The sequence below is a fragment of the Camelus ferus genome, chromosome 22 (genome assembly GCF_009834535.1).
Source record: "Camelus ferus isolate YT-003-E chromosome 22, BCGSAC_Cfer_1.0, whole genome shotgun sequence".
NCBI lineage: Eukaryota > Metazoa > Chordata > Mammalia > Artiodactyla > Camelidae > Camelus > Camelus ferus.
In genome coordinates, this window is record NC_045717.1 from 4,050,556 (window position 1) to 4,188,165 (window position 137,610).

General features: G+C 48.8%; 1 protein-coding gene and 1 long non-coding RNA gene across 6 annotated transcripts; one reads left to right on the forward strand and one right to left on the reverse strand.

Annotated features, from left to right (window-relative positions):
• Positions 1 to 24,100: 24,100 nt before the first annotated feature.
• On the reverse strand, positions 24,101 to 69,268 carry HRH2 (histamine receptor H2). 5 transcript variants are annotated; one of them, XR_004314200.1, is made up of 4 exons: positions 69,058 to 69,268; positions 45,759 to 47,343; positions 28,646 to 28,784; positions 26,847 to 26,979 (listed from the first exon to the last, which is right to left on the reverse strand). XR_004314200.1 is itself a non-coding variant. In XM_032465059.1 (3 exons), exons 2-3 carry the CDS (start codon positions 46,832 to 46,834, stop codon positions 26,811 to 26,813), a joined length of 1,245 nt encoding a protein of 414 aa, XP_032320950.1. In that variant the 5' UTR covers positions 46,835 to 47,343; positions 69,058 to 69,267; the 3' UTR covers positions 24,101 to 26,810. The 5 variants fall into 5 exon arrangements, 2 of the variants coding, with proteins under 2 accessions (XP_032320950.1, XP_032320951.1); XR_004314201.1 differs by lacking the exon at positions 28,646 to 28,784 and adding an exon at positions 38,777 to 38,904 and having other exon boundaries at positions 26,848 to 26,979; XR_004314202.1 differs by lacking the exon at positions 26,847 to 26,979 and adding an exon at positions 38,777 to 38,904 and having other exon boundaries at positions 28,665 to 28,784.
• LOC116658969 lies at positions 42,118 to 51,455 on the forward strand. Its single transcript, XR_004314203.1, has 3 exons — positions 42,118 to 42,391; positions 49,294 to 49,504; positions 49,763 to 51,455. It is a non-coding gene; the product is annotated as an uncharacterized LOC116658969 (long non-coding RNA).
• Positions 69,269 to 137,610: the final 68,342 nt, after the last annotated feature.

The window sequence follows — 137,610 nt, forward strand, 5'->3', positions numbered from 1 at the left end:
CACCAGATACGTAGTTAGCACTCAGTCCGTGATGGTTCCTCCCTCTCAGTGCCCTGTTGTCTTCTTCTGAATTTCAGAAGTCTCCATTTTTTTTCCCTAAATAATTTTCTCCTTAAGTACTGCCTTCTAGATAAAGAAAACTCTCTTATTTAATTTGATTGTTTCCCTCTTTGTTTAATTACTAACATTAAGACGTTAGTGCTTTCTTGTATTTTTTTTTCATGGCAAATGTGATATTTTAGCTCTTTGGGTTGCTTTATTTGTCAAGTTTCTGCTGTTGCTCGTATCAGAAACTTGATTCAATGTGGCTTAAGGAAAAGGAGACATTATTGGTCTCTGTAATTAAATATTCCATTTAATATTTATTAAATTATTGCTTTATTTTATTTTTTATTGAAGTATAGTCGGTCTACAATGTTGTGTTTTGTTAGTTTCTGGTGTACAACATAGTGATTCAGTTGTATATATATATATATATATATATATATATATATATACATATATATATATATATATATATTCCTTTTCATGTTTCTTTTCATTACAGGCTATACAAAGTATTGAATGTAGTTCCCTGGGCTAGACAGTAGGACCTTGTGGTTTATCTGGTTTCATGAAGATTTTCCTTGTAGTTCCAGTTGCACAAGATCTTCCGTCAGAGTTTGGTGGGTATTCTGTGAGAATTACTCCGCACGTACATGTATTTCTGATGTATTTGTGGGAGGGGGTGAGCTCCGCGTCCTTCTATTCCTCCATCTTGAAGCCCCGCCTCCTAGAGGGTCGCTTTAGCCAAAGACAAGGCTGCGTCCAACCAGACAGCAGCCCAGGAAGCAGGCTCTGGTTCTTGGCTCCACTCTCCTGTGTTGCCCTCACTCTTGGGTGGAGCAGCATTTGCTTCCATCCTCTTTTCTCAGCAACTCCATTGAAGGAGTTTTCCTTTCCCATTAGAGGCACCAAGAGTCTTGGGTCTTGGGTCCAAACCCTGCAGCTGGGGGACCGTGACATGCTGGCCAGCCCTGCTGGGTCCCGTGCCTGCAGCTGCGGGTGGGGACTCAGCCTTCTCCAAACCTCATGGGCTGTGAGAGGCATGTGGTGGGTCCCAGAGGGAAATCAGGGCAGGGCTCTGTGCTCTGGGGCAGTGGGGACAGAAGTAGGATTATTTTAATTTCTATTTTCCAAGTGAAGAAATAACCTGTGTCCATTAGCAGCTAACTCAACCCCATCTGATAAGCTTATGTCTTCCAAAAAATGGGTGCTGAGTATCAAAGAGTCAACTGATATGACCCCCAACTTTTTAAAATTGAAGTACAGTCAGTTGCAGTGTGTCAATTTCTGGTGCACAGCATAATGTCCCAGTCATGCATGTGCATGCATATATCCATTTTCATATTCTTTTTCATTAAAGGTTATTACAAGATATTGAATATAGTTCCCTGTGCTGACAGAAGAAACACTTTTTTAAAACCTATTTTTATATATAGTGGCTAACATTTGCAAATCTCAAACTCCCAAATCTATCCCTTTCCACCCTCTTTCCCCGGTAACCATAAGATTGTTTTCTATGTCTGTGAGTCTATTTCTGTTTTGTAGATGAGCGTCTAGTGTCCTTTCTTTTTCTTTTTCTTTTTCTTTTTAGATTCCACATATGAGTGATATCATATGGTATTTTTCTTTCTCTTTTTGGCTTACTTCACTTAGAATGACATTCTCCAGGAACATTCGTGTTGCTGCAAATAGCATGATTTCATTCTTTTTTATGGCTAAGTAGTATTCCATTATACAGCCTTTTTAACAATCTTGTGCAGAACCCCCGTCCTGCGTCTTCATTCCCTTGTTTGTGAAATGGAAGCAAAGCACTTTATCCTCCCATAGATGTTTGGAGGCTTCACTGAGGTGATGAGCTCTTAGTAAGTGCTCTGTGAATGCAGGGTTGACCTTGAATCTACGTGACCTCAGGCAAGTCACTTCAGGTTGCTGAGCATCCTTGCCCATAGAATGAGATCACAATAACCCTGCATCCAGGACAAGGCGTGTGGGAGGCACTCAGTAAACAACAGGAGACTGGGGGGAGAGAGAACTTTGTAAATGATAAGGTTTACCAGGTACCAGGTGTTTTTATCAACACCATTTCTCCGTCACTAAGCTATTTAGGTGAGGAAGCCGAGGCTCAGAGAGGTAAACTTACTTCTCTAGGATCACACAGTGGGGCAGAGCCAGGCTTTGAGCCCATGTCCTTCCTGCTGTTCCAGTTGCTTCCTGAATATAGTGCTCACCCCTCAGGGCCTGGCTGAGAGATCACCTCTCATGGGGTCCCCCTGGGGCTCCCAGCTGGGCTAAGAGCTCTCCTCTGTTCCCCCTCACCCTCTTCCCCTGGATTCATCACAGCTCTTATTCCCTGGTGCTGTAACTGTCTACTTAGGTGTCTGTCTTCTGCCACTGGACCAGGAGTCAGGCCTGATGTGCCTGGGAGCCCCTGGCCCTTGGTGTGCTGCTGGGAGTGAAGACGGAGCTGGTAAAAAGAGAGCTTCTGGCACCACACCAGCTCTCCCTGTTGGACCTTGTGCAGGGTCCTGAACCTCACTGAGCCTCACTTTTCTCTTCTGTGAAATGGGAACGACAGGACCTTCTTAGTTGTGCTGCTGCCAGGATAGAAGTAGCATAATAGTAGGAACCAGCATTATTTGAGGGATTGCTCATTCTGTTTCATCCAACAATCTTTTCAGGCAGATGCTAGATTCATGCATATTTTGTAGACAAGAGAGAGCCCGAGAGAGGAGAACTGATTTGCCCGGAGTCGCACTGCTGGAACCTGCAACACACACGCAGGGAACTCGGTGAGCGCGCTCTATAATGATGATAAATGTTCACGGAGTGACTGAGCGGAGGCGCTCCACACCGCCTCCCCTGCCGCCGGCGGCCCCTTGGCCCTTGTTAAATACCAGGCTCACCTGGGGCAGGACCCTGGGCTGTGGCTGGGCTGGGGAGGAGAGCACGGCTCTGCACACCAGGCTGGGGGCAGCTTCTGGAAGGAGGGTGGTTTGGGGCAGAGCGGAGGCCCACCCCAGCCAGCCCTGACAAGCTACTGGGCTCACAAAATCTGACGTCCTGATCTGGAGAAATCGCTGCGGCCCCTCCTCCATCCCAGATTTTCCTGACATCTTCCTCTTCGCGGCAGGAAGAGCTGAGCGGCTGCATGTGTTCTTCGGGGAGCAGACACTGACATTTCTGGACTGTTTATAGTGCGCGTTCCCGTCAAGGAAGGAAGGGCGCGGTGGGGGGGCAGCGTGGGGTGGCTCAGCACTGAGCGGCGGGGCTCAGATCTGACATTCACTGGCTGTGAGACCTTGGCCTTGTCACAGTTCCTCTCTGAGGGTGGGAGAAGGACCACCCTGTTTGGATGGGTGAGGTCAATGAGGTATCAGTAAAAAGCCCCAGCACACAGTAGATGCTCAGAGATGTGTTTTCTTTCTTCCTCCCACCCCCTTTCCTTCCTGAGACGTTTACTGAGCGCCTGCCAGGAACCACGTGCAGCAGAGGGACCGTAAGTTCTTCAGAAGCCTGGGAGAGCCGCGGTGTTTGGAGCTGGATGCGAGGATCAATGCTGATTCTAATATGAGCTCACCTCTCCCAGACTCAGTGTCCTTCTCTGGATATAAAATATGTCTCTTGCCAGGAAATGCACTGTCCTGGTCTCCCTCAGCCTGGAGGCCCCAGACGAGGGACCGTCTGCCTCCTTTGTCCCCTGGATGGGAATCTCTTAGGACTCAAGGAAAGAAGGAGGTCTGAGGGTGGGGACCGTCAATCTCTCTCCTGGCTTGGCCATGCACTTAGCCGGGTGAGCTTGGGAACTCTGGAGGTTCTGGAAGCTATTTCCTGCGTTCAGAGCTGTGTGACATGTCAGGGACCCATCGGGGAAGAGCTGGTGATACTGAGAGTAAGAGGGAGGGGCAATGGAAATACGGGGAGGCAGCAATGGTGGGGAACTTGAGAGACAGTCCCAGCGCACAGCCAGCGAGGACTGGGGCTAGGGCCAGCACTAGGGAGTGGAGGGGCAGCGGAGGGAGGTACCCAGTCAGACCTTCCCAGAGGACTGGAGGGAAAGTAAGCTTAATGGCAGACTTGGACCCATTGTCCAGCAAGAGGATGATTTGCAGAGAAGTGGTAAGCTCCCTGTCTCTGGAGGCGTTCAAGTAGTACCCATGACCATCGGGCAGAGCCACGGAAGGGCCAGGGCTCCAGGAACCTCAAGGACCCTTCCTGAGTCTCTGTCTAGGGGATGCCAGATAACCTGACTGCTCCTCTGCTGGGTGACCTTGGCCTTGCAGAGAAGATCCCAGGGCGAGAAGCCCTGCGCTGGCTTTTGGGGCCCCGTCAAGGAAGAGGCTCAGCCACCCTTGGCGAGGGGCCAGAGTGCTTCCCTTTCCCTGATCCCAAGGATGGCAGCTGCTGACTCTCCTGCGGCTTGGCATCTGGTTCTGACAGATTCATGGAAGTTCATGTTCCCAGAACTGCAAGTGGCCAGAGAGCAGACGGGCAGCTCATTACCTAAGGGCGAAAGGACAAGGAAGGTCAAGGGGGCTCTGGGAAGGCCCTTGGGTAAGGGCGCCACCTGGAGAGGTCGAGATCTTATGGGAAGCATTCTAGGCAGGACCAGGCAAGCAGGGAGTGTAGAGAATCAGGGACGGCTTCCTTGGAAAGGTGGCATGAAACACAATCTTGGAGGACGGGGAAGACTGGAGAGAAGGGGAGAGACACTGCATGCAGCCCCTGGAACAAGACCTTCCATGGGACCAGTGCCAGAGGCTGGACTTGACCAGAGACATCAATTTGGCTGCCATTGCTAGACATGGAATTAAACCCAGATGAGGTTTTTCGGTGGTTGTTATTGTTCACACAATTGAGAATTTCAGAGCTGGCTTCAGGCATAGCTAGTTCCAGATTCTCAAACAATGCTGTGGTCTCTTTCCATTACTCAAGTCTTCTTTCTCCATATATTGTCTCAGAGAGTTGGCCAAAGGTGGTCGTCAGCAGCAATTTACCCCCCAGTCACTCTGGAATAACTTACATGAAAGGTCTCATTGTCCCACCTTGGCCATCCCTGCCCCTGAAGCAGGCATGGAAGGCTCTGGCTGGCTTCGGCTGGCTCATGGCCCAACCCCTGCGTTAAGAATGTGCAGAGGCATTTCCGTCAGGACAGCTAGGATGCAGTTACCAGAAGGGGGAGAGTGGATGTAGGCAAGGCAAAAACAGATGACCTTCGGGGGTGGGGAAGGGGGGAATGTGATCCTGCCCGTGGGCTTCCTGCTGCCAGCACCTGCCACCTTCCCTCCTGACTTCTGAGTGCTCCTGAGCTTTGGCCCCCTGCACGGACGCTCCTTTTTTCCTGTCTGAGCATCCTCTTGGTGATCATCACGCCCCGCAAAGATGCCTGCATCCTAATCCCTGGGACCGTATGTGGTGAAAGGGACTTGGCAGATGTGATGGAGTCAAGGATCTTGAGACGAGGAGGTGATCCTGGATTATCTGGGTGGGCTCCACGTAATCACACGATCACGTCAGTGTGCTTATACGTGGAAAAAGGAAGCAGGAGAGGGCGGGAGGAGTGGAGGCTCTGAGGGTGGAAGCGGAGATGGGAGGGGTATGATTGCAGGCTGAGGGCTGTGGGCCATGAAATGTAGGCTGTCTCTAGAAGCTGGAAAAGCAGGGGAACAGACCCTGCTCTGGAGCCTCCTTGAGACCCATTTTGGACTTCTGACCTCCCCAGAACGGTCAGATAATACATTTGTGTTAACACAACACAAAACAAGCCATTGAGCTTGTGGTTCCTTGTTACAGCACTCACAGAGAATCAATATGCCCCTTGGTACCTGGCATCTCACGTTTTGGATCTCATACTCCACACTGGTTTCCTGCCATCACCCAAAGGTAGAACCATCTCCCAGAGGCTCAGCACGGAAGGAAAAGTTAAGATTCAGGTCGGTTCTTCTCAACCAGCCCCACCCCACCCGGCAGGCTGCACCGTGCTCTGATCTGTCATCCTCCATCGGGACATCTGCCACACAACTCGCAGGTCCCAGCTGAAATGTCATCTCCCCCAAGAGGTCGTCCAGGTGCTGCTTCAATACGTTATCAGCCCTTCCCTGGCACACGCTCCATCAGCTCGATCACACTGGGGTGTGACTGCATGTTCTCGCAGCCTCTCCATTGAGCTGCGAGCTCACTGAGGACACGGATGTTATCCGATTCATCAAGGCATTGCTGATTCCCTTCACAGGGCCTGCACGTAGTAGGTGCTAAGAAAATATTTGTTGAATGAATGAATGAATGAATGAATGCAGCACCACTAGGCACGTGGGGTGGGTCGGAGTGGAATTCCCCCAGAGATGGGGTTGGACTTGACCGCTGCCTGCCGTCCCCCAAATCCACTCTCTCTCATTCCTGGTTCTTGCCTCCCTTGTGGTTAGATGTGACCGTGGGCTGAGTTCTGAGTTCTGGCCCATGAAATGCAGGCAGAAATGATGGGCTCCCTTTGGGGGCCAAAGCTTTTAAGGAACAGCCTCCTTTTCTCTCCTTCCTCAAGCTGGAAAGACATGGGGACAAGGTCCTTGTTTTTAAGGGGATGTGGCTGCAAGTGAAACCTGCTCCCTGATCAGAGGAAACTCCTACTGGCCAGGAATACAGGCGCAGGACTGCCCTGCAGAAGGGGAAACCGCATTCTGATGTGCTGAGCCCTTTTTTATTTGGATCTATGTTTCAGCAGCTTGAATTGCTCTAATTAATACACAAATTGGTACCCTGAAGTGAGGGTGTTGCCATAACAACAAAGCGAAAATCTGTGGCACTTGTGGTGACTGTGGGTGGGGAGGACACAGAGGTCACGGGCAGGAAGGCTGGGGACTCGTGTCCTGTAGTTGAAGACAACTGAAGAACCATTGCCTAAAACGGGCCGTGGATGGGGTGTTCGAGGGGACGGGGCAAAGAGCCTGACAGCTAGCGAGAATTCGTTTCTTCCTGCTGCGCATCACAAGGTATCACAAGGGAGACGTGAGCTCAGGCAAGAATTGTCCAGCCTGTAAACCAAAATGAAAGGATGTAGTGTTCAGAAATACAAGGCTTCTCTGAGATGGTTGGATTTTTCTGACTTGGACGTTGAGAATGAGAAATAAACTTCTGCTGTGTCTGAGTCTTCCTGTGCCTCTGGTTCTATTTTTGCTGCTAGCATGACCCTGACTACACACGTGGCGTTGGGGAGTACCCCCTTTGGGTCTAAACGGGACTCCTGGCCTACATACACCGGCTGAGTCTCCGGTGGTAAGGACGGGACACGCCGAGCCAGCCTTCTCCCTGGGTGGCTCGCCCAGGAATCTGCAGCATGGGTCTGCAAGCACGAGGCCGGACTCATGACTGCACGAATACCAATGAGCCAGTCGCAAAAGCCAGAGAGAGACCAAAAAGGCTCTGTTTACCCCCAAATAAGAGGCCCTGGGCTTTTCCCACTGAAAACAAAAACCGCTTCCCGTGTCACCAAAGGCAGAGGCATAAAAAACAACAACATGGAAATGAACACCTTGGAGAATGTCTTGTATTTGCTTAGTTCTATGATTTACAAAATTCTCCCACATCTGTTTCTCATTGGATGCTTCCACCAAACCTCTGAGTAAGGTGTTGGTCACATTTTTCAGATGAAGAAACTGAAGCTTAAAGATTAGTGACAGCTAGTGAGCAAGGGGGCTAATTCCAGGCCAGTTTCCCGTCTCTAGAAATTTGCTGCTTAATGACTGAGATGTGGAGGGACCTCTTTTTCACTGGGGCCTGGTGAGTGTGCCTGTGTGTGTGTGTGTGTGTGTGTGTGAGCGATGCTGGTAGATGACAACCGAGTCCTTGCACCTCTGTAGACCTCAGTGACCCCATGTCACTGCTGGACAGAGGGACCATGGCGAGCAGTATGCTTGCCTGGAAAGATCTTTTTCTTAAATTGAAGTATAGTCAATTTACAATGTTGTGTTAATTTCTGGTGTACCGCACAGAGATTCATTTAGACATACATATATATATGTATTCCTTTTCATAATCTTTTTCATTATAGGCTATTATAAGATATTGAATATAGTTCCCTGTGCTCTACAGTAGGAACTTACTGTTTATTTTATATATAGTGGTTAATATCTGCAAATCCCAAACTCCCAATTTGTCCCTCCCCAGCCCCTTTCCCCCTGGTAACTAGAAGTTTGTTTTCTATGTCTGTGAATCTATTTCTGTTTTGTAAATAAGTTCATTTATGTCTTTTTTTTTTAGATTACACATATGAATGATACCATATGATATATGTCTTTCTCTTCCTGGCTTACTTCACTTGGTATGACAATCTCCAGGTCCATCCATGTTGCTGCAAATGGCAGTATTTCATTCTTTTCTGTGGCTGAGTAGTATTCCGTTGTATAAATAAACCACAGCTTCTTTATCCAGTCATCTGTTGATGGACATTTAGGTTGTTTCCATGTTGTGGCTATTGTAAACAGTGCTGCTGTGAACACTGGGGTGCATGTAACTTTTCAAATTAGAGTTTCCTCTAGATATATGCCCAGGAGTGTTGCCCAGAAAGATTTTTACTGATGATACAACTGAGGCCCAGAGAAGCCAGAGGCTTGCCTGACTTTGCACCACAAATGGCAGGAAAGCTGCAATGAACACCTCAGATTGTCTGCACCAAGGTCTTCTCTCTCTCTCTGCCCTGTCATCTCTGAGCCTTGCCTCCTCAGCCGGCTCTCAGACTTTCTAAAGGAGGAATCTTGCCTGCTCCCCTCGACACCCCAACTTCCCAGGCTCCGCACTGCAGGACTGGGCCCAGGGACAGGAGGGGGAGCTCCGGGGACCCAGACTTGCTGTATCAGGTTGGTTGCGGACTTTGGCTGGTCTGTAGCACCCCTGCCCCCTTCACTGGAGGGCTGGCCTCTCCCGGGCTCTGTGTGGGGTGGTCCTGGGGCTGCCTATCAAGATGTGTGTGTTCTCCAGACGGGGGGTGGGGGGGTGGGGTGGCCCTACTCCAGGGGTTTTGAATCATAAGGAGAAACTCCCAGGGGTCATTCACCACAGTGGGGGCAGCCTGGCAGAGAGAAGAGTTCCTTCCTTCTGGGTCCCCCAGAGCCACTCCAGCGTTTGCTGAGTTCGATCCCCCAGCGTTCCCTTCATTTTTGTGAGCTACCTGACACCCTTCCAATAGACTCAGTTCCCTCAAGTCAGGGTTTGGGGCTTGCAGCCAAGCACTCTTGCTGCTGCAGACTGCAACCCTAGCGGGTCATGGGAGAGGAGCTACTTCCCAAAGCCTCCCTCAGAGCAGGCAATACAGGGCACATTTATTGAGCACCGACTATGTGCTAGCTCCCATGCTGGGTCCTGGGGCTCCAGAGAGATGTCAGTCCCCTTTGAAGCCTGGAGAGCCCACAGTTCGTGGGCAGGGGAGGGAGATGGAGGAGGGACAGGGACCAGGGTCGTTGCTCTGCTGTCCCTGCTGTCTCTTGTGTAATCCACTCTCAACTGCTTATTCAATTGGCACCCAGAAGGGTTTGCTTCTGTTTCCGTTTGTTTCCCTTAAAAAAGAATCAATAAACTGTTCACAGTGTCTTTAATAGAGACTAAATCAGAGCTTTTTATAACCTTGTTATGGGGTTGGCATTTTCAACATTTTTCCTGTAAAGCTAAAGTTGGGTTAATGTGGCATCATTTGAGAATCAGACAGTGGACTGAGACTATTGGTTGATGATCAATTCACCAAGAATCAATCTGCATTTGGCAGTTTACCACTTCCAGAGACTCCCTAGGGCAGAGCAACCGATCTGCATGTTAGAAGCTCAGAGAAGGGAAGGAACTTGCCTAAATTCACACAGCCTGGATCCATCCCCTGACTCTGCAGCCCTGGCTTTCTTGTTAAACAGTGCAGACCAGTAGCAGGAACTCAGAGCTGCAGGATGGGGTGGCGAGGCACAGAGATGGTTTCTGCAGGGAGAAGGCTGAGGGAAGGACAGCTACTCATAGGGGCTGCTGGATGGGCTTCTGTGTTCCCGCACTGCCCCCTGGTGGCCGCCCCATGCCTGGCCTCCGGGATCTGGGAGCCCTGAGCTTGGAAATTTCAGCCTGGTTGTAGCTGTGGGTGGGTTCCAGATCTTCCTGGTGGAGCAGCCCCTGCTTTTGGACAGCTGAATGCTTATTCCTTCTAGAACAGATCACAGATGTTCAGGTATTTATTTGTGGGAGAAGTGTTCATTCATTAGGTTCTTTAATCGGTCTCCAGAGACACTTGGATGCCTCAGGCTGAAATGGTGATGACTCGGCATAGTCCTTGCCCTCAGGGAGCCTCCATCCTCCTGGGAAGGGAGGTCCCCCAGAGAGACACCCACGATGCAGGGAGAGGTGGGCACCATGAAGCCACACCCAGAGCATCCTGGGAGCTGCAAACTGGGCAGGAATGGGGAGTGGAGGGAGGGGCCAGAGGAAGGCTGGTTAAGGAAGGTAGCAGGAGGGGTGAGCATCGTAGGAGAGCTGGGGTCAGAGGGGTCCAGAAGGAAGAGGCAAGTCAACTGCGAAGCAATGGCCCAAAACTTCGGGAGGGGGGCGGGGCATCTTGCTTTCCAGGGCTCTGGAATTCATGCTACATTCATCATTTTGTGTTCTCTTCCTTCTCCTGCTCCAAATTGAGTGAGATCAGGGGCTCCCCCATACCTGGAGGAGTCAAGGTGGGGAGGGAGCGGCAGGGGATAAAGTGATAGAGGCCGAGAGCTGCAGGTTGGCTTAGCTGACAAGTGCAGACTCTGTCCTGAGAGTGAAGGGGCCCCATTAAAAGATTTGAACAGGAGAACGGCCAGGCCACTCCTGAGTTGGAAAGGTTTCTGAGTTGGGAAATTTTCTGCAGAAGCAGAAGCTCTCCCTGTGCAACCCCCAGACCCAGGCAAGGGGGCGGTGGCCATGGTACTTATGCTTTAGAAGACCCTGTCCTGGTCCTCCAGCTGGACCGCTCCCCGCAGGTGAGGAGTCCCTGGGCTCAGGAGGATGTGGCCACCTGGGGGCTCACAGCCAACCCTTCTTCCAGATCACAAACCCTGGGGAGCTGGTCCCGAGTCTGGGATCTGTGCAGGCCTTGCCCCAGGTCCAGCCTCCAAAAGGTGGGCCATGCTGACAGTATGTGCATGGCTGGGTTCAAGGATGGCTATTTTGGGGTGTGGAGAGGGAGCCAGTAGGGGCCAAATGGAGGGTGGCAGGCGGCTAGAGCTGCTGTCAGGTAGGGGAGGACACCACCTCTGTTGATCTTCATCCTCTCCACAGTGATTTATGAGCGTCTACACTGTGCTCTGTGCTGGGGTCACCCAGGGCCAGCCCAGGCTGGGCTTCCTGGGTCCGAGGAACCCAGGGAAGTGCTGGTGGGAGGTGCCAAGAATAGGTCCTGCAGGTGGACCGTGGAAGCCAGAGGCTGGGGGCTGCACACCAGTGGGAGGACCAGCTTCAAGTCATCAGGGAAGATGGAGCTGCAGGGCTGAGGGTGCCTGGTGTAGACACCCATGGGGGAGGGACGGCCAAGACCCAGACGCCAGCACAAAGCGCCCTCTGCTCAGAGCTGGTGCTTGTGTGCAGCACAGGAGTAGGTCAAGAGGCTGAAGTATCCAGGGCTGGGGCAGAAACCCATGGGGAGAGGCTCCTCTCAGGGCTGGGGAGCCTTATCCGGGGGACAGCTTATCTCTGGAGATCTGGTCTCGGGGACACAGGCCAGACCTGCTGTTTCCTCAAGAATGGGATTCCCACCATGTCTGGAGCCCCCAGGAGGCAGCAGGAGTCTCCCCAAAGGCGGGCAGGAGGCGCTTCTCTGGCCCAGCCTGATAATTAGATCCTTCAATTGCAATTACTTTTGCAATTAGCTCAGCTGGTAATTGGAGCTGGAGGTGGTAATTTCCGTCCTTCACGGAAGCTCCCTCTGAATTGGACTCTGCTCATCTGTCCAGGGTGCAGGGTGGTGCTCTGGGAGCGCTGGGCTCGGTGGTGGGAGCCCTGCATGCTCAGCCCAGGGCTTGGCTCAAAGGGAAGCATTTGGGTCCTGCTGGAGCCTCCGGGTGGACATTTGGGGCTTTGTGTTCCCCCCTTGAGTGTGGGCTGGCCTAGTGACTTTTTCTAACCAGTAGAATTTGACAAAGGTGGTGGCTGCCACTTCTGTAATATAAAAGATTGTGACTTCTGGCTTGCTGGCAGACTCTCTTGCCTCTGGTTTGCATGTTTGATGAAGTCAGCTGCCATGTTGGGGGGTGGCAAGGAGCAGAAAGCTGTCCACAGCCACCGAGTGAGCCCAGTCGGGCCTTCAGATGAGACCGTAGACCCTGGGCTGACCCACCTTGATTGAAGCCTCCTGAGACTGTGAAACAGGAAACGACCTTGCAGGTCCCAGATTCCTGCCCCTGGATGCTAGGAGGTAATGCACGTGTGCTGTTTTCAGCTGCTGCTTTTGAGTGCAATTCATTATACAGCAGTAGGTAACCAGGACACAGGGGAACTATTACAATCAAATACCTTCTCTCCTTTGACCTTGACGAAGTCTGCGTTAGCAACTACCTGGAAGGTCAGGTTCAGACCTGGAATCTTTGGACTCCTTGAACCAGAACACAGTGGGAGGGGGAGAGCTGGACCTTAGCTGGAGGCCACCCGCCTTCTCTTCCCACCCAGGCTCCCTCCCTTATGCCCCAGGTCTTGTGTTGTGGGATTCGGTGAGCCGGCGGCGCATGGTGATGAAAGAATTTACCAAAGACAAAGGATGAAAATAGGAAAGGCGTTGATGAGGTATGGTGTCATAGCCACATCGGGCCATGCAGACTAGAGGTGACCGAGTGCCCCAAGAGCTGCTGTTGAGGTCTTTTAATGAGGGAGGGTGACCTTTAACTCCTTGTGCTGACGTGACTTCAGGCGCCGAGGGGTCACAAGGTGCGTGGTCCGCTAGTGCACAGTTCTCCGATTGGCTGATGCTGAGGTGACAGGGAAGGGAGGGGATGGTGAAAGGGTAGGGCGAGGGACTCTGGTAGGGGACTGTGACCAGTCCTGGTGGCCGGGCTTCTGGGCACGGTGAGGCTGATCTTTGTCTAGAGCGGCTAGTTCAGCTGAGGCAGGTAGATATTAAGAAAGGAATGTTCTTTGTTATCTTTAAAAGGCAGCAACTGGCCGCTTGAGAGGCCTTGGAGCAGGAATCTGCCAGATGTCTGCGGGCCCCACAGCTTGTTCATGCTCAGGGGCTACACCTCCATACAACTGCCCCTGCAAACAGCCCCCCCCGGGGCCCAGCCGTGCGCATACCCTCCGCACAAGGTGCGTGGTCTGCCCTCCCGAGGCTGGACCTGGGCAGAGGCCTGAAGAGGCCCCAGAACTGGGCTTTAGCACCGTCTGGCTGAGGAAATCCAGGGATCTGATTCCTCCAAGTGTGCTGTACAAGGGAGGAGGGGGCTCCTGTGGGCACCTCCTCTTGGCCTCACAGACTCCTGACCCCAAGAGGTGCAGCTGGAGGGCCCAGGAAGGATTTTCCAGAGCACAGGAATCATGGCGGGGGCGCTCTTGCTTGGGGTCTGAGGGTGGTCCTGGGAGAGCCCCTTGTTCCAAACTTCTCAGGTGGGTGAGAGGTCCCCAGTGATATGCCTGAGCAGAAGCCACCCCCGAGAGGCAGGAAAAGAGTGAGGGCGTGGAAAAAATCCCAGTCCAGGGTCAGCGCTGGTTCCCCATATCTGTCCCCTCCTCCCTGATTCAATATTTACTGGAGCCCACTCTGTGCCAAGCTCTTGCCAAGCCCTGGCAACCTGGATTTGAAGGACACAGCCTCTGCTTTTCCAGTTAACCAGGGAAGACATACCTTGAAGCAAACCTAGACCTTCTCCCCAAGCATGCATATGGGTTCTTGAAAAGCCGTGCCCAGCAGCGGTTTTGGTTCAACAGTCCCTCATTCAATTAGAAGTCACTGAGTACCTATTACATGCCAGGAACCGGGTATTAAGCAGGAAGGGATTGATCAGCACAGGGGTTATTAGAAAGCTCACAGATTCGTGGCTGACTGGCTGGCAGGAGCAGTTACTGCCTCCCACCCGCCAGCCTGACAGAGCTCACCGCTTTGTGCACAGAGCTTCTTTTTAAATCAGAGGTGCTTACTGCCTTTGATCAGGAAATTCGGAGTCACATGTCTGCACCCGAGGGGAGGAGGCTGGCAAAGGCAGATGCTTGCCTTCTACGTTGGGCAGGAGGGATTCGCAATAGAGGAAACTACGAAGAAGTGAGAGGGTGCCCGCCGTCGTGACTGACAGCTGCCCGCCCAGGCGAGAAACAGACTAAACAGACGGAAGAAGAAACTGAGCAGGCGTAACCCCCGCAGCGTCGCTCAGCAATGCCCCACAGAGCAGCATCTGCATTCCCTTCTAATCGGTGTGTCACTTCTGCTTTTGCAGACCACTGGTTAGAAGAAGAAGGATGGATCTGATCTTGCCAAATAAAGGATTTCAATCCTTTCCAATTCTTTGCCAGTCACATTCTATTTAAATGTTGGGCAAATATTTAAACAACCCTGTGAGCCCTCCTTTGGTAGCTGCTGCTGCTCATGACCTCAGCTCAGGACTCCCTGCCCTTCTCACTGGGTTGTCTCCCTCCCTCTGTGTAGCTTCTGTCTGCGGATTATTCCAGAATATAAAAGTAAGATGCAAAATCAAAGCCAATCAATGTTTATATTTAAACATATTCTGCGAGCAGTCATATTATGCCAGCTGGTGAGCTGTAACTGAATTCAACACTGATAGAGTCACTGAAGGTGGAATCTGAAAACCTCTTAACATGTTGGTAAGATGTGGAGTAAATCCTCGGTCCCCTTTACAGACATTTAAACTATTCTATTTTGCAGATATTTAACTAAACATTTATTGATTCTTTCATTTACATTTTTCTTTTCATATTTTGGAGGCTCTGAAGTTCTTTTTTTTTTAGGTCCCAAATATCTTTGTACGTCTTGGAAAAGCTTGTGCTCGTGGTGTCCAGTGGATACAATGATCCTGCCAGCAAGAGGCATTGTTGCTCACTGGCTGTGGTTAGGAACTCAACATTTTGTCCAAGTGTAATTTTCAAAAGATTAAAAACATGGCTCATGCAAATGCGTACTCTAACACATGACTGACTAATTTAACCCACTAAGGAGGGAAGGGAGAGCAGGCTCAGAGAAGTATCTGAGAGACAGCTATAGATCTGCAAAGGAAGAACCTTGAAATCCGATTGCCAAGTTGGATACAAAACTGTTTGGTGTCCTACAGAACAATAAACCATACCCTTTGGCTTTATCTTTCCTACTGGACAGAAATCCTTTGCATTTCTCCTGAGCCAAAAAAAAAGAATTATTTGCCAATTATCACTCATATACAAGTTACCATGTAACTTTGCAGAGTTTGGTCCCTTATCAGTAGTAAATAGTAAATCAAAGAAAGGGACACTCACTTAGAGAATCAGATGATCTTGGTCAAGCCTGCTGGGGACACCCCAGCATGACTCTCAGAGGTCATGCCATCACCCTTTAGCTTTATTCTCAAGTTCTGAATTAATTTTCTTAACAACAGAAAAAGGCTGTTCTGAGCAAGTCTTTGCCAGGGTCAGGGCTGGACTTAGGGGTATGGGTGCCCAGACAAGCAAATATTTTGGCTCCCCTTCAGATCTGTGTCTTTTACCCTCTGTTCCACATTTTTGCAGCTGGGTCAGGGGAAAGAGGATTTTTCTGTTAGTAAAAACTGTATATAGACAGAAAGTCTCTTACTTCTTCATGGTCATGGTCCCAGCGGAGTCAGTTCTGAAATTATTCAGCAAAACGCTTCCCCATTTTTGCTTTTGTGGTCACATTTCCTTCCTTAGATTGCCTTTGGGGAGAGAGTGTCCAAATCAAATCACTTAGGGAGAGGTATAGGAAAGAGTTTAAATTTAAGGTAATACATTTTTTATTGGTGAGCAGTGTGATTTTTATTAGTAAGCAGCAGACATGACTTGGTTTCTGAGTTTCAGTAGCTATCACTGTGAACTCCAAGAGTTCTCTGACTGTACAAGTGACTGGCACAATGTCCAGAGTAGGCAGATCCATGGAGAACAGAAAAGAGATTGGTGGTTGTCAGAGGTGGAGGAATGTCTGCCAGTGGGCCTGGGATTTCTTCTGGGATGATGACAATGTTCTGGAATTAGACAGTGGTGATGAAAACCTTCTGAATATACTAAAAAATACTGGATTGTGTACTTTAAAAGGGTAGACTTTATGGTATGTGAATTATATATCAATTAAAAAAGCCCAGAGAAGGATCAGCACTGCAAGAACTTTTTGAAAAATTCCCAAAGAGTGCACCATTTACTTTGTTGCAAGCATAGGGGTCAATGCATATTATACCAGCTAAGAGAAAAGAATGGTCTGGAAATCTGAGTGAACATATTTGTGGCTTAATTCCATGATGTTACAGAGCTCCCTTCCCTGCCTGACTGGCTCAAACCATCATTCATCTTGGGCTGAGCTTGTCCTTAATGATCTGTTTCAGTGGAGACAGGCTCTAAGAATTGAGAAGATCCTCCTTCCTCCTCTTCTTACATGTAATATGAGCCTAAACTGTTTTGAATCATTTGTAATACCTGCTTATGTCCATCTGGTGCTTTATAATTTTATGCTGTGGGAGACCTGATCTTCAAATTGGAAATTCCCATCATGTTGTGTCTGGCACTGTGAGGCAGGCATTTTCTAGAGGATATGACCATGAGGAAAATCCACCTCAAATAATTGTTTCTTTGTGTATCCATCAGATGCCTTTATTCATCATATCTCTCAATTCTCACTGCAGCCTACAAGATAGACTTTATAAACTCTGTAACCAAAATGACATCTGAGGCTTCCCGATGCTTTGAGATCTGGACAAGGTTGGTTTGACCCCACACATTCACTACCCTCTAGGAAGTCCAACAAGCCTTTCCCAAGAATCTGGTGACTTCCCAAGGGGCTCAGAGTCTCATAATCTCCTCTGCCTCTGGGTATCTACCTCCTCTAGGGTCCCTTCTGTTATGTTCTACATGAACCCAGATGTGAAACTCCACCCCTTTCCTAGACTGTCTGCCAAAACCACTCATACAAAATATGCACAAGGACAGTGGATTCTCCTGGAGATCTTTTTATAGGAGAAAAGGTGGAGAAGGATTTATATCACATCAAAGCTTGCAAAAATAAAATGAACACTAGGCATTCCCTTTTCCTCAAAATGTCGTTTTGGGAATATGCATGGTCCCCATCTTGGTGGCTCTTGTCTCTTTTCTCTTTTCCCATCCCTCCTCCTCACCATCTGCCACCCCAAACTGTGCCTGAGGAACTCCAAATTCTTCTCCTTCCATTATGGGGATAGATAAATACATTTTCAGATTCATCCAGGTGGTCCATGGAACAAAGGAGACCCAGTTAACAATAAAGAGATTGTCTCTTGAAAAGGCCATTTAGGTTAGAAATAGCATAAAGGGAAATGTGTGCAGCACCACCAGTTCATGGATGAGAAAATGAGGATCAGAGAGGACTGCGTCCATCACTCCAGTTGTCCTGTCTGGCAAAGCTCACTAGATCAGATGCACGCTGGGTCCCTGGGAGAAGAGATTGGAGTAAACTCAAGATGATCTCCACCCCTAAATCTCTATGAGATGTTGGACGCCCAGGGTAACCCTGACTTGGTCTCACATCCTGGACTGAGCTCTAAGGGTGGTGGGGGTTTCTCCAGCTTTGGGGAAGTGTTAACTGGTCACAGCATCTGGGAGGCTCAGAACTGACAAAGTAAGAATGCACAGCCATTCAGAGTAGGGAGTGTGCATCTCATGGCTGGAAACTACGTCCACATGGAAGCACCAAGGGATAACATGGTCCCCATCAAGCAGGGCTGCGAGTGCTGAGCCAAGGAGCCTGGTCTGTATCCACACGTGGTGGGAACCACACAGGCGTTTAAGCACAAGAGTGCTTAGAATGACCTGCATTTTAGCAGTAACAATGGTTGACATTGATTGAGGACGTACTAACGTCTAAGTTCTTTTATTGCATTGTTCTAAGCACCCTGAAAGCATGATCTTATTGAATCTTCTAACAACCCAGGCAGATACTGTAATTATCTCCATTTTACGGATGAGCAAACTCTATGCCAGGAGGTAAAGTAACTTGTTCTCACAGCTGGATTTCAAAGCCAGACAGAGACCATGATCTACTCTCTCTGGCTGCTTTAAGGATGTAAGAGGTGGATGGACATATTAGAGGAGGAGAGAATGAAGACTGGAAAACTAGTTAGGAGCCCAGGAAAGACTGACTCAGGGTGCTGGCCCTGGAGATGGGAGGAAGGGGCACATGTAAGACCCTTTTTGAGAACCAGGAGGCTTTCTAGATCCCTCTCGGGTACTGCAGAGAAACCTTGGTCAAGACAGAAGCAATTTACACTTTCTCCATGACTCTTCTTCTCTGCTCTCTCCTCACTGTCTCCACCTCAGTCAGAGTGGAAGGGAAGCAGGGAGGGCTGGCTGTGTCAGTGGCAAGGGACATTTTCAGTGGTGTCTGCTCTGGATGGGAGGCCACATGCCACATCCCCACTCTCTTCTCCAAGGGCTCCTGCAGAGAAAAGGGGCATTTGTAGCTGAGGCCAAAAACCGGGCTTTCTGGTCAAATGTGGCCAGTGAAAGGGCTTGGTTTTGTCGGTGCAGTGTTTTTAAAATTTTTTGCCATCTTTTCAAAGATCTATCTGTCTATCTATCTATCTATCTATCTATCTATCTATCTATCTATCTATCTATCTATCCATCCATCCATCCATCCATCCATCCATCTATCTACCATCATCTACACATCCACCCATTCATACATTTATTTTAATGCTTCTACAGCATTTATTATGTGCCTAGCACTTTTCTGAGATCTTTACAAATATTAATTCATTGAAAAAGGCTAATAGAAATCCAGATTTATGGTTTCTCCTAAAAAACAGAATCTGGCCCCACATCCCCATAAAGGAACTTCACTATATACAGAGTTGCTAAGGTGTTACTCAGACTATTTTATAATGAGTGTGGCAGGGGCATAGACCAACTGCAGGGATGTTGGTCATAAACCACCAGTGTGTCTTTTTCTGTTGTCTTACACGAGTGAGCTTTGCTGGTCCCTGTAGGCATTTGAGTCTGGGAACCCCTGGGAGGAGTGAGATGCGTTCTTTGACAGGGAATGTACCCAGGAGGAAGTGATGAGCTATTCTAGGAAGGGGCAGGGATGGTTTTGAAGTGGAGGTGACGCCCAACTTGAGATTTGAAGGATGGCTAAGGGAAACTCTGTAGGTTGAGAAGGAAATTCTACATGGGATATAGCTGTAGAGTGAAATTGTGTGAGAGTACAGGCCCTTGGGCTGGATGGGGAAAATGGAGCAAAGGGAGAGAGGGATGTGAGATGAGGCTGGACCATTAAGCAGAGCCAGACCATGGTGCAGCCTTGAATTCCCTGCTCGATTGATGATAAATGGAGGGGACAGTGGAAATTGTGGTGAGGGCCACCGAAAGGACATCAGCCAGGGAGTGCCAAGGCCCAGAGTTTGAGTCTCAAAGATTTTGTTGTAAGCCAGGGTAGGGAATGAGCATAGGGTATGTAGGAGGCTGGAAGCAACTATAATATTGAGGAGTGGGGAGGTTTAGAGAGTGCCAGGGAATTTCCAGTCACTTGGGAAACCCAGGTCCCCTCCGTCCTGAGGATGCAGAACTCTGGAGTCAGGCAGCCTTCAGTTCCTATCCAGGCTCTGCCTCTGTGGTGGGTGAGATGGTCATCCAGTAATATTCATCTCTCACTCCATCTCAGCCCCATGGGAAGGGTAGATATGCTTGCTCTAGCATGGCTTGGCCATGGGACTTACTTTGGCTAATGATGTATTTGCAGGCAAGATGCTCAGGAACCTGAAATATGCTTGTACTGCTGGGATTGCTCTCTTGTATGCCAATCATTTCTGCAAGAAGGCCATGCCTGGGTGGGCCTGCTGGTGCCAAGAGAGGGTGAGAGACTTGTGGAGCCATGATGAGCCACCCCAGCAGAGCCCATCCTCAATTAGTCAGCCTACAGAATCATGAACTACATAAATGTTTTTCTTTTCTGTCTTTTAAAAAATTATTATTAAGGTATAGTCAGTTATAATGTGTCAATTTCTGGTATTCAGCATAATGTCCCAGTCGTGCATAAATATATACATATATTTATTTTCATATTCTTTTTCATTAAAGGTTATTGCACAGTATTGAATATAGTTCCCTGTGCTATGCAGAAGAAATTTATTTTTTAATCTATTTTTTATATATAGCAGTTAACATTTGCAAATCTCAGACTCCGGAATTTATCCATTCCCACCCTTTTCCCCTGGCAGCCATAAGATTGTTTACTATGTCTGCGAGTCTGTTTCTGTTTTGTAGATGAGTTCATTAGTGGCCTCTTTTTTCTTTTTTTTTCATAAATGTTTAATAATTGTCATACACTGAGAGTGTTTGTGAACATTTGTTACGCAGCATGCCTGTGGCTGTCGTGAAGTGATACAGCTTCTCTCCAGTGGTACAAATTGGGCAAGGTGGCCCTCCTCTACAGACACCCCAAGGAGGAAGGTCAGGCTTTGTAGAGCTTGCAGGAAACCTGGGGTGAGCCTAAGGGAGTTTCTGGGTATTTCTTCTACCTACATGACCTGCCTGCACTGACTAGAGGTAAGACATCTCTAGGAGGAATATTCTAACCTCTCAGGGATGAAGGGAGCTGCAGGGCATGGTAGAAGGGGCACAAGTGTGTGGTAGGGACCCCTTAGTGTTGTTGGTGGGAGCTTGAATGAGCTGTGCCTCTCTGGAGGGCTGTTCAGCAACACATGGGCTCCACATCCAGAGTTACACTGTTAGGTATGCTAAACACATGTGCGCACAGGCAGACACACACACACACACACACACACACACACACAATGGCAACAAAACCCACCTGCAGATGTGCACAAGGAAACACTGTTTCAGATGATCAGCATACTATTATTAATGTTTTTATTGACGTATAGCTGATTCACAATGTTGTGTTAGTTTCAGGTGTACAGCAGAGAGATTCAAACGAACTCATTTATAAATCAGAAACAGACTCACTGACCTAGGAAACAAATTTATCATTAGGGGGGAGGGATAAATAAGGAGTTCAGGGTTAAAAGATACACACTACTAAACATAAAACAGATAAACAACAAGGACCTACTGTACAGCACAGGGAACTATACTCAGTATCTTGTAATAACCTGTAATGGAAAAGCGTGTTATTATTTCAACAGCTAGAAATTTTAGAAAGATTCAGATGTCCATGGCTAGGGGGACAGCTAAATGAGCTGTAGGGTGTCCATTCCTTTTGGACACAATAAGAAAGGAGCTCTTTATGTACCAATGATGTAGTTGAACCTTGAAGACAAATGAGTGAGTTCAGTTCCTGAGGAGCACTTGTGTTGAAAACCAAACAAAACTGAACCAAACACCATGTAGCAAACTTTGTAGTGGAGGTTGCCTTGGAAATCTCTAGAGGAAAAAGATGGGGTGGGGAGGTCCAAGGATCTCTGGCTTTCTCTGTCACGTCACAATTTTCAAAAGAGGTTGTATCTGTCACTTAATCCTTAAAAGTGAGTTTCACAATATGAATGATATATTAAAAAAAAAAAAAGACCCAGACTTTGGGGGCAAGCAGGTCTGGGTTGGAACCCCAGTTATGTTGCTTCAATTTTTGACTTTGGGTGCGTCCTGTACCTTTTCAGGTCCCGGGTGGTGAGGATGCTAACTTCTAGCTGTGGCCAGTGGGAAAATCGGACCAGTGCCTGTCGAGGGGCTGACATAATGACTGGGTGCATGAAGGGGCTTGTACACGTCAGTTGAAAGTGAAGGACAGGTTTACCTGGGAGTCACACAGCCCGGAGGGCGTGTCCCACTGGACCCTTCCTTCCTTGGGAGTCCAGCCAGGCCCGCTGGGCACGTGAGAGCCTTGGCAAAGTCCCAGAGAGCAAAGGCTGATGTCCAGCCGGGCCCGTGCTCTGGCTCATGCAGTGGCAACTCAGGGCGTGAGAAACATGTTCTGTGTGACCTTGGATGGAGACACTGGGGACATGGTGCCCACATCTGCAATGACCTCCAAAATAGCAAAACTATGTGCCCCATAGGGCTGCTGGTGGGGTGAAGGGGGCCTTTTCCTAGTCACCCCAGGGGATGTTAGTGACCTTTGAGGGCTCCCAAATGATCACTGGAATGCTTGGAATTCTGGTGGGATTTGGGAATTATGGTGAGAGAAGTGTGTCCTAGGCTGTCACTCCCTGCTTGAGTGACCTGGAATGAGCCCCCTAACGTGGACACTGAAGACGATAAACTCTCCCCCAAAGCTCCAGATGGCGCCAAGTGTGACCTGCCAGCTGCTCAGCTGGGATGGGAAGCACGGCCTCCCACCTCCCACACGTCAAACCTGAGCTGAAATACAGCCCGATGTGCACCAGGAGCACATCCCCTTAGAAGTTCATGGTTGTCTTGACCTGTATCCTTACACACACACACACACACACACACACTTTCCTCCCTGGGTGTCCCTGGCACTGCCCCCCAAGTCCCATTCCTTCTCGGATTCCCTGGTAATGTCTCGCTATCAGCCCGTCTCTCTGGAGGGCGGGGAGGGTCTGATGCCTTTGGGTTCCCCGCACGGAGCCTGAGTCAGCCTGCCTGGGTTCTGGAATCGATCCTAATAGGACACAACGGTCTACCCTCCCCGGCAGTGGGGCTGCCCTGATCACCCAGCTTCTGCCCTCTCACTCCCTCAGTATATTTCTCCAAACTGGACTCCAAATGAGCTTGCCAGAGCCCAGCTCTCATCAGGTTAGTCCCCTCTTGTTAGAGGCCTTTCAAAGCCATTCCTCCCAGGATGAGATAGTGTTCCCTGATGCAGCCCCCTCCCGGCCTGATCCGCTCCAGGACGCCCGCAGCAGCCCCTCCTAGCCTCTCTGGCCCCCTTCCCCTCCTCCCACCCCCTCCCCTTGGCCTACTTAGCGACAATGGCTTTGCTTCTCCCCCCCGCCTCTCACTGGTGGAATCTAAACCTATTGGGACGGATTCTCAGGAATTGCGGTCCCCGGGCTTCCAGCCCTAGCTGGTTGCCTATGAAGTGGCCCAGTATTCACTGCGTGCACTGTAGTCATTCAGGGGGACAGTTCCCTGTCCTTTTAAAACCATCTGCATAGAACCGCTTGACATCACCTAGCGACTCCTTCTGAATGCTGCTTTCATCTTCCCGGGTATCCCTGAACATGCTTCGCCTTCTTGGCCCCGAAACAGGGACCTCCCGTCTCGGGCAGGTCAGTTCCGGTAAGCTTTGCTCCTGACGACTCACGTCTCCTCCCTGCCTCCTGTGGAAACACCCAAGTGTGTCTCTGTGCATCCCTCGGGGAGGCTCCGAGTTCAGGACTCCACAGCCTCCCCCAGCCCCTCCTCCCGCCCCGGGACACGGCTCACTGCCGACACTGCAGTTGTCACACAGCGACCTCGACTCTGGTCAGCTCCCTCCCTCCACCTTCCAAACCCTTTCCGGGTGCCTCTGGGATTCCGTCCTTGCACCGAATCTGCGAATATTTTCTTTGACGTGGTCTTTTCACTTACACCTCACCCACCTCCTCTTTGACTGGACTTTCCTCGATGGACAAGTTTTCCATTTTAAAGATGTCTTTTCCTCCCACCTAACAAAGGCATCTCTGGATCTGACAATTTCAGAAATATTCCATTCCACAAACGCTTGCTGAGGGCCGATCGAGTACCTGGCTCACCAGGTGAGCAGGACGAAGGCCTGATCCTTCCCATCAGTCTGTCCCTCATTTCCAATCGGATGTTTCAAGGTGAGACCTAGTTTCCTGAGAACGCTTTCACTTTTTAAGGCAGTTTCCAAGTTGGCCTTTACCCCAACATTTTATCATAGTTCTTTATCTAAACCGAGACATGCCGGATGATGAAGTTCGGGGAGCATTTCCTCACCAGGAAGTGAAAAACGAAACCCTCAAGGCAGCATCTGTTTTGATAGCTTTATTGGAACACGATGGTGACACGCAACACGGATTTGGGGGCCCACCGCAGACGCTCCTCTTCTAGCAGCATGCGCCCCACTTCTGCAGCCAGTCGGGGCTTCAGGAGGCCTCCAGGAAGGCGGGGCAGGGCTCAGAGACAGACCTGAAGGAGTCCCTGCCGTGGCAGGTGGCACGCGGGAATCCTGACCTCTGCCCTGACCTGCTGAGCGTGATCAGCTAGGCTAGTCTTGTGCTCTAACTACTTGGCCATGACTTGGAGACCTACCTGTCTCAGACTCTTAGGAAAACTTCCAAGGAGGGGATTCTGGAGTTTCGGGAAGGAATTAAGCCAAGAGACTGAGCATCTCTGGGGAGGTCATGGGGGCAAATCGTGCCTTCAGGTGTATGTTGGCAGATAAGCTGCTTAAAGCTCCTACTCTGTAGACTGAACAGTCTTCCAGGGGCTAGACAGACAAAGGTCAACAGATACAGGCAGGACTCACGACCTCCTGAGTGGGGGAGACAGACAGGGCAGGAATCACACAGATGACTATAAATGACAGCCATGCCCATGGTTCTGAAGATGGCTCTGGGGATGTGTGTGGGGAGGCCTGACCCAACAGGGAGGGTCAAGGAAGGCTCCCTCAAGAAGTGATGGTTCAGCTGCGATCCCGTGGCAGAAAGGGCAGGATGAGCATTCCAAGGCATGGAAAGAGCTCTACGTGTGGCCTGGCTGCTGGAGGGAGCAGGGAGGTAAACAAACCAAAGGAGAAGGCCAGCAGGGTGGGGTGAAGAGACGGAGGGGGTGTGGGGCCAATGGAGGCTGGAGGGACACATCGGGCCGACCACGTGGGACCTGTGGGCCACGTGGAAGATGGGTTTCTCCCTGGGTTTGCACCGCACAGCCCACAGTGGCTGCTGGGTGGAGACCAGACAGGAAAGAGGCCAGTGGGGAGCACAGGGAGGTGTCATGAAGCTGTTTGAATTGTCCTGACAGAGGGGATGGCAGTGGGACCGAGTGAAGACAGAGCAGCCGGAAAGAACCAGGTAAACGGTGGGTACTTGTGGGAGCTTGGACTCGAGAGGATGGATCATGAGGAGCCAGGAGAAGGGCGATGTCAAAACTGACCCTCAGCCTTTGAAGCCAGTGGCAGGGCTTCTGTCTGAGGAGCGGGGCCTCAGGAGCGGAGCAGGTGCAGGGAGATGGCCAAGCTGCAGCTGTGGACCTGCTAACAGTGAGGTCGAGAGTGGGTCGAAAGCGTCCCAAAGGAGCCTGGGCTCCAGGTACAGATCTGAGTCACCTCCTGAGAGGTGAGTCTCCTGTAACTTCAGATGCGAGAGTGTAGACGTGGCCGCAGAGGGCAAGAAGTGGCAGTGAGAGGACGAGGCTCAGGACCGAGCCTCGGAACGGCCGCGTCGATGGCTGGGGAGAGGAGGTGGGCGGCAAGAGCCACTGAAGAGGTACAGGTGGGCGGGGAGGAGGCCACCACGAGGGGGTCTTGGAACCAAGGGAAGAGTGGACTCAGGGAGGGGCAGTGGTCGACAAGGGGGCCCATGGACACCCTCATGTCTCCGGGGCTGTCATCTCCTCCACCTCCTTGGGTCTCTCCACCACCCCCGTAGATGGGAAAGGGGAGCGCACCCGCCCACAGAGGAATAAAGAGCTGCTCAGGGGCGCTCCCTGCGGCGCCCAACGTCACGCATCCAGCAGAGGGCGCTGGGGGCCAACTTCCCCACCCACGCCTGTCCTGCCCCCTTCCAGCTGCCACCTGTCCCTCCCTGCTGCCCGCACACTTTCCCCAGCAGGCCTGCCCCACGCCACTCCTTGTGGATGGAAAGCACCAGAGAGGATCTGTACTGCAGCATGAAGGGACCCTCCCAGCCCCAGGCTCCGGGTCTGGGCGGTGAGAGCGAGAGGGTCACCTGAGTCAAGGAAATATCGTGGCCTCTCTTGAGAGGCCATTTTAATGTCATGTTAAGAGCATGGGCTTGAAGCCTGGTTTTCCACCCATCATCCTGTCTGTCCATTTCTTCGTTCCTTCCTTCCTTCCTTCCTTCCTTCCTTCCTTCCTTCCTTCCTTCCTTCCTTCAACAACAGTTTCTCAAGTGCCTCCCTCGTGCCAGGCACACTTTCTAGCTGAGTGGCCTTAGGGACGGCCCCGTATTTCTCTGAGCCTCAGTTTCCCTATAAAGTGATCCCTGCCGCACATGGTAAGGACTATGTGTGCTCATGCAGAGGGCGTACCTGGCACACGGCAGGTGTTCATTAAAGGCTAATGCCCTTCCCTTCCTTTGTCTCCCCCTCCCTTCCTCCCCTTCATCCCACAGAACCCGCGAGGGAGTGAGAGGCTAACTCTTTATGGCAACACCCTCGGCCGTGCTCAGAGGGCACGTGTGCTCCTGCGCACGCACATCCGAGCACACGCCCGTGCACACAACCCCGAAAGCCCCGCGTCTCTGTTCATGACCCAGGGCCAGCACCAATGTGAGCTCTGAACCCGCGGGATTCAGCAGACCTGGACCCAGGGGAGGCTGAGCGCAGAACAGGCTGCTCCACCCCGGGCCGGAGGACCCCAGCGCCCGTCGTGTGCTCCGGGAGTCCCCAGACTCATGCCAGGGTGTGTCCTCCATGGTTTTGGGGGCTGCTGGGTCCTTAGTGGCTCCAGGAGTCAAATGTTGGTGACCAGGAGCAGTAAGTTCAGTGTCCTGGGGCCGAGGCTAGACAGCCTCGGAAGGCAGCGTTCTCGGGGGCTCCTTGGACAGCGGCTCCCCCAGCTGCTCTTCCGAGGGGCCTCCCACATGTCTCTGGAGGAGCCTAATTCCCCACAGGCTCTTGCAGCAGCTCAGAAGGTTGCTTGAGCACGTGGTGCAGGACAGCGCCGGCCTCCTGGGGAGACACAAATGCAGGTCAGGGCTGGGGTGACCACTGAGCAAGGCCCTGGGAAAGGTGCGGCGGGATGGGACAGGGGACCACCCACGTGCAATAAGGACTTCTTCCCTCACCCCACAAGGGGAGTATTTGGGAGATGCTTTTAAATCCCCAGTCAACTTCTAACATGCTGTGTGCCCTTGGTCAAGTTACTTAACCTCTCTGATCCTTAAATAGAGGTAAAAATAACCACCCTTCCAATTCTTAAGAGGATTAAGTTTATAAGATATGTTTAAAAGTATCCCACACATTGCCTGGCTCATAGTAGGAGCCCAATTAACATTTGCTATTTCTGAGTCTTAATTAAATGATTCCTGAACATCTACATTGTGTTTCGCATCAGTTGGGGGAAGCCTGGGAGAAGACGATACAAAGATTTATTCAGCCCTGCATTAATACCAGTTGTGAACACGCCTGTCTCTCCATGAGAAGGTGTGGTCCCTGAAGACATGGCGCTTGCCTTTCAAACCCCTACCATGTGGCCGGCACATAGCAGGTCCTCAAGTTAATGGCTGTTGAGTCAATCTGCTTGAAGGTCACTGAAGGTAAGTTAGCCAAGTGCCCAGTGTTTGACATATATTTTCAGAGAGATGAAGCTCCCTCCCACTTCTAAGTATACAGAATTCTCTGCCCTGTTGCCTCTGCTTAAGATGTGGATGGTTGACCTGCTTTCCTCTTCTACTACTTTCAGTGAGTGAGAGTTCTTTTATTGTTTTGGTTTTTTTTTTTTTTCTCAAGCCTTTCTGAGGTCAGAGGGAAAGGCAGCGTGGTGCACCTGTGTTTTCAGCATCCAGCACGCAAGTCTGCCTTTATATCTGGGAGTGGGAGCAGGCTCAGAGCTTTAATCAGGCAATGGGATCTGACCAGACTTGGATGGCATGGCTTTGTGTCAGTGTATTTGTGTTCAGAAGTGTTTTCCATTTGCCACGAGTGATACTGCATTTCCATTTATGGTGATGATATAAAGTTTTCTTATAAATGTATTTCAGTGAAAACAGCCAGGTGGTGTAGAGATTTAAGCGCACAGAATGCAAATGGGTTGCATGGGGAACGGGGTTTGCAAGCAGCTGTGGCTTGGGAAGTGTTGTGGTGAGCCCCGCCCATTCCCGCTCACCGTTGCCACAAAGCAGGGAAAAGCTGAGCACCGCATGCTGTCCCTGGGAACTCTGCCCCAGGTCATCTCCATGACAGGACAAAATCTGGCTTCAGTTCTAAGACCACAGACGCTACCTAGTTTCTCACTTCCCTGTCTAGACTGGAGTGGTAGCTTTCCTCTTCCAGCTTCAAGAGAGGAGCCACCCCTCCTTGTGGTCCTGAGACCCATCGCGGGTCCTCTGGGTGTCCCGTGAAGCTCGTGTCTGGCCTCTGCTCATCTGCTAAGGTCATCTGGCCACCAGAAGACTCAAGCTTATTTCTCCACGGAGAGAGGAAAGAGCCTTGTGCTTCCCCTGAAGAGTCTATCAGATGGGAGATGCAGATTTGGGTGCCTGACTTTGTAGGTCTTTGTGAACAAGGACACAGCCAGCAGCCACAGCCAATGCCGAAGCGTGTTATGTTCTGGCTGAGCCAATGCTCCCCCTGTGGGTTTGGCCAGCGCCTCCCTCCCCAGAATCCCCACCCTCACCTGGACCTCAAGGTCGCAGCCCGGGCACGTCAGAGGCTCCGGTCCTTCTCCGTGCCAGCAGTGTACATATTTGACCGAGCAGGCAGGTAGCTACCCTTGGATTGTCACTCCAGATGGAAGTCTGATAAAATGACTTGCGCTGAAATTAGTGAAATTAGTGAAGAAAAGCTAGCCCTAGGCTAGGAAATACCGACTTCCCTTCTTCTAAAAATCACTTGAAATAGTATTATTATGGAAGTATCACATGTGCTTAGTAAAAGATTCAGAACATACAGACCAACAAAACAAAGAAAATAAACATCTCAGGCACCCCCCCTTCTCAGACATCTCTCTGCTACATGTCGATGCTGTCATTAAGTATTTTTAAATGAAAGACATCAGAGAGACTACATCAAAAACCACATATGCGTGGCTTAAAATACTAAAGAATATGAATGGACACCAGTGTAACCACCTCTAGGTTAAGAAACAGAATTTACCAGGATCGGACTTGTTTCAGCAAATATGTATGTGTCCCTAAACAATATATTGTATTATTCTGCCTGCATTTTATTTTTATATAAATGGGCTCATGTTTTAAGATTTTTTTCCCCCTGTAGCTTCCTTGTTTTAGTTGCTGGTTCACATTATGTTTTTGAGATTAAACTGTGTTGATACACGTATCTGCAGCTCACGTTCGTTGACATAAAGTGTCCTACCATGGAAGGTACTCCAGTTTATTTATCTGTTCACCGGTTGATGGACACTGAGTTGTTTCTCATTTTTATCATCTCCCTTCTCATACTTATTTTTGAATCTACACTATTCTGGTCTCATCATATAAATAGGAGTGTTTTCCCTTTTTCTCTCCTGTGAAGGATTTTGTGGAGGACTGGAAGGATCTGTTCCTTGAGTGTTTGGTAGAACTCATTGGCAAAACCAAGCAGCACTGGTGCTTCGTCCATTTTATTTATTTTTAATGGTTATAGGACCCTTTAGGTTTTCTGTTTCTTCCCAAGTCAGTTTTGGCAAGTTCCGCTTTGCTAGGCATTTGTTGACTGCATCTGAGTTTTCCCTTGTTTTTGGCATAAAACTGATCACAATGTTCTTATTATCTTTCTTAATTGCTGCAAAATCTATATTAATATTCCCTTTCATTCTTAATACTGTTTGTTTATGATGTTAATGATTAATTACTCTTTGTAGTTCTGTCAATTATACTTCATCAGTTTTACTTTTTGAAGCAAGTTTATTTGGTACATACAAGTTTAGAGTTTTTCCAGTGAATTGAGTCTTTTTTTGAAAATATGGTGGCCAGCTTTATTTTCAGTAATACTTTTTGCTTACAGTTCACTTTGTCTACTATTAATATAGCTACTTAGATTTCTTTTGGTTGGCATTTGTCCAGAATGTTTTATTTTTCTTTCCTTATACTTTCAACATTTTTGTTTCCTTAAGTCTAGCTCTTGTAAAAATATTTCTTTGGATTTAAAACATCAAATCTAACCATCTGCATTTAAAAAAAATTGATCAGCTTATCCTACCTACAGGTACAGTGATTACCAATGTATGTTGACTAATTTCTTCAGCGTGATCCTGTGTTTTATATTTGATCCATCTTTTATAAAATTCCCCTCTGTCTTTTCTTGCTCTGTTTTAAACTGCCTTTTCTCTCATTTTCTTTCCTTCTTACCATCTGGAATGTCAGTCCCCTTATAAAAATTTTTTACCATGCATACTTAACTTAATAACGTCCACAGGCATGAAGCCCTTCCTCCTTTTCTAGCTTGCCATCCATACCAAGTGTACGTTGGGTTGAGAGACTAAGCTGGATTCCCACACTCTGTAGAATCTATTACATTACACACATTTAGGGATACTAGTAGGTTCAATATTCCTTGACTCCCTTCACGGCCCCATGGCACACGTTGTCCCTGAGCCCTGACACTTAAGGCTAGGAGGTGTTAATGGGGCTCCAGGAGAGCACGTAATACAGTGTCTGTCACTCAGTAAGTGCTTATGGTAAACATCTCATTTCCACCCTCCCATCATCAACCCCCCTTCTCTGAGTAATAGCACCTTGACTTTTCTTTGGGATCCAAAGTTCCCCACTCTTTGTCCATGTGGGTGAAGTGGGGTTGACCTCTTATTCACTGGCCCGCCTCTGGGTCTGGGTACAGAGGCAGACACATGACCCAATCCAGCCAATCAAACTTAAGCCTGGAATTTTCTGTTGGAACAGGAAGAGAGGGATGTATTTTCCATGAGGGCTGCTAAGATGGTAAGATGTTCTGCTGGTGGCACCATGGCAAGACTAACTGAAAATGAAGGCAACACAGGGTGAAACTGGGTTGAAAACTGGAGAAAGACAAATTTATGACGGCGTCTGAGCACTTGAATCCAGCTTAAAGCTACACTTAGTTTCTTCGGTTCTATAAGCCAATTCTATACCTCCACCAAGCCCAGACTCTTTTAACTGGGTTTTTACTACTGACCGTTAACAGCTGTCCTGACTAACAACATTCCTAAATAAATGTTCTTTGAATCTGAATCTCAGTCTTTCCACATGGGGGATGCTATAATATGATCAGCCACCAGGGGTCAGGACCCAGTTTCAGCGCTACTCTTGTATGAGAAGCCCTGCTCAGGTCCTCTCTGAACCCTGGTTTTCTCATCTGTGAAATATATGAATAACAGCTACCTCACAGGACTACATAGTGACTGCCAGTGCCCTTTCCATCACCCTCTATGGCTTATAGTACAAATGATCACACAGAATCACCACAGCACATTACTCTGCTGTTTCTCGTATCTGCACCTTTCCACGTGTCATTCCCGTTGTTTGAATTCCTTTATTTTCTTCTTTGCTGTGCAACATCTACTTCCATTTCAAGGTTCCGTTCAGGCATCACCTCCTCTGGGCAGCTGTCTCTGAGGTCTCCCAGGATTACTGATTCTCTCCCGGCTCCCACAACCCCTCTGCGGAGGCACTTACTTCCTTGGATTAACCATCAATTTACCTGTCTGTCTGTCTCCCAGACTAAAGGCAGGAGTTGTATCTTTCCTCATCCACCCCACCGTCCAACTTTATAGCAGGTGTTCAATAGTGTGTGTGAGCTAATGAATGAACAACCTAGTACGTCTCAATGTAGATCGTGATTCTCCCGTCTTCCAGCTTCCCAAGCTCACAGATCATTGGAAGCAGAAGCCCTTTCCCTGGCTGCTGGGCAGCCCTTACCCCATGTGTGGTGTCTCATTCTAGCTTTATTTCTATATTTACCTTCCCACTGCTACTAGCCCCAAAGAGTCTTGTGGGCAGTAACTGCAGGACAGTGAGGGATGTTTACCACTTCAGCCAATACCTCCTGAGCACCAGCCCTGTGCTAGGATGATTGGGACAAAGTGTAACAGGAAAGAACAAATATGACTTCATATTGGAGCTGTTCCTTTTAATTTAAACTTTGTATCCTATTGCTTCTGTTACAAGTTAAGAATGTTGCCTATGTCCTGAAATACACAGGATGGCCCATTCTCAAAGCTCTGACCTTTAAAGGTATAACTCTTTTCCATAAATATAGAGATAAAGAGTTGCAGAACAGAAAATAGTGTTTGTCTTATTGGAAATTTACAGGAACATCATGACCTGATCTATCTGAGCAGCTGCAAGAACAAAGGATTCTGACACCAAGAAGTTTGCAACAACCAACCCCCCCCCCCCCCCTTTTAGTATAAAAGAAGCCTGAATTTTTAATTCGGGGAAGATGGTTCTTTGGGACACCAGTCCACCATCTTCTTGGTCTGCTGGCTTTTTGAATAAAGTCACTATTCCTTGCCCCAATAACTTGTCTATTTATTAGTCTGTCCTGTGGAGAGCAGTGCAAGCTTGGACTCAGTAACAAAAAATGTGAGATTTGGAACCAGGAGTCCTGTTCTCAGTTTGAGGCTCCCTCACTCCCCTGCTGTTGGGTCTCAGACAACTCCGCCTCCCTACAGAATCCCACTTCCTCATCTGACAAATGGTCATGAGCCAGGTTCAAAGTTGTGGAAGCCATGAAAAGAGATAGGAGGAAGTGAAAGGTTTAGAGATTCCAGAAGATTCTCCTCCGCTCTCTCCCCATCTGTTTCCCACAATGGGTACAGCCATTAACTTGAGGAACTCTGTATTGAAGTCGCGGCTTATTGCTGAACCCGGGCCTTCGCGAATCCCGCAGCCAACCACCTGGGAGGACCGCCACCCCCCAGATGGGCAGTTTCTCTGACATCCTGGGAACTGGGTTACTGTTCTGCTCTCCTTTTTGAGGAAAGGGAAGTGGAGATGCTTAGAAAGGGGAAGTGGCTCTCTAGTGCCCTGGGAGCCAGACAGAACCCACCACGTGTCATCACCTTCCCTTCAACTTTTGCCAAAATCAGGGGTGAGTGTCTTCTAATTTCCAGCTGTCCTAAAATAAGCTACGAGGTGGAAATTTCAGGATGCCAAGTTACCTATAGCCCACTCTTGGGGGTGCTATCTTTGTAACTAAGCAGGACCCTAGGGGGCCTTCCAGGGACAGACCCCTCCCCCATACTCTCTGCTGGAGCTCCTATCTGATGTACCCAGATGCCAGTATCTGATGTCTATTTCCTGAGCTTTTCAGCTGCTAAAACCACCAGGGAATGAAAGGAAGAAATAAACTACTTGATGATCATGAGCACGTGGCCCCTCAGACTTTCTGGCGCCTAAGGATTGATCACCATCAACCAATCAGAGAATTGTGCACTAGCCAATCACATACCCTGGGGCACCCCTCCATCACTTTGCCTTCAAAAATGCTTTGCTGAAACCCTTCAGGAAGTTTGGGGTGTTTTGAGGAGGAGCCTCCCATTCTCCTTGCTTGGCCCTGCAATAAACCATTCTCTGCTCCAAATGCCAACGTTTCGGTTTGTTTGGCCTCAGGCAGCATCAAACACACAAACTTACACTGGTAACATCTTCACAGAAGTTTGTTTTCTACCACAAACCAGTCTTAACCTAGAATTTGGCTGAAATGACCAAACTTCCACCCTCCGCTCATGAGAAAAGTGATCTTTTTGATCTTTTAGTGGCATTCTCATAATTTTCTGGAAGTAAGCACAGAAGGTTTGCCAGCACCAGCGTCTGCTTTGAAGTGTGGAGGGCCAGGGCAAGATGATGGGCGCCCAATCCTAAGTCCATAGACGGAGCTCTCCTTCTGTCCTTCAAGCTTCAAGAGCAAGGCAAAGACTTCTTGAAGGAGCTTTGCAAAAACAAAGTTCATTTTCATGCCAAATAAGGTGAAATGTATCCAAGAAAGGCACTCGCAGAGCCCCCTGGGACTTGGTTAATAGGTGACAGCCACAAACAATTGTCCCGTTTTGTTTTTTCCTCCTGGCATGGGAAAGAGATGGCGAGGGTCAGGGTTTAGGCTCCTGAAAGGGATCTTTACTAGGAGCCTCCCAGGGCACACACCCCGGAACACTGGTGGGTCACAACCTGGGACCACAACCCAGAGCTCGAAGGGAGGCTTGTCTGTGACTCCAGCAGTCCCGTGGGGCCTGGCAAAGAACTGGCATCTGTGAATTGTCCTGAATGAAGAGCAACTGATTGACAAGGGCGCATTTACTGAGCGCTCACGCGTGGGGTTGTTCGGCATCCTTTTTCTAGTTAGTTGCACGCTAAAGCAAGTGCAGGGGTCCCAGTTCACAGACCAGGAAACCCAGGCTCTGGGCGAGTAAGCGATGCCCCTGGGTCACTCAGTAACAAAGCTCAAATGTGAATCCACAGCTGACTCCGAGGTCTGCTCCCCTCCCATGGCAGCATGCTCCTTCCTGGGAGCCAGGCTAAATGAATACAACAGAGCAGGACCGAGGGCTAATAGTCAGGGCCGGGTAGCTGGTCTCAAAGCTCAGGGTATGAGTGTGTGTGTGTGTGTGTGTGTGTGTGTGTGTGTGTGAACACCCAAGATTGTGTGTGCCAGTGCCTGAGTGTGCATGGGGTTGTGTGCATCTGAGTGTCAGTGGGTGTGCATGGGGAGCACTGAGTGGCGCAGAAGCCATTGCTCATTTTATCGATCATATATATTTTAAATGCTTCATGACCAAGACGGCAGAATGATAACATGATGAGAGTCATCATGGGTAGGGTGCTTAACACTGAACTTCCACACTATCCATGTGACACGGACGATAGACTTCTGATACTCTTATTTCCAATGAATGAGGAAATCTGAGCCCAGAAAACTTTAGTCACTTGCCCAGGAACTCACAGCAAATAAGTGGTGGGGTCTTGAAAGACCCCAGCCTGGCCCACCTGCAGAGACGGAGATTCCCGGCCCGCCTTCCCTGTCCAATACACGTGGAATCTGGGTCATGCTCAGATGTCCCCAGTCCCAAGGAGATCCTGCGCTCGCTGCTCCCACCCTCCAGGAACCTCCATTGGAGACTAGCTGGCTCGCGCAATCCTCTCCCTGAGACTCTGGAATGTCGTTTTAAAACCGAAGGCAACCCCATAGCTCCTGCCAACTCACACGAGTGGGTACTCATGGGAAAAGAACCCACATACTGGAGGCAACTCTCACAGTCACTTCCCATCACTCATTCCGTCCCACCCCCGGGAGGCAGGCGAAGGGTCACGCCCATTTCATAGATAAGAAATTGAGGGTCAAAGACTGCCGTTTGCCCCAGGTCATCCTGGTCCGGCACTGTATCCTGGGCTCAGGGCCTGGCATCCCCAGACTGGTCCTTTTGATTTGAGACTTAATTTGCTCTGTAGTCTCTGAACAGCTCATGCCCTGGACGGAGGCTCGCCTCTCCGAGGGTTAGTCCTCAGCCCCATCAAAGACTCTTCTCCCCTCTTCCCTGCCCCTCTGTCCATCCCTAAATGCCAGGGACCCCTTCTCCTTGCCGACTATACCCTCTGCCTTGATCAGCCCCTCTCACGACATTTCCAGGACCCTCCCCCGGTGTGACTCCCAGGAAGTGGTGCCTTCAGATGTGGCTGGCGTCACCAGAGCCCGTCCAGCCAATCTAACAAACAATTAAGCAACTTGTAACAAAAAGCCTAAAATATCCCTCCCCTTTCACCAGTCATTCTTGTTCTAGAAATTCAGTTTTTAGGGACATAATCTGAAAGAAACAAAATGTTCTCCGCATGGAGATGTTCATCACAAGGTTGCTGAAAATAGTCAAAATAATGTGGAGACAAGGGCACAAGACAACAATAGGGGAGCATTGCAGTCAATCTTGAGGCTCCCCATGCACCTCCTCCCCCACCAGTGAACCGCCAGGGGCTGCTGTTCAGACACTCCAAAGTCACCATGCTGACAACTGGAAGTGACTGCGATCCCCTGACCTGGAAAACATACGTTTTCCCGCCATCCGTGAAATGGTGGCCTGTGGACGCCCAGAGCAAAATGAAACAAAAACCTGACACCTGAGCACCTGAGTGGACTCAGCCCTGTGCCCTGAGCTTCCACCCCAGCACAGGCATTAATGCCCTTGGTCCTCTCCCCTGCCCTGGGAGGGAGGGGCTGGAATGATCAGTCCTACTTTGCAGATGGTGACAAAGTTTTAGAAAAGGAAGTACCTGCCCACGGTCAGCTGGCCAACAAAATGGGGAGGTCAGCCCCCAGCGTTCTCTCAACAGACCACGGCCACCACTGCCTGTGGGTCCCTCCTCCCCCTCCTCGCCTCCTCCACCTCCAGTGTCCACACAGGCTACTCCTCTGATGAGAATGGTGCCTCCAACCTCTGCCCTTTGGCTTAGAAAATTCCTGCTTGTCCCTCCAGAGTCAGCTGAGACATCACCCCTTCAATGAGGCTTTGGGTTCATCCCCTCCCTGCTCATCCGACAGCTCTGTTAGCGGCCCCCTCCACTCCTGCTCCCACCTCCCGCAGGGAAGTGGCGCTAAGGGATGAATGAATGAATGAATCAGTAGGACTCAGCAGCTCCTGAAACAGAGACCTGCTGAGGAACTCCACGTGTGGGTGCTCTGGTTGCTATGATATTAAGACCACATCTGCTCACGGGAGACAGAAAGGGCAGGCAGAGCGTGCCTTCAGGGGTCATGTGAGATGAAACAGGAATGGAGTTTCTCTTTGACATTCAATTTTAATGCTCCATTTCAATGCTAATAAAATCCTTATAAATTTTCTGCGTTTCCCAAGTCAGTGAGGAAAAGACAAGTTCCTAGAACCCTCTGGGCACCCGGCACCACCCTGCCGCCCACCCAGAGTATCTGTCCCAGGGTGACAGTGACATGCAGTGGAGTGAGGAAGGCCTGTGACTCATCCACGGACCAGTGAGTCCTAAAACCTGTGGTCTTCCCCGAAGGCTGCACCCTCCTGTAAGATCAGATGCAGGCAAGGAGAGCCACCTGCCACTTTTTGGCAGGTGGGACAAACTCCCCCTCCTCCCTGCCCGTCTCTGGACAGGGAGCAAATGGTCCTCACACTCCAGGAGAGCCTCAGGGTGGCTGTAGACACCCTAAAATGCCCAGCAGGTCTCAGGCACACCCCATCCCTGTCCCCTGACAAAGCCACAAAGAGCAGCTATAGGTTTAATGAACACACAGCATCACCCCAAAACAGAGAGCCCTGTGACTCACTGACGTTTTCCCGGGAGCAGCACCGGCTGCTAGAAGCTTTAGCTCTCTCTGACAGATGAGGAAACGGGGGCTCAGAGAGGGACGTGATCTTCTCAAGGCCACACAGCCAGCCAGGGCAGAGGCAGTGAGAAACCTGGGTCCCCCATCTCCCAGAAGCCCCATCCTGCACCCAGCCTGCACCCCCGTCTGCCCGTGGCCCTGGCGCACAAAGCTCAGGCCGTGACAAGGACACGTTTCACTGAATCTGCCTTCACCCTCGGAGAGATTTCATTAGTCTGAAAAACAGGTTCCTTCTTGCCCTTGGCAGAAGATTCTCGACACAAACACAGTGGAGGGTTTGGCCCAACTGCTCTCTCTTGTTAAGTATTTACGTGTGATTAATGTTGGACCCCTGAGACAGTCCCCATTTTCAGGACAGACACGAGGCTCAGGGTTAAGGCCTGAGTTGAACAACTCAGTGGCACAACTGATACACACATCCACAAAGTCTGCCCTGGGCTTCTCAGCTGCTCCTTTACAGAAGGGCCACAGGGGAAAAAAGAGAGAAAGAAAAAAAGAAAGGAAGAGAGGAAGGAAGGGAGGAAGGGACTACCACTTACAAGCATCTACCTTGTATCAGGCGCTTTGCATAAATCGATGCTAAGCCTCATCCAGTCCTCCCAGGGAGATATTTGTATCCTCATTTTGCAGATAAGCAAGCTGAGGCTCAGAGAGGGCAAGCCACCTGCCCAAAGTCACAAAGCCAGCAAGTGCTGGGCCGGGAACTGACACCCTTTTCTTTCCCCTGCACCAGGGGTTGGCAGACTAGATGGCCTGTGGGCCAAATCCAGCCCACCATCTATTTTGTAGAAATGGTTGGGGAAAAAAAAAAAAAAGAATAGCAGAATAACATTTTGTGACTCGCAAAAATGATATGGAATTCAAATTTTGGTGCCCATAAATAAAGTTGGACTGCAAACCAGCCACCCCGATCCATTTCTGTATTGTCTGCGATGACTTCTGGACTACACCAGTAGGGTTAAGCAGTGGGGACTGAGAACATAACAAAGCCTAATGTATTTGCTATCTGGCCCTTGGCCGAAGAGGCTTGCCGAGCCCTGCCCTACGCCGGGCCGTCTCCTGTGAGCCGGGAAGGTTTGTGGGGCCTCCCCGCGGCTGTGCAGGCTGTTCTCTGCACCCGCGGTCTCAGGGCTGATATCCAAACCTCCTCCTGCTTGCAGGGCTGTGCGCCCCGGGGCTGGGTCCCCTGGAGAAAGGGCCTTCTCCTAATTTTTTTACCCAGAGTGTTCACCTTTTTCTTATGGGTACAGAGCTACTAGCGGGGGCCCTGAAGGCACGCGACCCCTTTCCTTCCCATCACAGCCCTGGGGAAGCAGCCCAGCGGCAGACCTGTCAGATGTGCGTCAGAAGGAACCGGAAGGGAAGGAAGGGAAAGGGCAGGGGTCTGTGCAGAGCCAGAGGGACGGAGGGGCATGGCTGGGCATCAGCGGGGGCCTCCAGCCGGCTTCAAAGGCACAGGCACCAGGGCGGAGGGGAATGAGGGGTTCTCTACCTTTCAAGTGACTCCTGGGGGGGCCACGATTTATTCTCCTTGACTTTTGAGGCTGGAAAAGGCTTCCCACCTCCTCTCTCCCTGACTTCCTCTCCTGGGCTGGGAGGGGGTCTCATTCCCCAAACTCTCTGAAGAGACAGAAGATGAAAAGGATTAATTCCTCGCTGTAGCCCATCTGCTCTGCCCACGGCGGTGCTGGAGTGCGGGCCCCGCAGGAGCTGCGAACGGGTGCTCGGAACCCATCGGAGCAGGCCAGGCGGGAGGGACGTGGACCGCCTGGGGGTCCGGGATGCAGCCTCCCGCCTGGAACTCCCCACCCAGGGCCTCCCGATGGCCAAGAGCTGCCAGAAAGCCCAAGCACACGGTGAAGGAGCCACGGGGGGAAAGGGGAGCGGGGAGGGAGAAACAGCCGGAGGGAAAGAAAACACACGACAGAGGGGGAGAACGCAAGGAAGGAAGAAGAGGCAGAAAATAAAGAAAGAACTGGGAAAACATTACGCTAAGTGGAACAGCCAGCCGCAAAAGCCCAAGGGTCATCTGAGATGTCCAGAAGAGGCAAGTCTACAGAGATAGAAAGCAGATTAGTGGCTGTCTGGGGAATGCGGGGTTGGGAGGCGACAGCTGAAAGCTACAACATTTCTCTGGGGGTGATGAAAATGTTCTAAACGGACTGTGGTGGTGGCTGCACGACTCTGTGAATATTCTAAAAACCTGTGACTTGTACACTTGAAACGAATGATGCACAGAGCACGTGAAGGATATCTCAGTACACCTGTTACATAAAAGAAAGAACATGACAGAAAAGAGACAAAATGAGAAGAAAGTAAAAGAGAAAGAGAGGGGTGGCTGAGAAGGAAGGGTCACGTCTGTTCCAGTCCCTGCTACGTGCAGGGAACTGTGCTCAGTGCCCGCCTCCTTTATTCTGGTTTTATTTTTACTGCTCTGCAAGGGAGGTCTGATAATTATCATAGTTCTCTGGGTAAGGAAACTGCAGCTCAGACTATCCACGGCCTGTCTAACATCACTCAACCCCTTACTAGTGGTGGGGCCAGGATTCAAACACCGGGCTCCCCAGCTTCCCCACGGGAGCAGGAGAACCCCCCAGGAGCCTTGTGGTGTGACCGCCAGGTACAGAGGGCAGAGGGGACAAGCAGCAGCCAGCAGGAGGCCAGCGTGCAGGGGGCAGCCAGGGTCCCGGGTGGGAGGTGCGGTGGGGGCAGCGGCTCCAGGCGCCTCTGCAAAGAGTCCTTGTTAAGTAAGACCTGTTCAGAAATCCTGGAATCCATGAGCCACAAAGTTAGACTTTTAGAGCCCAAATGATGCAAGCAAAAAAGTTGGGGCTCTTGAAGGACTAAATTATGCAAAACTTTCTTTCTGAGCAAACAGCTCCTTCTTAAGAAGTATGTATACATCGTCAATCATGCAAATTTTTATCTCCTCAGCCAGAAGACATTGAACTTGGAGCAAAAGATAAAGCCAGCCCCACCCTCCCCCTGGGGCCTCCCACCGCTGGCCAACCCACGGCTAGGCTCGGCGGGCTGGAGCCACAGAGGACCGCATCCCAGCTGCCTGAACTCTGGATTTGCATCCGGGGATCCCTGCCCCTTTCCTGGGGGCGGGGGTAGAGGCGAGGCTCCCTCCACCAGCAGACTCTGTGATTCGGAGCTGCGGAGGCCACTGTGAGGCCCGAGGCTGACACTGCGCTTTGGAGGGAGGCCTGGGGTGATGCCAAAGTTAGTAAAGGGAACCAGGAATTTCTGAGCTCCCAGGAGTTTCCTGGAACTTTCCTCTGGGAAACTCGTTTCTCTGATCTCTAAAGGGGGGATGGTGTGAGTCACTTCTTGGGGCTCTTGGGGACCTAGAACAAGATATTCATTCATTCATTCATTCATTCATTCACTTATCCACTCAATGGATATTACTGGGGCTCCAGGCAGAGTGTTAGATGTTAAGCAGTGATGGATACAGATGTGGGCCTGCCCTCAGGGAGCTACGGTCTAGGGGAGTAGAACAGATGGGAGGTACCAGGAGGGGAAAGAAGACTGTCCAGGCTGAGAGGAGGGTGCATGGGGTGGGACAAGTCATGGCCTGGGGAGATGACCTAGGGGCCCAGACGGAGGGAGGGAGGGGTCAGGGAAGTGACAAGAGTCAGGCAGGGCAGGACCTTGTAGGTCAGGACCTTGTGGGGCAGAGCAGAAGCCTGTTCCCATCTGGAGAAAATGGTCCCTCTGGCAGCAGAAGGAAGGAGGGCAGATGGAAGGGGCCTGGGAGTGCTGGCCAGAGGCCTGTGAGGGGAGAGAGCTGATAGGACCTGGCAGGAGCGGGGCAGCTGTGGCTCCTTGCCTCCCTTTGGGCATCTTCTCCTGAGGGCTTTCCTGAGCTCTGACTCCAACCTCCAGGCCTGGGGAGAATCACCACCATGGGTACCAGGGCTCCACAGGAACAAGGAAGTGCCCCGCCCTGAGGGAGACTGCCGACACTCCAGGTCCCCGGGAATCTTGTCCCCCTGCCTCGGGAGATTAGCAGGGCCAGCCAGGGTCTGGGAAAAGGACCCAAGAGGCCCAGGCAGGGATCCAGAGAGACGGGGTCTACTCCTAGCCCCTGCCCAGCTTGCTGAGGGCCTCAGAGAGGTCACCTGCCTCAGTTCCCCCATCTGTGGGCTATGGGATTAGCTCTGAGTCTGGGCTAAATTCAAGTCCGGCATGTCAGCATGGAACGAGCCTGGCTTCGGGGGCAGACGGGCTTGGGCTGCTTCCAGAAGCCCCGGCTGCTGGCCGGGGGCCCACATTTTGAGAACTACGGCCTTGGAATAACCTCCCTTAGGGACGAAGACCCCTGCTTTGCTCACTGCTAGCCCCCCAAACAGCGCCGGCTTCGGGCAGGTCCTTGGTGAGTGCCAGTGAATGAATGAACTCTGAGTGGCTTGTTTGGGTGGGGCTGGAGGGTGGGCGTGGGCCTGGGGATGGTGTCCGGAGGTGGTCAGGGACCAAATCATGAAGGGCCTCTAATGCCAGTTCAGGGAGCTGGGACCTGTAGGGGCTGAACATGGCCCCAGACACCCGCATCCTCATCGCTGGAAACTGGGAGTGTTACTTTATATGGCGAAAAGGGCTTTGCAGATGTGGTTCCGTTAAGGAATCTGGGAGGGGTAGGTTATCCTGGAATATCCCAGAGGGCCCTGAACATAATGACAAGTGCCCTTATTAGATGAGGGAGGCAGAGGGAGGGTGTAGCTCAGTGGTAGAGAATGTGCTTGGCACACGCACGAGGTCCTGGGTTCAATCCCCAGTACCTCTATTTAAATAAATAAACCTAATTACCTCTCCCACCAGAAAAAGAAAACTGCAGCTTTTCCTTTTTAAAAAAGGAAAAGAAATTAAAAAAAAATTAAAAATAAATAAATAAAGAAGGAGGCAGAGGGAGACTTGGCTACAAAGGAGGGGATGGAGATGTGACCAAGAGGTGGGGGTGAGGCGAGGACCAGGCCACCAGCCAAGGAGTGAGGGTGGCCCCCGGCAGCTGGAAAAGCCAAGGAAACGGATTGTCCTCTGAAGCCTCCGGAACCAGCCCTACCAACACCTGGATCTCAGATCTCTGACCCCTTCGACTGTAAGGGTAGGAATCTGTGTTGTTTTCTGTCACCAGGTTCACGGTCATTGGTTACAGGAGCCCCACCTGGGAACCTAATGCAGGCCTGTGTCTGGTGGAAGCTGTGGGCCTACTGAGTAGGGTCAGTGGAGCAGAGAGGGTGAGGCTGGCCACCTGGGATCAGAGAGGGGGAGACGTGACGGCCAGTCTGGGTCAGGGCAGGGCAGACAGAGCATCCTGCTGGCGGGAGGGGGTGGTGGGGCGGTGGCTGCTGACTGGCCTCCGGGAAGGGAGGACCAGCCAGCTCTGCCACTCTTTCCTGGGCTGACTGTCTCCCACCCGCCCCTCACCTCCATCACCAGCAGCCAAGGGCAGGTAGGGTCCGTCCCTTGGAATTCTTGGCACAGGCAGACACCCCCGCCTCCTTGGTTGTGATAAGGGCTCTTTGTCAGGTCATTGCTGGCTTTTGTCCTCAGATGGGGAGCAGGAAGGACACACTATCGGTCATCAGGGGGGCTGGGAGCCAACCTTGTGGAGGCCACACGAGTCCCTGGGTGCCCTGGTGGCCTCCTTTGGAAAATCAACCTCTGGCTGTTCTTGGCTTCCTGGACCCCGACACCCACAACCATAGCGTGAAGCCCTTCAGCTGGTTCCCCATGCGTCTCTGCCGAACCTCTCTGCTCTGCAGCTGCTGTGTGTGACCCAGGCAGGCACGGCCTCCCAGCTGGCCTTGCTGGTCAGGGTGGCCGTAACAGTCAGAAGAGCTGGTGGTCTGGCCCCCAGAGGGCAGTCGGTAGCGGGGGCTGCTATTTCTGTTTTTGCTCAGATCTTGGCTTCGGGAGAGTCACTAGCATGTGTCCTTTGACCAATTTACTTAACTCCTCTGAGCCTCAGTCTCCCCATCTGCAAAGTGGAAACTAAGCAAGCAGCTACCTGACAAGGTGGTGTAGAGAATGAAACGGGGCCACGGGTCTAAAGGGTCCAGCACCACCCTGGAGGAACGAGTCTTTCCCAGCTGCATCTAAGGCTCAGCTCAGAGGTCTGCTCCCGGCACGGCCTCCTCTGGGGGCCTCAGGAACTGGGTTTCAAGCCTTGGCATGTGCTGCACCAAACCATCACCAGTTTGCTCCTTAACCAGACCATCACCTCCACCTGTGAGCAATTGCAGGTGGTGAGAGTGATGGCGTGGGGTGGGGGGCTGGCTGTCTCTCCCTTTGCACCCAGCACGGGGGTGGGTGAAGGATGCCGCCACAGAAAGATTAATACATAGAAACAGTGACAGACGTGAAACTGGCACCTAGTCGGTGCAGGTGAGTGCTCGCTGGATGTCTCCCTAAGGATTAGGGGTCAAGGTGGCCTATTAACCTGAGGTCGCACAGGTAAGAGCGGTAGGAAGTGGTTTGATGACTAGACTGAATGTGTAACTGCCTTCTGCAGAGTCCACACCCGCCGTGCTCTGCCCTTTGTTTGCTTTGTGAACAAAATTAGCTTTGTACCAGAGGCTGCTTCCTGAGTGAGGGAGCGTGGAAGGACAAGGTCATCTTAGCGATCAGGGCCAGACGCGGAAGCCTCCAGACAGGCGTTCTGGAGAGGCGCCTTTGGGTGACTTGGAGGGTGGATGTGAGGGAGACAGCCTAGAGGCTGGAAGGCCAGGAGGAGGCTGGATGCAGGAGCCATGAAGCTTGTTCCAGAAGCATAGCAGTGGAGGGGGAGGGTCCGGGACCCAAGTCTACATGGGGACACTCCACACCTGGCCGATGCAAGGACCAGAGTTACACGAGGCCTAGGGGACCATTTGGTCAGTTTCAGCCCCAAAGTGCTCCACAGGGACTGGCACCCAGAGCGGATGGGTGTGCAGTGCCCATCCAAGCCTTTCTGGAGTCTGACGCTCAGTACTCGAGAGCAGACAAGTACCCCACTGCAGGTCCTAAAACCTGTTTGCATCCCCTGGCTCACGTGTACTTCAGGCGACTCTGGGAGGTGAGCCGGACAGGCTGCCTGAGGACAGACCTCACCCTCTACGAGATGAGGAAACTGAGGCCCAAGACGGGCAGGGACTCGCTCAAGCCACAGAGCGAGGAGGGCAGAGCTGAGATCAGGGCTGGGCAGTTGCCTTTCCATCCCAGTGCACCACAGCAGATGCCGAAAACGTCACCTCTACATCCCTGGCACTCAGCACAGTTCCCGGCATGGGATGGGAAGCTGACAAATGTTTGCAAATGAATGAATCAGGGAATGAATGAGTGAATAAATGAATGAATGAATGAGTGGGTTTGTCACATGGACCAGCATTCTGGGGGGGGGGGGCAAAGGCATGGTCTGTGGGAAGAGAAAGGAAAGTAATATTGAACACCCGCATGTCTGCTGTCCTGCCAGCACCCTTTCATTTACTCATCTCAACAGCTGGGGCTCCCTCCCACCTGTAACCCTCCTCCCCGCGGGCGAGCTCCCTGGGGCCACTCAAGTCTTTGGTGGGGTTCCCCTTAATACTTTGCATGGGCTTTGTCACCAGTGAATTGATCTAAATCTCATTCTGATCCTGTTTATCTGTTCAGCCTGGGCATCTCTTTGGAGGCTGAATCCTAGGGCATTGTCTCTTGCATTTCCTGCATCCTGGAGAGTCAATGGTCTCCAAGCCTTTTTGTCTGTTTGTTTTTTCAATAGCCTCCTAGATTTTGCTCTGTTCTCTCCTCTCTGCTCTCCTCTGTCATGGACCAGAGCCGCATTCCCCTTCACTGACGTCCTCATCTTATCCTTGTGGTCCACATCTTATGGGGCAACCAGAGCCCTCTTTCCAAGGCACAGAGGTGCCTGGGTTACCCCCTCCTTGCTTCTAATCCTCTCATCTTCCCCTAAGACCTACACTACAATGTCCAAGCCTGGCTTTCAAGGCTCTGCCTTCCTCCCTGCACTGGAGCACCCCCAAAGTAAGAGCTGATGCTCAATGAATGTGGGCCGAGTGGGGTCTCTGACTGAACCTGCAGGAGGTAGCATTAATGCATGGCCATTGGAGGGCTGTCCTGGCCAGTTCAGATGAACACTTAGGACCAGTAAGTAAGTGGCAGGGTTGGGTCTCAAAGTTAGGGTTCCTGACTATAAGGACCAGGTAGCTAGAAAAAAGGGCCCACAAGTTCTGGAGTCGAGGGAACTCTAGTCACATCCCAGCTGTGTGACCCTGGCCAAGTTCTCTGAGTCTGGACTTGCCTCTTTTAGAATGGAGGTAAAAAGTTCTGTTTGGGGGAAGGAACAATACGAGATTTGGAAAGTGCTCATGAGGCATTTCCAACCCATAATGTTCCAGCCAGCACCTTGGGGACAGCTGCCACTTGAATGGTTTCCATGAGTGGGACCCCCTCGGGTCCCCATCCCACACACAAACAACCCTAGCAGTTACCTGTCTGTGGCTCCCTGGGGGGCCGTGACCTCTGTCCCACTCCACACCTGGAGCCTCAGGGGCCTCTCTTCCTGCCACCTGGGTTCTTGGCTTTGATTCCTCTTCAGCTGAGAGCTGCTGTCCCTCAGCGAAGTTCTGTCGGCGACGTGGCCGGCGGGCCGGCAGCGGAAGAGGCGCTGGTACGCCGTGCGGAAGTCTCTGCTCAGTGTGGCGTACAGGATGGGGTTCAGGGCCGAGTTGGCATAGCCCAGCCACAGAACAATGGCTTCGAAGGTCTCGTTGATGGCATCGTCCCCTCTCAGCCCACGGTAAACAAACACAGTGAAGTAGGGGAACCAGCAGACGATGAAGGCTCCCATGACGGCGGCCAGAGTCACTGTGGCTTTGTGCTCCCGGAGGGTGGCTGTCCTCCAGGAGTTGATATGATGGACCCTCTTGGCCTGATCCCGGGCGATCTTGAAGATGCGGTAGTAGGTGATGCACATGACCAGCAGGGGCAGGTAGAAGGTGACCAGCCCGTCCACCAGGCCGTACACCAAGTTGACCTGGACTTTGCACTTGGAGATGGTGTGATTGGTGCTGTTGGTCTCCGCCCTGCTGTTCCACCCCAGGTGGATAGACAGGAAGGACAGTGTGATGGAGATGACCCAAATTAAGACCAGGGAGATGGCGACCCGGACAGGGGTTACCAGCACGGGGTAGCGCAGGGGGTCCGTGACGGCGCAGTACCGGTCCAGGCTGATCATGAAGAGGTTGAGGATGGAGGCCGTGCAGAGCATGACATCCAGGCTGGTGTAGATATTGCAGAAGGCCTCACCGAAGCCCCACTGGCAAGACAGCTCGTGGAAGGCCGAGAAGGGCAGCACCAGCAGGCCGAGGAGCAGGTCAGTGATGGCCAGGGACACGATGAAGCAGTTGGTCAGACTCCGCAGCCGCCGGGTCAAGCCCACCGCCAGGCAGACGACCACGTTGCCGGCGATGGTGATGAGGATGAGGGCGGTGAGGACCAAGCTGACGGTGACCCTGAACGCGGTATGGTTCAGACAGGAGGAGGGGTCCGTGCTGTTGGATGCCATGCTGGGGCCCTATGGCTCCTCCTCCTGCCCTCGGCCCCGGGGCTGCTCCTCCTGCAGGTCCCCAACGTGTAAGTTATGTCACCACTGGGCTCCAGGCTGCCCAAAAGAGCCAAAAGGAGTGTCCAAATGTGGGGAGGCTACAATGACTGACCTGGGTGCTGTTTTCCTAGAAGTTAATAAAGCAGTCTGTGAGGAGGTGGTAGGCATGAGAATGAATGAAGAAGGAAAGCTAGTCTCTGAAGCGAGGTTCCCAGTTCAAACCCCATTCCTCACATCGGCCCCTGCAGAGCTGGATTCTTCCCGGGACTGGAGCTGATTTCCACTGTCCAGGTTTTGCATAGAGGCTGAGGCCCTGGGGCATGAGTCTGAAGGTGGCTTTGGCCTCACGCGGGAGGCGTCAGGCGGAGATGGGGCTGCAGCCTTCTCCATCGCAGACAGCTGCTCCCGCCCACATGTACGGGGGTCGGGCACTCCTGCCTCTCCCTGTGGGGTGCGCTGGGGAGCACGCGCTGGAAATGCAAAGATTGAGTATTGAGCATCCGGAAACCAAACCGAGAGTGTGGCCCGATTCACGACGAACCCTCCTGGACCCTGACCTCCCTGCAAGACACCAGGAGGCATGGAGCCAGTCCCGTACCTCTCCTTAGAAGGGACCAAGGCCATCAGGGTTCCTAGGGGGAGGAAGAGAGGGGAAAGGACTCAGACTGTAAGCTCCGCCTCTGCTTGTCCCCTGCTGGGTCCCAGTGCCTGGCCTTGCAGGTAGGCACTAAGCGTCTGATGAATAAATGATAAAATGAATGAAAAATAAGCAAAGGCAATACATTTCCTCTGGCAAAGCAAGGGGAACAGCATCTCACACTGCTGTGTCACAGAATGTCATCACACTCTAAACCAGAAACCAAAAGACTTTTTCAGGGAGGGGCCAGGTAGAGGACATTTTCTGCTTGGCGTCCCAAGCCTCGTCTCTGCGGCCACGACTCAGCTCTGTCGTTCAGCATGAGGACACCTCCACAAGACAACGGGCAGATGAGTGACGGTGGCAGTGTGCCAGGAAGACAGACCACGGCTGCTGAAACGGGAATTTCACATCGTTTTCACGTGTCATAACATAGTCTCCTTCTTTGGAATTTTCCCCCCAAACTCTTTAAAACCATTTCTGAGCTAAAAATGTAAAAGTTATTCTTAGCTTGCGGGCTGCAGGAAGCCAGGGAGAGGACACCAGATTTAGCTTGCTATCATAGTTTGCCAACGGCAGCCCCACCCCACATCTGCCTCAGATGTCTCTGTGAACCTCACTTTTCAGGTCAGCTGGTACAGAACTCACTCTATCTTTCTTTTAAAATATTTTTTTGTGGGGGAGGTAATTAAGTTTTTTTTTTTTTTTTTTACTAATTTATTTATTTTGATGGAGGTACAGGGAATTGAACTCAGGACCTCATGCATGCTAAGCACATGCCCTACCTCTTGAGCTACGCCCTCCCTCCTCACTCCACCTTTCTAATGGCTGTACATCAGTCCATCATCACCCCATCACAAGTATTTGGGTGGTTTCTAGTTCCTTCTCTCCAACTGCCCTCTCTTCCTTCCTCCTTCTTGTCCCGCTGCGGACATCACTTCAGCAGAAGGTTTAACCCCCTCCTAGCGGTGATGAGCTACGATTCTAATTGATGCAAAACCAGGGAAGGGCCTGCTTGATTCCCGGACCCTTGCTCTCAAGCTGATCCTGGCTTTCCAGAGAGCAGCCAGCAGGCCACCTCCTGGGATCTGGGAGTGTGCAGAAAATCAAGTTGACAGCGGAAACTCTCTCAGAAACAAGCTCGTTACTGTGTGACATAATTTAAGCCTCTCCCAGACTCTTGCCTGGAGCGGTTTTGCAATCTGAATATGAGAAGCATCATTTAATCATAACCAGTCTGTTGGTGCAGGGATCACGGCTCCTGGTCACCTTCTGCCACTCCAGCTGGCTCAGCCACCTAGCCTAGCGGACTGGGCCTCTGGGGTTTCTTTTCAGACGATCTTTTCATTACATAAATAGCCCAAACAGGATGGCTCTTACCGCCACACTTAATTAACTTTGGAGGGGGGTAGCAGCCAGAGTGTGGTTTTTTGTTTTTCTATTTTTGAGAATCGCTATCTATTTCTGATCAAAATTTTCTCTGTGTTTCCTTAACAGCCAGGTTTAGGTATTTTGAACTGACATTTTAGTTGATGCTTGGTGGTTTTCAAATTTGCACAAACCAGCCTCTCACATAATTAAAAATTAATTTCTTCTCTCCCTCCCTCCTTCCTCTTCCTCCTGCCTCCCTCTGTTCTCTTCAGCAACTATTTCTTGCAGAACCTACAATGTGCCAAACATGGTTCCATGCGCTGGGGGGCCCATGATTAACAGAACAGTGGTGGCTTCCTTTTTCAGAGAGTTTCAAAAGAAGGATCACTTCTGTTACGTTTCTATTTTACAGCCTCGGCCCCAGAAGTTTCCAGTGACCTTTTGGTGAAGGCAGGAGCTTCTGCACGGAGCTCAGTTCATCTTGTCCCTTGTGGGGAGAAGAAGGATGGTTCTAGAGGATCACGGGACCCCAAGGTCACTGTCACAGCTAATCTAAAAAACACTTTCTGGAACTTTCCTTTCTAACTTCAAAAGCAATGACAAGCTGATTGCAGCAAACCAAGGTATACAGGACGGGCCAACTGTTTGGGCCATGGCATACCCATGGCCTCAAGATGGGGAGGGGACTGTCGCTGGCTGTTTGGTGTGGTGGGGACCTTCCATTCTTTGGGCCTCTGTGTGCCAGACACAGGCAGATGCTATTTAATACATCTGTAGATATTACCCCACTAGTTCCTTTCCTGTTTTCTTTTAAAATTCCCGTTATATATTGGACGCCTCTCTAGATCACTCAGATCTGACTCATTCTTTTGGGCACCTAGTGTTGGCAATACAACCACCAGGATGAGAGGACCCACGAAGAAGGAGGTCGGTGTGAGCGGTTTGCCAGGGGCAAGCACATAAAAGAAACCACATGAAAGTCCACCAGCCCGGGAAGGGTGCTACGAACAATGGCGCATCGGAACTGTCGGGTGGACCAGGGCCAGGTGACGTCCTGCACGCGAGTGAGGGGAATCACCGTCTCCATTTAACAGTCGAGGAGAGCGAGGCTCGGGGAGGCCGAGCGATGTCACAGCCCTAGTAAGTAGCCAGAGAGCCTGGATGCACACTCAGCTCACACTCCTTCGGTCTGCCTCAACGCCGGTCCTTGGATCAGACGTCAACTTGTCCCTCCAAGTGGATCTCGCCCAATAGCCCTGTAATTGTCCCCTAACCGCGCTGTTCAGGCAACCGGGCCTTTGCTCAAAAGCAGCAGGTCTCCACCTCCCGGAGTCCCGCTTTCTCAGCTACTGCCCTTTCAAGGCCCAGCTCAAACACAGGGTTCCCCCACTAGCCGAAAGTCGAGCATCCCTACGAAACCCTTCAAAAGCCGAAACGGCAGAAAGCGAAGAAGCGGTTACCTTAGGACACCTCTTGCTAATGGATGCGCACGGGGAATGGAGCTAAAGCACAGATGCTCAGATAGTTCACGGCTCTGGCGGCCTGGAGCCGATGCTGAGTGCACTTCCCGGGGAAAGAGCCTGGTGGGGTCACCCCACACTCGGGGTGCAGGTTGCCTTTATAACGACTTGGATGCAAAACAAACCTGAACGCTATTTTCACCTTTTTTCGTAAAAGCGAAAATCCCTGGACTTCTTCTGGTTAGCAGAAACAGGTACTAATGCAGGTGTTTCATAAAGCGAACCTTCAAAAAGCAGGGGATGCCTGTAGCTCCAGCTCCCTGAAGCCATCCTGAACGCCCGCGAGCAGGGGCACCCTCCCCTGCACTTTGTATGGAGCTATACTGGTGGCACCTGCCGCCTTAGGTTGTTCATATGGCTCTGGGTCTGTCCCCCAGCAGGGGCTGGATCTGGACCACCTCTTCGGGCCTTCCATCCACCCACCCTTCCGTCCTTCTATCCATCCATCCATCCATCCACCCATCCAGCAAACGTTTCTGGTTGTCTATCTAAGGGAGAGGTCCAGGGTACATGGAGTGTGTGTGAGTGTGTGTGTGTGTGTGTGTGTGTGTGGTTTCTCCACTGTGAAAACCTAAGGGCACTCATCTCGGCATTTGATTGGCCCTATTTGTACGTCTGAAAGGATATGTGAGAATGGGCCCGTTTCCCCCAACATTTTAGAGTGAAAATTGTCAAACACACAAAAAGCTGAAGAAACAATACAGTGTATGTTAGCTCTTGCCCCCCTGTTCATGCAGATTAAATAATGATGGGTTCTCTCTCTGTGTGTGTGAGTGTGTGAAAAGTCACTAAAGCCGCTTCGGCCACTTCCTCCCCCTTTGCCTCAGGCTGGCCCCAGACGCTGCAGCTATGCACCGTCCCACCGCTTCCTCCTACCTCACCTCATCTTTGCCTCAAGAGCCTCTGAAAAGCCACTTTCTGAAGAATTTGCTCATGGGTTGCAGCGCCCCTCACGACCCCCCCGGGGAGGCGTCTCATCTTTCCCTACAGTCATCACCCAGCAAATGCGAACATGACAAAAGGCAGGGCCCAGCTCAGAGTCTGACTCATCACATCAGGTGCCCCTGTGAGGCCACACTGGCCAGTTAGCCCCTAAGAGCAGCCACCGCCGAGTGTGTTCAACGCACTCATTGTGCTCCCAGGTGTGTGTTGAATCCCCTGTGCTGGGCTCTGGGCTGGGGAGCCAGCTTCCATCACTTCCCATTACCAGCCTTGGTTGTCTCCAAGTATAAACCTTTGGCACGGCATTCAAGGTTCTCTGTGACTTGCTTCTTTCTTCTCTCTTAAGCCTTAGCTCCTGCCTGCCGAGTGACCTTTCGCTGGGCAACACTTTGAGAAACATCTCTGGTGGCATTTAATTCCTCCTGATTTTGAAAGTCCTGGGCCTGATCTGACTCTGCTTTTACACATGCTGTTCCCCCTGCCTGAATTCCCTTCCTCCCTTCCATGCCTGGTGAGCCCCCACTCTTTCTTGAAGACCTGGCTTCCTCTGCCACCTCCTCCAGGGAGTCCTCCAGAGGTACTTGCTCCATCCTCTTTCACTTCTCCCTCCCACTTCTACCCGCCTCTGGCAGAGGCACAGGAAGGAGGGGTTCTTTTACCCCTCCGGGTAGAATTCTGAGTTTTCAGGGCCCCAGGAAAACTCTCCTCTCAATGTGGCCTTTGGTGATTCCCCATCAGAATGTGTCTCCCCCGGAACTGAGCTGTGGTGGGTGGAATCCGGAATACCATTTCCTTCTCAATCCCCCTCTGTGGCAGCAAAGAAAATGGGGGCTTGAAAGGCTGAGGATCGCCCCACCAGCAGAGGTATAGCCCAGAGGCAAACCAGGTCCCCTCTCACTACTCCTCAACCCCAAAATCCCAGAAGAGATGCCACTGGTGGTACATGCTGTTTACCAGTCTGGGGGCTGGGGTCTTCTCCTATCAAACTTTATCAAACCGAGTCTAACACTTTTCTCTTCTCATTAGGAAGTCAGATGAAGCTCCCCGTTTGCAGTGTAAGGACCCAATCCCCAGGCAGAGCCGCAGTCTGGGGGAGTCAGTTCAGGCGCCTTTGGGTCTCTCACTCAGCCTGGAAGATGAGTCTGATTTCCCCAGCAACCACTGACCAAGGGGAAAGACAACGACACTCAGCAGGAGGCCGCTGTGTGCCGGGCACCTTCTGCGTGAGCCAGTGGACAAGCGGGGCAAGTAGGTAATTTGATCCTTACTCTGCAAAAACTGACACTCAGACAAGTGAAGGGAGCCCCGGGGGCTGAAAAGCAAGGACTTCGACATTGGGCAGATCTGGGTTCTAATTTCAGGGCTGTCACTTAATAGCTTTGTCACCTTGGGCACGTGACTGCCACCTCTCCGAGCCTTAGTTTTCTCCTTTGTAAAATGGGGGTAATGAGATGTCCTTCTTCACTTGGTGGATGTGAAAGTGCACAGAGTGAAGGGCTGTGAAACACTTAGTGCCTGGCACGTGGCAGGTTACGTTATACGTAATAATAGTGTAAGATCATTACTTTGTAGCTGAACAGGACCCTGTGGGGCCTTCCTGGGTCAGAACCCGCCCCCCATATCCTCTGCTGGAGCTCCTCTCTGATGTACCCAGGTGATGGTATCTGATGCCTATTTCCTGAGTTTTTCAGATGCCAAAACCACCAGGGAAAGGAAGAAATTAGCTACTTGACTATCATGAGCACGTGGCCCCTAGACCTTCTGGTGCCTAAGGATCAATCATCATTAACCAATCTGCCAGGGACGCCCCTCCATCACTTTGCCTTTAAAAATGCTTTGCTGAAACCCTTCAGGAAGTTCGGGGTTTTTTGAGCACGAGCCACACGTTCTGTTTGCTCGGCCCTGCGATAAACCTTTCTCTGCTCCGAACGCCGTGGTTTCTGTTTGTCTGGCCTCACGGTGCGTGGGGCATGTGAACTTGTTTTTGGTAACAATTTCATAACCATAAAAAATGTGATTTTTGTATTATTATCTAAAGCTGCACAGCAAGGAAATAGCATTCATGCACACCCCATATATTTACTGAGTGCCTTCCAGATGCAGACGCCGTGCGTGGGTTCCGGGCTGAGCATGGCAGGCGTATCTTGGAGCTTCCATGGCAGCTGCAGGGCAGGGGGGTGGGGGGATAGGGGAACAAACAAGAAGTAACTCACAGCAGAGCGCTCATCTAATCGCAGTGTCTTAACAGTTACATAAAGGGACAGTATAGGAAGCCACGGGACTGTATCACGGGGGCTTCTGACCAGGTCTGGGGGATATCTGAGTTGACATCTGTACAGACAGGAAAAAGGTAATGCAGTGAAAATGGGGAACAAACAGATTCCATACAGAACAGCCCCTGTAACAGCTTGGAGGCTGAGAGATGGTGGATTTTAACTGCAGAGCCGTGGGAAGCCTTGGGGGTGGAGGGGGCGTGTGAGTGGAGGGTGACGTGGCTGGGAGGCGGGAGGTGGCTCCACTGTCCAGCTGTCCTGCTGGGACATCAGGCATTGGGGGAGGGTGGCAGCTGGTGTGGGACTAGCTGGGCCCCACTGACCAGGCCGTTATCACCGCAGGTAATGAGATGTGATGTGCCAGGGGCCTGGCAGGCAGTTCCTCATTTTCACGAGCTGGAATTTCTCAGAATGTTGCCCCTGTCATTGGCCGTTTCAGGTGTTCTGGGGGCCTGGTGCTGGGCTCTGCCGCCGTCAGGAGTCCCAGAGTGGCCCAGAAGCGGCAGTGAGGTCAGCGGGGTAACTTGCATCCTTTAAGGAGGGAGGAGGAGCCCAAGGCCCAGAGGGGCCGTGCCACACGGGATGCTGAGCAACGCGACTGAGGCCCAGACGGAGGGGACCGAAATGGCCTGCGGCCTTCCCAGGGGGCCCTTTCTTCCCACACACAGGCGCTGCCGGACCGAGGTGCAGCGCCGCTCAAGAAAGGCTGACGGCACTTTGCGGCTGCTTCTTGCCTTCACCCGGGCGCCCGAGGCAAGCTGCGGGGCAGGGGCCGGGGGACTAACCAAAGGACAGGGTGGGTCCCAGACCCAGGCCATTCAGACCCAGCCCAGCAATGGGCAGCAGGGGCCTTGGGAGGGGCAGCAAGAGGCTGTGGGAACTGGAGGAATGAAGTTGGACACTGGGTGGTGGCAGGTGGCAGCTGTGTGTGTGTGTGCGTGTGCGTGTGCGTGTGTGCAGCAGGCAACGCTTCATCGGGGCTGGAAAACCCCATGAACGTTAAAACACTCAGACTGCTCACTGACCCACAGATGTACTTCTAGGAACATGTGACCTGGAAATGGTGTGACAGCCCGCACCGCACTCACCGAACGGCTGAAGCAGGCTGCCGGCAGGTGTGGGATGGTCTCCACACGGGCGCCGAGTGTGACAGGTGAAACGGGGAGTGTGTGCGTGCGCACACCCGTGCACGTGCCCTGGAATCGACACTCGGACTTCCTCCAGGAAGGGCACGTGTGAAAAGGAACTGACTGCTTCCAAGGGGGGAACTGGGGGCTGGGCCAAGAGTGGGAGGAAGACGTCTTTGACTATACGCTCTTTGGGACATTTTGAGTCTTTTCACCTTGGGTACATGTCACCTACTCCAAACCTTACAGCCAAACAGTTTGGCCAGTGGAGCAGGGGGCGGGAAGGGTGTGCTGGGCAGAGGCAACAATAGTAAAGGAAGGGTAGCTGGGAGATCAGGCCACGCTTTGGAGCGGGACCTGGGGATTCAGGGCTCCAGGCCAGGGCTGGCTCTTGGCCGCTCAACCAGAAGCCCCGTAAGCGTTAAGTCCTCCACTCCAAGCACGTCCCCCTCAGGGCCCTCTCTCCCCGCGGTCACTGCACAGGCTTTGGACTAGGGCTGGTCGGACCTGCCCCTCCAGTGCTTCCCCTGTTGCTGGCATCAGGATGCCAATGCCCGCCACACTCTGCGTGATCTGGCCCCCGTCAGCCTCTCCAGCTGATTCTCAGGGGTGGGGAGACTGTAGCTGCGGATAAAGTGCTAAGAAGTTTGGCCTTAGTTCTTAAGGCAAACAGGAGCCCTGAAGTTTCAGTCAACAGGCTGGAGATTCTGGCAGCAGGCCTGGGAGCCCAGCTGTCCTGAACCCAGTCAGCCATCATTCAATGAGGTTTCTCTGACTCATTAGCTCACGTCCCATGCTATGTCACGACACTCTGGGGCTCTCTGCTGTCTGCACATCCTCTCACTCACGCTTTACCGCAACATCCTGAAGCAAGAGATCTTTTCTTCATTTTATAAATGCAGAAGCCGAGGCTCAGAGAAGTCAAGTTGCCCAGAGTCCCAACATCACCAAATGGGAAAGTCAGGATTTGAACCCAGGTCTGCCTGACTCCAAAAATCCCTGCTCTCAGCCGCTACTGTTTAGCTTTTCCTATGGAGAAAGGACCCACCCTCTGCGATCTTCAGAGGGATGGGATAATTGCCTGGGCATTTGCCACAGAAAACACTTCCTCATTTGCAGTAGCATTTCAGTGTGCCTTTGATCTTTATGGCTGCAGATGTCTAAGTCCTTCCCTGCAGTGGGCTGGACATTTAGTAAAAGCCTCTTCAGGCAATAAAAAGACTCCTGGTTGAGGCTGCTCATTAGCGAGAAGGGCCCCGGCCCCCTGATGGTCTGAGTGCTGGTCACACCCTTTCGTTTCTCCTGAGCCGCCAGGGGCCCAGAGCCAGGATTGCGCGTCTGTCCTCAAGGGCATGTTGTCCTAAGCACTGCGGCCCCCTCTGCCCAGGCCGAGAGGTGAAGGGACACAAATATCGTCTGGAATTCGGGGCAGCGAAAGAGCCCCATCCATCCCTCAGACGTGCATCGAGCAGCCCAGAATGGGATGGTGGGATCAAAGTGGACATTTTATTATGATGACAGCCATCACTTGGGCATCACGGTGAGGAGGAAGGCAACCAGGACCAGAAGCCAGGACCCTGACCACTTCCGTTTGCCGAGCACCGACAGATAACGTTAATATCTCTGTGGGGCGGAGACTATTATTATTCCCATTTGACAGACAGTGAAACTCAGGTTCAGAGAGGTCAGGTTACTTGTCTGAGGCCACACAACCACAGCAAAGAGGCAGGCAGGGCTTTGAACCAGGCCTGACTCCAGTCTGAGTGCCCATAGCCAACCACCCCATGGACACGTGAGACCTGCATCCGGTCCAGGTCATCCCCTGACGACGTGTGTGACGGGCTCTTGCTATGGTGTTTTCTTACCAGCGAGAGACCCCACGCCATTGTCCTGGCCTCTGCCAGCGGTTGATGTGGGACCCTGAAGCCACCTCTGGTGACAACAAATTCCCTTGGCTTGTCTAAGAAAGTCTTTATTTTTCCTTCAATTTTTTTTTTGGTTCAGTTAAGGTGAAAAGCACACAGCATACCATCGTTCAGTAGCATCCTGTACGTTCCCCAGGCTGTGCAACCACCATTGCTATCTGGCTTTAAAACGTTTTCATTGCCCCAAAAGGAAACTCCACACCCATAAGGCAGTCACTCCCTCTCCCTGGTCCCTACAACGGGCAACCTGCCTTCTGACTCCATGGACTTATTCTGGACATTGTGGCCACAGAGCCCATGTAAACTGGGAAGGGTGGGACCGAGGGAGGATCCAGCCCCTGCCTCCACTTCATCTAACTACAGGCTCAGCCTACGTATTTGGGAATCACCCTTGACTCTCATCCTTCCTTCATCCCCAGCAGTCAAGCCGTCAGCACGCCTGGCGGATTTTGCCTCTGAAATACACGCATCTCGGATGCGGCCACTTCCCTGGGTTGCTGCCATCCTGGTCCTCAGTCCCAGCCAGTCCAGCCTCTTGCCTGGACTTCTGTCACTGCTCTTGCCGGGCCTTCCCGCTACGTCTTCAAGCCTCACCACCACCCACCTGCTTCTGTCTTCCCCACGCTGGCCCGTTACACCCTCCCCCGGGCTCACAAGGCCCCACGGGACCTGCGCCCCACCTCCTAGACCCTGGAAGCAGCTCCCTTGACCGTCCATCTCATCCCCTCTTGGCACATTTTTTTCTCTTGGCATTTTTTTGTTTCCCTATTTGTTCACTATTTCTTTCTCCCCGCTGAAAGGTAGGCACCTTTGAGGGCCAGATTCCTTCTGCCTTGTTCCCTGACAGGTGCTTAATGGAAGCTCAAGGAACACTTACTGGACTGACTAGATGCATATCGAAAACAGCTGCCCTAACATTATAGCATCTTTTTCACGGGGCACTTTGAAAGCACAGGCAAGTTTCTAAGCATCTTACATACTTTTAATCCGCTTAATCTCTCTGCAACAACCCTGTTACATGGTGGCCATTATTTACTTCCATTTTCTAGACAAGGAAATTGAGGTTCATGGTACTTTGTGACTTGGCCAAAGCCCACAGCCCTCAGTGGGTTTGCAAGTGTGGGAAAGGCCTGGGGAGGAGCTTTTCAGGGCAGGCGTTAGACTGGGCCAAATGAAAATTCCGCCTTGTTCTTCTGGGGCAGGTGAGACCCCAGATTGCCAGTGTCTGCAAGGGGGCCCCCAAGGGGCAAAACTGCCAGAAGGCACTGGGCTGGGGATTTGGACCCTGAGTTTGAGTCCCTGGTGTGACTCCGACTTGCTGCGCTACTGCCCACAAGTTTCATACCCCTCGTTTCCTTAGCAGAAAAGTGGGGAGACGGGCTTAGAGTATCTCAAAGGTTTCTTCCAGTAAGTATCTTTGTGCACATGTGGAAGGGATGGAAGGGAAGAAATAATGAGCCCCCAAAACAGTAAAATAGGAGGGCTCTGGGTAGAGACAAAACTAAGTGATCATCTGGTATTTAGGAACCCTTTCTACAGCATCCCGGAGAGACCGTCATCCCTGATTGCCTTGCATACTTCCAGCGACAGGGGGCTCACTAGCTTACAAATCGTTTGCCTATCAGTCACGGCTATTTAAAACCCTCATGGAGCCCTACATACCCTTTCTTTTGGAGACGGACCCCACTGTGTAATAAGTGCATTGTAATATGTGCACCTTCCACAGACATAGAATTTATATTCAGCTGTTTAGTATAATGAGCTGCCACTGACTAGCTGTCATAGATTATCAATTAAACAATCATTACTTGCAGTTTTGTGGGGTTTTTGTGTATTAGATCCAGTATTTTGTGTGTGTGTGGGGGGTGGTCTACGTGAGTCTGCAGATGTTTCTGTAGGCTCCTGAAAAGCTCTGAAGCCCCAGAGAACAAATCTAAGTCCCTTTCCTCGGGCAGCCCAACAGAGCCCCTTGTTTTCCTGAGTTTTTGCTTCTCTGTGATAAAAAAAGCCCTCCGGCCCTCCAGCTGGACATGTGACCACCATCATCGTCATCACAGTCATCATCACCGCCACTGCCCTCATCATAGTCACTGCCTTTGTCATCACCACCGTCGTCACCACTGCTACCACAGCATCAGCACCACCATCAGGACCACTTCCACCACTATCAGCCCCACCATCACCACCACCGCCAGCATCAGCGCCACCATCACCACCACCGCCAGCATCAGCGCCACCATCAGCAGCTGCGGCCACACGAGCTGGGCACCAGAACGCCCCCTCCAGCACTGTCTTCTTCCTCTCTGCCCTTCTCTCCCCACCCCTCACTCCAGGAAGGTGTTGCCCTTCCAGCAGGGAACAACTTGCTCCTACAAAGCAAAAGTCCTGCAGCCAGCTGGGTCACCTTAAAGATATCAACAGCAAACAGCTAAGGCTTGCCAGGAACATGTACACACACCGGTTATCTTATGCAGTCCCCTCCGCCCTCCCCCACTTTCCACAGCCCCTCCACATGCCCATTACCTCATCTCGCGTCCTGCAGGAGCGCTCTGTGAAGCCGTCATGGCAGTCACTATCACTCCCCTCTGCAAAGGTGTCACAGAGAGGCCGAACGCCCGGGCTGAGGCCACACAGCTGGGCAGAGGCCGGGAGCAGCCCTCTCAGTTTCTACTTCCCAACAGTGCCCCGTGTCCTCAGCTTCCCGTGTTTCCCAAACCTCATGAGTTCCTGTACCACCTCCAGGATGTTTGCCAAACCCACAAAATACCACTTCCATTTTGCATTTTAACATTTTTCTTTAAAGTGATGGAGTTACTTGCCAAAGGAATTGTTTTCTCATGACAATAACCGCCAGGATCACTTTCCCTCAAATCGGTTACTCTGAAGATAAATGCAGTGGAAGTGAGAGCGATGTGGTGCAGCTGCTGCTGCCCGAAAAGCCAGCCTAACCCTCTCCTTGTTAGAAAGGCAGACCTGCCTGTGCTACAAAGGTGTTAAAGATAGATTAGCAACTAACTGATACTTCCTTTGACACAAAGAGGAGAGTTTGAAGGAGAACCGAAAAAGGAATCCGTTCACTGGTAATACTGGATGTTTGCTATCATCTGAACAACTGACCACCCACGTCCGCCTCAGGACCCCCACACCGTGTGGTGGAAAGGAGCCAGGAGCCTGAGACTCAGTTCTCCCATCTGCAAATGGGCATAAAACGGCAGCGTGCACTGCTGGGGGGATGAAAGGTGAAGACGGGGGGATGGCGCTAGAGGCCCGATGGCTCCCGGGTAAACGCCCCTCCTCTCCCCACGCCCATCCTCTGCTCTTCTTTGGGAAGTGCTGGACTTCCAATTCCGCCTCGCCGCCGAGGGAAGGCATCCAAGTAAACACATCTTCATTTGGAAGAGTCTGAGCACAGGGCGGCTGCACTACGCCGTCTGTGAGCCACCTGGGAACGTGTTTGGGTCCCAAGGCTTCTCCTCCGAGCCCGCCCCTCACACCACCCGCATCTCAGCCTCCAGACCCCTGATGAAAATAAGGTCTTCCCCAGCAGCGGGTTCTAATCCCAGCTCTGCTACTTCCCAGGGAGGCGATGTGAGCCAGAGGGCTTTGCTTTGAGCCGTAATTTCCCTTCCTGCGAAACAGGGGTACTAATTCCAACCACATGAGCGTGTCCAGAGGCTCGTGGGGGTTAGGAGCAAGGGGATTCTGGAATCAGCCTCCCAGGTCACATTCTGGCCCCACTGCCTCTCTCTGAACAACTTGGAGCCTTGCTGCCTCAGATTCCTCACCTGGCAGGATGGGAATAACAGTCCTCGCATCGTCTGACTGCTGTGAGGAATCACGGGGCAGACGTATGATGTGCGTGAAGCCCCAGCACTTACTAATCGCTCAGCCAGTGTGAATGCTCTACGGGTCGGACACACAAGCGCTTGGTATGATGCTTGACCCAGAACCTGCCTTCCTCCAGCTGCCCACTGGCCTCCTGGTCCCTTCACCTGCCAAGCCCCCACCCGTGTCCTCTCTTTGAACTATGCTCTCCCAACACCGCCCCCAACCCGGGTCCCAGCCCTGGGGGACCAGCTACTCATGGCAACTCAGCTGCTGGTCCAGATGCCAGGCTTTCTGAAGATGCTCACTCAACTCAATTCCAAATACATACAAAACGGTAGGTTTAACTGTATTATTTATGGCCGGTGGATATTGCAAATGACTTTTATATGTTCGAAATTGGAAGGATGGCTGAGTCGATTACGCCACAAATGGAATTACTCTAGCTGTTACTATCACATTTTGGAAACTATGAAATAAAAAGGGAAAATGCTTATATTGAGGTAATAAAATAGCAGGGTTCCGATTGTATATAGAGGAGGACTGCGACTATGAACTCCTACCCTGTCAGCCTCCTGGGGAGAAAAACAGCTACAATTTATGCCCACAGGGGCAGACTGGAGGGTACCAGTGGTTTTCTTTGGATGGAGAAACAATGATTTATTACTGTCTTCCTCCACATTTCCTTATTCAAAATTTTCTTATGGAGAATTAATTCTCCAGGCACTATACAACAACATAAAATGCAGACGTGTGTATCATACACTCACTTATGCCCAAGGCATATATGTGTTTGCCTAAGTGTATCTGTTTTTGCATAAAGAAAATCTGAAAGGATACGTCACAACAAAATAAAAAAAAAACCTGACCCCCTCCTTTGGGCAGAGGACGGGGCAGACGGGGCCAGTGTGCAGGGGCCTCTCCCCATGCACTTCTGTATATGGTACTTCTGAACCACATCAGTGTTTTATCTAATCAAAAAGTGGAAAGAAAAGACATAACTATGTAATAAACATTTATAAAAAAGGCGCTATTTCTCCAAATGGGGACATCGGTTAAGCGTGCTCTTAAAAAAAAGGAATCTCTGCTGGGAATGAATCAGGGGTGAATCAGGTCAGCTGGGGTCTTAACCGGGGACTTGACTGAGCCTGCCAGTGTGCACTGTGCCCCAAAGAGGCAGGGCTTCCAACAAGCCAAATAAGGTCCCAGAACCTCCACTGTCCCGCACCCCCGGCCCTATTTTTCCGATAGAGCTTCCCCTGAGAATGCTGCTGCCAGGACCAGTTTAGGGAACACAGAGCAAGGACCAGGCTCCAGGACAGAGAACGCTAGGAAGCTGGTGCTGCCTCCCAGGTCTGAGCGCCTCCTGACCCAGGCAGGCTGTGTGTGAACCATCTCCACCCTCTGTGGGAACTGTGGGGGTGCAGGCATGGTGACCCACAGAGAGGATGCATGCCCGGGCCAGAGGGGTGGCCACTGTGGTCACTGTGTCCTCAGTGCCACCAGATCACCACATTCTTCGAGAAAGGCTGGAAATCTGCATTTTAAGTGAATTCTTCTGGCTTTAAAACAAAATATCCAAGATTTTCAATGAAATCTCATTTTTAAATGTTGGCTCTTTCGTTTGTTTGTTTGTTTGTTTGTTTTAAATGTCGTATGTGGAAGCCCTCTACCAGCTGCCATCTATGACCTCAGCACGTTCCTGGTGGTCTCAGAGAGCAAGGTCAGCCCCTGAGATTTACTTGCTTTTCTAACCATCCTCCCACTTTTCATTATGGCTTTGAGAATTTTGCCCCAGTTTGCATCAAACGAATTGATCCATGGGCTCAGGGGAGTCTGCCTTCCTCCTGGTTGAAAACTAGGCTGACATTTATCCATCTTTGCCCTGGGAGTGTGGAAAGGGGTCCAGGAGAGGACTGATTGACCCTAGTGGTGGGCTTTCCCGTGGGTACCGAGTGCTCCGTGTCTGGCAGTGACGTCAGCGATGCTGTAGCTGGGACTCCTGCTCTGGGCTCTAACTGTCCTCTGATGTCACAATCTCTGCCCGTCTTGCCTTCTCCAGACTCCGTTTCCCCTCCTCTCCACCCATCACGCCCTCTGTGCTCCGGCCACCCAGAAAGCCTCACCTTCCTCTAACTTTCCACATTCTTGCCCCTTCGAGCCTTTGCACATCCCAATCCCTGGGTCTGGATCATCCTCTCCTGCCACCTCTATCCTCCATCTCTCAGCCACCTGGAAGATGTCACACTCAAACGCCAGCTCCCACAGCTCCTGTGCCTCCTTGTCGTAGCCGGGACCCCAGGAGGCTGGCATCAGCTCTTCTGGTGTGGTTCATTATTTAGACTCCCCTGTCTCCTTCATGTGCTTTTACTTCCCAGACAGCTTTTGAATCTGTTCCCTTCTCTCCAGCTGCAGCATTCCAGCCTCCCCTATCGCTGCTTCCCTGGACTGGGCCAGAACACGGACATCCTGACTAGGGCCCTGGTCTCCCGCCCTCTCCTCAGCCCCACCTGCCTCGGCACTGTCTGGAGAAAGGACATTCTAGAAAGGGCAACCTGATCACCTCCATCCTTAGCCTAAAATCCTTGCATGGCTCCCACCGCCTACGGGACAAAGTCCAAACTCCTCAGCTTGCCCTTGCAAGCTTTCCATGATCTGGGCCCCCAGGAATCGAATCCTCTCTTACCTCCTTCCCCTGTCCCTGGCCCCTCAGGCAAAACCTAGTGGTTCTGAATGCCCTGAGCACACCTGGAGGCTTTGCAGTTCTGGGTCTCTGCCCACCTCCTTCTCCATCTGAAATACCCCAACACTCTTTGTCTACCTGCTCCGTCTCATCCACCTCCATACCCAGCTCTGTGAATCCTTCCCTGATTCTCCCTGGGGCAACGTGTACTTGACTCTTTGAGATTTGCTCATGGCTTTAGGGCTGTACCTGTCCCACTGTTGCAAGTGTCTGCCTTCGCCACTACACCCAAATCTTTTGGCAGGTGTCACATTTATCCATCTCTGTGTCTTCACTACACTGCCCAGGACTAGGCACAAGTGGGCTCCTGGGAAGAGTTTGTTGAGTGACTGAGTGAGGGACTGAATGGCTCTATAGTGCTCAGAGAGGGTTTGAAGCTTAGAAGATTATTCTCACAGGAGAAGTGGGTGATGCCAGAGCTACAAATGGCCAAAGAGTCCAGTCTTTGCTGAAGCTGCTGACAATTCTTCCTGCTGTTGCTGGAGGCTGGGCGCCAGGTCAAGGCTGCCACGTGCTCCTGGAGACCGTCCCCACGGGGCTGGCACTCATCAGCCATGCCGCCTGCTCCGAGCCATGACCAACTTGGCTCCAGCCACATTTCTCTCACTGCTGCGGTGCCAGACCTGAGCCCTCTTGGCAGCACTGTCACAGGGAAGCCGATATCAAAGAAGGGCAAAGTTGAAAAGCCCCTACAAAATCAGACTATGCTCCCAGTCTGGTTTTCAGGTGGGGCAGCTGGGGCCCTGAGAGGGGCAGCTGCTTGCCTGAGGCCACACAGGAGACCAGTTCATCTGGATCTTATCAGATCATAAAAAGAATGATCAAAAGAAACCTTGAGATGTATTAGAAAGGGCCTGGGAATAAGAGGAGGCTCTTGAACTGAGAGAACAGGGAAGACCATTCTGAGGCTGTCCCCAGAGCTCCCTGGTGATGCAGGCAGAGGAACCAGCCTGGCAAGGGACTTGCAAGGGGCCCAGCTTGCTGCTTGGAGGCCAGGGTGGCCAGAGCAGTGAGCGAGGGGAGATGCAGTCAAAAGCCGGGGCATGACCCAGGCGTGTGGGGCTTATATACCTCTGCAGGCTTTGCCCTTCAGTCTCAGTAAGGGAAGGATGCAACCACGTGTTAAAAGATGACTGATCTGCAAACAAGATACACAAGTGGCCAACAAGCACCCACAAAGATGTTCAAATTCATTAGCCATCAGCGGAATGCAAATCAAAACCACTGTGATACCATTTCACACCCACCAGGATGGCTAGAATCCAAAAGTCAGCTCATAAGCATGGGTGAGGATGTGGAGAAACTGGAATCGGCAGACACTGCTGCTGATGGGAATGTTAAATGATGCGGCTGCTTTGGAAAACACTCTGATGGTTCCTCAAACGATTAAATGCAGTATTACCATGTGACCCAGTAATTTGACTTTTAGGTATATACCCCAAAGAAGTGAAAGTTTATGTCCTCATAAAATCCTGGACACAAATGTTCAGAACAATATCATTCATAAGAGCCAAAAAATACCCAACCCCAACACCCATCAACTGATGAATGGATAAACAAAATGCGCTCTACGAATAACGGAATATTATTTCGGCCATAAAAAGGAATGAAATACGGACACGCGCTACAACATCGAAGAACCTGGAAGACAGGATGCCAAGCGAAATAAGCCAGTCACAAAAGGCCAGACACTGTGTGATTCCATTGGCATGAGATGGCATGAGATGGCAAGCATGTCTACAGAGACAGAAGACCGGCCAGTGGCTGGGTGGGACTGAGGGAGTGACAGCCAATACGTACAGTTTCTTCTTGGGCAGATGAAAATGTTCTGGACTTAGGTAGCAGCGATGGTTACACAACTCTCTGAATAGACCAAAAGCAACTGACCAAATTTTTTTTTTTTCAGTTCTACTGTTATTTATTTTTTTTAATGTTTTTGGAAAAAAATATAATTTTTTAAACAATAGTTTCAACTTAAATACTATTCATACTGAACACGTATAGCAGCTTAGCACACCCAAATATGAAGTTTAAGAAGCCAGGACTATTCCAGCTTTGTTAAAAGAAAAGTTGTGCGGTAGACTAGTGCACGTGATGGCTAACAAAGCAGGGAAAAGCACCGCTCAAATCGTGTTACGGTTTCTTGGTCCATTTGTATCACGGGTTGGTCAAATGTTAGGCTTAACACAGGTAGGGTTATGATGCGGTGACTCCTTAGAAGAGGGTGCAATGGGTAAACGGGTGAATTTTATGGCATGGGAGTTGTATGTCTATAAAGCTTTTATGTTTTTTAAAAAAAGAGACCGTTCTGGTTGGTGGCTGGTGACGAGGGCAGAGCAGCAGCAGGGAAGTAAGAGGGCTAGCAGTGCAATCACAGGCTGAAAGGAGGTACCTAGCAAATGTCTCTGGATGCCTTGGGCAGGCTGATCCCGATTCAGGAATGCCCTTCTCTTCTGACCCAGGGTTTCTCAGCTCAGTCCTGGTGACGTTTTGGACAGGTTAATTAATTCTTCATTGTGGATGCCATCCTGTGCATGGTGGGGTTCTTAGCAGCATCCCTGCCTTCTACCCACGAGACGTCCGCACGTGCCCTGCCCCCCACCCCAGTTGTGCCAATCAAAAACATCTCCAGACATTGACAAATGTCCCCTGGGGAACCAAACTGTCTCCAGTTGAGAACCACTGCTCAGACCTCTCTTGCTCACCTGATGAATTCCTGCTTAACCTTCCAGAACCATTTCAGATGCCATCTCTTCTGGGGGAACCTTATCGCTTTGTCTTCTCAAGTTTCTGAAAGAACCCCCCCACCATCGAAGCCCTGCGGACACCGTTTACATGTCGCTCCCCCTCACACCTGGGCAGGGGAGGCACATTATATACCTTCGGGTCTCCAGCATTCAGCACAAAGCCTGGCACTTTGGAGGTCCCTGCTGAGTCCTTTCCTCCCCTGTGCCGTGCAAATATGCATCACTCCCCCCAGGGTTTCTGTGATACGTGCTGCAAAGTCAGCCAGTGGACTCTGTTGACCCTTCCTGACTCTGGTTAGGAGCACAGGCTTTGAGTTTAGATGGCTTGTGCTTACATCCTGTGTGATGCTGGGCGAGTGGCTGGTGGGATCTGACTCCTGGGTTCTTCTCTGTACAATGGGGTATTGATTGTAGCCGCCTCAAAGGGGCCACCAGGAGCACACAGTAAGAGCATAAACAATGTCAGATATTCATGGTATCGATAATTTGGCACTCCTTCTTCCTTCTAAGGTGCCTGCCAGGCCTCAACACAGAGGTGTCCCTATTACTGACAAGCATCGATGCACCAGCCCTGTCCTGGCTGCTGGGAGGAGGTGGTGGGAGTGCGAGTGGGAGTGGGAGTGGGAGTGGGTGGGTTCTATTGCCATTAGAAGCCAGACGGGTCTGTGTCTGCTAATTATGATAGTACATGCCCATTGCATACAATCTGGAAAGTTCAGAAATTATAAAGAGGGCATAAATCTCCCCCTGGCAAACGTCGTGAACACTCTTTGACTTATTTCCTTCCAGTCTTTTTTCTAAGTGCTTGCTACCAATTTGAGACCGTGCCATATACATGCATATGCATAAGTGTGTCTGCATTCATTATAACTGTCCACTTTTAGTAGCACACGGTCATCCCATGATTTACTTAATCAATCCCCAATTGTTGGACATTTAGGAGCTCTCTGACTGTGGATGACTATTTCCATTTGAAAGAACCTTGCTCAGACTCCCATCATTTCCTTTGGATGTCCTCCACTTCTTTGAAAACATTTTTGGCAAAGGAACCTCTCCAGCCTGCCGGGACGCCCATCTTCCCATAGCAGGACGCTCACTTTCCCATCCCCGGAGATTTCCTCCCCAAGCTGAGCTAAATCCTTGGGCTCGGGACTTAATCCTGTTTCTCCTTCTCCGGGGCATTAGTGGAGATGGACCACAGCTGGCTCTGCTTTCTGCTCAGACACATCAGCCAGGAGGGTCTGTTCTGTTAGTCATTAGGGGGGGATGCAGAAGGACAAGTGCCCTTGAAGGCCAAGGAAGCAGCCGAGGCTGGGGTTAACGGAGGCGAGGTGAGCCGGGACATGGTGGCAGAGGTGGGAAGGGAGGTTGGTGGGCTGGAATGAGTCAGCCCGGTATCTGCTTCCTTGGTATTGAGTAGTGACCTTCCTTCCTTCCAGACCCCCTGCCATGTGGTCAAGGCACCCCGACCCCGCTGCCCATCTTCAGAATCACTTTCTCCAGTGATGGTGTCGCAGCTCCTTCTGTTACGTATTTAACAAGAAACAGTCATCAAGAAACCAGCTAACTAGACCCCAGGCCTCATGCCGGACACCATCCACAGCCATATTTTGGAGGTGGTTTGGTATCAGTAGAAACACTCCAGAGTCAGACGGAACTAGGGCCAATCCCTGTGCAGGCACTTCCCACCAGTGTGACTCTGTGGAAATCACGGACTCCTGTGGGTCTTGGTTTTTGTTTGTAAATTGGGGTTTAATGGCATTTCCATGATGATTCTGATCGCTATGGTTGATGGCTATCACCAATACTGTATACATAACACACCGAGTACCAGGCCTGCACGGGGCAGGTGCTGGAGAAATATTCTTTCCTTGTTTTGTTCGATTCTCCTCATGTCTCAGGGTCAGAGGTGTCAATAAATGTAATCTATCTAATAGTCTTTCATAACCTCAAGCAACAGCAATCTCATGAATAAGGAGTAGCTCTTAACTTTCTATTACAAACTGGGAAACTGAGGCTTGGAGAGGTTCCGCCAGGAGTCTTCATGAGGACATAAGCTGTCATCTTAACAGATTTCATGTCTAAAAGAACCATCAGGATGTGTGTCTGGGCTGGGGGGTGGGGGTCTTGGGCCCCCCAGATTCACTGGGCCCTGATTCGTGCCCAGCTGAGCCACTGACCATCTCTGGCAAAGTAGACCAGAGAGGACCTGCCACATACAAACGAGTTTCCAGAAGGTAACCAGCTCCAGGACTCTGGTCACCCCGAGTGGGGTGTAACAGCCGCCCTTCGGGAATACCACAACCCGCAGTACTTTCCTGTCTAACCTCATTATCCTCACAGCCATCGCAAAGGCAGCGTTAGCAGGCCCCCTTTCCTGGGGGAGGAAACTGAGGCTCCCATGCTCAAGGTCAACAGCGCTACTTAAGCGGCAGAAGTGGGTTTCCCAGCCTCCAAGCCTGGACCACTTGCCTGGCTCATCCCAGAGCCTCGCTCTCCAGATGCTCGGGGAAGACTCCCGCCTGGCCGAGGGCTGCCGGGTCCTCGCTCCCAAGCATCCGGGCAGGCGGAGGCGGCAGCCCAGGAGGACCGAGGCTCCCTGAGGAGCTGGGAGCCCCCTCCCCGCCAGCCCTCGGCCCTTCTCCGGCTTTCCTTAAGCAGAAAGTCGTTCCATGCTCCCACAGACACACCACCCTGAGAAAGCGCCAGCGCCCAGACCCAGGGACAAAACAGGGGCTGTTTCGGCGAAAGTGGATTTTCCAAATCCACCCCCACGGGGGCAGAGGGGACCTCCACCCGACCCCACGCCCGAGCACCACGGCGGACGGAGCAGGGCTGCATCCCAGGGTGCGGGCACCACCCCCGCGGGTCACAGAAGGAGAGTGAGGTTCGCCGGCGGCGGGACTCGCCCAAGGTCAGGCACAGCCAGCGCACAGCGGGGTCAGGGCTGGATCCCGGGGTCAGGGTCACGACCGCCGCGGGGAACCGGGAGCAGCCGCTCGGGGCGGCCCAGCCGGCGGCCGCCGGTGGACCCCATCCCGAGCCCGGGCCCCGCGGGGCGGCGGCCGCGTTACCTGGAGCTGCTGCGGCGGCCGCGGTGGCTCCGCTCGGGCTCGCCTCCGTCCTGCGCCCGCGCCGGCTCGGCCCCGGGCAGGGATGCAGCGGGCGGCGCGCCCCGCCCGCGCCCTGCGCCTCGCACCCACTTCCTCGTCTCCGCCCCCAACTCGCTCCTCCTGGCTCCCAACAGCTCCTTCCCTTCCTTCTCTCTCCAAGTCTTTCTCTCCCTCCTCGCCCTCCCTCTCCCTCTCTCCTCTCTCCCCCCCGCGCTCCGTGCGCGGCGCGCACACACTCACACTCCCTCTCCGCACTCTCTCCCACAGTCTCCAACACTTTCTTTTTCTTTCTCCTGGACCTTCTTTCCCTCTCTCTCTCTGGCTCTAACGCTTCCTCATTTGACTCTCTTTCGGTCACACTGCCTTCTCTTTCTCTCGCTTCCCTCCCCCCCCCACCCCGCCCACTGCCCCCACTGCCTGGCCTGGGACCCAGATGTGGGTAACTGGCTGAGTGGAAGGGGACTTCCAGCTGTGGCCCAGCACCGCTTCCACGCACAACTGGAGGGCCTGCCCAGGGAGGGCTAGACCCACGGGATCAGGTGGCACTCCTTACCTGGGTGTCCAGCTCCCAGCCACCTGGGATCAAGCTAGACAGGGAGAAAGAACTGGTTTCAAAGTGACTGTCTGGACAATTCTGGGATCTGTGTCTGGAAACAGAGGGCCGGATGCTCAAGGGCCCAGAAAAATCATTGAGTTCAGAGTTATTAATTCTCAAAAAAAGATCAGTGGAGCTTCAGAAAACCCCAGAATGGATTTGTTCTACTTGACAGCAGAAGAGAGAGAGAAGAGGTAGGGAGGGGAGTTTTGGGAAAAGGGGCTCTTTGAGTAAGAAAAATTATGCCCACCTTCCAGATGAGAAAAAAGAGGCTCAGATGGGAGAACTTACCTCTTACATGTCAAGATGTCAAGGCTACTGTGCTAACCACGCAGACCTCAGTGTGGGGAGCCTAGGTAGGCAGGATGGCCAAGGGCATTGTGCCAGGCTGGGGTTGCTAACCCAGTGCAGGAGAGGTAGGCAGTCAGATGGGCTGCCCCTGATTCCCCGGGGAACCTGATACATGGAGGGCAGTTTCTGCAGAAACTTGACAAAGGAGAGGGAAAGATAGCTGGTTCCACTGAGTGTAAGGTTCAGGCGTGTGCTGCTGCTGATTGACACACCACCTCGAGTCATTTTGTCTCTGTGGGCTCCTCTATGCTATCCGTGTTCTGACATGCAGAGACCAATGTCACAGTCCCCTAGAGCTCTGAGGTTACAGCCTCTGGGGGAGGCTGTTGGAGGCAGTGCATCCAAGTCACCAGCATCCTGGAAACACAGAGCCTCCAAGCTCATCTCACAGACTGCTCTGGCTCTCCAGCAATTCACAAATCAGCATAGGTCATCTCAGGAAAGTATAAATCAGATCACACCTGCCTACTCCTCTGCTGAAAACCCTCCTATGACTTCCTGCTGCAGTTAGAATAAAGTCCAAGCTCCCTATCACCATCAACATGACCTCTCTAATCTCATGTGTCACCACTCGCTGCCTCCCTCTGTGTGCCTCTGCCACCACAGCATCTTTCTCCTTGTGCTGGGAACAGGCCAAGCTGGCAGACCACAGGCCATTTGCACGGACTGTTTCCTCTGCCAGGAATGCTCTTCCCCCACATCTTCCCACAGCTGCTCCAGTGTCAGACGCCATGAGGCCTGATCATCCTACCTAGCGCAGTCACCTCCTTGCCACAGGGTTTTTCATATACCATCCCTCTTTCATTGTAACAAAAACACCACTATCTAAAATTATTTTGTTTATTTATTTGTTTTTGCGCTTATTGCCTGTTTTAGCACTCCAGAATATAACGCAAAAGGGAGCAGGAAACTTGCATATATTACTCCCTGTGTCTCCCCAGAGCCTGAAGCAGTAATAAATGCTCAATAAATATGAATGAGTGAATGAACAGATGCTATGATGAAGAAGTTGGGAGAAAGGAAAAATTGATTGACCCTGTCAAAGGCAACAGAAATCTACTTCAGAGGGAAGTGGTTTTGGAGGCAGATCTTAAAAGGAAAATGACATTTCACAAGGTGGAGAACAGCAGAAGGGCCACGGAGGCAGAGGAAACAGCGTAGAGAGAGGCACGGGGCATCACACAGCCTGGGACGTCCAGGGAATGCAGACTGGCGTGCTGGCAGGAATCAGATTGTGGGGGAGCTTCTAAGGACACAGGTAGGACTTTGAACTTGATCCTGTGACCAGTGAAGGATTATGGCAGATTTTCACACTGGGTGGCCTGAAAGACTGGGATGTATTGCACCCTGGAGAAGAGAGGGCTCCAGTGACCTTTGTCTCTCTGCAGGGCTCTGTGGGCAGAGGGAGAAATGTGACAGCAGTACTTGGACCAACAGTTGAAATAGAATGAGACAGATTTGGTCTTTGTGAAGGGTGTTTTGGTTTTTTTTAAGGATCTGAAGAGAAAAATGGACTCCATGTGGATGAGATTATTCTGTGTCCCTCCCAGGGAGAGGATGAACTGTCTGTGCCTAATAAGCCACTGACACATTGATGGATATGATTTGTGTCACTTCTGTGCAGGGGCTCTGGGCCAGTACGTCTTGGTCTCTTTCCTCTCTGTCACGAGACTGGCTCTGCTCAGGAAGTGTTCAAGAGAGAGGTTGCTCCCAAACTTTGAGTTCCAGAATGAAGTCTCAGAACCCCAGCCAGCCCCAGTGGACATGTAATATGAGTGATGTTGGCCATTTAGATTTCTGGAGTCACAGATCATCGGGGTCCCTAGGTGTTCCTTGTTGAGTCAGAGGTTCGTTCAGGCTGGTTCCAGCACTTACTGTCTGTGATAGATTTTCAGAGGTGGCCACAGCATGGCCCCGGCTCCTTGGCCGTGTGACAGCACCTCCCATCAAGACTGGAGTCTATATCCCTTCCCCTAATCTGGGCCAGCCTCGTCACTTGCTATGATGGATAGAACCCAGTGGAAGAGATGCTGTGCCATTTCCAAGGCTAGGCCTTTAAGAGGTCTTGGTCCTTCAACTTTTACTCTCTCGGGATGATGCCCTGAGACCACCAGACTGTGAAGACATCTGAATGGCTACACAGAGGGGGACGGCCAGCTGCCCCAGCTCTCACAGCCGTACAGGTGAACTCAGACAAGCCTAGCAGAAGAACCACCCAGCCAGCCCCCAGAACTGAGAGAAATGATGCTTTCTCGTTGTTTTATGCCAGTAAACTCTAGGGTGGTTTGCTGCAAAGCAATGAGTAAGTAGATACGGGGCTTGGGAAGCGGTTTGCATCTCTGAGCCCATTTCCTTGACCAGTAAATAAGCATGACAGTAATGTCTGCCTCAAAGAGTTTGGATGAAGCCCACGTGAAAGAAGAAATGGACATTACATTCATTCATTCCTTCCTTGAACACACGACATTGGACCCACTATGTGTCAGGCATTGGGTTAACTCTGGGACACAGTGATGAACAAGATAGACAAGGATCTGACGTGCTGGAAGGAGCAAAAAGATGATGAGCAAGGCAGATAATTTTAGCTAGAGAGAATTGCTGTGAGAGAAGCAAAGAAGGGTAATGTAATTGCGAGTGACCGGGGGTGGTACTTTCTTTAAGACAGTTGGAGAAGGTTTTTCTGAGCATGTGACATTTGAGCTGAGCCAGGTATCTGAAGTTAAGGGGGACCAGTGTCTCGTGTAGAAGGAGCAGTAGGTGCAAATGCCCCAAGGTACGGACAGGCTTGGCCTCGGCAGGGAAGACGTCCATCCTGGCTGAGAGTATGAGAAAGAAGGATGATGGTTGGAGATGGTATTGGTGCAAGGCCGTGGTGAGGCGTGCCAGTTTCATCCTCAAAGATACGGAGCCACTGGAGGGTCTGAATAGGGAAGTGATACCTTTCATATTTGTAAAGTGAGGCATTTACAGTTGGCAACCCAACAGATTGGGATGTCATTTGTAACCCCTTCCAGCTCACAAGTTACCAGTTCTGTACGAGAGCTGGAAACTAAACCCTTTGATCATCTAAGAAGTCATCATTCTCACTAATAGTCTCCCCACCTTGCAAGAGGGCTTTGGGATCTGATGGCCTCCAGTTCCTTCTTGCTCTGATTGTGTAAGAACCATCTTTCAAAAGAAGCCGGAAGAAACTTCTCATTCTGAGGAAACCCAAAGCACTCTTTGACCAGAACAGAAAAAAAAAAAAAAAAAAAGGCTCTCTTTGGATGAGTAATCTCTGTGAAGTCTGACAGCTTTAAACTAAAAAAACAAAAAAAAAACAAAAAAAAAAAACACTGCAACAATTAAGATAACGAATGACACGGCATGGTGATAACATTTACCGAAGTGGTCTGCGGAAAATTCCAATGAAACCCCCTGGTTTTTGCCATCAGTTATTTTTTGTCTCTCTCTTGAGCGCTGGGATGGCTCTGGGTTTGTGGTAGGGTACCTGAGACTGTGGTTAGGTGATGTGGGGTGCAGAGTTTCCTGGCCACCCCATGCTCTGAGTCTTGAGAGACGTGTTGGAAACATCTCAGGACTGGGAGTCACCAGACTGACACAGCAGGTTCCTGCCCCACCAGGGCTACTCCAAGGAGCCTGGACTTGGCTATGTCCCTCTAAGATTGTGTGATGCCCCAGTTACAGCTCAAAGGATAGGAAGAAACACAATTTGTTGAGTACCTACCATCCTCTGTATACTGGATGCTGTGTTCATTACATAGAGCATCATCTCAAGTAATTGTCACTACAGTCCTGTGAGGTCCATGCTAGGTCCCCCAGGCTGCAGATGAGGAAACTGAGGCTCAGAATGTCAGCGTTTTCTCCAAGTTTCCACAACTAGCTGGGGGATGCACTGGACCACCTCCAAAGCCCCTGCTTTTAACCAGTTTGCTCTCCTGGCCCACTCCACTAGCAAAATAGACTCTTATGTGGGAATCTGGAGTAGGAGATGATGCATTCAGTCTGAGTCTCTGCCAGCCAGCCCACCCTAAGGATTTTGGACTTGGCAGCCTCCATAATGGCATGAGCCAATTCCTTAAAATAATTCTTTCTCTCTCCATATTCTACTGGTTCTGTTCCCTGGAGAACCCTGACTAATGCACAGAAGAAGAGCTATCAGCATGTCTGAAAGCAAGGCTGGGATAGAATATTCCGAGCAGCTGGAGGACATGTTGACAGACACGGGCAGCCCAGAATTGGGGACTCCAGTAAGAGGACAATATCCTGGAACAAAAGAAGAGCCAGGTCTGGGGATCATGCTGGGCTGGCTCATTAATCAGAGTCTTGGGAGACAGGGAGTTTAAAGGCGAGCCTGGGGTCCAGCCTAAGAAGTCTTGGGCATCTTGTCCCTGGTCCAGGCAGGTGCAGGGAGCATGGCTGTTGTCTACACAGTGGTTTCCACCCCTTTTTGTCCTGTCTTTATCCACCTTAAAGGCTGCAGGGTTAGATACTCACTTTTCCAGTCTCCATTAGAGGTGGACGTGACCCAGTTTGGCCAATGAGACCACGAGGAAGTCTTGGCGTGGGGCCTGGTGCAGTGGGGTGGGAAATTTCCCTCCTGTGACAGGAAGGAGAGACAGGAAGCAACCTGGCCTGCTACCTGGCCTGCTTGATCTGCTGCCTCCTTCTTTAGATCCTCCAGCTGAGACAGCCGTGTTGGGACCAGGAGGGAACGAAACATGAAAGAAAGAGATGAGCTCAGAACCCACAGACTGTCGGGCTCTTGGACCAGCCCTGGAGACCACCAGTCTCCCATCTTTTTCACTTGTGGAATAATGCAATACACTGTGAGTCAGGTTTTTTATAATTCACAGCTGAGCACATCTTGCTTCAAGGAGGAAATATACAAATGTGCAGACAATATAACCCCATCCTCAATTTGCTGCCCTTCTGGAAGGTGGTGACTCCATTTTTCTCTTGTTTGGGACATTTCTCCTTTTTCCTCTCCACACACTTGGCTGCCAAGCTTCGATATTACTTTCTCCAGAAGTTCCACTTTAAGTTCCCAGGCTGGATCCCACTGAATTTCTTGGAAACATCTTTGCCTGGTGCTCTTCCGCTTTCATAGCACGGGGCGCGTGCTCTGCTGTTGGCCACTTCCCACCAGGGGGTCTCTGTGGGGGGCCAGAAGAAAGGGAGGCGGGAGGGAGCCGGTGACATCTGTCCCCCTTTCGGACTTCAACTTACGTCTCATTTGCCCAGACCTACCACGTGGTCACCCCTAGCTGCAAGGGAGACTTGCAAAGTGACAGTGGGACCCGTCCAGCCTCTATGTGTACGGCAGGCAAAGGGAACGGAGGTGCTGGACTGGCCACTAAGTAGCCTCTGCCACAAATGACAAAGTCTTTTATCAAGTTCTTTGATGTTTTAACCATAGATTATTATTATTACTGTTTTTTTTTCTAGGCGGAAATCTTTCATTATTATTGTCTTTTGCTTCTCAAAGCAATAAAGCTTGTTGTAAAAATTCAAACCATTTGGGTCAAGTGAGTTTCCCAAAATCCTACTCCCCCGGGGATAAGCTTATGAATAATCTGACCTATATCTCATTCCAGATTTTTAGCTACTCATGAAAATGTTTTTAGACATTTGTATGTAAAAATGGGATCATCTCACATATACTCTTCTGCCACCTACTTTTTTTTTTTTTAAAGACAGGAGTAGCACAGACATTTCCTTATATTTATGCAAATAGATCTAACGCAACCCTTCTGAACAGTGACGCAGTTTCTGTATCTGTGATCTATCGCTGCAGCACAAATTACTATAAACCTTGATGTCTCAAAACAACTCTCATTTATTATCTCACAGCTTCTGTGAGTCAGGAGTCTGGGTGCGGCTTAGCTGGGTGGTCTGTTCGGGGTTTCTTACTAGACTGTAACCAAGTTGTCGCCTGGGTTGTGTTCTCTTCTGAAAGCTTGAGTGGGGAAGGATCTACTTTCAATTTTACTTACGTATTCGCTAACAGGGTTCAGTCCCTTCTGGGTTGCTAGCCTGAGCTCCTCAGGGACTGTTAGCCAGAGGCCACTCTCACTTCCTTGCTAGGTGGTCCTCCTCAACACGGCAAGTTGCTTCATCAAAGCTGGCAAGGCAGAGCACCTACTAGTGGAACAGAAGTCAGGATCTTTTGTAATCCAATCACAGAGTGATATCCACTTAGCACTGAGGTATTCCATTGGTTGGAAGCAAGATATGGGTCCCGCCCACGCTCAAGGGGAAGGCATTGAACACGGGTGTGAGTACCAGAGATCGTCTGGCCACCATCTGACCTGGTGTCCCACTTGTTTAACAGTTCTTCCTCTGATGAACACCTACGTTGATTTCAGTTTTCTCACCAATATAAACAATGTCATCACCCTTGAACTTGCATTTTCATGAACTGGTCCAAGATTTTCCTTAGAAAATTTTTCAAGGTGAAATCTCTAGATCTAAGAGCAAATAGATTCATGGCTAAGTGCTCTCCCGAAGACTGACCAAATGTCTGCTTTCAGTGGCAGCTGTGTGTGCATCTTGGCTCTTTTCATCCCCCCCTCCCTGACTGTTTAACAGTCTGTTAAATACTTTTCCACATGATAGGCAAAAAAGGATATCACTGTGTTCTAGTTTGCAATTCTTTGTTTCTCAGTAAGGAGTAAGGTTGAGTATATTTTCTTATCAGCTACTTGTTTGGGTCAGAATTTTTTGGTTACCAGGAACAAAAAGCTATTTAAACTAACTTAAGTTAAAAAAAAAAAAGGAACAGGGTGTTTTTGGTAAAAATACAGAGCAATTCCATAAACAAATCACTGCCTTGCCTTAAGGGAAGCTGACTGCCAACCATTCCCACTCCCTGCAGCTGCTTCTGTCGCTGCTCTCCCTCTGGGGACCGGGAGGCATCTCTGCTTCGCTCTGACCATCAGCTCCACTTTCTTCTCCTTCTTGACTGATAGGTCCTCCACTTAGAGGAGAAATCTTCCCCACAGCTGTCTTTTAGTTTCCAAAGAAAACACACTTGTTATGAACATTTAAATTAACGTAGATGTGCCTGAAGTCCAATGTAATAGTGTCATCCCCACCCCGACCCCTTCCCGCAGAGGTGTGGACAATGAACAACTTGATGTGTATTCTTCTAAGTTTTGGGGTTTTTTGTTTTTTGCTTTTTCTCTATGGATAATGATGGTGAGAGCTCCCAGTTACTGAGCATTTTGTATGTCCCTAGCATTGTTCTAAGATGGCACATGTTTTAATACTCAAAAGACAACTATTTGAAGATGATACAGTTATTCCTCATTTTCTAGAAGAGGAAACCAGGTTGAAGAATTTGCCCAATTCTAACCCAGGCAATTTGAATCTTAAACACACACACACACACACACACACACACACACAATAAATAAAAAATTTTTAAACTATAGTTTTAAAATGTAGCTTAAAAGTTTCACTTAACTTCCTGCTTTTTTTTTCATGTCAATAAAATTTGAACCTCATTCTGACTAATTCCCAAATTATATTCTATTGTACGGAAGGGGCAATGTGTGGGCAACAACCTGCTCGTCATTCTTTGATTGTCTCTCTTTCCAGAGTTACCTGTTCATGCCATTTGCCCATTTTTTAATTAGGTGATTTTCTTATCCTTATGGGCTTCTAAGACCACCTTGAAAACCAAGGAGCTTTGTCTACCATCTATGTTGTGAATATATTTTCTCATTTTGTTCTTGGTCTCCATGACTTGGGCTATAAAGAAGGTTTTTTTTTAATTTTTAAATTTTTATTTTTTTACTGAAATATAGTCAGTTTACAATGTGTCGATTTCTGGTGTACAGCACAATGTCCCAGTCATGCATATACATACATATATTGGTTTTTATATTCTTTTTCATTATAGGTTACTACAAGATATTGAATATAGTTCCCTATGCTATACTGAAGAAAATTATTGTTTATCCATTTTATATATAATAGAAGCTTTAAGTTGCAATTTGTTACATCTACTGATCTTTTCTTTTATCATTACTGTCCTGTTGGAAATACCTTTCTCAACTCAAAATTATAAATAATTTTCCCCTTTGTTTTCTCTATTACTTTTATGGGTTTTGTCTTACACTTAAATCTCAAATCTGTTTCAAATTTGTCTTTAAATTCAAGTTAATTGGGAAAACTGGACAGCAGCATGTAAATCAATGAAGTTAGAATACCCTTCACAACATACACAAAAATAAACTCAGAATGACTTAAAGACTTAAATATAAGACAAGACACTATAAACCTCCTAGAAGAAAACATAGGCATAACATTCTCTGACATAAATCTTAGCAATGTTCTCTTAGGGCAGTCTACCTAAATAAAAGTAAAAATAAGCAAATAGGACCCTATTAAATTTATAAGCTTTTGCACAGCAGATGAAATCATGCACAAACAAAAATGACAACCATGGAATGGGAGAAAATATTTCCAAATGATGTGATGGACAAAAGCTTAATTTCCAGAATATATAAACAACTCATACAACTTACTAACAAAAAAGCAAACAACCCAATCCAAAAATGGGCAGAAGACCTAGACAAGCAATTCTCCAATGGAGGCATACAAATGGCCAATAGGCATATGAAAAAACTGCTCAGTATCAATAATTACCAGAGAAATACAGATCAAAACTACAATGAGGTATCACCTCACACCAGTCAGAATGGCCATCATTCAAAAGTCCACTAACAATAAATGCTGGAGAGGGTGTGGAGAAAAGGGAACCCTCCTACACTGCTGGTGGGAGTGCAGTTTGGTGCAGCCATTATGGAAAACAGCATGGAGATTCCTCAAAAAACTAAAAATAGATGTACCATATGATCCAGCAATCCCACTCCTAGGTATATATCCAGAGGGAACTCTAATTCAAAAAGATACATATACCCCCAATGTTCATAACAGCACTATTTACAATAGCCAAGACATGGAAACAACCTAAATGTCCATCAACAGATGACTGGATAAAGAAGTTGCGGTATGTTTATATAATGGAATACTACTCAGCCATAAAAAAGAAAAACCAATGCTATTTGCAGCAAAGTAAATGGACCTGGAGATCCTCATTCTAAGTGAAGTAAGCCAGAAAGAGAAAGAAAAATACCATATGATAGCACTCATATGTGAAATCTAAAAAAAAAAAAAGAAGAAGAAGAAGGCAATAATGAACTTACCTACAAAACAGAAACAATCTCACAGACCTGGTAACAGATCTGCTGGTTACCAGGGGAAAGGGGGTGAGAAGGGATAAATTTGGGAGTTTGAGATTTGCAAATATTAACTACTCTATGTAAAAATAGGTAAAAAACAAATTTCTTTTGTATAGAACAGGGAACTCTTGTAATAACATTAAATGAAAAAGAGTATGAAAACAAACATATGTGTGTATATGTATGACTGGGACATGATGCTATACACCAGAAATTGACACATTGTAACTGACTATACTTCAATTAAAAATAAATAAATAAAATCAAGTTAAGCATCTCTCAAATAATTATCCCCACACAACTGATTGACTCAGCCACTTCCCTACTGATCTGAGGTGTCTTGGGGGTCCTATCACATCCCTGTACTGCTTCCAAGCTGGGACGTCGGAGTTGGGCAGACTTGGGTCTGGATTTTGCTACGTAGCCTTGAGCAGGCTAACACCTCTGGGTTTATGTGTAAAGTGGGGATCATCAGGGCTCCTGGTTCACAGCACTGCAGAGGGGATGCAATGATGCGGCACACACAGAGCACTCAGTAAACACCGTCATGGTGATTATTTTCTGGGTCCCCGCCCCCTGCTTTTCAGAGCCTATGTCTGGGCCTTCACCATTTCTGTCTGTTTCTGCCCCAGAGCCCCACCATTTACATGCCCCTAGTCTATAGCATATTTTAGGATCCACTAGACTGTAAGCTTCTTGAGGACAGAGATGGTACCTCTATCTCCAGCATCTGGTATATTATAGGTGCTCAGTATATATCCACTGAAAGAATGAGTGGCTAGTGTGAGCTCCCCTGCTCCTTGCATTTCCTGAACATTTTCTTGGCTCCTCTTGAGTATTTTTTTCCTCCAAATTAATTTTAGTTAATTTGCCAAGATCTCCCAAGCACTAATGGGATTTTTAGTGGCATGACAACAAATTAATGGGGTAATTTGAGGAGCATGAACCTTACAACCTTAGGAACATGATCTGTGCTCCCTCCGCCCACACTTCCTTGTGAGCTGAGCTTTGGTAAGCCGCCTCGGCCTTGCCTGCTTGCCCGTACGTTTATTCCTGCGTATTTCTGACATTTTTCTTGCTCTTCTGAAGGCATCTCGTCTCTATTATAGTGACTGAGCCCCTGGATCTTCGGTTGGATTCTGTCCTGATGGCATCAGTGGTTTAGAGGTCGGCCTCTGGAGGCCAGCAGATCTGGATGCGAATCTACTTAATAAGCATGTGACCTTGAGAAATCACCCAAGCGCCCTGAATCTCAGTTCCCCAGGCTACGACAGAGAAGATGCTCCAAGGGCTCGCTGTGAACATTAAGTAAGAGATCTTAGGTAAAGCTTTTAGGATGTTGCTTGGTACTGTGCAAATGTGTAATAAAAGTCAGCCATTATGATTACTTAGTAATTTTAATGACATAAATATTTTATAACTCTTAGCAATGTACTATCATGCTGCGTGTCTTATTATTACTATATGCAAAAGATATTTGCAAGTCCTCCCCCCGACCCATCTCTTTGGTAGCTGGGAGTCCTTTCCGTTCCCTAAGTACATGCGTCGAGTACTCAGTCTGATGGTCTAATGACCTTTCAGATTCTTGAAGGCAATGCTGATGTTGGGTGTGGGGATGCTCAAAGAGTGAAATTACTCTGCCTGAGACCAGATTGAGACTAGAGCTGGGGGACAGGAAATCTTGGGAGGGATGAAGCGGTTATGGAGGAAGATTCTGGGGAGTGAGAGACCACGGAATGGGAGAGGAGGGCAGAGAAGTGTCACATGTCAAGGGGGAGGTATGGGAGGGAAGTCCCACATCTTCCTAGCTCCTCCACTCCTATGCACCTTCATGGCTGCAGGTGTGTTTTTCTCCACCACCACCAAGCAATTCTCTGACACCAGCTGGGAGTCCTACAATTCAACTCAGTTCTGACAGTATCTTCCTGGAGACAGCATCAGATCCCACGTCAGTCCTACAAGACTGTCCCGCTGCCCCACTCTGATGCCAGTCACAAGTCCAGGTTGTCACTCCTGCTTCTGACGGATTGGCTATAGATCAGAGGTTCCCATGAGCCCCTTGTTGGGTTTGATTAATTTCATAGAGCAGCTCACAGAAGTCAGAGAAATATTTAACTTATTAGATCACCAGGTAATTATAAAAGGATGTTAACTCAGAAACAGCCAGATGGAAGAGATGCACAAGGCAATGTATGGGGAAAGGGGGCGGAGCTTCACCCGGTCTCCAGGTTCACCACTCTCCATGAGTTCACAACCCAGAGGCTCTACAAACCCGTCCTTTTGGCCTTTTATGAGGGCCTCATCACACAGGCATGTTTGATTAAATCTTTGGCGGTTGGTGATTGATTCAACCTCCAGTCGGTCTTCCTTTCCTGGAGGTGGGCGACACCGGAAGTTCCAATCTTTAATCAGGTGGTTGGTTCCCCTGGCAACCAGCCTCCATCCAAGGGGGTTTCCACCCATCACCTCACTAATGTAAATTCAGGTGTGTGGCTGAAAGGGTTTCTTATGAGTATCAGGACACTTTTATTGCTCTTAACGCTTAGGAAATTCCAAGGGTTTTGGTGAGCTTTTTGCCGGAAGTGGGGAAAAAGACCAAAAAAAATTTTTTTTATTATAAATCACAATATCATAAAGGCCAGGCAAGGAAGTTCTAAGCCTGCCTCTCCCTGGCCTAGATCCCTGAGCCCCCAGACGGAGCAACTGGATCTCCTTCTGAGCTGCACTTGCCTGCAGTGGGTCCAGGGAGGCCCCGGGCCCTGCAGAGATCGGAGCCCACCAGGAAGCCATGCACCTTCCTCCCACTCCAGCCGGGGGCGTGGGCGGGGCAAAGGGAGTGGGGAACTAGCTCACTGGTGCTGCTGGGCCTGGCCTGGCCTGCCTGCAGCGTCCCGGGCCTGGGGGACCTATAACCCTGCAGGCCTGGTGTAGGGGGCTGGGAGAGGGGTAGGCCAGAGGCTGGCTCCCTGCCCCAGAGCCCTCCCCACTGGCTGCTCCTGCCGGCTGGGCACCACTTCTCCAGCTCAGTGAGCTTACCAAGGCTGGAAGAAATTCATCACCACCACCACCCACTCCCTGCTCCTCCATCCTCACCCCTCCCCTCTCCCCCTCTTGACCACCAGTCTGAAGTTCAGCATCAAGACCCTCTGATGTTTTCCACAGTGGCTGCACCAAACTGCATTCCCACCAGCAGTGTAGGAGGGTTCCCCTTTCTCCACAGCCTCTCCAGCATTTGTCATTTGTGGATTTTTGAATGACAGCCATTCTGACTGGTGTGAGGTGATACCTCATTGTAGTTTTGATTTGTATTTCTCTGATAATTAGTGATACTGAGCATTTTTTCATGTGCCTATTGATCATTTGTATGTCTTCCTTGGAGAATTGCTTGTTTAAGTCTTCTGCCCATTTTTGGATTGGGTTGTTTTTTTTTTTCTTGTTAAGTCATATGAGCTGCTTATATATTCTGGAGATCAAGCCTTTGTTGGTTTCATTTGCAAAAATTTTCTCCCAGATGTAGGTTGTCTTCTTGTTTTACTTATGGTGTCCTTTGCTGTGCAGAAGCTTGTAAATTTCATTGGGTCCCATTTGTTTATTCTTGCTTTTATTTCTTCTAGGAGAAAATTTTTGAAATGTATGTCAGATAATGTTTTGCCTATGTTTTCCTCTAGGAGGTTTATTGTATCTTGTCTTATGTTTAGTCTTTGATCCATTTTGAGTTTATTTTTGTATATGGTGTAAGGGAGTGTTCTAGCTTCATTGTTTTGCATGCTGCTGTCCAGTTTTCCCAACACCATTTGCTGAAGAGACTGTCTTTATTCCATTGTATATTCTTGCCTCCTTTGTCGAAGATGAGTTGACCAAAAGTTTGTGGGTTCATTTCTGGGCTCTCTATTCTGTTCCATTGGTCTATATGTCTGTTTTTGTACCAATACCATGCTGTCTTGATGACCATAGCTCTATAGTATTGTCTGAAGTCTGGGAGAGTTATTCCTCCCGCCTCTTTCTTTCTCTTCAGTAGTGCTGTGGCAATTCTAGGTCTTTTGTGGTTCCATATAAATTTTATTATGATTTGTTCTAGTTCTGTGAAATATGTCCTGGGTAATTTGATAGGGATTGCATTAAATCTATAGATTACCGTATGACCCAGGAATCCCACTCCTGGGCTTGTATCCAGAAGGAACCTACTTCAGGATGACACCTGCACCCCAATGTTCATAGCAGCACTATTTACAACAGCCAAGACATGGAAACAGCCTAAATGTCCATCAACAGGTGACTGGGTAAAGAAGATGTGGTATATTTATACAGTGGAATACACTCAGCCATAAAAACCGACAACATAACACCATTTGCAGCAACATGGATGCTCCTGGAGAATGTCATTCTAAGTGAAGTAAGCCAGAAAGAGAAAGAAAAATACCATATGAGATCGCTCATATGTGGAATCTAAAAAACAAAAACAAAAACAAACAAACAAAAACAAAGTGTAAATACAGGAGAGAATTAGACTCATAGACAGAGAATACAGACTTGTGGTTGCCAGGGGTGCGGAGGGTGGGAAGGGATAGACTGGGATCTCAAAATTGTAGAAAAGATAAACAAGATTATACTGTATAGCACAGGGAAATATACACAAAATGTTATGGTAGCTCACAGAGAAAAAAATGTGAAAATGAGTGTGTATATGTCCATGTATGACTGAAAAATTGTGCTGAACACTGGAATTTGACACAACATTGTAAAATGATTATAAATCAATAAAAAATGTTAAAAAAAAGACCCTCTGATGACAGTGTATTACCTACTAACACCATGTATTAATAATTGTATTCTCTTATTGTTGGGGCCCCAAGTGAGTTTCCTGACTCCTACAGGGCACAGGCATTAGGAAGTGTCCTGGCAGGAAACAGATGGCACACGGATTGGGTAAACTGAGGGGTGTAGCAGAGGGGCTTTTTACCAAGGGGCGGGCAGTGTGCAGGGAAGCCTTGGAAGGTGGAGTGGCGCCCTCAGCTGGCCACAGCTGGGCACCTTTACCTCCAGGGCTGAAGGGACAAGAGAGCTAGCAGGTTCCAGGGGACACAGAGGGTCTGGGGGAGGAGGTGGCAGGTGGATGAACTGTCTAGAAGGCGCTGCATCCTTGGGAGGAGGGCAGCACCAATGCCCTCGGGGCCCAGTGGTGGAGGAGGGGGGAACACAGACCCAACCCTATTCTCCCCCCACCACCGCCTTCCTGGCTGCACTGCTGGTAGGATGAACACAATGAGAAGCCAGAGGGCAAGGGAGCTCTTTGATAAGGTGGGCCTTTGGGGAGGAGGGAGGGTGTGGATGGCCAGGGAGATGTCCACCACGGCCGAGAGCCACACATGGGTCGCCAGGAGAGTAAGGACAAACACACACAGCCCTGCTCGCCTGCCAGCCGCTTTGCCAGAACTTCATTTGTATGAACGTATTTAATCCCCGCGACAACCCTCTGAGGTGGTGCCACTGTTGTCAGCATTTCTCATAATAAAGCTGAGGCTCAGAGAGGTTAGGCACTTGCCCGGGGTCACCCAGCTTTGGAGAGGCAGAGCTGGGGCCTGGATCCAGGCAGCCTACCCCAGAGTCTGAGTGAGGTCTCAGATGCTGCGCTGCATTGTCCCCTGAGTCCCATGTCAGAGACCCCAGGGCAGCTGCCTTCCCACGTGGCTCTGCGCTGTGAAATGCACCACGGTTGGGGTTGACCCAGACATGAAGGCAGGACCCCCAGTAAGACAGGTTCACACTCAAGAACTTTACTCAGTGATGAGCCGATGGCAAAGTCACAGGCCGGCAGCAAATGAAAAGAGCAATCTGGCTGTCTGCATCAGCTGCTGGCCTGCATGTGTGTGTTTAAATCAACATTTCAGCTCCGGATCCCTGTAAAGTCATCCCGTATCTCCAGGCCAGACGGGAGGCCAGCTTCCCTGGGTGTGAGACCCAGCTCCGTCACGTACCAGCTGGGTCTGGGCGACCGTAACAAAATACCCAAGACTGGCTGGCTTAAATAACAGACATTTATTCTGCAGTTTGGGAGCTGAAAGCTGGAGATCAAGGTGTTGGCAGGATTGGCTCCTTCTGAACGCGGCGAAGGAGAATCTGTTCAGGCCACTCTCCTTGCTTCTGGGCATTCGTTGGCTTGTAGATGGTGGTCTTCCTGTGTCTTCTTCCCTCTGTAAGAGCTTCTCTGTGTCCAAATTTCCCCTTTTTATAAGGACACCAGTCACAGTGGATTCGATGCCCTTCTAACAACCTCAATCTTGATCATCTGCAAAGACTCTATTTCCAAATGAGGTCCCATTCACAAGAACTGGGGGTTCACAGCATCTTTTGGGGGGGACACAATTCAACCGATAACATTGTCATCCCAGCCACCTTGACAGCTGAGACATTTATTCAGTCCTTCATTCACTCCCTTCATACCTCTAACTGAGCATCTAATGTGTACCACACCCTGGATGCTGGGGAGGCAAAGACATTGAGAGCTGGTTTCCTGTTATCAAGAAGCTCACAGCCCAGAGAGGCAAACTCATAAACAGGTAACAGGAGGGAAGAAATAAGAGGGGTAGGTGGCAGGAGAGAGGGCAGCGGGGGGGGGGGAAGGGATGCTGAAAATAGTTCTGGTTGTTCTCAGGACCCTGTTCTAAGCCCTGTATAAACAAACCTTCAGCAAATCTATTTGCATTTCTAGTCCAAATCACTGGTCTCACATTTGCCAGGCATTTGGGGCATGGAATGTTGGAGAGGGGGGTGGGGAGCTTCTTTTTTCCTTATTGAACAGGAAGCTTTAAAAAAAAAATAAGACTTCCAAACAAATTTCCTGATACATTCAGAAAGTGTCTCAAAACCTGAATCTTGTCGGGGAGGGTATAGCTCAATGGTAGAGTGCATGCTTAGCGTGCATGAGGTCCTGGGTTCAATCCCCGGGACCTCCGTTAAAAAAATTAAAATTAAAATTAAAAAATAAATAAGCCTAATTACCTTCCTCCTCTCAAAAAAAAAAAAAAAAAAAAAAAAGAAAGAAAAAAACCCTACAAAAAACCTGGATCTGCTGCCAGGGTTTTTCAAAATCTCTGTTCCCACGCTCTAATCCTGACTCATGTCCTGCTGGAATAAGCGTGAACTCCCCTGATTCTGTTCCAACCCACCTCCAAAGAGAGGGGGTTCTTCCCTTCCAACCTTCAGCCTAAATTCTCCAGCACAAAAGAATGCTTCTCGCCTGAGGGCCCATGGGGTTTTAGCTGGGTTCCTAAGAAAGACACTAGGGCAAAAAATGTCATATTTTGAATATTTACTATATGCCCAACATTGAGCTAAGCATTTATACCGATATAAATCCATTTCACACTCAGAGGTAATCATCACTGATTTACGAGTGAGGAATTTGGGGCTTGGAAAAGAGAAAGCCCTGTCCTATAGTTACATACAAGGCAACCATATACAGCTGCTCAGGCTGTGCACTGCACAACTCCAGGTGATGATTTTCATAAACTCTGTGAATTAGCTGGTAAGAGCCAGTGCCAAGATTTGAACTAAGCTCTTACTAGCTCCCAGCCCATGCTCTCAATCACTAGGCCACATGCCTTTTTAGAAAGGAAATGCTCTCAGGAACCTCAGAGACGACCTTGCCCAGAGGTTGGAAATAGGGGAGTCAAGACTTGTGTCCAGCCTGTTTTATTTGTCTGGCACATCAGAGTTGATATTTACAAATTAGAAGATTTCACCCCCCCGAAACCCAGATGTTTGTCTTCTCCTAAAAAGTCAGACACCGGGCTAATTCTCACGAGGCAGCATTCCGTGGGAACTGAGCAGTGTCTCTCTCTTTCCAGAGGATATGAGTTCTCTACTTCACCACACACCTCCTTTGGGCTCAGACACCTGCCCACCTCACTCATGTACATCATTTGCCCTGGGCCCTGCAGGCACTGGACCACGTGACTTTTGCTGCAAATATCTGACATACATACATGAGTCCTTGCCTGCTAGGTGCTCACTAAACAAAGCATGCCTCCCTGCTGTCACTTGGGCAGCTTCCTCTCCCGGTGTCCTTCTCCTCCGAGAAACTCCTAGTCACTCCTGGAGGTTTGGCTGTCACTCTGTGACAGTGCCTCCTTCCATCAGCGCCTCTGATTGCCCCTCAAGCATTACAGTGAGCTACTTGCTTGTCCCCTTTCCGGATGATGGGCTTCCTGAGGACTCGGAACGTGTCTTTGATCTCTGCATCCCCAGTGCCCAGCGGGATGTCTGGCCCAGAGTCTACACGACACTAATCAGCATGTATTCCCCTCTGTCTCTGTCCCTGTCTTCTCCCCACAGGCAGAAAAACTGAGGATCAGAAAGGACGTGTGACTGGTCCCAGAGCACACAACGCAGATCATTCGTAGGGCAGAGAGAGCCCTTGGCGACCACACATTCCTGCTCCCTTGTTAACCAGAATGGCAGGTGGAGGGGAGCAGCCGCTGGCTCAAGGCCCCCCAGTTGGTCTTCTAGCTCCTAGTCTAGGGCCCCCATCCCTTTTTCTACATTTGAATTCCAGCTCGTGTCTTGCGCATAGCAGAAGTGTGAGCTCCCCTGTCTGATTCTACCCATCCCCACTCCAGAGAGCAGGATTTTCTCTTCCAAACTCAGAACAGAGAACTCTTCTTCCCCAGAGGGTCCTCAGGTCCAACTCCACATGGAGGGGGCAGCACCTGCTAAGCAGTTGGTGACAATCCTCTGAAGTTCTATTTCCTAGAAGAGTCAGGGAGTATCTCTGGATTTCCAGGACATCTAATGACATAGCTGGCCAACCATGGATGGTAGGGGACTACGGGCATTTTGCAGTTCTCTGAGCTAAAACACAGGATGCCATCTGTCTTAATTTATTTCCCAGTTGCTGACAGGAATGTGGAGGAGAAACTCAGTTCCAGGGCTGGTGTTGCCTCTGGCCCAAGCGCATTGCTGCCCTTATTAGTGAAGCACTGGTTCTGGTCCCAGGACCTCAAGCACTGCTGAGCTCCCCTGTGTGAGGGCTATTCATAGACCCCGAGAGGTCCTGGCTCACAGGCAGCCGGCCAAGTCCTGCAGCACTCAAACCCTCCCTGCCTGGGCCCCCACTTCCTCCCAGGGCCAGCGCCTTCCACGTTCCCAGCGATCAGGAGGCGCTCCAGACTGCAGCTGGCACTCCCCCTCTCATCCGTTTTCCTCTGGTGATGAGCAGTCTTCTGGTCCCCATCTGATTCTGTTTATTGTCCACTGGTCTCTTATCAGACTTGTGGTTGGGGGTGGGGTGGGGACCCTGCCCTCCCAGAGCTGATGGACCTGTGGGGAAAAACAGAAAACTAGCAGGGAGTTACCCATAAAGCAAATAAATAAACACCCATTAATATAATAAAGCAAGACAATTACCGCGTGTGAAGAGATACTGTAAGGGAATGGGTGATGGGGACTATCGAGAAAATGGAATGAATATGGATGTTGCCATCTGCACAATGCCCTGCGAAGAAGCGGTCATTAAAGAGGGTGTTGGTGGCCCCTGTGACTGGATGGAAAGATGCTGAAAATATGCTGTTGTCTAGGGCCCTCCTCCAAAGACCACCAGGAGCGCACCAGTAATCCAAAGTCAAGTTTATGTGTCTTGCTGCAGCAAAAGAGAATGTGCTGAGAGGGGCTACCAGGCGGGGCTGGGTTGAGAGAGTTTCCTAGAGATTTTAGACTTGACTTGGTTGATTCTAAGGAGGGATTCAGGAAGCAGGTTCTGGATGGGCTGCTGTCAGGGAGCAGGGGCAGTTTGGTCACGGGATATCTTAAAGCACTTTGTCTTGGAGGCAGTTAAAAAAAAAAAGCAGGAATCGTTCACATTAGTCAAAGGAGAGGGTGTTCAGTTATTTTTGTGGCCTCTGAGTGGCTTTTTCTCTGCCATCTTTGAGACACGGATGCAGCCTGGCCCAGTCTGAGCCCCCACACCGCTGGGACTCAGTTTGTATTCTGTGAGCACCGCGTATCATTTATGTTCAGCTGGGAACATCACGGTCTGGCTGACAGCAGAGCCATTTTTTACTTTCTCACTGATAACAGAAAAAAAAAACCTGATATCTAAATTTGGAAAAGTACACACACAAATATATACATAAATATGATGTATTTGTATGACAGAAATAAAAAAAATGATTTATTAATAGTGCTTTTTTTGTAGTTGACAGGTCCTGTGGTATTTTTAAGGTCTGGAAACTTCACATAAAAATAAGAAAATTCTGGCTTCTACTGAAAAAAAAAAATGGGAAGATTTGGCAACAATGAGCTTAAACGAATTTCTTTTCTAAAACAAATTATACCAGAGTCTTTTGGAAAGAAAGGTATTGGAATCCCCAAGCCCTGCTCTCTGATATTTCAAATTAAGAAATGTATTTGGGATGGTCCTGATCTGAATGTGCCAGCCATCCCCCGGAGAAGTTCTCAGTAAGGAAAGGGTAGTCTGGGAGGAGCTGAGTTCATATGGCTGAAAACTCCTCTGGACCCAACTACCCTTGGCTTGAGATGGTGTTCGGAAAGAAGAGCTGAGTATAGGGTGTTCCCCAAGGGAGCTGAAATTTGGTGCCCAGCACGGGACACACCTGCAGCATCACCAGGGAGGGTCAGACCAGCCAGGGTGTCCACAGGGCTGTGTGAGACCAGTGCTCCACAGCGACACCTTGTGGCAATAACAGAAGCAGCAGCAGTGGTGGAGGATTAAATAAATCATCCCACTTTCCATGACGTTTAGAAGCAGAACTCCACCCCATCTTTGGACTAAGAAAGACTTCAGAGTTCTTGGACAACTCAAGGAGTGAGGGAAGACCTCTAAGGTCAAGCTGGTGTTCATGTGCATAGTGGAAGAACAAACGGGAGAGGCTTTAAGCTGTTTAAGTAAGGATTACCAGGCACAACAGTAGAAAAGGCCGCATCAGGAGGCCAGGCAGCCTCCAGGAAGCAGACCCCATGAGACTAAGTGCGCAGCTGGGGCCTCAGGACTCGCAGGCTTCCCTCCAGCCCCAGCAAGTGGACAACCCACTGAAGTTCTGTGACCAGTGCCCGGTTAGCTTTTCCCTGGTGTGGTTAGTCTTCGTCTTTTTCCTAAATGAGAAGTCTTTACACGACTGGTCCTCACCTCCCTCTCTAACTTCATCTCATAGCACTTGGCCTTTTCCTCACTCTGCTCCAGCCACACCGGCTGTGCCAGGAACACGTTATGCTCATTCCTACCTCAGGGCCTTTGCACTTGCTGCTTTCTCAGCTTGAGCTCTTCATGGGGCTGGATACTTCTCATCATTCAGGCTTTCCCTGACCTCTCTATTTAAATGAGAAATCCCTCTCTTCACCCATCACTCTCTGCCCCATTACCCTATTTTATTTTCTTATAGTAAATATTATTCTCTGAAATGGTCCTATTTACTCATTAATTTGCTCATTTATTGTTTATCCTTTTTTTTTGCTGGAATCCAAGCTCCGTGTTTGTCTGGCTTGCCCATCACCAAACTGTCAGTGTATAGAACAGTGCCTGGCATGTAGTAGCGACTCCATAACTATGTGTTGAATAAACAGCAATTACTTTAGACCTTTCACTGAAGGCCGGTTCACAGCCTCCCCTGACCCTGATTGACCTGGAGCAGGAGGCATGGCGGCTGTGCTGTCCTGGATGGAGCCCTGAACGTGGAGATCACCCCAGCTCAGCCATTTTTTTTTTTTTTTAAATCAGAATGCTTTGAGCATTTTCTCTTCTCTAAAAGGTGTGTAATGAGTTAACCATACAGACTATGAGCTCATTTTTAGGGGGAATGTAAGTCAACTTTGGGTGTGTTTGTGAAATCTGGAGGGTGAGTTAGCAGTTTTCAGAAGCAGACAGAGAGAAGCCAAAGAAGTACCTTTTCCAAAAAAAAAAAAAAAAAAAAAGCTCCAAGGGCAAAGAACTTGTCTTGGTCCCACCTTCCAGGAAGCCTGAAACTGGCTTCATGCCAGTGGACCCCTTGGGAAGTGACAGGAGGGTCCAGCATGGGAGGTCCCCCTGGAACAGAAGTGGGGAAGAGGCCAGGGGAGAGCAGAGGCAAGGAAGTGCGCAGGCTGGGAGCCGATGTCAGGAGTTCCCAGGGGCAGGACATCTCGAGGAGGCAGGGGAGGGGAAAGCACAGCAGACTTAGTCCCTTGGTCTCCCAAGTTGCTGTTCCTGTTTGTTCTGGGGAGCCCGGCTTACCTCCCCTGGGCAGCATTAGTGGCTCCCTCTCCAGTGCTCCCACTGAACGTGGCCCACACGTCAGTGACAGCGATTGTCCGGTCGGTTGAAATTGCTTACTTTGTTGCCTCTCTGTTGGCAGGGGTCATATAGCTTCACCTGGGGTAGCCAGTTCTTAGCACGTAGCATGGGCCCTCTGGAGGGGTTTGCTGAGTAATAAAAGAAGAACCCAGGTTGCCTGATGGAGTTCCCAGGCCTGCATGTATCCTATGGGTGGACACATAATGATCTCTCTGCCCTGAAATCTCCCTCTGTCACCTTAGAAGAGAAGGACTTCCCGCGGGGTGAGGTTTTGCCTCTTTCGAAAACCTTACTGCCTTTCTTTTGGATAATAAGGGTCAACAGAAACATGATAAGGAAGATGATCTACTGAGCTCTCACCTTCACACAAGCATGTGGGGAGAAAGTTGCTCCAGCCCCCTTGCTGGGAGCCTAGCAGATCCAAGATTCCTGCAGGAGAGGTGGGGTGGGGTTCGGACAGCTGCTGGGAGGCAGCTGTGCACATGTCCTGCAGAAGGACACGGCTGGAGGCCTCTAATCGCCAGCTAATGATTGACGCAGCTGCCCGGGCCCCAGACGAACAGGCCTCCCTTTGACCTTCCCCACTGGTTTTATCGGGAGGAGGAGGTCACCACCCACACCTGGCATTTCCTCTGGGATACGTGCAAAGTGCAGTCTTAGAGCCCAGTACAGCCAGAAGACTCCCCCCAGTCCAGTCCCTGTCTGTCCTGATCATCTCCCAGCAATGCCCCATACCCAGTGTCTGCGACGGCAGCGCATCCGCCCGGCTCGCCCTGGCCTCCAGGCCCCCAGGCTCCGCTGCAGCCTTTCCTCTCGTCCCTGGAGAGTCTCCCCAAGCTCAGATCACATCTATTCTGTCTCCTTTTCGAGCCGCCCGAGGTCTTTCAGCCTTTTGCTAGGATCTTTTTCCTGGACTCGCCAATTTCCACTCTTCCCGGAACCTGCCAAGTGGGAACTTCTGGCAACGTCGTGGGCTGAGTTCCTTGTCACCGTGGATATTCCAATCAAAGCGGGTGGCAGACTCTCTTTTTGACTCTGGGACCCGTAGTTGTAGGATGCCCCTTATTTCTGATAAGCCTGGCAGAAGGAAGCTTGCGGGCCTTGGAGTTGGCCCACCTCTGCTTGGAAGCTGTGGGGTGGTGGGCAAGGTGCTCATCGATGTCCCTGGGCCTCCATCTTCTCGTCTGTTCAGTGGGGATGTTGTCACTCACCTCACAGGATTACTGTGAGGATGAAACAGTGATGATTTATAAAACCCCTCGCGTAGTACTCGGCATTCACACGGCCTTTGTTTGCTCTGCCATTTGGGCCACAGGTAGATCTGCTGCCTTGTGCAGAAGCCCTGGCCACTGGCCTGAACTCAAACACTTGAGGGTAGGCAGGAAGCCCATTGCCCACTGGGAGGGCAACTCTAGTGCCCACTCCTTTCTCTCCCTTATTTCTATATTCCTTAGGTGTGGATTTGTTGTTCCCCAAACATGAACAGCAAGTGCAAAGGCCCTGGGGCAGGAATGAGCTTGAGGTGTTTCAGGCACAGAAAGAAGGTCACGTGGTGGGAAAGCAGTAGGGGAGGGAGAGAACAGGAGGGTAAGTGGGCTGTCACTACCACAGAGCCCCGGCTTCCACCTCCCCCAATTCAGAAGAGACTGTGTGGCTCTGAATTCCTTCTGCGTGTGAGTTGCACTCTCTCACGAGCACCGCATACTTTCTGTCTGATCTGGAAGTTATTTCTGGTCTCCCCTGACTCTCAGAGCCCCCAAAGGGCACAAACAGGATGATGTTTTCATCTTGGGGTCTCAGGGCTCAAAGAAAGTTTGGCACAAAAAAGTTCTCAGGATTGGCTGAACGACTGAACCAGTTGCTACAGCCAGGCAAAGCGTGTTCATGATGTAGGAATCTGTATCGAGAACTAATGTTTCCAGCTCGAATGTGAACCTTGTACCACCCAAGCAATCAGAGCATCAGGATATGTGTGGCTTAAGAGAAATCTCCTCATGTTACTATAGTTTCTCTGAGTTTGGCTATCAAATTCTCCATGTCAGAAACTTCTGGCAATACAATAGAACCCTGTGGGGGATTGCCTGTCCCACAGTCATTGCCCCTCTTCCTTGCTAATGAAACCCCAGCTTTATGCAGCTGGAAAACTGTCTAACCCCAGAAGATGAAGCATGATTGTTCTAAGCTGATCATGTGATTTGGCAATGTACTGCTGTGTAACAATTTACCCCAAACCTCTGCAGCTTGAAACAGCAATGATCATCATATGTCACACAATTTCTGGGGGTCAGGAATTCAGAAGAGGCTTGGCTGGGTTGTTCTCCCAGTTGCAGTCCAGATGTGACTGGAGCTAGAACATCAGGGGGTTGGAGTACTTGGGGCTGGCCAGGCACCTCTCTCTCTCTTCACTTAGACCTTCTCCAAGTGGAATTGCTACGTGGGCTAGTTGGGCCTCCTCACAATATGGCGGCCTCGGACTGGTAGGACTGATGTGACAGCTAAGGGTTCCAGCACATGTGCTCCAGTGAAATGGGTAGAAGCAGAATCTCCTTCTCTTTTATAACCTAGCCTTGGAAGTCACATGGTGTCATTTATGCCAAGTTCTCTTTGTCAACAAGTTCCTAAGGTGGGCCTAAATTCAAGGACAGCCCACCTCTTGATGAGAAGAGTGACAAGAATAGCCAGATATCCTTGAAAACTGCCACGTCATGTCACCCCTACTCTCTTTTGCCACTGATTGGTTTAGGATTGGTTATGTGACTTATTTCTGGCCAATGTGACATAAAAGAAAATCTACTGGAAGTTTAGGGGGAAACTTTTTCATGAATGATAAGAGAGGATACTCCCTTTATGATATCTCTATTTTTCTTTCTTGGGATGTAGCTGCGATGCTTGGAGCTGTGGCAGCCATATTGCAAGCATGAGGCAAAATACTGCTGATAGAATGATAGGAATAGATTGGGATATTAGGAAGCATGTGTGTCCTTGATGACTTGGTTGAGCTACTGCCTCTACCTTGGAATCATTTATGACCAGACACCTTGGCATGTAAAAGTAATTAACTTCTGCTCTATAGGAACCATGAACATTTGCCTGTACCTTCTGTTACTGGCCACTGACCACATCCTAACTACTACTGACTAGTGTGGTAATGAAATACCCAGGTTTTGACACAAGACCTTTCTGGGCTTAAATTCTAGTTCTGCATTTAGTCACTATGTGGCCATGGGCAAACCACCTCACCTCTCTGAGCCTTTATTTTCTTACTGAAAAATGAAGGGAATAATTCTGCCTACCTCATTGAGATGTTGTGAGGATTGCCGAGATCACGTACATAACACACAACACAGAATCTGACACATAGTGCCTGCTCAGTAAATTGTAACTAAGGAGATGCAGCGATTTGAAACCCAAGTGGCAGGAGCTGTCACCTCCATTATCCCCACAGTTCTGTCAGGTGGGTGTTTACACCTCTGCTTTTGAGAGAGGGAGAGCGAGGCTCAGGAAGGGGAAGTGACTGGCTGTAAGTCACGTGGTTGGTCGGGGGTGGAGCCAGGGTTTCCAGGTCTGCCTGAATCAGTCTGAGCCTTCTCCAGTTGGGTGTTTCATATATATAAAATTTTTTGATCCATGAAGATGAAATGCCTTTCCATTTATTTTAGGTCTTCTTTTAAAAAAATATATATTTTTTTGTTGGGGAGGTGAGGTAATTAGGCGTATTTATTTATTTTTGATGGAGGTACGGGGGATTGAACCCAGGACCTGATGCGTCCTAAGCACGCAGCCTACCACCAAGCTATACCTTCCCCTAGGGGTTTCATAAAGACTCTTACTCAGTCTTTACTTCCCTGGAGAACCAGCCCATTGAGACGCTCTCTGAGGCCCATGATCCACATGTCCCAGGGTCACCCTCTCTCACGTACCCACTCCTGTCAATTCTACTCGGCTAGATCCTCCGAGCTGCCTTCTCCCCACCCACAAGGCCGCCACCTGGTCCTGGCCACCACCCCTTCTCACTGGGGTCACTGACTGCAGCGTCCTTTGCGTGGTCTTCCCATGTCTTATCGTGGCCCCTAGTCCGGGGGATTCTTTCTAAAACATCAATCAGTTTAATCCCTCCAGTGGTTTCTCATCACTCTTGGAGGAAAGTGCAAACTCCAGATGATGCTCCCCAGGCCTGCAGCCGCCTACTGAGCTCCGTGGACCACTCTCACTGCGGTCCAAGCCTTGCCCCCCCCCCCCTGCCCAGAACCCCTCTGTCTTCCCCTGAGCTGCGCATCCCGCCACCTTCAGGTCTCTTCCCCTGACTCCTGCCTCTGTCTCCTGTCCCAAAACTTTGCACCACAGAACATTGGATTTTTGAATACTTTCAAGCCGTGTCTCCCCTCACCTGGGCAGTGCGGACTCGTGGTTGGGAGGACGGGCTCTGGACTCAGACCCAGTTCATATCCCCGTGAGCTGCTCCTCCTGGGCTTGTTCCGCGGGCAAGTCCTCTACCTTCTTTCTGCCTTATTTTCCTCATCTGTAGAAAGAGGGGTGAGGACTGGACCCATCTCACTGAGTTGTCATGAAAATTAAATGAGCCAAATCCATGTGACATTATTAAAGCAGAGCTTGGGTCCTCGGCTCTGCTCCATCAGTGCAGGGAACTCCTTCTTCTGTTCTGTCACCCCCACCATCCCTCCCTGCTGACGCCCCCCAGGCATCTAGTCCTGCATGCAGGTGTCTTTGGGGACAGAGAGGCCGGGGGGAGTGGTACAGGCTCAGTGAGAACCTGCTGGTTGAGGAGAGAATGCGTCTCCGCCCTCGCCCCCATCATAGTCCTGTGAGGTGGAAGCCTGGATTATTACGCTTGTTTTGCCAGGAAGAAAACGGAGGCACAGAGTGAGGGAGCAGCCTGCCTGGGGCATGCGGCAGGCTGGGGTGGAGGCAGGAGTCAAGCTGAAGGCTCTGCGCTTCCAGGTCTCCGTCCCCCATCCACTCAGGTAACGGATGAGGCCCTGGGGAAAGCTGGCTGAGTCCTCAGCGGCGGAGCGCGAGGGACTCGGGCTGTCTTCTCCCCTGGAGTCAATGCTGGAGCTTTGATGGTTATCAGGGTGTCCCTTCCTGCATTCCTCCCTGGGCACAGAGCCAGCTGAGCGATTAGGAGGCATCTAGCCCTGCTTGCAGATGTCCTTGGGGACAGAGAGGCTGCGAGGGGAGGGGAACAGGCTCCAGATCAGGAAACACACATCACACTGAGAGTCAGAACTCTAGCATCAGCTGAGCACCCACTGTGTGCCCCGCCCTGTGCTGAGGGCGCCTGTTCAGGCTGGGACACCCACCTCCCCTCCTGCATGGAGTGAGCTTCTAAAATCCAGATCTAACCTCATCTCTCCTCTGCCTACAGCTCTCCCAGGGCTCCCCACCACCCTGATCCCTGGGCCTGGCATTCAAGGGGTGCTCCTTCTCCTTCCTCCCATCTCTCCGAAACCCTCTCATTTCCTTGCCTACTTGCCTCTTGCCCAGCCCCCCGTGGCGCACTCCAAGCTCTGCCCCGGCTCTCGGTTGAATCTGCTGTGCCTCGCACGGCACCTGGAGTCTCTTGGTGCTCAGTGGATAGTCCTGAAATGAAGGAAAGAAGGAACGATGTCGCCTCGGCTACACATCCAGCCACATCTCCTGACAGTGTCCCCACCCTGCCCCATCCTGGATTTCCTTTTCCAACCACACGCTGCTCCTGAGGATGTGGTTCTGTGCCTCTTCGCCTTTGCACGTGCCATTTTCTGTCCTTTCTTGGCTTCCTGACTCTCTGCTGTTTATCCATCTGGTCTCAGTCCTTTCCTGACCTTTTCTTGCCTTGTCTCCAAGGTCCAGTTTCCTCTATTCCACTCTACCACAGACTCTTTTTCACATGGTCCAGGGAATTAATGGTACCCGGGACCATGATCTCATTATTTTGATTCCACATCTCATGGCTCCATTCCGCTATCCAACTCGGTTACAGCTACGTGGAGTCAACTTCGGCAGAAAGTAGAAAGCCATAGTGTGAAGTCAGATTGCTTTTGACCTTTGACGGCCAAGGTAAAGGTCAGTGACATTTGACATAAACTCTGCCTCCAGCTTTGATTTGAGGGCTGGGAAGGTAGGATCTCTGATCCCCGGGGGAAGTTGGGAGAAATAACCTGGTCATCTCAGCCCAGTCTGAACAGCCCCAATGGCCAGACCACTAGGACCTGCCCTGCCCCGGCAGACGGAGAGCACAAACGGGACCCATCTCTCTTATCAAGACTAAAGGGCTTCCCAAGCAAAACAGAGGCCCTTTGTGGAATCAGGAAACTGATTAACAACCACCTGCTCTGTGGCTGGAGTTCTCACATACACAAGCTTCCTGGGTTTCCCCCACCTCCCAGTGAGTCAAAGAACCTGCAGACAGACTTGGCCCTTGCCAAATAGCATACAGTCATCCCTCAGCAATCCTTGCAGGCATGTGGGAGCCAAGTGATGACTGGGGGCCAGTAGCTTGTGAATGCAGGTAGTATGGGTCACTTCTGGGCCAATGCAACTGACAGCCAGTGTACCTCCTCCAGCCCTTCTCTTCTCTCTGTCCTGGTGACCCTGGAGAACATGTGCTCTAGAGGATGTAAGTGAAGGACAGAGCAGTGTGGTGAGTGAGGGTGTGAGTGAGAAAGAACTTCTGCTATGTTAGGATGCATTTGTTACTGCAGCAAATCCTAGACAAATCCTGACTAATGGAGGATTGTTTTTCTCTTTTCCAGATTAGGAAATGTAACCTTCTGGACTTGAAGTGACTTGCTGAAGGCCATTCAATGAAGAAATGGCAAGGCTGGGAATGTGCCATTGGCAATTGGACTTATGTCTTTTTAAGACCCACTTCAAGCCAGGATTCTAGGCTTCTCTTGAAGGCCAGGAAATCTCAGCATCTGAAGTTGGGATGAGTTAAGAATGCACAGCAGATATAGGGGGTGGGGAGCGGAAGTTGCAAACTGTTGGTTGTAAGATAGGTTACAAGGATGAATTGTACAGTGTGCCAATATTTTGTAATAACTGTAAATGGAGTGTAACTTTAAAAAATTTTATAAACATAAACTAATTCAGAAAAGAATTTAAATTAAAGAAAATAATGTAAAACACAGCAAGAGTTCTCAGGCAGTGGCTGGGTAAGATGGGGGATCTGGGCAGATCCAGGAGATGGTATAAGCAAGTGAGGAGCCTAGGAAGTGGGGTTCACGCCTGAAGCTCAGGATCCAGGTCAGAAGGAGATTTAGGGAGGGTCTGTGGGTACCAAAAGGAGAACAGAGTGAGTCTACATGTGGCGGGAGGATGAGCTCAGCCCCTGTAGAGGTCATTTCCAGGGGCAAGATGTCTCCCAGGTTAAAAACAGTAAATGCAGAGCCTGGAAATTCAATCAAGGCTTTGGGGAGGGAGAGAAGGAGGGCTTCTGAAGGGGGATGTGGTATCAAGAATGTATCTGGTTTTCACCCTGGCCCAGAGCTCTAAAAACCTTTGGAATTTCCCAACTGATAGGAATGTCTTTGTTGTGCTAATGAGGAGACTCACAGTGGGACCCTAGGTAGCTTCAGGATGGGGGCTGGTCGCAGAAAGACCAACCATGTGATTAGACGGTTGGAACCTTGGACCAGCCTGACTTTCAGGGAAGGCAGGGGGTTGGAGATTGAGTTCAGTTATGTGGCCAATGATTTAATCAACCGTGCCTACCTAACGAAACCCCAGTTAAAACTCTGACATCACAGCCGGGTGGAGCTTCCTGGTGGGTGAGCACGTGGATGTGCTGGGAGCGTGATGTGTCTGGATTCCACAGAGGGGACAGAAGCTCCACATCTCTCTCTTCAGACCTCAACTCGTGTGTCTCTTCACTTGGAGGGTGCTGATCTGGATCCTTTAAAATAAAACTGTAGTCGTAAGTATAGCACTTTTGGTGAATCTATGAGTCATTCTGGAGATTTAGCAAACCTATGGGAGCCATGGGAACCTGGAAATTTATAGTCAGCTAGTCAGAAGTGTGGGTGGCTCCTGAGACTTGTGGCTGGCATCTCAAGTGGAGGCAGTCTTGTGGAGGAGCTCCTAGACCTGTGGCGGGGGGGGGGGGGGGGGGTGATGTCAGCGCCAGGACACCCAGCTGCTCTCAGAGAATTGGTGTCAGGGCATAAATGAAGCCACAAGTATTAGTCCACTGGAGGAAGAGTCTGAAGACAAGGACTGTGTGCAAGGAACCCAAAAAAAGGGATTCAGTGTGTCAGTGTACCCACCCTGAGATGCTAGGATCAGCTCCTTCTGGTGGGTCTTCCTTGCACTGGTGATAGAAAGGATTTATGCTCAGCTGAAGTAGAAGATCCCAGCCACTGGGTCCATCCAATGAGTCTCTGGTTCTTCTTATAAGATTGATACAAGAAAGAGGTGGGGGCATGCTAGAAGATGGCCATGTCCCAGGTCTTGGTTGAGTCCCTGGGATGCGCCTCGTCCAAGTAAGGGTACTTGGCTTCATGCAGGAAAGAATTCAAAAGCGACCCATAGTTGAGTAAAGGTAGACTTATTCAGAGAGAGGCATACTCCATAGACCAAGTGCAGGCCAGCTCAGAAAGCCAGAGAGGGGGGCAGTTAAATTAAAAGTAGACACACACTCCACAGACAGAGTGTGGGCCGTCTCAGAAGGCGAGAGAGAGAGAGAGGCCCCAGGGTGCAGGGTTGTTAGTTTTTATGGGCTTGGTGATTTCATATGCTAATGAGTAGGAGGATTATTTCAACTACTTTGGGGAAGGGATGGTGATTCCCAGGAACTGGGCCACCACCTACTTTTTGACCTTTTATGGTCAGCCTGAGAACAGTCATGGCACCTGTGAGTGTGCTATTTCCCATGCTAATATATTACAATGCATATAATAAAGCTCAAGGTCCACTGGATGTCACATGTCCCACCATCTTAGGCCTTCAGGTCTATTGGGAGTTGACTTTTTTGCCATCTTGGTGCCATCTGCTGTGTCATTCCTTTAACGGCTCTGCCCTGCCCCCTTCCTTCCTGTCTCAAGATGATCCTCACCATTGTCATCATCACCATCACCATCATCATATTCATCTCATCATCCTCTCTATCACCATCACCATCATCACTGTCATCACCATCATCATCACTATCATCATGATCACCATCACCATCATCATTATCATCACTATCACCATCATCATTATCATCACTATCACCATCATCACTAGCATCACTAGCATCACTATCACCATCATCACCATCATCACCATCACCATCATCACCATCATCACTATTGCTAACACTGATCATGTGCTTTCCATATGTAAGTCTCAGCTGAATGCTTGCCACACGTTCCAGGAAAGCCCAATGACATAGAAATTACAATTACCCCATTTTATAGAAGAATAACCCGGGGACAGGAAAGTTGAAATGATTTCTCTGATAAATGCCAGAGAGGATGCACCAGGATCTAACACCCAGGTCACCTCGTTGCAAACCTGAGCTCATAGGTACCTCCATGTAGAAGATGTCCTATCTCCTTGTCTGATTCCAGGCTGTTATGGACTAAAACGTTTGTGTTCCCCCTGCTCCCTCAAATTCAGATGTTGAAGCCCTAACCCCCAGTGTGGCTGTATTTTGCGATGGGGCCTCTAAAGAAAGAATTAAGTTTAAATGAGGTAATAAGGGTGGGGCCCTGATGTGACAAAATTAGTTTCCTTATAAAAAGAGACATCAGAAAGCTGCTGCTTCTCTCTCTCCTCCCTACCCCTTCTCTTTTGAACAAAAAAGAGGTCATGTGAGCACACAGTGAGACAGTGGCTGTCTGCAAGACAGGAGAAAGGCCTCACCAGAGCTTGACCGAGCTGGCTCCTTGATCTTGGATGCTTGAATGTCCAGCCTCCCCCACCATAAGAAGGTAAATTTTCATGGCCTAAGCTACCCAGCTTCTGGTATTCTCTTATTGTATCTCATGACAACAAAGGCAGTCCCACCCAGCAGAGAAAAATGGTTGGGAAGGGGAGTCCCATTTACTGACTGCCTGTGTGTGACAAGTACCCACTCATCAGGCACATAGACACAGCGCCTGACCTGCAATAATTTCAGTGCCCCGAAAAAACAGTTTAATTTATTTTAAAATCGTAAGCCAAAAGATTTTTTTCACATTAATAGAAAAAAAGAAATTTCTAGGGCTCACAAAATTCTGTTATGGTAGAAGAGACCTACAAAGGCAAAGTTTCTTAGGGTCCACAAAAGTCATACACAGCACTGTGGGCACCCGGCTCTGGCTAGTGCTTTGTGTCAAAGGTCAGCAAACAATGGTCTGTTGGCCAAATCAGCCTGCTGCCTGTTTTTGTAAATATGCAATTTTTATGGCTCCCTGTGCCCTCCAGAAGCAGTTGAGGAAATGTAACAAAGACCTATGGCTCACAAAGCTGAGAACATTCATTATCTGGCCCTTTGTGGAAAAAAAAAATTAGCCAACTTCCACTTTGTATCCATCAGCTGAATTAATCCATGCCCTGTGAGGCTGGGAATTCTATCCTGATTTTTTTAGAGAAGGCAACTGAGGCTGAGTGTGTCTAAATGACTTGCTGAAGATCCCCCAGATTTCCAACAAGCAATCTGTGACTTCTCAGAAAGCCCATGTGCTTTCTACTACAACCGCCACCAGCTGGGGTGTTCGATCTGCTTCCTTCCTGCAATTTCCCTGCATTCCCCCCTACGTGTGCCAAAAGAATCTGCCACATTTGAGCAGAACTTGATATCACAATTAGTCTTAATTCAACCAGTGTTTTCTGCGCCAAGCCTTTGCTATACTTGGCACCATCAGTATAAAGATGCACATGACATATTCTTCGGGGGCACAGTGTCTGACGGTGACTACAGCATGAGCGTGAGTGAACTGGGCAAGGGATCTCCCCACTCTGAGCCTCCGTTTGCTAGTGTAGTCACTACGAGTGGGGCTCTGGAGGCAGCAGACGTGTGACTCCTGTCCAGTAGCTAAGTCTCTTGGCCTCTGTCATCCTCTACGGAACCGGGGCTCTAATAGCCCATACCTCACAGGGGTGCTGTGAGAAGCAGAAAAGTTAAATATGTAAATGCCTTAGGACAGTGTCCGGCACAGGGTTAGTGATTACTAGCTATATTGCTGTTGTTTTTGTTGTTATTATTACTATGCCCGAGAACCACTCAGATTACCAGGCGTGGTGAAGAACTTCATACCGGGATCAACTTGCTGTATGACCTGAGACAAGCTGCTTTCTCTCCCCAGGCCTCAGTTTCCCCAGCTGATCACTGAGGTTCCACTCAGCATTAATTTTACCCTTTTCTGGAACTTTCTCACCGCTCTCTTCCTTCTAAGGCTCTTTTTTTTCCTTCAGGGCCTGCCCAGGGTGGAGCTCACCCTTGGGCTCCACTGCCCAGGTGGTGAAGGTCACCCTTGCCTGCCTGCCGAAGGCTCAGATAAGGAGGTCCTGAGAAAGGTCAGAATCCAGGGCCAGAGCCTATCAGAGCTGGGAAAGGTAAACAGGGAGGGAAATGAGAAGAACAAGGTATTGCTTACTAAGCCCCAGGGTGTGTCCGTTTGCCCAGAGTATCAAGACAAACCGGAAGGGAGCAAACAGAGCTCCTGGGAGATGACTCCTTCACTTGACACAAGAGCAAGGACATCATAGCTCACAGGTGCACAGCACTCTACAGCGTGCACAGCACATTCAGGGCCAGAGTGCTTCCTTCTTCTTGTCACTTCCTCCAAGATGCTCCTCTTCGGTTGGAACAAAATCCAAATCCTGATTGCTGGCTTCCTGCCCCCAGCACCTGCCTCCCCACCCACCTCCTACCTGCCACTCCTCGCTCACCACCCTCCAGCCACGCTGGCCTCCTCTCCTGGCTGTTCTTCTGAGAAGCCAAGTTGATTCCCACCACTTTTGCTGTTATTTCTGCCTCAAATGTTCTCTGCTGCTCCCTTAATGGCTGGCTCCTTTTCAGTCTTTAATTCTCAGCTGGAATGTCACCTTTTCCTGGAGGCCTGCCTGGCTGCCTTTCAAAGCAGCCTTCCCCAGATACCCTTGATCTTGCCTTTCGGGGCACTTTGACTCTGGGAGTCCCCTGCTTGTTTATGTGTTTATTGTCTGTGAGCTCTGTGAGGCCCAGGGCCTCATCCGTCTGGTCCCTGCTGCATCTGTGGGGCCAAGGCAATACCTGGAGCGTAGGACGTGCTCAGTAATAGTACTTGCTGAAGAATGGAATGAGTGACATTCACAAACACCATAGCCCTGAACTTTTCATTTTCTCCGAGAGGAGGTTGAAGGCCTGGGAAGAGAAATGATGTTGAGAGCTTTGCAGAGATAGCTGGTGGCATCACTCAGGCTCTGGGCCAGGCTGCTGAGAGGTTGAAGAAAGAGTGCAGACTTTGGGAAAGGTATGTGTGTCTGAGGCTTTGCACTTTGCAGCTGTGTGACCCTGCACAGGTGACTCAACCTCTCTGAGCCTCTTCTTCTTTATCTGTAAAATTATTACATGGGCAGCATTTGGGAAAATGAATCTGATGAGTGAGTATGAGTGCTCTGTGTACTGATGGGGGCATGGGGATGCTCCTGTTTGTCCCTTGTCCTGTACTGCCTTCCTTCCCTGGACCAAAGCCTGGACCAAAAGGGTGAGGGGTGCAGCAGAACCCCCGCTCCGGGACACATTGGGGTATTCCTGGAGTTTGCAGGACTGTGGCCCCTAAGAAAACATAGAAGACTCTGGTTTATTTTCATTCATTCATTCATGTATACTTTTAACATAATATAACATTTAACATCTTAACCATTTTCAAGTGTGCAGTTCAGTGGTATTAAGTCTATTCATGTTGTTGTGAGGCCATCACCACCATCCACTCAGAACTCTTCTATCTTGAAAAATGGAACTCTGTGCCCATTAAACAAAAACTCTCTGTTTCTCCCTGCTCGCAGCCCCTGGAAACCACCAGTCTACTTTCTGTCTCTATGAAGTTGACTGCTCTTAGTCTGCCTCCTGTAAGTAGAATCATGCAGTATTTCTTTCTGTAACTGGCTTATTTCAATGAGCGTGATGTTTTCAAAGTTTGTCCATGTTGCAGCATGTGTCAGAATTTCTTTCCCTTTTAAGACTGAATGATGTTCCATTGTATGTATGCCCCACATCTTGCTTATCCAGCCTCCCATCAACGGACACTTGGGTTGCTTCCACTTTTCAGCTGTTGTAAATATTGCGGCTGTGATTGTGGCTGTACAAACAGCCCTTTGAGGCACCTGCTTTCAGTTCCTGTGGTTGTATACTCAGAAGCGAAATTGCTAGACCACATAGTAACGCTATTTTTAATTCTTGGAGGAACCGCCACACTGTTTTCCACAGCAGTTGCACCATTTTGCACTCCCACCAACAGTGCACAAGGGTTCCAATTTCTCCACATCCATGCTAATACTTGTTATTTATTTATTTATTCTTTTTTTTTTTTTTTTTAAAAATTGAAGTATAGTCAGTTACAATGTGTTGATTTCTGGTGTACAGCATAATGTCCTAGTCATACACATATATACACATATTTGTTTTCATGTTCTCTTTCATTAAAGGTTATTATAAGATAGTGAATATAGTTCCTGTGCTCTACAGAAGACATTTGTTTTTTTATCTATTTTCATATATAGTAGTTAATATTTGCAAGTCTCAAACTCCCAAATTTATCCCTTCCCACCCCCGTTCCCCTGGTAACCATAAGATTGTTTACTATGTCTGCAAGTCTGTTTCTGTTTTGTAAATGATTTCATTAGTGTCTTCTTTTTTCTTTTGATTCCACATATGAGTGATCTCATATGGTATTTTTCTTTCTCTTTCTGGCTTACTTCACTTAGAATGATGATCTCTGGGTCTATCCATGTTGCTGCAAATGACATTATTTTATTATTTTTTATGGCTGAGTAGTATTCCATTATATAAATATATCACAGCTTCTTTATCAAGTCATCTGTTGATGGACATTTAGGTTGCTTCCATGTCCTGGCTATTGTAAATAGTGCTGTTATGAACATTGGGGTGCACTGTATGTTTTTGAATTAGAGTTCCCTCTGGATATATTCCCAGAAGTGGGATTGTTAGATCATATGGTAAGTCCATTTTTAGTCTTTTGAGGAATCTCCATGCAGCTTTCCCTAATGGCTGCACCAAACTACACTCCCACCAGCAGTGTAGGAGGGTTCCCTTTTCTCCACACCCTCTCCAGCATTTATTGTTAGTGGACTTTTGAATGATGGCCATTCTGACTGGTGCGAGGTGATATCTCACTGTAGTTTTGATTTGCATTTCTCTGATAATTAGTGATATTGAGCATTTTTTCATGTGCCTATTGGCCATTTGTATGTCTTCATTGGAGAATTGCTTGTCTAGGTCTTCTGCCCATTTTTAAACTGGGTTGTTTGTTTTTTTGTTATTAAGTTGCATGAGCTGTATACAGTCTATAGTTTAATTCCCCATCCCTTTATTGGTAGGTCTTGAGTTGTTGCCCCTTTTTTTTTAATGGAGGTACTGCGGATTGAACTCAGGACCTCCCACATGCTAAGCATGTGCTCTACCTCTGAGCTAAATCCACCTCCCCCCCATATTATTGCTTTTGTAAAGTAGAGGTAATTACTGTCTTCATTTTACTGATGAGAAAATTGAGGTTCCAAGAATGAAGTGGCCTGTCCAAGGTGACACAGCAGGTGGTGGCAGGGCTGGGATTTGCCCCCGGGTCTGTCCAGCTCCAGAGTCTGCTTCTAACCTGGCATTTCCTGTGGAGGTATATTGTCTAGTCCAACAGAGACAAGGGTCTGGCCACTGGCCATGCTGATTAGCTGCAATGGTCAGTTCCAGACTCTGCCTTGGTGGAGGGCAGTAGGCAAGGAGAGGAGGTAGAGAGGTGAAGGCATGGGCGACCATGTATAGGAGCTGCTGGAGGTCCCACGAGGCAGGGGATGGGGCTGCCACACCACACTGCTTCAGTCTCTGTCTGGCTGTGCTGAGGTGGACTTGCCTTGTGAGATCAGGAAGGAAGGACAGAGGGAGTTAGGATCAATTCATGAACTCAGGTCAGGGTGGGTTGGGATCTAACTCTCCAGAGACGGGAATAAGCAGCCTTGTTAGGTAGTGAGCTCCCCATCACTGGAGGTGTGCAAGCTAAGGCTTGACTTCAAATGGGCCAAAATGGTGAGGAGTGGCTTTATGCATTGGACAGAGATTGGACTAGAGGACTGTATTAGTCAGCATGTACTGGATAACAAGCAATCCCCACCCCCAACCCTGCAAAACTCTGTGGCTTACAACAAATGGTTATTTTTCACTCACTGGTCTGTGGCTCAGCTGGGCTTGGATTAGAATCTGCTCCATGTGTCTCCAATTCTTGGTCTTCTTGAAGTGAGCTCTTCTCATGGCCAGTGTTGCAAGCAGGAGAGCCCGAACTGAAATAGGCCACACATCTTAAATTCTCTGCTCAGGGTGGCCACACTGTCCACTCCACTCAGGTTCCATTGGTCAAAGCAAGTCATATGATCAAGTCCAAGGCCGTATATTCTGTTGAGGGCATATATTCTGTTCGTGGGGTACAGGACTGGAGTGAATGCAGGTTACCATAATGACCATTCAGATGGTCTGATCCACAGCAAAGAGCTAGCTATGTGCTTTTCCATCTGATTGAACCCCTCCAGGAATGTGTGACAACCAGTAAATTCAACCCCAACTCCAAAGTGCCCCCTGCTCCCTCCCGCCTTTCTCTTGGTTTGTGTGCTAAGTCATCATCCATTCACTCATTTCTTCTCTCTCCCATCATCCTCCCTGGTTCTGGGCAGAAACGGGACTGACGAGACGAATCAGATTGTTTCTGTCCTTTAGGTGCTTCCAGGCCCGTGCAGGAGACAGCACAGACCGAGAAACAACACACAACCCCTGGACCTCCTCTGTTCCCAGGGACAGATCCCTGACCTAGAATTTGGTCACAGGGAGGGAAATGGTTAACTCAGTGCCTTGCCGGTTCTCCATGCAGCTCAAGGATAGCGACCAGGAATGGAGAGCCCTTGGCTGGGCTGCGGGTGTGCCCGGGGCTTTGAGCAGAGTGGGGACCAGAGAGCCGAGATCTTCTAATTGAGGGGAGATTTAAAATGCAAAGAGAGGGACCTGAGAGAGGCCGCCAGACTGTCCTGGAAGGGAAAGAGCAGGAAAAAAAATCAACAAGCCAGCATCTAAGGGTCCATGTGGCCATTGAAAGATCCTTCCTGGTGGGACTTTAGGATCAACTTCAGGTTAAAGCTGTTGCTTGTGCTGAGCAACGTGCACTGTCCACCCTCCATCCATTGCCATAAATAGTCTCGGAATGAAGATCTGTTACACACAGAACATTGAGGTCGTGGCGATTTGGGGAGCGAAGTACTCAGACCTACGTCCAGCTCGGGATGAGGTGGGGGTGGGGAGACATGGGAAACAAAGATGGCATCGAGAGTGAGAATGTGGAGGAAGCAGGAGATAAAAATGAGGGCTTGTGCAGAGTGGAGTGGGTGCTTAGCATGCACGAGGTCCTGGATTCAACCCCCAGTACCTCCATTAAAATAATAATAATAAAATAAATAAATAAATAAAACTAATTACTCCCCAACCCCCCTCCCCCCGCAAAAAAGCAAAGGCTGCCTGGGAGAAATACAGATACCTAAAATGGGGGTGTGAGCTATTTTTATTTAAATATCCAAGAGCAGACCTAGCCCAGCCCTGCCAGAGGCCCAGGGACCTCCAGGGAGCTGCCATCTGACTTATATTTGGGGCTTATCTGGGATCATGCTGGACTCAGTGGAGGGCCCTTTGCAGCCGGGGCTAACCCCTAGCCTAGGTTGAGACAGCATGGTGTACTCTCTGCGCTGGGGGAGGACGGCCCTGGGCTGGGCAGACTCTCAGAGCATGCCACAGAGTCAGAAGGAAATTTTGCAAACAAGTCTGAAGCCAGCCCAGCAGATTCTGGGGTGTGGGTTTCCTCCGTTTGAAGCTGGGCGTCGCAGACAGAGCGTCAAGGCACCTGCAGCACTGAGAGAACTTTCTAGAGCCTTTCAGGCAAGCCGATCCCCGGAGGCCTACAGACTTGAGGCAGAACCACCCCAGGTGGGTCACTTCTGTAGGCTAGGGCACAGGGTGATGGGGCGAGAAGGGGACACACACGGTCCAGGGAGATGTGAGGGGACACTGCCAGCATCTCTGCCACGGAGCCTCCAGGAAAGTTCTGCAGAAGACGTGGCCTTGCAGCTGGGCCTGGAGGAGAAAGAGGATGGTGCTAAGTGGCTCCCAAGGATGGGCTTCTTAGGCAGAAGGGAGAACGCGGGACAGATGCAGCTGGCGAAGGCTGCCACGCCATCTTACTGATAAACACCAGCTTTTTAATCTCTTTCCTCATGCCTTTCTCCGTTCTGTTAAAAATGAGAAATTTATGCAGATTTATGCTAATTGCCCGCCCAGGCACCCAGAATAGAAAAAGTCGTGGGCAGAGGCTGCAGAATCTGCACTGCTGTGGGAACTTCTTGCTGTGAGAGATAAGAGTTTGTGGCTTCGGAGGAAGAAATCCGGACCCTGGTGCCTGACGCCCCTCTTGGGGAGGCCCCGTGCTGCGGACATGTCACAGACCACGTGGTCACGTGGCCTGGGGTTCAGCATGTGACTGTCACTTGGGGGCTGTGTGACCTTGGGCAAGTCATTCTGCCTCTCTCTGCTTTAGTTTCCAAAACCTCAAATAGAAAGGCAGATCTGTCCTCCTGCTGCTCTGTCTCCTCCAGGGCTGAGGCTCTCTGGTAGTTTGCCAGCTGGAACCCCAAGGCATCTTCTTACTTGATCTGGAAGCTGCCAGGCTGCCTGACCTAAAGCACAAGGTCATTTTGATCCCTCTTTCACTCAGCTGCTAACACATCCGTTAAATAAGCAAAACATGCAAGCATACCCATCTTTCCTCCTCGACGCTGAAGTCAGAGTCCTGGTAACTTCTCTTCCAGCGTCAGCAGCCCCAGCTCCGTCAGTGGGGCTGGATCCCTATGCCCCTGGCTTCAGGGAGATGCCCAGAGAGGACCTGCTGCCTTTTCACCCCATGCCAAACAGGATAAAGTCATTCCTTCCTTGGTCTGGAAGATCCTGGAATGGCCAGAGCTTGAATTGGAGTCCTGGCTTGGCTGCGATGCCTTAGGCAAGTCCATTAACCAACCTGAGCTTCTTTTCTTAATCATTTAAATGGGATTGACAGCACTGATCTCACAGAATTATAAAGAGGAAGACATTAAATGAGATAGTATATGCCAAGTAGGCAGATTATGTCCACTGTAGATTTGCTCTCTGTCCCTAGTTCCTGCCACGGAGCTCCCAAAACCCTTGGAATACTTGGGAGTGACAAGAAGGTATTTTAATAAATACAAATAAACCTACAAAAACAGAGACAGACTCACAGACATGGAAAACAAACTCATGGTTACCAAAGGGGACCGGGAGGTGTGGGGAAGGACAAACGAGGAGTACGGGGTTAACAGATACAAATTATGATACATAAAATAGACATACAAAAAGGACTTACTGTATAGCATAGGGAATGACACCCAACGTCTTGCAATAACCTATAATGGAATATAATTTGCAAAAAAAACCCCCAAAACCTGAAACAGTATGCTGTATACCTGAAACCAACACAATATCGCAAATCAACTATACTCCAATTAAAAAAGGTTTTTCTTTTTTTTAAATAATTTATTTATTACTATGTTATTTAATTACTTTATTTTGGCAGTAGGGATGTAATCAGGCTTACTTAATTTTAGAGGAGGTACTGGGGATTGAACCTAGGACCTCATGCATGCTAAGTATGAGCTCTACCACTTGAGCTGAACCCTCCCTCCTGAAGAATGTTTTTCCTATGATAATGAGATAACTGGTGTCTGGGAGCCCCTAAATAGCTTCAGATGGGGGCTGGCTGCTAAAAGACCAAGGTGTGATTGAGTTCCATCTTTCAGCCCCACCCCTAACCTCTGGGGAGCATTGAGGGGCTGGCTGATTGGGTTAATCACGGGTAGGTCAAATGATTTATGCTTATGGAATGAAACCTCCGTAAAACTCCTGAACCAGGGAGTCCAAAGAGCTTCTGGGTTGGGGAACACATCGAGGTACTGGGAGGCTGGTGTGCCCAGCGAGGGCATGGAGGCCCCCGCCCCTCCCGGATACCTCGCCCTCTGCACCTCTTCCATCAGGCTGCCCTGAGCTGCAGCCTTTATAAGGAACTGGTACAAGTATGGAAAGTGCTTTCCTGAATTCTGTGGGTTGTTCTAGAAATGATTAAACCTGACGAGGAGGTTGTGGGAATCCCCTGAATTTAGAGCTGGTTGGTCAGAAGTATGCGTGGCATCCTGGGGCTTGCAATGGGTGTTTTAAATGGGGTGGTCTGTGATATTCAATTTCTTGTCATAACTTGTGATGGAAAAGCAACTGAAAAAAAAATATATATGTATGTACGTTTGGAAAAAAAAAGAAATGGACTTTAAAAAACCCATCGCAGCCATAACGTCTGTTACAAAATAATAAAACAATATTTCTATAATAAAATTTTTAAAAAGGAAACACGGACTAGGTTTTGCACACGGCCTCAAGGATTGTGAAGAGCTTTCGCTTAGGGTACCAAATTGGATACCAAAATGGGCTTTCCCCCACACTGTTCCTTCGGTGAGCAGCCCACATGGGCTTCTGAGCTCAGGGAAAGATGTTCTGGAGAGACTGAGGGCGGCCGGGATGGTAATAAGAAGTACACTGTTGGTGAATTGAAAACAATAGCAAAATGAACTAAAGGTCACTTTGCGTGCCTGCAATTCTAAACAGTGCCAGTGGCAAAGTATTCCTCCCTGAAAAAATGGTTGCTGGTGGAAGTTCTGAATAATTGCTTTGGTCACTGTTGAGAGTTTTAATATGTCAGTTTCATATTGGCACATTTTTATGACTTATTCTTGAAAAAGATATTATTCCACATGGAAATTAATTCTGAGAACTCCCCACTGTACAGTTTGACCCAGATACACTCAGACTCAGCGGTGAGCTCTTGTTTTATGAGGAAGTTTGTAACGATTTGGGCTTGTTCAAGTTCACTTTGGGGAGGGATTCAAGATGCTGGCTAGTCCCACATTCGGACAATCAATTTGAAAGAAGTGTGAAAGCACAGGAACTGCAAAGACGAAGAAGTCGAACTTGTGTTTCTTCAGTTCCATCATTCCGCGTGGCTACTTAGAGTCTGTGTTTGTCTTTAAAATTTAAAACAGTAGAACAAAACGCAATCAGTGAGGTGTGGTATTTTTGTTTGATAGTGTCAATTTTAGTTTATGCATGAAATCTGTCAATGTTCTTTTATTTCCAGAGATTATAATTTAATACCTTCCTCAAATAGAGGGAAGGCTAAAAAATGATCCAGGTGTCAAATATGGTAGGTACACCCCTGCCAGGGAACCAACAAGACTGAGGCCAGATGCCTAGGGGGAACTGGAGTGGCTTTCCCCCCTCAGATCAGAACCGCCCAAGAGCCTGGGACACTGAGCCTGTGTGTTGTGGTCACATGAAGGAGGCAACAGTTGATATGACAGATGAAAACACAGGCTTTGGCATTAAAAGGGCAGGCTTCTATAGCTGTATGGCCTTGTGTAAGTCACTGCACCTCTCTGAGCCTCAGTGTTGTCATCTGTGAAATAGAGATGACCACAGCACATACCTCCTGGTCTCATTGGAGGGTCCAATGAGATCGTGTGGCCAAACTCTGCTTGGCTCACAGTTGGAGGACAAGCATTGGTGGCCAGTGTGAATGATAAAATTTTCATGCCCCGAGGGCTGGCAGAGAAGGGGAAACCAGGAGGCCCAGAACAGACTGTGAGCCTGAGTATTTCCAGTTTGATCCGAGGTGGCCGTGGTGACCAGAGGAACAGAGGATCTCTTGAAGGGCTCCAGTCCCAGTTCAGAGAGTCTGATGTCTCCAAAGAAACTGGAAATAAGGAGTTTTAAGTAAAATCTCTTCTTTGAAAATGTTGACTCAAATAGTTTGAAAGTACTGTGAGGGTCAAACAAAACAAAACTGTGGGCTGAGTTTGATCCAAGGGCCACTAGTGAGCAACCATAGTTGAAGAAATGATGGATCCCAAAACACAGCAAGAAGGAAGTCCACCGCTCTGAGAAGCATCAGTGAGCCTCTCTTCCCCTTTGTCTCCGGTTCTCTGTCTTTTTCTCCCTCTCCCTCTCTATTTTATCTGCCACGCTGTCAGTTGTTGTCTCTGGAAGACAAGGACCCTAAAAGCATAACCACGGTGCCATTATCATACCTAAAATTTAACAATACTTCATCGATACCCAGTAAAGAGCCAGCATTTCCCCTGTTGCTGCTTATATATGTCAATGAAAAATTAATCAGTCAGTCTAAGAAAGAAACGGAAAATTTTATTTGGGTCAAATTTGAGGATTATAACCCGGGAAAAGCATCTCAGAAAGTCCTGAGAACTGTTCAGTTGGTTAAAAATCAAGGCACAGATATGTTAGTTTTTTTGAGACGGGGGCTGTATATCAAATAACGTATTATTATTTTTTTGTCTTTTTTTTAAATTGAGGTACAGTCAGTTTACAATGTTGTGTCAATTTCTGGTGTATTGCACAATGCTTTAGGCATACATGGATATACAGGTATTCGTTTTTGTATTCTTTTTCACCATAAGCTACTACAAGATGTTGAATTTATTTCCCTGTGCTATACAGTGTAAACTTGTTTATCTATTTTATATATACCAGTCAGTATCTGCAAATCTTGAACTCCGGTTTATCCCTTACCACTCCCTCCCCCTCCCCCTCAGGCAACCACAAGTCTGTATTCTATGTCAAATGACGCACTATTGACAATTTACAGAATCCAGATCTAAGCGGCATCCTGGTGGGTCCTGTGACCCCTTACAAGATCCAGAAAGACCGTTACCTTTTAAGGAGTTGTCTTGCTGATTCTAAGAGAATGTTGCTCTTCATGGCTGAGCAGGGGTTTCTGCTGATGGTGGAGCTTTGGTCCATGCATAATGCAGACATGCCATGCACAACAGGGTGAGAGAGGAGGCCAGAGGGCAGAGAAGAGTTTTTAGGTTGGAATTTTTCTTGTCTTGCCATAAAATATGAATTTTATTTCACATATACATATGTTACCATTTCTGGGTTCTAATTCAATGTTTTCAAACCTTTTTTTCACCATGGCCCCCTAAGAGATTTTTTTTTCTGCATATATTTCTATGTATAAACTGTGGCCCTTGGGAGGGCCATGAGCCATTGGAAGAGCTAAGAAAGGGGTTTTGCTCCCTGAGGGGGTGACTGCCCCCCTCCTCCCCCTTTAAAACTTTGTGCTCTAACGTGGTCCAAATATGGCAAGGATCACAGCAGAACGATTGGTTGATGTGTCTCCTCGAACCCTTGCAAGGTTGTCCTTCCATCTCTTTTTCTCTCTCTCTCAATTTTAAAAGCAATTTTTTGTTGTAGAGGAAACATACTCATTTGTCTTGTCGTGTTTCCCCCAGGCTGCATTTGCCAACTGCAGCCTCCTGGCGTCCCTTCCCGTGGTCCTCTGTCCCCTGCACTTCCTGGGCCTTGCTGGCTGGATCCAGTCAAGGCTGAATCAGTCAGATGGGGATTAATCTTTATTTTCTTTCTTTTGCAAGATGATTTTTTTTGAAATGGGAGCAGACAGTGTTGAGCAAGACCTGGATTCATTAATTTATTAGGATTTTCTCTCCCTTTTAAGAAAAAGGTTTCTAAGAGTGAATTCCTCAAAGGGCTAGAAATTTTAGCTTTTCTTCAGGGTTTATCTGTTGCACTCCCTGCAAAGATCATGTAAACCCTCTTCATCTAAAACACAAAGGTTCGAGATTTGCAGATACTGACTGGTATATATAAAATAGGTAAACATGTGTACACTGTATGGCACAGGGAAATATATTCAATATCTTGTAGTAGCTCACAGTGAAAAAGAATATGAAAATGAATATATGTATATTCATGTATGACTGAAGCATTGTGCTGCACACCAGAAATTGACACAACATTGTAAACTGACTATAACTCAATAAAAATGAATAAATTAATTAAAAAAAAAACCCACAAAGGCGCTAGTTAAACATTCCGTTCTGGCTTTTGGAAGACAGTGAGCTAATATCCGGGAAATTCATGCATTTTGTAGCCCTCAACAAACACAAGGGAAAAGGATGACCAACCGGAAAAGTCCTGTCTTTCTGCTTTCTTTTCCGTCTTGCCTCCATTTACAAGTCCATCCTAAGCACCTGCTACGTGTGCTGGACCCTGTCTGAGGCACCTGGGATCCAGGACTCGAGATGTGCAGAGTGGGGAGCTTATGTTTGCAGAATGAACCTACCCCTTCCCTGCAGCTCAGTCACAAACTGTCTTTTCTCTTGCCCTGATTTTTTCTGTGGCGTAAACAGCAAAAGCACACCCTTGGCTGTGCCTGGGATCGGGGACATGCTTCCAGAAGAGTCCAGTTGGGAACCAGGGGGGGAAACAGATGTCTCCTTCGCTGAGGGGGACCACGCCCCGACCCCTGCTCGCCTGCAGATGCTGGTCTGAACATCTCACTGTCGGCTCTCTTGCCTGCCTGCAGCACCACGGCTCAGTTCAGCAGGATTAGTGACAGTGGTTTATCGTGAAAGGAAGGACGGGCAGTCCCTGGCTTCTGTCCCCCCACGTCCCTCCCATGCAGATGTCCTCCCAGGATCGCCTAGTAGCTGCTGGAGACCCTGATTTGTCCTGATTTTCACCGCTTCTGACTTCCTGCCCCTTCCCCATCTCCCATGCCGGGAGCCAGGTCCAGAGGGGCGGAGACTCCATGCTCAGCTCCAAACAAGAATGGCTTTGATCCTGGTCTAATTATCTCCAGCTCCTGCCCTCTGCTTTTGCCAGTTGCCTTCTCCTTAAAAATAGGACCCCAATGACTCAGCCATAAAAAAAGTAAAATAAAAGAATGCCATTTGCAGCAACATGGATGGACCCGGAGATCGTCATACTAAGCGAAGCAAGCCAGAAAGAGAAAGAAAAATACCATATGATATCACTTACATGTGGAATCTAAAAAAAGGACACAAATGAACTCATTTACAAAACAGAGACAGATTCACAGACATAGAGAACAAACTTACGGTTACCAGGGGGTAAAGGGGGTGGGGAGGGATAAATTGGGAGTTCGGGATGTGCAGATACTGACTACTATACGTAAAATAGATAAACAACAAGGTCCTACTATGTAGCACAGGGAACTATATTCAATAGCCTGTAATAGCCTGTAATGAAAAAGAATATGAAAATAAATATATAAATATATATGTATAAATGAATGACTATGCTGTACACCAGAAATTAACACATTGTAAATCTACTACACTTCAATTAAAAAAAAAATAGGACCCCCCAGCTCCCACCTGTCACCCCAAGGGGAGGAGGCTGCCAAAGAATCTGCTGAGTAAACACTTTAGGGGCAAGCATCCAAAGAGGTATTTTCAGGAGGGGAGAGGCAAAGCTCCTTTAAGAGCCAATGCAAATTTGGAAGAAAGTCCTGCAGGGCTGGTAGCAGGGCGATCATCCCACAAAGCCAGATTGTGCAGGGCTGGGTTTAGCCAAAGCCTGGCTTGCAATGCTAATTAAGCAGAATCCTTGAGGCATGGAGGGAGGAAATGTGAGAATCTGGGAGGGTCTAAGAACCGGGATCTGGCTTCCTCCCGGAGCTGGTCTCTAGATACCAGCTCTTTGAACTCTTTGAATTACCCGAAGATCAGGTGAGATCACGTGTACAGAGGGGCTTTTGCCATCTGCGAAATGCTCCAGTCGAGTGAAGCTTTTTTTATCTTGACCTTGGAGGGTGACGCAGGAGTGAAGGACTTGGAAAGGGATGAGAATATTATATGCCAAGTCCTCTCGAAACGTGGATCTCACTTCATCTCTACAGCCCTTGCTTGAAGGAGGAATTCTTATGCCATGATTTATCAGACTCTGGAAGCTCCTTTTTTATTTTACGCATTCCAGAAACATCCTGGATTGGGTGCTAGAGTAAAGAGAGCCTTCCAGACGATTCTCGCAATCTGTCCATTTCTTTATTCACTCATCCCATCATTGTGCATGGAGGGCTGGCCTCCCTGCCATTTCACAAATGAGGACCCCAGAGTTCAGAGCCAAGGGCTTACCAGCTGGGTGACCCTGGCCAAGCCACTTTGCTCTTCTGGACTTTCATTTCTTTATGTGTGAAAATGGGGATAACAGAATGGTTTTCCGGTCCTCTGTGAGGATTCATGGAGAACCAGGCACACAGTAGGGACTCCATAAAGCAGTAGGTCAGGGCTTTTCTTTACTGTGTAGATTTGGGAGTCTATCTTGGATGATAACGCCCCCTAGGGGGCATTATGGGAATGGAGGGCAGCAATTTTACCGTCACAAGGATTGTGGATGCTGCTGGCAATTGGAGGAGGCAACCAGGATGCTTGAGTCCTGCTCTGGACATGAAAGCTCCATACAGCAAGGCACCGGAAGACTTGTCTGCCTTCCTCCAGACTTTAAAATGCACCCCTCCCCCAGGCTAAACAGTACAAATATAATCAATAATACTTCAATTTTTTAAAGTAAAACTGTGAGACGCCTACATGAAACCCTGGTAATTCAGAAGTTTCTTCTGGAGAGAATTCAATGCAAGAAAAATTTTGTTTTGAGATGATTGGCCAATTTCTTTTTTATACACATCTAACTCATCTTTTACCATTGCTGTGGTTGAAAAAGGGCTTCCAGCCACCGCACAGTTACTGTGAAAGCAGTCACTCCCTGCACATTCTTTATAAAAGACCTAGAACGAAGTTGTGTTGAATTAGTGGCGATACATAAAAAGGAGAACTCTCACTAAATTTCATTACTAAAAATTTCCAGAACAGTCAAAATGACTGCGATTCAAAATAGTTTCAAATCTTCCTGTGGCCCAATGATAAGAAATCTATGTTTGGAAAGTTCCACATTCAATTTTTTATTTGGGGATTACCTGTTCTTTTCCATTTTTACTCAGTGGTCTGTGCAGCTTTTCTAAAGCCTCTTTTCTTATTATTCTTTTTCTTTTCCATCCATATGCTGTGTTCTGTATCCTCTGCAAGGACACAGATCGGCAGGTCTCTGAACCTGGCCGTAGGCCTCCATAGGTACTGAAATTTCAAGGCAGGAAGTATGTTTCCTGGGATGCGCTGGGCTGCCCTGTCCTGTGTCGCAAGGCAGGGAATTACCCGGACGCTGCATTTGTAAAACTTCCCCGTGAGGCTGTCACATGTCCTCCTGTCCTTTACCTGTCTTGGTCTGGTCACCAAACTTCAATTAAGATTATCTCCCTTTCTCTTCTCACGTAGCAAGATGTCCAGTCTATTTATATTAATTAAACCCTGATGCTAGTTTTTAATGTAAGGTCCACTCTGCCTCTGGTCCTTCATTTCCCTGCGCTTCTTATGCTTTTATCCATCAGACACTGAGCTCTTCGTTCCCCTTTAAACCAAATTTATAAGTTATAAATAAGAGCCAGTGTCTGACTGTCATCACTTCACTACACCTTCTGACACAGTCCTGCCAGAGCACTTACGTATAGAAATACATATTATTGTATTATGAACTTTTTCCTTTTACACTATGGGTGAGAGATTTCATATATATATATTAAAATCATGTATACATTACATTAGATTAAAATTTCAGAAGAGCAAAGGAAATACTTTAAGAAAAGTTAAGCAAAATTAGCTTCTCCCTAAGAGATCACTCTTCGTAACAGCGCAGATTGGCTATGCCAGTTACCCGTATTTCTGATTCACTTTCAAACATTTATTATAAAAAGGAGAGCATTGTGTGTCCAAGGATGGAGACCCTCAGATCTGGATGAGTCCAAATTACATTCATTCCCTGGGGATTGAAGACTCACATTGTGGCCTCAGGGTCCTCCCCCCCAGGACACATCCCCCTGCTCTGCCCCACCCCACCCCTGAAGTGACAGGATGCGGGGATCCCTCCCTGCTTACCCACAGTCAAGGAGGGTCATTTAAGACAGAAAGCATGGGAACGTCACATTTGGGGAAGACAGACCCAGGCACCAGCCCCATGTCTGCCCTGTCGGGAGGGTCAGTGGTTGGAAGGATCCAGGCAGCTCCTCACATCATGCTTCTTGCCTCACTACTTTGGGGACATTTTGGGGCCTGAGAATGGCTGAGACAGAGGGGTGACTTGCTCAGTGCTTCCAAAACGTCACTTTGGGGGACCATTGTCTGATATTTGCCATGTCCTGCCTATGTCATGAAAAGCACAGAATCTAGATCTGAGCTGCCTTGGTTTAAATCCTCCCGCTACTCTCTACTATGTGGCCACAGGCAAATTACTCAACCACTCTGTGCCTCTGTTTTCCCCATCTGTAAAATGGGTATAATCATGGAACCTACCCGATAGGTTTGTTGTAAGGCTTTAACAAATTAATCCATGAATAGTGATTATACAGTTGCTGGATACATGTTGTGTAATTAACATTTTCTTTCTTTCTTTCTTTCTTTCTTTCTTTCTTCTTTCTTTCTTTCTCTTTCTTTCTTTCTCTCTTTCTTTCTTTCTTTCTCTCTTTCTTTCTTTCTTTCTCTCTTTCCTTCTCTCTTTCTTTCTTTCTTTCTTTCTTTCTTCCTTCCTTCCTTCCTTCCTTCCTTCCTTTCTTTCTTTCTTTCTTTCTTTCTTTCTTTCTTTCTTTCTTTCTTTCTTCCTTCTTCCTTTCTTCCTTTCTTCCTTTCTTCCTTTCTTCCTTTCTTCCTTTCTTTCAACATTTTCTTTAAAAAAGCTTAAGTGCAGCTCCACTCTAAGAAATACTTCTCCATAACAGCATGGGTTGGATATGCTAGTTAGACATGTTTCTCATTCACTTCTGAAGAAACAGAGGACCATTAACATGAAGACTGTGGTGTGCCCCTGACAGCTTGGGAGGCCGGATAAATCCAGTCCCTTCCACGCCAGCAGGGAAGGCCCAGCCTGAGTCCCCAGCATCCAGGATGTGGGCAGAGCAGGTGCTGCTGGGTGGTTCTTGGGTAACTGATTTGACAGTCGAGGAAACTGCTTCCAGGGGCTTGTGCAAGGTCCCCGCCCGCATCTTCCTCCGCTGACTCTGGATTCATCACCACAGCTCCCAACCACCACTGGGGAGACTGTGACTCCTTTTTGCTGAAATCACGTGTTTTTGGAGTGATTTGGCTTGTCTCACAGCCGCCTCTAGTGGAGGTGGCTGTGAAAATCATGCTCTGGCAGATAATTAAAACCTCAGGGCAGTGAGGAGCCAGGAGGTCCACGTCTTCTGCCAAGGAGTTGTACTCATCAGCTGGAGGAGGGGGCCCGAGGGGACACGGAGCCACCCTGACCTGCTCTCCAGCCCGGCCAGCCTCTGCTCACTTAAGGCTGCATCCTGGTCTCTTCCCTGCGGGGGTTCCTTACCTCCCATCCAGCCTGCGCCCAGCCCTTTCCAAAGCAATCAGAGCTCTGTCTCTCCTGACGGAAGCCCCTCTGTGGTCCCCACTGCCTCACCAGCAATTCTCCATGCGAGGTCCCCGGACCAGCTGCAGCATTGCTGGGGAACTTGTTAGACAAGCAGACTCTCCACTCCATCCCAGACATATCAACTCAAAGACTCGGCTCACTTCTCCTTGTCCCACACGTGGTCCCAGTGAAAACACTGGACCTGCCCTGCAAACACAGGAAATTCAGGAAATTCAGGGTCTGGTCAGGCCCCTTTTTAACACCCCCTTTGGTGATTCTATGAGTACCCCCACTCACCTAGAGCCTTCTCTGCCTGACAAATGCCTGCTCCTCCTTCAAAGCCCAGTTCAGTTGGACAACTTCTGTAGATATCTTTTGAGGCAGGAGAGTCAAGGGCACAGGCGTGGGGGTGAGGGGAGGGTACCCATGGAAAGACATAAGACACTCTCCATCCTTCAGTTAGTTGCCAGGGATGCTCAGAGAACGACTAAGAATTATTAGGTTTAAAAACAAAGTCTGGCAGACGCTTTGGCATTTTCTGACTCTCTAGGGGTCTGCGCCCTTCCTGATCTTTGAGCTGTTTTACATCTCTGTAAGCCGTAGAAAACTGACTGCAGGCAAACTGCTCCTGTCCATAGTGATGCAAGTGAATTTCGCCCTGGAGATGCAATTGATTTCTGCTGTGCGGAAGGTCAGATTTGCATCCACTCACAAATTCATGGCGACGGTTCTAATTGCTGATTCAAGAGTCTTTTCCTTGGATTCTCCTGGAATCTGTTGTAATATCTTCCTCCTTCCCTCATGACGAATGAGCTAAAACAGGTCTTTGACACCAGCTCATTTTGTAGTGGTATAACAGTCATAATTTTACCTTGTTAAAAAAATGCTCCATTAATAATTACTTAATTTGAAAATGAAGGCCAGTGTGGTCTGTGGTGAGTAAGGAATGGGGGTGGGAATGGATAGGGAGCAAACAGAGAGTGTTTAGTCTCCAAGGAACAAAAATCCCAACCAAACTAGTCCAGCTAAAGGGAATTTTGCTAGAAAGATCCAGGGTCCTCTTATGAAACCCAAGGGTAGGCTGAATGGCCAGACCTCATCTAAACTAGGAACGGTCTGGGAGATTATTGTTCGGCTGCAAATAACTGAAATAAAATATATGGGAGGAATACAGAAGTTGGAAGCTCAGGGCTAGTGTGACATGTCATGGAAAACTCAGACTCGGATTTTTCTGCTCTGTCGTCCTCAGCACACTTCCATCCTGAAAGTTACCTCAGTGTCTAATATGACTGCTGAGGCTCCAGCCATCACTTCTATATTCTAGGCATCAGGAAAAAGGAAGGGAAGTCCCTTTTAAGAAAACTTCCAGCTAGTTCCACACACTTCTACTGGCCATACAATACTATTAGATATTTTAAAAATATCCAGATTTTTGGAGTCTCTTAAAAGAAAAACAAACAACTTACATTCCCCATGGGAACCTTTGGGAGGTCTCCCCTTTAGACAGGGCTTTGCTGTCCAGTTTGCCACACCACTTCAGGTTGTTCGTAGGGCTTGTGACTTTGAACTCCAGCCTTTCTAAGGGAGGAGCTAATGAGCCCAGATCACCTGGAATAGTAGCCACTCACGGCCTGGTTGTTCCGGCCCCTGGGGAGGGGGATGCGGCCATGGGGCAGTTTTCCAGATCGGGCTGGTGTAGCGTGTCTGTTACAAATGAAAATCCATCTGCATTGGCATCCTGGGGAATTGCAAGACCGGGCCAGCTGCCAGAGCCTTGAACTACCTCCTTTATGAGCCCCTACTGAATGTGGCATCTGTGGGACTCCAAATCCCATTTTACCAGAGTTCCTCAAAGTGTAACACAGAAGCTTTCTGCACCAGCATCCCCTGAGGAGCCTATTTAAATGTCGACTTCTAGGCTGTGTTCCAGAACTGCAGAACCGGACTCTCTGGGTGGGGGCGAAGGACTGTACATTTTAGCAGACTCCCAGGGAATTCCGAGCACGGGCAGGGGATCTGCTTCCTTCGACTGTCCAGGCAGGCAGGGAGTCAGTAGAAGCCCTTCTATCCGGAAGCTGCTGGCCCCTGCAGGGCTCTTGTCCCAAAGGCAGTTGGAGGCCGCCAGGGGCATCTCCTGCCCGAAAGGCTAACCGTGGGCTGCAGGGAGGAGTCTCCTGTTAATTTTCTATTTCAATTAGGAGAAGGAAGGCGGAGGGGCAGACAGCAAGCGTGGGGAAGCGTGGAGAAGAGCAAGTTACTATGCAATCAACATGCAGAGGTCACACCAGGTTCCCTTCCTCACTCCGCTGGGGCCAGCTTACTCTTTGGGGCTGTTTCCACCCCCCACCCCCCACCCCGGTATGTGGACAGTCAGTAGCATAATGGCTGATAAATGGCCGATAGCTGTTCTATGTCATCTAAATGCTGTCAGTTCTTATGTTATCTGTTTCCTACCTTTCTGTTATCATCACCTTCCCTTTCCTGGGGGAGCCTTCCCCATTTGGGCCAGGACGGGCCAGTGTGAGCCAGAATTAGGACTTGAGTGGGAACCACAGGGGAGGGACGGTCTTCCCCAGGGAGCCGTGGGGATGTGGGCTGTGCCAGCTTGTCCCCTCAAAGGGCAATTCTGCCTGGGAAGGAAGCCAATGGAGGGGGAAGCTGGGCTGAGAGAAGAGAGGCCAAGAAAACATCAGATGACATCCTGGAAGCCCTTGCCTCAAAGCCAGGCCCACTCCAGCCAGCGGATTTCCGTTTCTGCTACTGTTAACTTCAGCTGGTTTTCTGTTACAGAGGGAATGACAGAAGGTCCCAAACAAACAGCAGCTAGTAAATCTGAAGCCTTTGTTTGCTGCTAAGTATTGCATTTGACACCACACAATCAATACTTGGTCACTGTTTCGGACCCTCTTTGGCTTCTAATCATTTGTGCCAGATATTTGCTCTTTTCCCCTTTATTGTTTCATTCCTTTGTGCTTGACCCATGGTGACAGCTGGCAGAGTTAAATGCATGTGCAGGAAAAGGCATGCAGCTTTCATGTAAGTGACAACTCTTTTCTGATTGGCTGCCTGGACTGTTGGGTTAAGAAATCAGTGGGAAACAATGCAGGGCTTGATTAGCAATGTCTGCTGTGGGAGCTGCAATCTAGCGTGGGTGTGCATGTTATAGTCTTGCCAGTGTGAATTATTCTTTTACTGGTGTTGTTTCCAATCAATAAAAGTGAATTTTAGTGGCTGTGTGCTCCATATTTCCCCAACTGAGGCCACTTCTCAGCCCAGTTCAGAAATTGGAGCACGGGAAGATGTGTGGCCAGAGGCGACTGAGGGAATTTGTAAAGAACTTGGGGTGGTGGCCAGAAGCCACATCTAATGTCTGCCACTTGCTGGGTGATGCTGGGCAACCATTTTCCCTCCCCCAGCAGTAGTGAGAGGGATTTGAACCAGGAGGACTGGAGGAGGCCCGACGATATGTGTGTAAGAGGCACTGCCCCTCTCGTCCTCTCCCTGGCCTTAATGCTCTGGTGACATCAACCTACTTGTCATTCTACAAACACATTGCTTTGCCTCTGTGCCTTTGAAGATCTTTTTCTCCTTGGGAGATACTGCCCTCACGCACTCCTCATCATTCCTTAGTACCCTGCTCAGATATCCCCTCCTCCTCCCCCCTGGTCAGAGCCTCCACTTGGGTTGTGGTTGGGCTGTGAGTTGCGTGAAGGCAGGTCCAGGTCTGATTCAGCTCATGCCCCAGAACTTGGCCCATGACCTGTCACAAAGCAAGTGTTCCATGATGAATTAATAAATGACCCTTTTTCAGAGGCAGGAGGCAGCTGAGAGATTGAAGGAAAGGACAAAATCCCAAAGAATTTTGTTCTTCCTCTATTTCTCCTCCTTTCCCCCCTCTCTTCTTTCATCTCCAATTGAATTTCCAAGAAGAAAGGGCCTGTGAGATCATGGTCACCGCCTTTGGAGGTGAAATTCCTGACTTACGACACTGGCCTGGGCTGGCTGGGCTCCACGGCGTGGGGAGGCTCTGAGTTTCCAGATCTGCTCTCACCTCCAAGGGCAGGGTGGCTGGGACACTCCAGAGACCCAATCAGAGCCACTGTTTAGATGCTAAAGCCTGTTTTTCTCTGAACTTCCTGCAAATTGGACTGAATGTGCTAAATACATAATGAATCTGCCAAACTCTTTAATGCGCCTGCAAGTACTTATTGATTTCCTTGCTGATTACATATAATTTGCTGAGCCGATGTGGCTGGGTGACTTGAAAGGCTCTGGGGAGAGATCTCCGCAATTTGTCACTCAACTCACCCTGGACTTTAAAATGAATGCAGAATGATATGTGAAAAGACAGCTAGGGTCATGATCCTAATTATCTTTCGCTGATGGCACCATATTCAGTGCAGCATTTTTTTTTTTTAGACTGAGTTCCAGCTCTATGCCAGGCCCTAGGTGACTTGCTGGGGCTTCACTGATGAATAGGAGTGCGTTTCTGACCTTGGTGTGCTTACAGTCTATGGGGGAGGGGCTAGATAGACAGGCCCACAGGGGCTTACAATTCAGAGCATAGAAATTCATCTGTGAAGGTCAAAGAAATCTTCAGAGAGAATTTGACCTTTGAGCTGTTTCTTGAAGGATGTGCGGGAGTTTCCAGGCAAGTGGGATACAGTAGATGTCTGCTGCTCTTGCCGGCCCGGCTTCCCCCATCCCTTCTTTGATAACAGCATCCAGGTTTTCTTTGAGATTTTGCTTCTGCATTGTGCTTCCCATCAGGTGCTAGTGGAACCAGGGGTGCCCCACCCCCACCCCACAGCCAACATGTGCATCCTTTAGACCCTCCTCCTGCCATTTGCCAAAGTGTCTTACAAGGGCAGAAGGTGGCTGGAGTCAAGACTTCCCAAGATGGTCCTTGAATTTCTGCTGCTGGGATACCGGGGTGGCTTCCTTCTTGAGTCTCAGTCTCTGAGCTACTCAGTAGCCAGGCTTGGTTTCTGTTGCTTACAATCAAATGTCCGGAAATGACACACTGGGTGTTAAGGGTCCTTCCCTCCACTCTGTCACTCCCCGGGGAAGAATTGCTCCTTCCTTTCTGGCAAGACCATCAGCCCATGCTATGCCTCTGTCAGGACCATGTGCCCAGGACCCACATTTCAGTCTCCATCCCTGACTTCTCCACGGAGTTAGGGACTTATGTATCTAACTGTTCCACGAACATGGCCAGTTGGATGTCTAACACACATCCAAAACACGTACCTCAATCCCCACTCCCCTACCCTGCAAACAACCGCTTTCTCTCCCTGTCAGTAAATGCATCACCATCCACCCCTGAGCTCAAGCTAGTTGTCCTCTGTCTGCTTGGCTTTCTCTCTACCTGCCCGGTCCCATGCCCCGCCCAGTCCTGTTGGCTCTACCATCCTTCCCCTATAAATTCCGTGTTGAACCCGTCCTTTTCTTTCTATGTGGACCCTCCAAACCTCAGTCAAGGCATCTTCTCAGGATCCTCTAGATTCTGGAATCGCTTCTTAAATCCAGTCTGCAATTCTACAATTCTATGTTCCCAAGGCATCCTACTGCTTTTGAGATACGATTCAAATTTCCCACTGTGGTCTGGCACATCCTGCTCCATTTGGCTCCTTCCTGCTTCCCTGTCCTCATCCCCTACCCCTCTTCCCTCACATCCAACCCTCAACCTACTGGTCTTCCTGTTACAGGCACCCACGGAGCTCCGAGGGGCTTTGCGCCGGTGGGGCTCTCTGTCTGGGTCTGCTTCTCCCCATCTCCATCTGGTGGCTCCTTCTCATCGTGCTGGATCAGGGTCTCTGCCCGAAGGCCCTCTCCTTGGTGAAGCCCAGCTTGAGTATGCTAGGCACCTCACTCCCCACTCCAAGCGGACCCATCCAGTTTTGTGTTTCTCATTGCACATATTGCTGTCACATCTTGAGGGGCTCCATCGTTCGCTCGTTTCGTGTCTGTCTTCCCCCCTGGAATGAGGGCTCCAGCTCTGCAAGCACTCGTCTGTTTAGCCGCCGCTGCACTGCTGTAACCCTGCCTACAGAAGGTGCTCAAATCTTTGTGTTGTGCAAACACAGGAGTGAGTGAATGTACCCATGAATGAGGAGCACAGAGCTCGGGGTTTTGCTTGTGCCATCTCTCCTGCTAGACTGCACTCCTTGAGGACAGGGACCGGGTCTGTCTTTAATCTCAGGATCCCCAGCACCCGGTAGCTAGCTGACACATAGTAGGCCTTCAACGAACGTGTGTTGAAAGAATGCAGAAGTAAGTGGCATGCGTGGCAGAGGGTCCAGGATGAAGATAATTGTGGAGGCTTGATTTGTGTCAAGCAGATTTACATACTCTGCTCTTGGAGAAGTTGAGCCCAACTTTTTTTTACGGTGCAGAAGTGTTTGCGTGCACACACAGGCCATGTTGCGGGGAAGAAGTGAGCCCACTGAGTTCCATCTGATAAACTCTTTACAACGAACAATAGAAAGCAGAAGAATAGAAATGGTTTCCCAGAATCAGAGTTCACAGGGAACCAAAGATGGAAATCAGAAATTCCCCGGAAAAGAAAAGTGTTGGGAGGGGACATTGAGACCTTGATAGACATCCAGACTTCGTCAGATTGCAGGGTGAAAAGGGCGCTTGACGTTCTTCGAGGCCAGACGTTCTCAAATGTTAACAGGCATTAGAATGGCGATCCGGAGAAAGGGGCAGATTCCTGGGGCCCATCCCCAGAGATTCTGACTCTAAATCTGGGTTTAATTTAGTTCTGTGAAGCTCTATTTCGTCAATCACTCCCTGGTGATTCTGGCTTAGGAAGTCATCAATCCCCAGGCCAGAGAAACCCTGAAATAAACCAAACCCTATCTGATGCCTTGAATTCTCTCTGTAACAAACCCTCTGAATATCCTTCTTCCTGCCTGTGATACCTTGTGATGGGAACTCACTGTCTTTGGAAACTACAGACTGTTGGAAAGTTTTATTCTGTGTGTGTGTGTGTGTGTGTGTGTGTGTGTGTGTGTGTGTGTGTGTGTGTAATGCCATTTGTAGTAGAAGGTATAATCTTTACAAGAGCTTTTTTTTTTTAAAGATGATATCGTTCCTCTATTTGCCAATTCCATAGTGCTGATTTGTGTTACAGATGCACATTTTGTAGCAAAAAAAATAAAATAAAATAAATGACTGAATGTATCAGGATATTGGAAGGATTTTAAAAAACAGAAGAAGGAAGATTGTTGCTGAAGGGTGAGTGATGTAAAGCACTGGATGACAGGAAGCTGTGCAGAACCTGGAAGCTGAAATTAAAAGCTTTGGATGCATGCCAAATGGTGGAGTTTGGACATCATTACCAGACACCAGGGACTTGTTGAAGAGTTTTTAGTACAGAACATCACACCTAAAGCAGCACAGGTAGGGTATGATGAGTGTTTGGTATGGCTCAATCCAGTACCTGGTTTCTTTATCTCCCCTTCTCTTGGCTCTCCTTTATTACCAGGCCTCATGGCACAACATGGCTACAGCAGTTCCAGCCCTTGAACTCTCTCTGTAACTCCTCCCTAGGCAGGGAGAGTCATAATATATTTCTTAAATTCACAGAAATGGGCTAAAGGTATCTTATCTCATTGGCTCCAAGTGGGTCAAGTATCCATCTCTGACTCAATCACCAAGATTTAGGAAATATGAAATTCTGATTGGTCAGGCTTAAGCCACTCATCTATGGAAGGGGTCAAGTCAACTCTACTGGAAACAAAGGGACTGCCTATGGAGGATGAGTTGTCTTGCAGAAGGAGATTTGATGAATCAATTAAATGAACTCCTCAGTATTACAGAGAACCACTCTGTTCTTAGCTGGGAGTTGGAAAAGGCAGAGGTAGAAGCCTGTCTGTGGCTCAGGGAACCAGGGCCAAGGAACAGAAGGGTGTGAGGTGGAGATAGCAGAGTGGCAGAGGAGGAAAGTTTTGGAGGACACAAACTGGAGTGCACGATGCTTAGAAGGTCAAGTCCTGACTCAGCCATTTATTTCCTGGGTGGTCTTGAGCATGTTACTCATCTCTCTGAGCCTCATTCTTCTTCCCTAAAGTAGTATATGAAATGTTTTCTTTAGACAGTTGCTTGTAGGGAGCTGATAATCTTATGTACAGACCCTGGCACATAATACCTACTCAATAAAAATCAGCAATTACAATATTTCCTTGGTTCTAAGACAGTGATGATTATAAAAGAATCACTGATTTAATAAATTTTTGGAGAGGGAATAAAAGCTGCCATATCAATGGTGTGAAATATTCTGATTTCAGAAATGTTAAAATGTGAAAATAAGTGTCTGAATTGAGGAAATGGACAACAATGATGATGGTGGTGATGGTGGTGATGATGGTGGTGGTGATGGTGGTGATGATGGTGGTGGTGATGATAATGTTGGTGATGATTGTGATTATGATGATGGTGGTGATGGTGGTGATGATGATGGTGGTGATGATGATGTTGGTGATGATGATGATGGTGATGATAATAGTGATGATGTTGGTGATGATGATAATGTTGATGATCGTGATTATGATGATGGTGATGATAGTGGTGGTGATGATGGTGATGGTGGTGGTGATGATAATGGTGTTGATGTTGGCAAAAATGATGGTGATGATGATGGTGGTGATGGTGATGATGGTGATGGTGATGGTGATGGTGATGATGATTGGGAGCAGGTGATCAGTGGGTAAGAGCACAGATTTGGAGATTTCAAAACTGCACAGAAACCCTGGTTTTGGCACCCACTCTGTGTCTGATGTTGAGATACGTAAGCCGTAAAAAGGGACTCAACAAATGATACCTTTCTCTCCTTGCCCACTCAGTGCCTCAGTTTCTCCTGTCTCATGACACCAAACTTCACAATTTTTGTCTTCCTTACACATAGTTGTATTCACCTCCTTTTCTACAGTTTTTAAGATAATCAAACTGTTTTGGTAATTTAGGAAGATTTCTTCTAGGGAAACTATAAAGAAAAAAATCATCTTATTTCATCTCTGCTCCCTGGAGATAACTCTTTACTATTTTATTGGATTTCATTTTATGATATTTTTCTATATATAAGATTTTGTTGTTGTCAAAGTTGTTATCATCCTGTAATTTCAATTTTGTATCCTAGTCCCTTCCCGGTTATTACCAGCTCTCCCTGAATAGAATCTTAATGACCGTAATGTTTTTCATCATGTGTCTGGAATTGGTTGACTTAATCATTTCTATTTTTGAACACTTAGCAGTTTTCCACGTTTTCACTGCTGTTGCTAACGTAGGGAAGACAAATTTTCTGGGAAAACTTATATCTCATTTCTGATAACGTCATAAGAATACAATCCTGGAATTGTAGAAATTCTAGGGGAATTGTAGAAATACTGGGGAAAGAGTCGGAACATGTTTTCCAGTTCTTGGTTGCCAACGTGTTTTTCAAAATAATTTTTAACACTATACGATCTTGTAGATACCTGAAAGGCCTGTTTCAAATGCTAGGGGTGTACACAAATGTGTGTGCATGCAGAAATACACAGGTGGGCACACATGTTTAGCATTTGCCGTGAATCACCCCTAAGACTAGGAACCAGGGGTCTATGCAACCAGGGAAACAGCCCTTCAAAACCCGGCCACCCTAGCTCAGTGTTAAAAGAAGCCAAAGAGGCTGACATAGGAACGGATTGGACAGTAGCCTTTATCTTTCCGATTCTGGCTCAGACATTCGATTCTGGCTAGCGCCCTGCGGTTTCCCCCATGAGTTAAGATGTGGTTGCCTTCTTCTCTCCCTCCCTGCACAGTGCAAAGTGCCAGGGTAAGTTCCTTATGGCTTACGAGACGATGTCAGTCCTATACTTTCCTGTCCAGGAAACTCTCTGCTGGGCTCTAGGCAGCTACCCTTACCAGGGCAATTTGCACCTGAAACATCTCTCATAGTGTGCAGGAAAATATACCAGAATGTGAGAATTCACATTCGAAGTTCTCATTTTTTTAAATTTATTGTTTTCTTCCAGTTTTGACATGGCTTTGTATTATACTGCAATTTTTTTGGCTTGCTTTTAATGGAGGTACTGGGGATTGAACCCAGGACCTCATGCATGCTAAGCACACACTCTGCCACTGAGCTATACCCTCCCTTCAGAAGTTCTCATATTTTTGAAAACTTTTTGGGGGGTGAAAATTAATACATGTTCAAAAAAGGACATACGATTCAAATGTACAGTTTAATGAATTGTTCTAAAATAAAAATCCATGTAACCACCACCCAGGCCAAGAAATAAACACCGGTCAGTGCCCTAGAAACCTCTGTGTGCCCCTTCAATTACACTCCTCTCCATCCCTGCTAAAAGTAACTGTTGGTTACTTTCACAGTAATCACTGTTATCAATGTTTTTCATGCTAATGGTACCTAGCTTTGCATTCCTGAACACTCCAGTTTAATTCTGCCTGGTTTTGAAAATGAATAACTATATATATATATATAATTATACAATGAAAAATATGTGACCTCTTATATCTGACTTCTTTAGCTCAAAAATAAGCTTTGAAGATTCATCCATATTGTTGCGTAACAATTTTGTTGGTGAATTTCATTCCATTGTATGACTAAACCACAGTTTATACCATCATTCCACTAGGGGTCTGCCAACGACAGCCCGGGGGCCAAATCCAAGCCCATGTCTGTTGTCTACAAATAAAGTTTTATTAGAACACAGCCACGCCCACTCATTTACATATCGTCTGTGGCTGTTTCACTACCTAAAGAAGAGCTGCGTTGCTGTGGTGGAGAGCATAGGGCCTGCCAAATACTGAGGTATTTACCATCTGGCCTTTTGCAAAAAAACAGTTTGCTAACTCCTCCCTCCTGCAGTTGATGTACAGTTAAGGGCTTCTCCAGTTTGGAGTCATCATAATTATTTTATGCACCTTTCTCTTGGTGCATAGGTGCTCAGGGTTTTCTGGGGTGTACCTAAGAGCAGAATTGTTGGCTCACACGACACACATATTTTCAAATTTTCTAGGTAATGCCGATCTCTCCCAAAGTGGCTGAATTAACGTGCACTCCTCACCTGTGTCTACGAGTTCCTGCTGCTTCACATCTTCCAGACACTCGTATGGTCAGAATTTTTAATTTTTTCCAATCTGATGGTTATGAATCAGTATCTTGCATCTTAGAATTTACATCTCCCCGACAGCTAATGAGGTCAAGCGTTCTTTCATTTGTGGTTTGGCTCTTTCTATTTCCATTCCTATAAATTTCCCGGTCACTTTGCTTTATATTTAGTTTTGAATGTTTTGGTTAAGCAAATAATAATTTTTTTATTGTGAAAGCTTTCTAACATCCTAAGAAGTAGAGATGAGAATAATATAAGGGTAACTGTGTGCATCATCACCCAGCTTGACAGTCACTAACATCTGCCTTTCTTGCTTTCTCAAACTGGCATTTTTTTTTTTTTGGTGGGGGAGGGTAGAGCTGGACTATTTTAAGTCAAATTGGAGACATCATGTGACTCTGCCCATAAATACAACAGTGTGACGTCCTATGAGATGAAGACTTTCAGAAAATCGCACTCAACCAAATTACTCAGAATCCCTTGATATCATCCAACGTCCAACCTACGTTCGGTGAGACCCACGCACCGCGTTGGGTTGATGTCTCTCCTGAATGCCTTTTACTCCACAAGACTTCCTTCTCCCACTTCTCCTTCTCCTTTTGCTCCGTTGGTTGGGGAAACTGGGTCATGTCTCCAGCAGCACTTTGCATATTCTACGTTTAACGGGTTGCTTCCTCCTGCTGTAGTTAACGTGCTGGTCTATCTTTGTGTTTCCTCTAAACCAGTTAGAGTTAGAGGCTTGGTTAGAGTCCAATTCATTCTTTTCTTTTTTGGCAAGTGTTACCCATGGGTCGTGCTGTTCATTTCTTATCGCTGTGCATCAAGGCATCCCTAACGTCTGCTGTCCCACATTTTTAAGAATGATTAGCAAGTTCAGATGGCATCAGTGGAGCTCACTGTCATAAAGCTCACTATCACACCACTGATGATCACTGTCTGGATCAGGCACTGCAACAGGGGTGATAATGCCTCTGAGGAGGCAAACATTTGTTCTTGAACAAGAGTAGGAAAAAATCTTATTTTTCTATGTATAAAGAGCATAGATGTACATATTTTACATAAACAGATATACAGTATATTTGTGGTATTAAAATTTCATGGGAGGACAGTGTGATCAGAGAGAAAAAAAGTCTAAAAAGATTCCTTTTTGTGGGGGGTGTGATAATGAAAAGAAGGTTGAGGTGCACAGGCATAGATGTATTATTTCATTAGGAATCGCAAATTGGTGCTTTTCTAAAGCTATGGTTCTTCTATAAATGAGAAAATTGTCCTTATCAACTCATTGGTTTCCCTGAAACCTAATCCGTGCAGATAAAGCAAGATAAATGCTTAAATATTATTCTTTATCAGTTTTCAGCACAATGAGTTTGGTGCTTAGAAGCCTCCATTCTTTCTTTATCAATGAGATTTTTAAAAAAATTATCATTGAGAACTTAGAGATGTCATATACTTTGTGCCTTTTTTCAATCTATTTCAATGAATATTCTTTTTTGAATATATTTTTATTGAAGTATAGTCAGTTTACAATGTTGGGTCAGTTTCTGGTGTACAGCACAAGGCTTCAGTCATATAGGAACATACATATATTCGTTTTCATATTCTTTTTCACCATAAATTACTACAAGATATTGAATAGAGTTCCCTGTGCTGTACAGTATACACTTGTTGCTTATCCACTGTATATGTATTAGTTAGTATCTGCAAATCTTGAACTCCCAGTTTAGCCCTTCCTACCCACTTCCCCCCTGATATTTCAGTGAATACTCTTGATGCTCAAATGAATCTCACTTTGGCCAATGAGAGCCCCTTTGAATAGGCTCCCAATAGTCTCATAGATTCTTGCTTCCCAGTCATGACAAGATGGCCCAGATTTACCTTTGATGTGTCTTGCACCAGATCTTCAAACACCCATTTCTCGGAGGAGCACTGGTTCTTTTCAGAGAGAAATGCTATTTAGAGACCACGAGTGCTCGGGGTGCTCATTGTTACCTGGTTGTCAGTGCTCCTGGTTGCTTTCAGTGGACAGAAAGAGGAAGTAAGCATTTTTAAAAAGGGAAAAAATAATGAATGCATACAGCTATTTCCAACTCAAACGAAAAATTAGAATTTGTGGTTAACAGTTTTGATACATTTTTGTTTTTTCTTTTATGCTAATTATCTTGGTTTCTAATAAAATTAATTACATGTTGACTTTCTCCTACTACACTTACATATATAAGATATAATTATGTACCTATATATAAACACACACATATATATGCTTTATATAACAATATTAATCTTTTTACTAAATATTTGACTACTGAATTCAGTTTAAAAAAGCTCTGTTTCTTCTGTTACTTTAAAAAAGTAACTTGAAACAATCCTTCTGTGTGTAGTTAGATCATTAATTCCTTCATCTACACGGTTTTAAAATAAAAACTATAAAACAGGATACATTCAGAGAAGTCTAGCTTCCATCCCTATCTATTTCTTCTGGTATTTGGAAAGTGTTGCGTTTTCATTCCAATGGTTACCTCCATAGTAACAACTTTCTGTAATACTTAGTCCTTTTTTCATTAGTTTGTATCTCCTGGTTTCCTACTATAAGAAATATTGGACTTAACCAAGAATTTTTTCACCTTCCTCTCTTTCTTCCTCAACATGCCTTGAATTTTATTTTTTATTTCAGCTTTACTGAGGTATAATTGACATGCACAATTGTACGACATTTAAAGTGCACATCATGATGATTTGACAGATGTACACATTGTGAAATGATTCTCGCCATCAAGTGAGTTAATGAACCATCACCTCACGTATATATTTATCTTTTTTTTTTTTTGATGAGGACATTAAGTTTCACTCTCCTAGGAAATTTCAGCTATCAGCTATAACCATGTTTACACTAGATCCCAACACCTTATTCATCTTATAGCTGAAGTTTGTGCCCGTTTACTAATCTCTTCCTATTTCTCTTGTTCCCAACTCCTGGCAACCACTTCTCTACTCTCCGTTTCTATGAGTATGACTTTTTTTTTTCATTTTCATGTCACATATCAGTGACATGACGCAGTATTTATCTTTCTCTCTCTGGCTGATTCCACTTGGTATAATACACTCAAGATCCATCCACATTGTCACACATGACAGGATGTCCTTTCCCTTAATGTTGAAATTAACTGAGAATTTTTTCATCCTCTTCTCCCTCTTTCTCAGCATATATTTTAAAGTAGTATCTTTTTACTTCTTATTACTACAAATGGGCAGTCGATGAAATGATTCTACTTTTCATATATTTTCTCCTTTCTTTTCCTATATGTTTTTTGAGGGGGAGGGTGAGGTAATTGGATTTATCTGTTTATTTAGTTTATATCTGTCCATTTATTTATATATATCTATTATATTTGTTATTTATTATTATTATATATTTTTATATTTATGTTTTGTATTTATTATTATATTTACATATATTTATATTTATTTGTATCTATTCATTTATTTAGTGGAGGTACTGGGGGTTGAGCCCAGGACCTCGTGCCTGCTAGTCATGCACACTGCTAATGAGCTATACCCTCCTCCTGCTTTCCCTATATTTTGAATTGTCTTATACCTCATTGTCAAAAGCATGTAATGATTAGATACTAGTTTATTCCTCTCACCCCGTCACTTAGTCTTATTTCCATTGGTAAACCTACTCAGTGCCCCCTACCAGCCCTTACACTGGGTCTTGTCCCCTTATTTTCTCATTGTCTGAAGCTTGTTCTTTAGTAGATTTCTCAGGAAAGCATCATGGGAATACAATTATTAGAGTTCTCAGCTATTCATAACAATCTGAGCTGTGGTCTTTTCACTTGATCCATTATGACTGGATATAAAGTCCTTGACTTTCAGCTTCTTTTCTTGAATTTCTTAAAACATTACTTTAGAATTCTGACATAGTGTCTCTGATGACAAGTTTGATTCCAAAATCAGTATGTCTTAAGTAATTTGTTCATCTTGTCTGGATACCCAACGTACTTTTCCTTATGAAGTCTAAAAATTTTACTAAAATATGGCATGGTGTTGACCATTTGGGGTTGCTTTTCCCAGATTATATAATTCAAGCTTTTTTTTTTTTTTTTTTTTTTTTTGGTGGAAAATCTTAGATTTGGAACCATTGTACACATGTTGGACATTCTAATCTATTTTCTATGTCTGTTACTTTCTCGCCAATCTTATCTTTTTAACTTCCTCATGTCTGTTCCATTCTTTTTCTTTCTTTTTTTCTCTTTTCACCCTACATTTCTCTAACAGTAATTTTCTGTAGTGCCTATTAACTTGATTTCCAATTCATTCTTGAGATTTTCCAACACTGCCTTACAGTGTTCTTTCTTTACTGCTCTCCACCCACCCCACCCCAGTTTTCTAGCTCATTTTGAAATATCAGGTTATAATTTTCCTCTCACTAGAGCATCTATTTCTAATGTGTTGCTGTTTTCCATAGATACACTGCTGTGATAATTATCCTGTTTTTCTGACTCTTTGACCACAATCTTTCTCTGTTTACTCATATTTAAGGGGGTTGGGTTTTTCCATGCTTTTTGTAGGAAGTTCCTGTTGTTAAAAGCTCATTTTCAGAAACATGTAAACTCATGACTCTCAGAACAGGTGTACATACGAGCGCATGTTAAATTTTTTATTCTATTTGTTAATCAACAAGGGAACCAGGTGGATGTTTCAACCTGTTCAAAGGAAAAGTCAGAAAAGCACAAATTAATGCTAAGTGTTGAATTGTAAATGACGGTAAACTTTTTGCATGTGTGTAGAGGGGTATGAGACAGGACAGAATCCACCTGTGCTATAGAATATGCATCATTTTCAAGGAGAGGGTATAGCTCAGTGGTAGAGTGCATGCCTAGCATTCACAAGGTCCTTGGTTCAATCCACAGTACCTCCATTAAAAAAAAAAATTAAATAAATGCACTGATTACCTCCCCCCAACAGCAACAACAACAAAGAACATGCATAATTTTCCAGTAAAGTCTGAGACTTTTTTCTACCCTGTGCAGGCGGTAAGGGTGGGCCAGCTCTCCTGGCTGCTGTGAATTGTGGACTCCCCCATAGCACAAGGGATTTGCCCACGCCCAGACCGCGCTAAGGGACTTGACCAAACTAAGACAGGAGGGAAGGGGGCAGGGCACGCCATTAAAAGAATGACACAGCAGTTAGCGCCGAGATGGAGGAAGATTCAGCTCCCAGTAGACCTTGAGCTTCAATATACGCTCACTGAAATACAAGAGCGTGCTAAGTGGTCCTCCCACAGGTGCCAGGACAGTTTCAAGGCTGATGGTGAAAGGTCAAAAAGGAGGTGATGGCCCAGTTCCTGGGAACCCCAGCCCCTTCCCCGCATAGCTGGAATGATCCTCTCACTTGTTAGCATATGAAGTTACCAAGCCCATAAAAACTAACAACTCATGACCTTTCTCTTGCCTTTTGAGACAGCCTGCACTCAGCCTGCTGCTGGTAAATGTAACCAGTGTCCAGCTTCCTGTCCTGCCCCAGAAAGAATTCAGAGACAAGATGCAGAGATTAAGAAAGTGAAGTGAGGATTTATTAAGGGATGGAGAGTACACTGTCAAAGGGAGAGCAGGCAGGCTCGGGTGAGCAGCTGCCCTGACTTTCATTGGCAAGTTGGTTACAGAGTGTAAACATAACAGGGCAGAATATTCATGAGGGAGGGAACAGTCTGGGGTCGTATTCCCTGATTTTCATCCCAACTCCACCTTCCCGAAGGGAGGAAGGATTTTTGTCCTCATTTAGTCTGGATCAGAAGCGTTGCAGCATGAGAGCATGATGGGTACTTCTAATCCGCAAGGCTAATTTTATTGTAATGAGGCATAATGAGCAAAAGGTTACTTTTGGACACTGGAGAGTCCTGCCTTTTCCCACCTTCCTTTGTCGGCCTGGGTGGCTCATCACCCCGGAAGGTTTGACCACTTATCAGCCCAGAGGTGCCTGCTTTACTTTCTCTGGCCAGGGACAGCTGGTGCCTACACGAGGTACGGTCTGCTACGTTTGGCCTGGACCCCTCTTTTCTGCCCAATTCCTGCCATTTGGCCTGTGTCCCCCTTTCTCTGCCCATATCTAGCTCTCTGCCTGCTCTAACAAGTCTATGGAGTGTGTAAATCTACTTTTGCTTTAAACACCCAACCCACACCTTGTGGCCTCTCTGGCCTTCTAAGATGGCCAATACTTGGTCCGTGGAGAGTGCATCTCTCTGAATAAATCTACTTTTATTCATCTATGGCTCACTCTTGAATTCTTCCCTGTGTGAAGCCAAGGACCCTGCACTTGATGGGGCGCATCTCAGGGACTCGCCTGGG

What these genes read in the sequence shown, in the direction of transcription:
- HRH2 (XM_032465059.1), bottom strand. Translation starts at nt 46,834, where the DNA reads ATGGCATCCAACAGCACGGACCCCTCCTCCTGTCTGAACCATACCGCG. An exon ending in CCCCAGGGAGCCACAGACAG is followed by an intron (nt 26,980 to 45,758) that starts GTAACTGCTAGG and finishes GTGTCTCCCCAG; the next exon opens with GAGGCCGGCGCTGTCCTGCA.